Here is a 141,835-nt window from a genome sequence, read left to right on the forward strand (position 1 = left end):
ATTTACCTGACTCTCTTGCTTTCAAGTACCATCTGTTTGTTGATGACTCCTAGAGCTCTATTTCAGGTTTTGATGGTTCCTTCCCACCTCCACCCCTCCAGCTCATTCCAGCTATTCCCAGTGTGAACATCCATTTCTTTGAAAACTCCCATACTCCCCTCCTGGAATCTGTGCAAGGTCAGTAGATGAATATATCTTCATATATAGTTTACTTTAGGATTCACTCTTGGTGTTGTATGTTCTATGTATTTGGGCAAATGCATAATGACATATACCCACCATTATAGTATCATACAGAGTAGTTTCACTGCCATTAAGATCCTCTGTACTCTGCCTGTTCATCTTTCCACCAACCCCAGTCCCTGGCAAGCACTAATTTTTTCACTGTCTCCAAAGTTTTGTCTTTTCCAGGATGTTTTATACTGAAATTATAAGTATACAGCCCTTTCCAATTGCTTTTTTCACTTGCATGTGAGTGCATACATACTCAGTTGCTCAGTTGTGTCCGACTCTGTGACCCTATGGACTGTAACCCACCAGGCCCTTCAGTCCATGGGATTTTCCCAGCAAGAATACTGGGGTGGGTTGCCATTTCCTCCTCCAGGGGATCTTCCTAACCCAGGGATCTGCATTGCAGGCAGATTTTTACTACTGAGCCAGCGGGGAAGCCCTATGCATTTAAGGTTCTTCATGTCTTTGTATGGTTTGATCACGCATCCTTTTTTAGCAATGAATAATATTCTATTGTTTAAATATACAACATTTTATTTATCCATTCACCTAATGAAGGACATCTTGGTTGCTTCCAAGTTGCACCAATTATGAATAAAGCTGTAATGAACATCTCATTGCAGGTTTTTGAGTAGACTTAATTTTTCAGCTCTTTTGGATAAATACCAAGGGGTTCAATTGCTGGGTCATATGGTAAGAGTATGTTTAGTTTTGTAAGAAACCACCGGACTGTCTTCCAAAGTGTCTTCCATTTTGCATGTTCACCAGCAATGAATGAGAGTTCCTGTTGTTTCATATCGTCACCAGCATTTGGTACTATTAGTGTTCAGCTTTGGGGCATTCTAACAAGTGTGTAGTGGTATCTCGTTTTAATTTGCATTTCCCTGATGGCATATATGTAGAGTATATTTTTGTATGCTTATTTGCCATTTGGTTATCTTCTTTGATGAGCTGTTTGTTAAGGTCTTTGGCCCATTTTTAAATTGGGTTGTTCGTTGCCTCACCATTGAGTTTTAAGAGGTTTTCTTTCTTTTCTTTTCTTTTTTTTTTTTGCATATTTTGAATAACAGTCCTTTATCAGATGTGTCTTTGGCAAATATTTTCTCCTAGTCTGTAGCTTGTGTTCTCATTCTCTTGACATTATTTCACAGAGTAGAAGTTTTTCATTTTAATCTTAAGCTTGTCAGTTCTTTCTTTCATGGATTGTGCCTTTGGTATTATAAAAAGTCATTGCTGGGCTTCCCTGCTGGCTCAGTGGTAAAGAATCCACCTGCTAATGCAGGAGACATGGGTTTGATCCTTAGTCTGGGAGGATCCCACATGCCTTGGAGCAACTAAGCTGGTGTGCCACAGCTACTGAGCCTGTGATCTAGAGCCTGGGAACCAAAACTACTGAGCCCACGTGCTGCAACTACTGAAGCCTGAGCGCCCTACAGCCCATGCTCCACAACAAGCAAAGCCACCGTAATGAGAAGCCTGTGCACTAAAACGAAGAGTAGCCCCCACTCCTTGCAACTAGAGAAAAGTCCACACTGCAATGAAGACTCAGCACAGCCAAAATAAATTAATAAAATTATTATTTTTTTAAAGTCAGTGTCATACCCAAAATCACCTAGATTTTTTTGCCTATGTTATTTCCTAAGAATTTTCTTTTTCTATTTTTTAGCTACACTGCATGGCTTAAGGGATCTTAGTTCCCCAATCAGGGGAACCCATCCATCACTTGTAATGAAAGTGTGGAATGTTAGCCACTGGACCACTGGGGAAGTCCCTATATCCATTTTTTGGATATAGATGTCCAGTTGTTCCAACCCTTGTTGAAAGCACTATCTTTATTCCATTGTATTGCCTTTGCTACTTTGTCAAAGATCAGTTGGCTTTACTTATGCGGATCAATTTCTGGGCTTTATATTCTGTTCCATTGATCTTTTTGTCTCTTCTTTCACCAAAACCACAATGTCTTGATTGCTGAAGCTTTACAGTAAGTCTTGACATTGAATAGTGTCAGTCCTCCAATTTTGTTCTTCTCCTTCAGTATTGTGTTGGTTATTCTGGGTCTTTTGCCTCTTCATGTAAACTTTAGAATCAATTTGCTGATATCCATAAAATAACTTGCTGGGATTTTGATTGGGATTTCCTTGAATATATACATCAAGTTGGGAAGAACTGACATCTTGACAGTATTGAGTCTTCTGCTGCATGAACATGGAACATTTCTTCATTTATTTATTTATTTAAAGAACAAACTTAAAAAAAAATTGCCTAGTTATTTACTTGACTACACCAGGTCTGAGTTGCCACACGTAGGATCTTCAGTCTTTGTTGTGGTATGTGGGATCTTTTTAGTTGTGGCATGGGGGATCTTTAGTTGTACACACAAACTCTTAGTTGAGGCATGTGAGATCTAATTCCCTAAGCAGAGATCGAACCCAGGCACCCTGCATTGGGAGCGTGTAGTCTTAGCCACTGGACCACCAGGGAAGTCCCTCCATTTATTTAGTTCTTATTCACTTTGTTTTTCATAGTTTTACAATTTTCCTTATATATATCTTATACATTTTTTTAGATTTATATCTAAGTATTTGATTTTTGAGGGTGCTAATGTAAATGATATTGTGTCTTCAATTTCTATTTTTCATGTATTCATTACTGGTATTTAGGAAAGTGACTGACTTTTTAAATTAGTTAGTTTTTGACTGCTGGGTCTTCATTGCTTTGCACGACCTTTCTCTAGTTGTGGCAAGCATGGGCTACTCTTCATTGCAGTGCACAGGCTTCTCATTGTAGTGACTTCTCTTGTTGTGGACCACAGGCTCTAGGCACATGGGCTTCAGTAGTTGCAGCTCGAGGGCTTCACTAGTTGTGGCACATGGGTTTAGTTGCTCCACAGCATGTGGAATGTCCCCAGACCAGGGATTTAAACTTTGTGTCCTGCATTGGCAGGCAGGTTCTTATCTAGTAAGCCACAGGGAAGTCCGTGACTGACTTTTGTATATTAACCTTGCTATAATTGCTTATTGGTTCCAGGAGTTTTGTTGTTGTTGATTCTTTTGGATTTTCTACATATTATGTCATTTGCAAACAAAGATAGTTTTATTTCTTTCTTCCCAATCTGTATAACTTTTCTTCTCTTTTTTTTTTTTTTGTTTTATTGCATTATCTAGAACTGCCAGTACGGTGTTGAAAAGGAGTGATGAAAGGGGGCATCCTTATCTTGTTCCTAATCTTGGTGGAGAAGCTTCAAGTTTCTTGTCATTAAGTATGATCTTAGTTGTAGGTATTTTGGTATTAATTATCAAGTGATGGAAGTTTGCCTCTATTCCTAAGAATTTACTGAGGAATTTATTTGGAAGTTTTTTCTTTTTTATCATGAATCAGTGTTGGATTTTAATCAAATCTTTTTCTGCATCTACTGATATGATTGTACAATTTTTATTTTTTAACTTATTCATGTGATTGGCTGCATTATTTGAGTTTTGAATGTTGTACCAGTCTTGCATACTTGGGATAAATCCTAACTGGTCATGGTATATAATTATTTTTATATATTGCTTAAGTTGGCTTGCTAATATTTCATTGAAGATTTTTGCATCTTTGTTCATGAAAGATATTTGTTTATAGTTTTCTTTTCTAGCAATGTCTTTTTCTGATTTTAATATTAAAGTAGTGCTGGCCTCATAGAATGGGTCAGGAAGTAATCCTTTTCCTTCTATCCTCTAAAAGAGATTATAGAGAATTGGTATAATTTCTTCCTTAAATGTTTGGGTGAATTCATTAGTGAACTCATCCGGATCTGGTGTTTTCTGTTTTGGTGGGGGTATTGACTCAATTTCATTGATAAATCGGCCTATTCAGATTGTCTATTTCTCCTTGTGTGAGTTTTGGCTGCTTGTGTGTTTCAAGATATTGGTCCATTTCATCTTAAGTAGACATATTTGTGGGCATAGAGTTGTTTGTGGTATTCCTTTATTATCTGTTTACAATGATCCCTCTTTCATTTCTGATAGTAGTAATCTATGCTCTCCTTCTTTTCTTAGGTAGCTATAGTTAGCCTGGTTAGAGGCTTATCAATTTTATTGATCTTTTAAAAAAACTCAGCTTATTTTTGTTGATTTTCTATATTGATTTCTTGTTTTCAATTTCACTGATTTCTGCTCTTTGGATTTAATTTGCTCTTTTTTTCTCTTGTTTCCTAAGGTGGAAAAAAGCTAGTAGAAGTGATGGAATTCCAGTTGAGCTATTTCAAATCCTGGAAGATGATGCTGTGAAAGTGCTGCACTCAATATGCCAGCAAATTTGGAAAACTCAGCAGTGGCCACAGGACTGGAAAAAGGTCAGTTTTCATTCCAATCCCAAAGAAAGGCAATGCCAAAGAATGCTCAAACTGCCACACAATTGCACTCATCTCACATGCTAGTAAAGTAGTGCTCAAAATTCTCCAAGCCAGCCTTCAGCAATACATGAACCGTGAACTTCCAGATGTTCAAGCTGGTTTTAGAAAAGGCAGAGAAACCAGAGATCAAATTGCCAACATCCGCTGGATCATTGAAAAAGCAAGCGAGTTCCAGAAAAATATCTGTTTCTGCTTCATTGACTATGGCCAAAGCCTTTGACTGTATGGATCACAATAAACTGTGGAAAATTCTGAAAGAGATGGGAATACCAGACCACCTGACCTGCTTCTTGAGAAACCTATATGCGGGTCAGGAAGCAACAGTTAGAACTGGACCTGGAACAACAGACTGGTTCCAAATCGGGAAAGGAGTATGTCAAGGCTGTATATTGTCACCCTGCTTATTTAACTTATATGCAGAGTACATCATGAGAAACACTGGGCTGGAAGAAGCACAAGCTGGAATCAAGATTGCCGGGAGAAATATCAATAACCTCAGATATGCAGATGACACCACCCTTATGGCAGAAAGTGAAGAGGAACTCAAAAGCCTCTTGATGAAAGTGAAAGAGGAGAGTGAAAAAGTTGGCTTAAAGCTCAACATTCAGAAAAAGAAGATCATGGCATCTGGTCCCATCACTTCATGGGAAGGAGATGGGGAAACAGTGGAAACAGTGGCAGACTTTATTTTGGGGCGCTCCCAAATCACTGCAGATGGTGATTGCAGCCATGAAATTAAAAGACGCTTACTCCTTGGAAGGAAAGTTATGACCAACCTAGACAGCATATTCAAAAGCAGAGACATTACTTTGCCAACTAAGGTCCGTCTAGTCAAGGCTATGGGTTTTCCTGTGGTCATGTATGGATGTGAGAGTTGGACTGTGAAGAAAGCTGAGTGCCAAAGAATTGATGCTTTTGAACTGTGGTGTTGGAGAAGACTCTTGAGAGTCCCTTGGACTGCAAGGAGATCCAACCAGTCCATACTGAAGGAGATCAGTCCTGGGTGTTCATTGGAAGGACTGATGCTAAAGCTGAAACTCCAATACTTTGGCCACCTCATGCGAAGAGTTGACTCATTGGAAAAGACCCTGATGCTGGGAGGGATTGGGGGCAGGAGGAGAAGGGGACAACAGAGGATGAGATGGCTGGATGGCATCACTGACTTTATGGATATGAGTTTGGGTGAACTCCGGGAGTTGATGATGGACAGGGAGGCCTGGCATGCTGCAATTCATGGGGTCACAAAGAGTCGGACATGACTGAGCGGCTGAACTGACTGAACTGAATGTGGAAATTTAGATTATTGATTTTAGATCTTTCTTCTTTTTGAATATAAGGATTCAATGCTATAAATTTCCCTCTAAGCACTGTTTTTGCTGCATTCCACACATGTTGTTAAGTTGTGTAATCATTTTCATTTAGCTCCATATATCTTAAAATTTGTCTTGAGATTTCTTCTTTGACCTTTGTGTTATTTAGCAGTGTGTTGTTTAATCTCCGTGTGTTTCGGGATTTTCCAGTTATGTTTCTGTTATTGATTTCTATTTTAATTCCCCTGTTACCTGAGAGCAGACATCATACGATCTTTATTCTTTTGAATTTGTGATGGCCCAGAATGTGGTCTATGTGAATGTTCCATATGAGCTTGAGAAAAATGTGTATTTTACTGTTGTTGGACAAAGTAATCTGTGTATGTCAGTTATATCCAGTTGATTAACAATGCTATTGAATTCAACTATGTCCTTATTTTCTGCCTACTGGATCTCTCCATTTCTTATACAGGAGTGTTGAAATCTCCAATTATAATAGTGGATTCATCTATTTCTCCTTGAAGTTTTTTCAGATTTTCCCTCACTTAATGATAAGAATTTTACAAGACACAGGAGAGATTGGGTTCAACTGGGATTTTATAGCCAATAACCAGAGTGAAAGGGTCAGTGGATGGAAAATTACTAAGAGGACACGTCAAGGATGAGGGGTTCTTGCTAAACTGACCTAACAGTCTTACTAATGGCAGGCCAAGGACTTACACAACTGAAGTGTGGGATGAAGAACTTGATCATATATCAAAGATGGGAGGATGACTTAGCTGAATTCTTTGCCAAGGGACTTCCTTGGTGGTCCAGTGCTTTAGAATTTGCCTTCCAGTGCAGGGGACATGGGCTCAATCTTTGGTCAGGGAACTAAGATCTCACATGCCATGGGGCAACTAAGCCCATGCATCATAACAAAGGTCCATCTAGTCAAGGCTATGGTTTTTCTAGTAGTCATGTATGGATGTGAGAGTTGGACTATAAAGAAAACTGAGCGCCATAGAATTGATGCTTTTAAACTATGGTGTTGGAGAAGACTCTTGAGAGTCCCTTGGACTGCAAGGAGATCCAGCCAGTCCATCCTAAAAGAAATCAGTCCTGAATATTCATTGGAAAGACTGATGCTGAAGCTGAAACTCCAGTACTTTGGCCACTTGATGCAAAGAGCTGACTCATTGGAAAAGACCCTGATGCTGGGAAAGACCGAGGGCAGGAGGAGAAGGGGATGACAGAGGATAAGATGGTTGGATGGCATCACTGACTCAATGAACATGAGTTTGGGTAAACTCCAGGAGTTGGTGATAGACAGGGAGGCCTGGTGTGCTGTGGTTCATGGGGTCGCAAAGAGTTGGACACGACTGAGCGACTGAACTGAACCACAACTAGAGAGCCCGTGTACTGCAACTAGAGAAGCCCGCATACCACGATGAAGAGCTTGTACACCGCAGGGAAGACCCAGTGCAACAACAACAAAAAATTCTTTGCCAAGACTGAACTGGACAGACCAAAGAAAAGATATTATTCTTTTCTCTAAACAATTTAAGTCCACTTCTCAGTTTTGTTTATTAGATACCAGTTGAACCATATGTTAAGACTAGGAAGTAGAGGATATTTGCTGGATGATATGAGCCATTGGGCATTTAATGAGGGGAATTTCTGTGGAAATAAAATAACTACAAAGGTTAGTGGTTGGAGCAGATTATAAACCCAGTTTCTGAGTCCAGAAAGCAGCCAGTCAAGAAGATGTCTATACACTGGGCTTGAAGATTTTCTTACACTAGTGGAATGAGGACACCATTGGCAATCTGATGGGTTTTCTAGCTTGAAGTCTGCATGGTTGTTTCCTGGAGCAGAACATGAAAGATGCAAGTGTTCCAGTGAACTTCCTGAGTGACCCACACAGCGGCAGGCACAAAGGTTGCCCATATATGATCTGCTGTGGTGATGCCCCTTTGAGGTTTACATTAAGTTGTCCAGCTTTAGCTTACAAAGCTTCTTTAGATTATGGGGGAAGGTCAGCTACCAGACAACCTTGAATCCCAGTAAGGACCTGGGCAGTGATGTTTTAGTTCTCAGCAGCACCAAGTCAAGAAGGTGAGAGAAAAATTAGAAATGCCAGTTTGTAAATTGGAAATGCCAGATATTGAGGAAGACTAGAAGAATTAAGAAGCTGGTAAGGACTGACAAAATGTGCAAGCTGACAGGATTCAGTCCAATTTACAGGTAGACAACAAAGTAGAAAATAAAATGTAGTTTACTAAGAGGTGAAAAACAGTTCAAAGACAACAAACAGGACTACAATCTAATAACCAACAGAGGTGCACTGTAGTTTTCTATGGAACACAAGATTTCTCTCTACAGTCACCCCCAACTTTTCCGATTCTTGTTTACAAACTACATCTCATCTCATTAGATTTGGCCTGATTATTTACATAAATACAGCAAAAAATGGTAATTGACCACATACACTTTTTAAAGTTTGCTTTCCTGGAACTCATCATAAAGAATTCTACATTAGACTTTCAAAGGCCTTCTTGAAGCCAAGCCAAGAACTTGCCACCAGATTTTACTTGCAGTACTTATAGATGTAGGTGAATTCCTCCTTTCTTGAGGTCCCCCAAATAGCCCAAGATTCCTAGGCCTTCCTTGCAAGAAGTGACCTTCTTTATTCACCTGTAAATCTGGGAAATCTGTAAGCCAGGTACCAGGACAGTTTTTTCAAGAGGACTTTGTAAGTATTGTTCTATAAAGTCAATCTTAGTTCTGTAAAACTGTCTAGTCCTATCTGATTCTAGCACATTATTTTCAAATATGACATTCCAATCAACATCTTGGCTTATATATGCAATGTTTCTAATTATGTCCTGTTATAAGGAGGACAGATTCTTATTGAACTTATGCAAATAATTATATTATCATGGAAATAATACTCAATAAGAGTTTTCAAATTCTGGAGAAATCAGGGAGAAAAGTTTCATTTCTGTTTACAAAAGTATAATTTACTAGTTGTTATTAGTATAGCTAACTTAAGAGAAAAGAGAGGGGTTCCTTAAATCCAGTGGCAATACTCCAAACAAAAGCCATAATCATCCTTCATTCAGTGCCATATAATTCATTCTTATTCTGCTTGATTTTGGGTTAGCAGTTTAATGAACCCTTTAGCTTTTCCACTGGAGTTTTGAAAATCCTAACTAAATCCAGTGGTATGGTCTCAAAATTATTTAAATAATGCCATCAGAATCCTGTACCCCTGGTTACCTGGCAAAGTCCTTTCTGAGTCCCTGAGACTGAGTGTTACATTTTCAGGAATTTTGTGAGTGGGTTGATGTCACACTAGGCTAAGGCTAAGGCTAAGTCACTTCAGTCGTGTCCGAGCCGATTCTGTGCGACCCCATAGACGGCAGCCCACCAGGCTCCCCCATCCCTGGGATTCTCCAGGGAAGAACACTGGAGTGGGTTGCCATTTCCTTCTCCAGTGCGTGAAAGTGAAAAGTGAAAGTGAAGTCATTCAGTCATGTCCGACCCTCAGCGATCCCATGGACTGCAGCCTTCCAGGCTCCTCCGTCCACACTGGTAGCTTGAAATTGGCTATGGTGAGTGTATTTACATCATCGAAATCAGTAAATTAAGGATCTCCTCCAGCACTCAGAGCTGGTAAACATTTACCAGCACAACACTAGGCACCTCCAACTCACCATACCTCAAACTGAGGAGCTTTCTAGTTTGAAGTTTGTAGCTCCTCTTGTAAAGCCCACTCCTCACCCTATATTCCAGTCTTTATGTGAATGATGTCACTGTAGATCCAGCTGTCAATCAAGAAATCTTTGGTATTGTCCTTGACTCCTTTTCCCCACTCATTCACCACATCAGTGACTGCGTCTTGTCAGTTCTCCCTCAGAAATATTTTCCTGAACTAATAGTTGCCGTCACTATCTTAATTCAAGCTCCCATCAGTTTTTACCTTCACAATTGCAGTAACCTCCTGAGTGATCTGCCTGCCTCCAGTACATCTGGACACTATTTCTCCCGTAGTCTTCCTGAAACACCTTCCTGGTGCAATCCCATCAATTATCAACATAAAGACTGCAGCTGGGTCTCCTTTACTTGTAGTAAAATGTCCAAGATTGTCAAGCAGCACCCACAAGAGCCTTCATAATCTGGCCTCAAGTCTTCTTCAGATTTATATCCCCCCTCCTCCCTGCTGTATACCCCATGATCCAGTATGAATTGCTTATTTTTCTCCAAATATAGCCTACTCTCAAAATTTTATACCTTGGCTCATGATATTCCTTCTGCCTGAAATCCTCCCTACCACTCCAGAGTCTGGGAAATCTCCCCTCTTCTTTGCAGACCCATCTTAGAGTTAATATTCTTTGTAAACTCTCCCAAGGAAAGTTAGTCTCCTTCCTCCTCCACACAGAGTCTGTTCATGCCTCTAATATAGAACTAATCATTGTTTTGTAGCTATCTGTTTTATAGTTCTTACTCATACCCCAATAGACTGTGCCTTATCCCAGAGCCTAGCATAGCACTTAAAACATAGTGAGAGCTCAAGATATGTTGTTGAAAGAACAGATGGGAGGATGAATGAATGGAGTTGATTCCTAGCTCTAATAACTGGGCTGTTCCCTAGGGCCCATCCGTTAAGCCTCATTCAGGTGCCCCCAGCTCCTCAGTACTACCTTGGTGCCCTGTATGGCCACTTAGTCTTTGCTAGAATAGTGCTTTATCCAGCTCTTGCCAGACCTTTTGACATCTGGCATCATGCCCAGGCCCCATAGCATACCCTCTGTCACTGGCTGCCAGAAATTCTGGCTGCCAACCACCTGCCAGTCTAGGCTTCTTTCTAGTGTCTGCTGTATCCTGGTTACCCTGATGCTTGCTGTACCTGCCTGTCTAAACAACTGGCTGGGGGTTCTGCTGCTGGTTCTGGGATCTTCTACTTTACCTGGTCTGCTTTCAAAGTCCTGGCCCTCCATATTCTAGCTTCCCTTGCCATCAAAGGAGTTTCATTTCTATCAGTATCCAACTAGCAGATTAGGTAAAGCACGCCAATTAAATTCATGGGCTCTAGATTCTAACTGCCTAGATTCAAATCTCACCACTTCCACTTACAGCCAGATGTGTGATCTTGGGGCAAGTCACTTCATCTCTTTGAACCACAGTTTGCTCATCTGCAACATGTGCATAATAACGATACCTACATCATAAGGCCAATGTGAGACATAAATAAGATAATGTGCTTAACACAGAACCTGGCATATAGTATGTACTCAATAACTATTTGCTATCATTCTCTTTTTTAAAGCACATTATTTATTTGTTATCCATTTGGCTGCATCGGGTCTTAGTTGTGGCTTGCAGGATCTTCATTAGGTCATGTAGGATCCTTTATTGTGGTGCACAGACTTTCTAGCTGCGGCACACAGGCTCCAGAGTGCCCGGGCTTCAGTAGTCGCAGCATTCACTCAGTTACTCTGCAGAATGTGGGATCTTAGCTCCCCAACCAGGGATAGCACCTGTGTCCCCTGCATTGCAAGATGGACCCCCAACCACTGGGCCACCAGGGAAGTCCCTGCTATCATTCTTATTTTTATGTTCCCAGTATCTAGGACAGAGTTGGCACTCAACAAATGTGCACTGAAAAGAGAGGAGGAAAAAGAATAACAATCAGCAGTTATTCAAGCTTTCGTGATCGAAGTCTACTCCATCTAAATCTCCCATCACAGGATGTAAATGCCCTATGGCCATTTGGTTCTGTCACTTACCTATTTTTGAAATCCCACCTCCTCTAGAAATCCTCTTACAATTAAGAGGCAATAGCTTTGCTTGTCCCAATCCACCTAGGTCTAAAACTCTCACAACTGCCCACCTCCACTTTTCATCACAATTACATGCATTTATCCTGATTTCTTAGCCACAAACTGCACTTATCCCCAGATGTATCACTGGCATAAATATCTCTGGACTACACATTTTACCACATTAACCCACTTCTCTCCCCCATCTCCATGTGTGCTTTCTGCATTTTTGGTGTCACTTAGCCCTTGTTGCCTTTGATGGTCAGCGCAAGGGCTGTGTGTAAACTAACGAGGACAGACAAGAGTTTTGAGTAGAGAAATGCTTCCGGATTGTTTTTTTTTTGATGAAAATGAAGGAGAGGAGGTGGAAGCAGAGCTGAGGAAGAGATAGGATTTGTGTCCCTACTTGCTCTTCATGCCAGCAGGGGCAGAAAGCATGCCGCTTCTTTCTTATTCACTGGCTACATTCCTTTCAGAGGCCAGAGGGGCAAGCCTGGACAATGCAAATGAGCTGTGGATGGGACTTAGCCAAGGGTCCTCCAAAAGGAAAGCAGCAGGGCTGATGAGGAGTGAACAGAAAAGGAAGGTGCCTTACATACTTCACAGCAACTTCTTTTCCCCAGGTGACAAACTACTCTTTCTTCCCAGAGACACAATACCAAAGTGCATAAGCTCCCTCTGAATAGCTGAGAGCACTTTGCAGATGCGATGGTTCCTGAGTCTCTAGCCTTTGGTATGATACTCCACTACCTACAAAGCCCTATACAGGCAGTGTTAAACCTAGGCGAACTGAAGCTTTCAATCACAGGTTTTAGCTGTGGCATAAGAGAGAGAAGGGGTGAGCAGTGATGAGCATGTAAACTAGAAAGAGCAACTGAGCCTACAAATGCCCAAAGGGGACACATTTAGCCAGTCCCTTTCCCACTTTCTAGTACAGATCTACTATTATGCTTCACTTGACTCTAACCAGCAAAGCATGCTGTGAGGACCCTTACCCAGGTGGAAGTCCATGCATTCATGTGTAAGTGGACTGGGTGCAGGACAGCTTTTAAGTTCGGTTTCAGCCCCCTACTTGTTTTTCTCATCCCCTCCCCATCGCCCACTTCCCTCCCCTCCCCACGCCATTAACAACTCAAGATCTGTTTCTTCTTTGGGGCTGCAGTCCCAAGTTGTCACATGTGGCCTGATGTAGATGCCCAAGAGACTGACAGAAATGTTTGAAAACTTCCAACCCTAATCGTGCCTCCCCTGACTCCTCCCTCTGCGAGGCCAGCCAGGGGAGCAGGGCTGCTTGACCTTTGCTAGGAAAGAGCCGCCTGGGGTTTGGCATTGAGCTGGAAACAGAGGCAGAAAGCCACCCCATCACAAGAAAGGGAAAGCTGAAAGAACAGTGACGGGTTAAGCTCCTTATAATGAAAAAAACCTTCACGTTCCTGCACGGAAATTCCGTGTTTTGCTTCTATATGGTTCAAGTACACTGTAAAGACTAGACCCGATAGGATTCACAAAAACCATTCCCCCAAGGGTGGAGGACAATTAGGAGCGAAGAGAGAAAGAACGGGCGGGGCGAGTATTACTAAGGACACTGAGCAAAGAATTTGAGGGATGAGTCATCAAAAAGAAGCTGGGAACGAGAGCGGAACTAGTAATCCGAGCTGGGAAGGAGACGAGCATTCATTAGGCACTGACGGTGTCAATCACATCTGCTCCACAAATGACCTGAGAGCCTTCCAGGCTTCTCAGACCGGAAAAAGGGTCTCGGTGGGCGGTCTAAAGGCTTTGAAATCGGAAAAGACAGAGCGCGAGCAGCCGTCCGAGGAGCTGATGCAGCGAAGGCTGGTTTCTTGGAAAGATGGCGTTTGCCATCAAGGTCACATGGCCACTTTAGGGGACTAAACGAGATACTAGTGAGAATGATAGGAACAGCCACCTAGGATTCAGATTTCCAGAAGCAGTTTCGAATCCAAATTTTTTTGTTTTGGTCAGTTAAATTCATAAGCACACTTATGTTCATGGAAACATAGGTCCTAAAAACCATCAAAACGACATTTGAAGGGGGTGGAGTTTCACTGGGGCGCTTCTCTCTCAGGGAGCTGGAAAGAGTGAGGGATCCCAGGAGTCAAGATTACTGCAGAACCAGAAGGCAGCTGGGTGCCAGGCCAGAGGGCAACGTGGGCGGCAGATTCATTCGGGGACTGCCAATCTCACCAGATCTATGTCAGCTGAAAGTCTAGGCAGCTTGCTCTAACTTCAGACCTCACTTCATTTTGCAAGGTTGTCCCGACAAAAGGACTTGGTTGGGTGCCCTGTACATTGTACCAGATAAGTTCACCTTTAGTTGGTCCAGAATAGGACGAGAAATGTCAGTTAACCCCTAAACTATTTTTATGTTTTTTTTATTAGATTTATTATCTGTTAGTTTCCTAGCAGATGTTATATATTTTTAAATGGCAACCCGGTTGTAACTAAACTACAGGATAAAAAGGGATTTGTTAACTTCTTGGCCAGTCAAGTTAGGGGGCATCCACTATGCTGCCCTGAATTGTAGGGACCAGGGAAGAGCTGGAATGTATATATTTTGTGATCAGAGAATGGAAGCATTCTGATCTAGCTGATTCCTTCCGTTTGCGCTTCAACCATTTTCACGCTCCCACCCACAATCCATACTCCAAACTGGGAGCTGCCCAAGATTCCTGACACTCAGAAGAGCCTGCAAAGGCTGTGCCTAAGAAGATGGGCACAACAGAAAAGGAGACTTCAAGGGTGCGTGAGAATGCAGGCGGTGGCAGAGGAGTTCACATCTTGACCAGCTTAGTCTTGTCCTTACTCAGCTCTGGCCATCCCAATTCAAGTGACCCCCTCAAACTACCTTCTAGTATTACCCCACTGTGAGGCATCATCAGACTAATTCAGTTTTAGTTTTATTGATTGCTTTGAATCTATTCAGGAATGGGGTTTGAGGGCAAAGGGGACCACGTGCTGTTCTACTCTCATTTTCCCTCCCCTAACCATTTAGAAGGGCTGTAGGAAGTGTAAGGAGCTTCCCAGGTGGCTCAGTGGTAAAGAATCCGCCTGCCAAAGCAGGAGATGCAGTTCGATCCCTGGGTCAGGAAGATCCTCTGGAGAAGAAAATAGCAATCCACTCCTGTATTCTTGCCTGGAAAATTCCACGGACAGAAGAACCTGGTGGGCTACAGTCCATGGGGTCACAAAGAGTCTGACCCGACTAAACATGCATGCACACGAAGCAAAGTGTAGCCTCCAGGAGCTGATTTCTTATGGAAGAGTTTGAGCTCAGTCATTCTAGACCAGTATAACTCACGCAGGAGGAAACCCTTAGGCCTGAGCTCAAGGGGGAACCAGACCTTTTCACTATTCCTCCCTTGGCCACCCTAGAGGCTCACAGCAGTGTCTCTTGGTCAGATCTGAAAGAGAGCTCTTGTCGCGTCTGTTGCAGATATTCAAGCCATTGTAAGAAAGCGTGAGTGGGAGGTGGGTGGAAGGAGGAGGACACAGCAAACATAAACCTATAGTCCTTGGGAAAGCACACATTTCCAAGGGCAGTCTGAAGAAAATAGAAGCTTTAGTGACAGAAAAAAGATGGCCAAGAGGCGTGCCTGGAGCAGCACTTTCTCTTCCTCGCTCTTTTTTTTTCTGTTAACGCATACCCCAGAGCGACTCTACCCTACTCTACCCTACTGGAAGGAAGCTGGCCCCCTCCTATAGATGCTGGGCGGCGCTCCGGGGCTCTCAACTTAGGAAGGAGGCTGCTATATTCCATCTCGGACAGCAGGTGGCACCAAATCACAAGTATAACTCCAAAGAAAACTGGCAGGAAATGGACCTTGAGAGTCCTTGAACTATTTTTTTCTCCCTCCCTATTCCCCACATGGAATTGAAAAATAAGAAACCTTTCAGATATGGTGGATAACTCTAATTCAGTAAAAACACTTTAATCTTCCAGCGGAAGGTTCCTAGGATTTAAATGCAGCCTTAGTCCCCACCCTTCCCGGAGACCTAGTTCTCAGCTGCAGATAAGGAAAATGGTGACTTTCCTGGAATCATTGCAGATGGCTCCAGCCTCCAGAAGAGTTGTTTTTCTCCCAGGTGGTAAGCTGAGAAGTAGCAGACATCAGACTTCAGAGGCTCTGCTCAAATCCTGGGCCCCCTTCTGAAGGGCCAAGTGCTCTGTCATGTGTGTGCTAGGAAATGACCATGTCTAAACAAGTTGCAGTGTGGCCAACCAGCCTCATGGCCTCTTGCAGCCAAACAGGACCGCTTCCAGCCCCCACAAATATGTCCCTTAAGTCCCCATTCCCAGGTTCCTCCACCTGGAATGCTGTCCTCTTTCAGCCATTTCTGTCAGATCCAAGCTACGCATTGAGGTGCAGATGGAAATCCAGGAAGCCTTCCTTCATTTCCCCCAGTCTGAAGGGACCTCTGCTTTTCTAAATTAGTGACTTGTGCCATTTGCTCTATTTGTTGTTCAGTTGCTAAGTCGTGTCCAGCTCTCTGTGACCCCATACTGCAGCACCCCAGACTTTTCTCTCCTTCACTATCTTTCAGAGTTTGCTCAAACTCATGTCCATTGTGTCAATGATGCCATCCAACTATCTCATTCTCTATTGCCCCCTTCTCCTCCTGCCCTCAGTCTTTCCCAGGGTCTTTTCCAATGAGTTGGCTCTTCACAACAGGTGGCCAAAGTATTGTAGCTTTGGCTTCAGCATCAGTCCTTCCAATGAATATTCAGGGTTGATTTCCTTATTTGCTCTATGCTTCTACTTCATGTCTCCCCTACGAAACTGTGACCTCCTCAAGGGCAAGGACCATAGCCTGTGTATCTTTTATAACCTATATCGATGAACACAGTAGGCACTCAATATATAATGATAATGATATCTTACATTTGTATAGTGCTTGAAATGGCAACCCACTCCAGTACTCTTGCCTGGGAAATCCCATGGACAGAGAAGCCTGGTAGACTTCTGGTCGATCCATGGGATCGCAAAGAGTCGGACACAACTGAGCCACTTCACTTTCTCTGTACTGTGCTAAGTCGCTTCAGTTGTGTCCGACTCTTTGCGATCCCATGGATCGACCAGAAGTCTACCAGGTTTCTCTGTCCCTGGGGTTCTCCATGCAAGAATACTGGAGTGGGTTGCCATGTTCTCCTCCAGGGGATCTTTTCAACCCCGGGATCAAACCCACGTCTCTTACGTCTCTTGCATTCGCAGGTGGGTTCTTTAGCACTAGTGCCACCTGGGAAGCCCTTGCATGGTGCTTATAGTTTACAAAATACATTCACATCCATTTTCCCATTTAATCCTAACTACAACCCTGTGAGGTAGGCATGAGCATCCCTATTTTACAGATGAGCAAACAGACTCAGAGAAGTTAATGAGCTTGCTCAAGGTTGTACAGCTGGGAAGAAGCAGAGATGGATCTGAATGCAGGTTTTCTGACCCTAAATTCAGTTCTTCCCATTTTCTCTACCTGAGCTGGTGGCTGGGAATTCTTTCGTGGAGACTGAGGTCATAGAATTCATCATGGGACTGGGGGAAAGGGAAGAGGGGAAGATCTAAAGGTTAAACTCCTTTCATCTCTGCTCCCTTTGTACCTCTCCCCCTCCCTTGCTTCCTTGTTTCCAAAGAAGATTTCAGAATACAATCTTACTTTGTTTAAGAATGTCCTGGTTTGAGATGTCCTTGTGGATAAGAAGAAAACTCGTGAAGTGAAGATAGGACAGTAAAGGTGTATTCACAGCTGGTGACTAATGGATCTTTGGGGGCTTGAAGGGAGGTCCCTGGCCTGTCCAATAATTTAACTAATGACTTGGATCAGGACATTGATGGCATGTTTATCAAATTTGTAAATGATGCTGGTTTCAGGAAGATCCCAAGAGGCCATAATGAACCAGGGAAATGAAATGTAAAGTTTCGTAGTCGAGTTCATCGAAACCAAATGCTTAAGTGTAAGGTAGGAGAGACATGACTCTGTGAAAAGGTTTCAGGTGTTTGAGGTGCCTGTAAGTTCATTATTTTTGACACTAGCTGCCTGAAATGCTAATGAATTCAGGGCTAGGATGTGGAAGATTACATTTGTGCCTTCTTCTCTGCTCATTAGACCACAGTGGAGGACCGTCTTTAGCCTTGGACACCACAAAAGAACAGGAGCATTAGCAACCTGGAGCATGCATGAAGCACACGAGACCAGGAGTATGAGAGGACTCCAGAATCATTGTACGTGAACTTGAAGAAGGGATCAAAAAGGGCGTGATTGTGGTTTGGGATCAAGTTTTCATATGTTGGAACCATCATCACATAGAAGATGGATTCATCTTGTTTTGCTCTGTAAGAGGGACAAAGGGCATGTGCTCTGGGAAAACATATTTTGACTCAACCTAAGGAAGAACTTTATGATGGTTCAAGATGACCAAACATTATGCAATGGTCAGCTTTGAAAGGACAAGATATTCCCATCACTGGAGGTATTTAAACAGAGACAAGATAACTATTTGGCAAAGGCCGCAGAAGGAATCAAGCAGCAGATCATAGGGGTGAGGAATTAGGCAACCATTAAGTTAGCTTCTGACACTGTAATTTGGGGATTCAAGTCAGGGGTAGGGGTTGGGGCCAGAGGTGAACATAGTTGTACCTCAAAGTAGGTACCTCTCAACTAGTTATTATCTCTGGCTCCAGATTGCCCTGCTCAAAGGCTTCAGAAATATTTTTCTGAATACTTTATCATGAGACTTTCCAGCTCACCATAGAATCTCAGTAACGCTAGAGGTCATTGGGCTCAGTCCTTTATCAGATGCTTTCTTTGCCTTTGAATCACCCACAAGGAGTGATTATCCAGTCACTGCTTAAATATCTCTGGTGATGGCGAGCTGCCTACCATTTGAGTTAGTCTATTCTAATTTCAGAGAGTGTTATTAATCATCAGAAAGTTCTTCTTAAACATAGCAAAATGTTTATATCAGGATGTTGAGATTAGGAAGTTTTTTCTTCTCTGTTTTTGAAGCTGTTGGTAATAAATTTTAAAAGGACTTCAAAAGGCTGGAATCATGAGCCAAAACTTTTATTATCATTTTCTCATTATAAAAAAGAAAAAAAAAAGCCTCTTCCTTCTATTTAGCCCAAATCTACTTTCCTGTAACTTCCACCCCATTAGATCCCAGAGCCCCTGGAGTCCCACACAGAATAAATGTCCAGCTTCCTCTTCACTATGAGCCCAGCAATGATTTGCTGACAGTAGAGAAATTTCTCTGGGGATTTGCTAGTTCCCTCACTATTCTCACCACTCTCTCTGGCTGTACTTTTGTTGACATGTCCCTTGAAGTATGATGCCTGCATTGAATAGAGGGCCTCAGGGGTGGTCTGACCAGTACAGATGGTCTACTGCACAAGACGATCACTTACTTCCTTTATTCTGGACATTATGCTCTTATTAATATAGCTTAAGGTCATGATACTTTTGGTAACAACCAAACCACACTTTTGACTCGTGGATCATGATAAGCTTCCATTTACTCTAAAAGCCTTTAAGTCACATCTCACACTTCTTAACAGTTACACTGTTACATTTTGAAATTTTAAAAGGTGACATCATCCTTGTCTTTGTAAACTGATTTTGCTATAGCAAGTCCATCATACGAGCCTCTTGACATCTGTACAAGTTCTTATTCTGTCATCTCGTATTTTGGCACTTCCTCCCAGCTATGTATAATTTTCAAAGTTGATCTAGTGACATGAAAGCCGGAAATCGCCTAGAATTCCCACAGTTCTTCATATTGTCCTAAAAGCATGGTGAGAGAATGTTTCTTTGAGCTCCAGATACACTGTAGGGGTAACATTCTAATCTACCGATCGAGTCAGCCTATCAAAGGAGATGAGCTTGAGTGGGAAATGGCTTTTCCAGAATCCATGCAGGGGCTAAGTGTTCTTCTCTTCCTTTTGTAATTGCTCACCAACCCTCATTTGTTCTAGAATCTTGCCCTCAATCAATATTTAACTCATTGATCTCAGTGATGCAGCGGTGTGCATCCCTTTCACCCTCCATGGGGTTTTCAAAGCCATCACCAGTTGTCCTGCAACTGGAGCTGCAGGTCGTCACAATGCCCTGGGCTGTTATTGACCGAGACTAGGAGATGGAGTTGCTCAGAGCAGCTAAAGGCTCTCTGGGACTAAACTCCCTTGAGGAGCCTCTTTCTGGGGCTCACTTTGTCCCTTTGACTCTGAAAATCCTTCTCCTTGCAGAAAAGAAGAAGCACAGGAGTTGCCAAGGAGATTTTGTTTTCTGTCTGTGAAACCATTAGCAAACTAAAGAAAAATCAGGGCCCCCCATTATTCATCTGGCAACACCCAAACTCTTCTGCTGTTATGAAGACCTCCACAACCTTTCTTTCCAATCTTTCCAAATGATTTCCCATCATTTGACTTGAACCTTTTACTTCTGTCAAGCCAGTTCCCTCACTGCTCCTCAAGCACATTTAGAATCTTACCTCCATGCTCTGGCTGAGGACTTTCCCCCAATTTGAAATGCCCATTATTCCATCACCCACCCAGATCTTACCATAGCTTTTCTTGCAATTTCTCCAGATTTTTACCTTCACCATACTATTGAAGTCACAGAGATTATGCGTTTTACTCATCTGATCACAGTTCAGATCTGAACTGTCTTCCTGACAGTATGTACCCCAAAGGGGGTATATTTTATCCCTCATTGTATATAAACCAGTACAGGGCCTGGCTTACAGTCCTGATAACCATCCTTGCTTCTCATGGAAAATTTCCACAGTGACTGACCTCTGGCCCTTCACACACACCACGAGTTCAGATCCCAAGATATCTGTGTCCAGCTCCTCAAAAGACTAATATAGAAACTAGATAAATCTAGAGATGCAGGCTGGATCCGGTTTAGGCCCTAACAATTTTTGCCACGTGAAATCAAATCCAAGTATACCCTCAGCCCTTTAAACAAGAACCTGGGCTTTTTCTTTTTTCTTGCTGGAATCAGGGCTGGCAGTCAGCAAGGGGGTCAAGAACACTCAAACCACCCAGGCACAGCACTGACTGTCAATTAGACTGAAACTCTGCCTGCATTAGAGGTCTCGCAGACCTTTTTTTAGGTGTGAAGACCAACTATGATCTCTCACTGCTGAGTTTGTTATGGCACCTTTAGTTCTTAGAGGAGAAACAATGTCTACATCCTCCCCAACTAGAAAGCCTCCTAATTTGGAGGCACACACATACCCCTCAGAAGAGGAGGCTCATTTCGGCATATCTGACATGGAGTAATCAAAGGATCATAATAATAAAGACTGATTGATCTAAAATGTCACATAACCCAGCCCTTTGCATTCAGAAAGATGAACACCATTGCTTCCTTTAGTCACTCACTCAATTTGGCAACTGTTATTGAGGATTTACTACATGCCATGATCAACTCCTATCTACAGCAAAGTTTTGCCTTGTGTCTATCTTAATCTTTCCCCCAATCACTCTCAGAAGAAATAGAGAACAGATCACCCAGTTCTGTCCTGATTTAGGGGATGATATACCTCCTAATTTTTTGATGATATGTCACACTTGTCATATAGTAGGTGCTCCACAATTATTAAATGTTATTTCATCTGCTTCCTCCTTTCTAAATTAAAAAAAAAAAACAACTTAGTCCTTTGGCACATTGTTTTTGCTCTTCTCCAGATCCTCTCTAGCTTTTCCACATATGCTGAAAATGTGTTGACCAAGGGCAGACCCATTACTGTTTTCAAAGTCCTAACCAATGTTAGGTAGAGTGGAGAAAATTGAGGACCATGAGAAAGGTCATATGTTACTGGACTACATTTTAGGTCTGTTTCTAACACTGTGACGTGTTTTTCTGAGCCCATTTCCTCAGTTATAAAATAAGCGGGTTGGACTACATGACTTTAAGCTTACTTCTAAAAAACTCAGACTGCGATTACTTCCCAGTGACTCCATACTAAATTTTTGTTATTATGTGCTAGTATCCAAGTTAGTTTTGGAAAGAAAGAAGGAAGGGATGGGGGGAAGAAGAGAAAGAATAGGGTGAGAGGAAGGAGGGAAGGAGGAGAAAACCAGTTCTACATTAGGGACTCATCCAACTCAAGACCCACCCTGACATCCTCCCCCCAGTTCTATTTTCTTTTTTTAACTAACCTAGGTCAAGTCAATCATTGCCAATCTCCTTTGTCCCCACATACCATATTAGTATTTAGTTCTTGGTTTTGGTCTTTTTACTACCTTGTGTTTGTTCCCTCTGAACGTCATCGTGTTGTGTTGGTTCATCTCCTTCATTCCATCAGGGACACTTTGAAGAATGCTATTCCTGGTTTCTGAGGTGTCAGCAACCCCACCTAACTGTCACACTTGAGGAGCAGACTCCTGGTTTAGTCCTTCAAGTCAGTGTGGGTAATATGAGATACCATAATGCTAACTCTGTGGAGCCCACTGAATCTGTCCCCCAGGGTTGACAGGGAGCCACTGATCACAGTCCTGGAGAGAAATGCTGCCAGGGCCCCAGTGACTTCTCCAATTCTAATTCACAGAACAGGAAACCAGTATCCCTGGGGAGGAGAGGGCCCCTGCTCTGTCAGTCACCCAGGGCCAGGGAGTCCACATATCTGATGCTGCACTGGATTCAGACATGAAAAAGAATTTTCAGCATATTAGAGGGCGGACCTCGTCCCAGCTCCCAGTCATCCAGGACGAGGGCAGGGTGGTGGCGATGGTGGCAGAGCCAGCAGCGGGCTGCAGTGGCGGTGGCCGCAGAAGCCATGGCGCAGTGGAGAAGGAAGTGTTATTTTTGCAGTTTCATTAGGAGGCCCGAGGAGAATTCAGCCGCAGGAACCCAGAGCGTTGCGGGGTGAGGGTGGGGGTGGGGACAGCAACCTGATTAAGATTTGAGAGGCCTTCGTGCAGGGGGTCAGCAGCCAGCCCCCCAGACTTGTATCAGCTTAAAGGCACAGGATGTTGAGACTGTGAGTTCTCACCCGCAGAGGTGCCCTGCCAGGAGGTCTGTCGGGGCAAGGCCTGTGCAAGGGAGGCAGGTTGGGAGTGCTAACTGGATTTTTTATTTTTATATCAAGACACTGTGTTTAAAATTTTTACAAAGGACAAACTCCATGGGTTTCCGTTAGTGTTTTAAGAACTTTTCTTTAAAAAAAAAAAAAAAAGCCAACAACAACAAAAAAACACCGTCTTTTTGAAAGAGAAATGACATACACGAAAGAGACTCTAAAGAAAATGGGGCGAATTTCTGATAGCATTACCCCAAGGGCAGAGGTAGGACCCAGCTTACACCCAGGGCCCCCAATAATGACATGGCCTCCACAAAACCTCGTTCACCAAATCTGGGGTCCCCTGGTCTAGGGAGGCCAATGCTCCTGGGGAACGCAGGTCACCTGTGGTCTCCACAGCCCTCCACAGAGATAGAGGTGGCTGGTGAGTTGTCCCCTATGGCCTTCCAACCCCATCCAGTGACAACCCCTTCCTCCTTCTCCCCCATGGTCTTGCCCGAATCTGTTTCTTTCTTGGGGCTCACGTTTCTCAGTCATTGTGTGAGCAATGGGAGTTCCAAAGCCAGAGAGACCTGGGCCTGGAGCCCTCCCTTCCGGAGCCTCTTTGCACTCATGGGTTGGAGAAGCATTTGTTCCAATTTTTTTTTCTTTAAAAATCAACAAAAACGAGACCCAGAAAAAAGACCAAGTCTAAGGGAGAAAGAGCTACTCTGCTCTTTAAAGCTCCCAAGTCTGGAGTTGGCGGGTGGTGCAGTTCCAAGAGATGTGGAAGGCGAGCACCAAGGGGTATCCAGCTGGTGCTTCAGGCTCCCTGGGAGTGTCTGTGGTCAGGTCTGGGAGCCGGCTTCAGCTGCTGTTCCATGGGTCCTCAGTTTCCCAAGGACTCATGTGTGTCTCCATTTGAAGGGCTTGTTCAGGTTTACTTCCTTATTTGTGTTGTTGCACATGTGGGTGCATGTCCATATCTGTCTATGTTTGTGCACGTGGGTCTGCTGTTGGGTGTGGGTGCGTGCGTATACATAGATGTCTGCATGTGTCTGTGTGTGTGTGTGCATGTGTGCATGTGTTTTTGTGGATCTGGGAGGGGTAGAATCAGGATATAGGCTGTGCTCTGGGCTAGAGCTACTATACCCGGGTGGTGGAGTGTGAGTGGGGCAGCCCAGTACTGTTGAACCCTGTGGCAAAGGTGTTATAGGGGTGCAATGTCTGCAGCCCCACCAGGGAGTTGGGGATCATAGTGATGGTGTTGGGGGTCATGAGTGGAATGTCATCAGGGGAGCGCCGCAGGGTCAGTGTGTAGTCAGGCAGCGTGGTGAGGCGCAGGGTGTCATGGGGGGGACCCGCCTCACACTCGTGGTGTGTGGGACCCAGCTGCAGCGCTGCCAGCTCCTCCTCGGGAGCAGCTCCCAGTTCAGGAGCCCCGGCTCCCCTCTGAGGGCTGGGCTGCCGCAGGGGCTCCTGACGTCGCTTGTCCTTCCGATAGTAGAGAGCAGCGAAGGCCAGGACATTAAGGAACAAGAGGGAGGCCCCCACAGCGATGGTGACGCTCAATTCAGTGGAGTAGTCACGCGGGTTCTCCACCAGGAGTGGCCCTGCATCCTGGTCCCCGTTCCAGGACCCCTGGGCATTCTCGTTGCTGTAGGCGGGGGAGATGGCTGGTCGCTTGGTGCTCCAGGTCTTGCCATTGGGCCTGCGGGTGATGTGGGAGCTGTGGGTGGTATCCGGGGGCGGCACTTTGGTGGTTGTGGACGTGTAGTGGAACATGTCGTGCAGGTTGTATAGGTGGGGCACCAAGTGTTTCCAAAAGGCCACCTTAGTGGCCCGGTAATGATCGCGGACCCTTGGCTTCAGCCCGATGTGAAGGTACAGCTGGTCTCGGGGATTGTATTTGGACCAGGCCACTTCCTCAAAGCGGTTGGCCTTGGTGTGAATGAACTTGGTGTCCTGGGGGACCGGCTTGTTGGGATCCCTGAAATACCACATGGAAATCTGGGGTCACCACTCTATGTAATGAGGAAAAGGCCCAGATTCTTCCTTTAACACTCAGCCCTAAACCCCTTCCCCAGTCCAGAATGTTCTACCATTTCCATCTTTTATGGGGTCCCTCACCCTGTCCATACCCCTCATCTTCCCCAGACCTTGAACTCCTATTGCCCATGGCATCATGGAAACCATCACATCCTCCCTTGCACCCATCCTCTGAGATCAAGCTATAGGACGCTTCTTCTCACAAGTTACAGAGCATGCATTCATCTTTTCAGCTGCCCAGTTTTTCCAAGAGCCCTTTAAAGGCTTTCTGAATGTACTTTATTCCCACTTCACCTGGCTTCTTACCATCTAAACTCGAATCCCATAGTTATGCCAGTAATTCTCATTCCTGCTTGATCCTAATGCTGACCAAATTCTGAACCTCCACAAAAATTTTTAAGGGAAGGAAATGGCATGAAAGACTAGATAAGAGGATGTACAGAGAGGGATGAAGGGGTTACCAATCAAGATTTGGTGACTGTTTTAGGAAGGGAGATGATGGAAGAGGTTTAGGTAGAGGAGCAGAGGGGAGGGCACGCTAGGGTCCCAAAGTAGAAGAACCCCCACCTTCTCCTTACCCAGTCTTGGCAAAGTTGGTCCAGTAGGTCATGACAACAGCACTGAGCATGACATCATTCTTGGAGAAGTTGCAGGGGAAGAGGTCAGTGGGGCCTACCATAGGGACACCAAAAACATAGGGTACTTCATCCCCATGAGCTGCGTCTGACCAAGCAGGCTTCATGAGGCTCTGGCAGTGATGGTAGAAGGCGTAGAAGTAGGTAGGCGAGCCATAGCGGGCATGCAGATCAGCCGTCACCACTGAGGGCTCCACCCACTGGTGGTCAGTGAAGAGTGCCACCAATGTCTTACGGCGGGTCTCAGGATTGTCACGGTCTGCCCAGTCTGTGTACATGAACTTGATGGTCTCCCGCAGGGTATCCTTACCCTCAGGATAGCCATACAGATTGTCCACAAAGTTGGAGACTGAATAGTCAAAGTCAGTGCCAGAGACACCATCTTCAGGGTCCACCACCCCTTCCACAAACTTGAGCCCCTCACCCTGGTTGACACCTAGCATGATGTCATAGTTGAGGAACTCGCCCTGTTCCATGAGAATCTCTGGGTCATCAGGAATGACATCACCATCAATCACTGGGCCAAAAGCCACATGGTAGCGGGCTGGCTGGATGTCTTGCTCTACCAGCTCCTTGGCACTCTTTTGGCGAAGACAGTCCACCATGTCAACTGTGTCTAGCACATTACAGCCCACCTTGTCTGCCAGCAGGCTGGTGTACTTCACCGGTTGGTAGTTCACAGCCCAGCTGGACAGAGCAGAACCGCTTTGGATGATGGCCCTCTGGAAAAGCCCTTAGAAAATAGACAGCACCAAGTCAGATCATCGTGACAGATCAAACACCTCTTCATTCCTTTTTTACTGAGGTCGCCCTCTGGGTTGAATGGGCTGTGAAGAAGGAATAACCCTTTTGCTGGAACGATGGGTTAGGACCAGAGGAGGGGTTGTTGGGCTCCTTTCCTGACTGGTCCCCTGCCTGTTTCTTGTCTCCTCACTCTAGGATGGTGGTTGGTAACTTTGGGGTTAAGGAAATGCTAGGAAGAATTAACCCCTTGGGTCCCAGACATCAGTTTCCTTAGGCTCCCTCTCTTTATCTCTCCTTTTCTTCCCCTCTTGCTTCCTGCCCAGCTGGGCCCAGTTCTGTGCCAGCACACCACCAGGGAGCTGGCGCTTCCACCACAAAGGGGTCTTTTTCATGAGGGATGAGAAATGCAGGCAGGAGAGAGTTTCACGTTCTCGGAGTTTGGGGAAGGATTCCTGAGGGCAAAGGCCCTCTGGTCTGAAGGTCTCCAGGGCGTGTGCCCTCCCAAACTGTAGTCTCCACAGGGTCTTTCCTTTTCCTGAAGCTACTGATGCCTCAGGTCCAGATTTTCCCCTTGCTAAGAAGGAGCCAGTCCCCCAAACTCAAAATGTAGATGATTCTTCCCCTCTATGGAAAAAAGGTATCATTCTTTCTCTGACCTCAACATTCCCAAGTAAGGGAAACTCTGGCCCACAGGTGCACGTTCTATTCCTCAAAGAGAAACAGTTTATGGGACTTCTCTGGTGCTCCAGTGGTTAAGACTCTGTGCTCCCAATGTAGGGGCCACAGGTTTGAGCCCAGTTCAGGGAACTAATATCCTGTATACCATATGACATGGCCATAAAAAAGAGAGAGAGAAAGAAAGAGAGTTGAAGAGAGTCTGCATGGGTAAAAAAGAGAGGGAGAGAAATATAGATGACTACATAAGAAAGCCTCATTTTTTGAAAGATTATTCTCCATTAATCAATTACAGAAAGACAGAGAGAATAAATCTTTAAAGCAGCCAGGTTGCCAGGGACACAGGCCCACTATGAGACAGAGAATTAGCACCACACCAAGAAAGGCTTTCTCCTCCCAGGGAAATAGTCCCCAATCAGAGGAGGCACTGTTCCTCTTTCCAGACAGAGGCACCTTCACCACTCGTCACTTCACTCTCCTTGATGGAAAAAAGGAATTCCTGTTCCCATACCATCACCTAGGAACACATTTTAAGTTGCCTACTTCCCACCTTAGTCTTCCCTCATGGAGTCTCTGGAGGGACAGAGGCAGAATTTCTAGGTCAGAAAAGGTGATTTTTCTCCCTGAGAGAGACAGGCCTTCTTCAAAGAGAGAAAGCAAGTCTTCCTGTGAGAATATCACTAACTCATAAGGTGGATTTCAGTGAAAAACTGTGTTCTCTCTCATGGTTTTCCTTACTTTAGAGAAGGACACTTATTTTGAGAAGCTCATCTTTGCCTCTCAGAGGTAGAAAGGGCTCTTACAGTCCAGGTGGCGCTAGTGGTAAAGAACCCGCCTGCCAATTCAGAAGATGTAAGAGACACATCTGTGGAAAATTCTTCAAGAGATGGGAATACCAGACCACCTGACCTGCCTCTTGAGAAACCTGCAGGTCAGGAAGCAACAGTTAGAACTGGACATGGAACAACAGACTGCTTCCAAATAGGAAAAGGAGTACGTCAAGGCTGTATATTGTCACCCTGCTTATTTAACTTCCATGCAGAGTACATCATGAGAAACGCTGGGCTGGAAGAAGCACAAGCTGGAATCAAGATTGCCGGGAGAAATATCAATAACCTCAGATATGCAGATGACACCACCCTTATGGCAGAAAGTGAAGAGGAACTCAAAAGCCTCTTGATGAAAGTGAAAGAGGAGAGTGAAAAAGTTGGCTTAAAGCTCAACATTTAGAAAACGAAGATCATGGCATCTGGTCCCATCACTTCATGGGAAAGAGATGGGGAAACAGTGGAAACAGTGGCAGACTTTATTTTTGGGGGCTCCAAAATCACTGCAGATGGTGATTGCAGCCATGAAATTAAAGGACGCTTACTCCTTGGAAGAAAAGTTATGACCAACCTAGATAGAAAAGCAGAGACATTACTTTGCCAACAAAGGTCCGTCTAGTCAAGGCTATGGTTTTTCCAGTGGTCATGTATGGATGTGAGAGTTGGACTGTGAAGAAAGCTGAGCACTGAGGAATTGATGCTTTTGAACTGTGGTGTTGGAGAAGACTCTTGAGAGTCCCTTGGACTGCAAGGAGATCCAACCAGTCCATTCTGAAGGAGATCAGCCCTGGGATTTCTTTGGAAGGAATGATGCTAAAGCTGAAACTCCAGTACTTTGGCCACCTCATGCGAAGAGCTGACTCATTGGAAAGGACTCTGATGCTGGGAGGGATTGGGGGCAGGAGGAGAAGGGGACAACAGAGGATGAGATGGCTGGATGGCATCACAGACTCGATGGACGTGAGTCTGAGTGAACTCCGGGAGATGATGATGGACAGGGAGGCCTGGCATGCTGCGATTCATGGGGTTGCAAAGAGTCGGACACGACTGAGCGACTGAACTGAACTGAACTGAAGAGACACAGGTTCTATCCCCGAGTCAGGAAGATCCCCTGGAAAAGGGCATGGCAACTCACTCTAATATTCTTGCATGGAGAATCCCATGGACAGAGGAGCCTGGTGGGCTACAGTCCATAGGTTCACAAAGAGTTGGACATGACTGAAGCAACTTAGCATGTACTCATAGTCCACAGATGAAGAGAACATTTCCTGCTGAACACAAAAAAGGGTCTATTTGGCCCCCTTGGAAGCGTCACTGGCAGAGGCTTCCCATCAGGCTAAAACTTAAAGTCTCCCTTAGCTGGGGTCATACAGCTTGGGGGTGGGAGAGGTTTGGTCTGGAGTGTGATAAGAACTTGCCATCCCTCAGACAAAGCTCATCCACAGGTTTTTAATGCTGGCTTTGGTCCCGTCTCCCCTGTCAAGGGCAGTTCCTGTCTTACACAGACTTGCTCTTCAGAGATGAAGGCCGAGAATGAGTGTTTCTTACACCTAAAAACTAATTGCCACTCTAGAGCTCTACCCAAAGTCACGTGTCCTTCCCACACAGAAAGATTTCCCCTGCCCAAAAAGAGCCAGTGTCCCTTCAGAGAGAGAGAGAGACATCCTACTCCCACACTCCTCAATAAGACTCCCACATCACAAGGAGAACCTTCCTTTCTCAAGATATAAATGGGATTCTCTCCTTTCCTCTTTCACACTGGGAGATATATATCTTCCCCTAGAGAAACATTTCCTTTCCACTTCTTCCCAAAGAAGGCTTCCCTGGTAGCTCAGCTGGTAGAGAATCTGCCTGCAATGTGGGAGACCTGGGTTTGATCCCTTGGTTGGGAAGATCCCCTGGAGAAGGGAACGGCTACCCACTCCAATGTTCTGGCCTGGAGAGTTCCATGGACTGGTCGCAAAGAATCAGACATGACTTTCACTTTCACTTTCTCCCCAAAGGGACACTGAGCTGGTAGGCGAGGGTTGCTGATTCCCCTGGGTGCTCTTGGGACATGAAGCTGGGCACCCTGGAGCCTGGAGGGCCTGGGGTCAGGGTCGGCAGCCAGCACTTGGCTAGTTCTTGTGCTGTTCCAAGAGCTACTCACCCTCAGAATGATGCGACAGTGTGAGGAGGCTGACACAGGATGCGCCAATGCCTGAGCCAAAGACGGTGATACGGCGGGGATCACCACCGAAGAAGGCGATATTCTCGCTCACCCAGCGGAGGGCCTGGATTTGGTCAAGGAGCCCATAGTTGCCCTTGGCAGCCTGATCGCCAGTGCTCAGGAAACCTGAATTCAATAAAGGGCACAAGGACAGTGAAGGTGGAGGGATGGAGCATTTGGATGACGATGACTGTCAGGGGCATGAGGATGGAGGATGAGCATGCAGTGTAGCTCTTTTCACCCAGTTAGCATTAACCATTGCTCTTTTCTGCAAGGTCCAGCACCATCACTCTGGGAAATATCAGTTCCCTACTTCCTACTCATTCCCCAGTTTGAAAGGCAGGGTCTCCAGACTGTCTGAAAGGGATGCCTCCAGTTGGGAGACTTAAACTGCAGGAACTGTAAATGGCCAGTATCCAGCATCCTCTGCCTTGATGTGATAACTGATACACTACTCTAGCACCTGTCAAGATAGAGTAGAAAGAGCAGGGACCTTGGCTCTACCATTTACTGGCCATGTAGTTTTAGGCAACTTATTGAAAATCCCTGGGCTCTAGTTTCCTCTCCTGTAAAATGGGGACAAAATACTTCAAAGGGTTGTATCAAGGATAAAATGAGCATAGGTATATCAGACGTGCTCAGCACACTATACATCTATAGCTACTTTTCTTTTCCCTTTATTCTGTCTCTGGAGGAAGTTAAGATTCGAAGAGACTATAATCCCTAAGCCCTCCTGGCACCCCCTGTCCAAGCTTGTCAATTTCCACTTCCTCCAGGGCCTCAGATGCCCCCTTCTCCTCATTCTCAGGGCAGGTCCTCATTTTCCCATCCTCCAAGACCTAATGAATCAGAAACTCTGGGGGTGGGGTCCAGCAATCTCTATGTTTAACAAGCTCTCCAGGTAATTCTGATGCCTGCTAAAGTTGGAAAACCGCTGGGTTAGACCATCTTTTTCGTCTGGTGGAAAAATGGGGAAGTCAGTGCAGCTCATTACCACAGAAACAGGTCTTCCCGCCCACCCACTGGGATTTGCTGCTGAGGAGACATGTCACCATGGAGACTACCTTCCCACCCACCTGCTGGGATTTGCTGCTATGGAGACTTGTTGCCATGGCGACTACCTTCCCACCCACCTGCTGGCTATCCCACAGAGATGTCCTATATTCCCCCCACCCCACCCTGCTTCCATTTTAGTCTGATCTTGCTGCTTCATTTCATCCTCTTCCCTGATATTTAGGTTCCTTGGAAGGCTATCATCTCCTGCCCTAGGCTTTTGGAAAGGTTCTTTCCAGGTGGATAGCTGTGGTGCTCTTACACACTGAAAACCTATACCTGGGTCAGTATTTTTTAACTCCACAGTTAAAAGCTCATCCACAGCCCCTGGGGTCAACTTTGTGGGAGGCCATGTTTGAGGAGGCTCCCTCAGTTCACAGAGAGCTCTCCAATGGGCCTGGTAGGCCATGGGCAGAAGCTGAATTCAAACAGACTCAAGCAGGCACAAGACTTCATCACTGTCTTTCTTGAGCCCTTCTGAATCTAGCTACTGTGAAAGAGCTCATTTTACCCTCTTCAAGTATGTTATTAATTTACCTTTGGTGCAATTAAGTATGTAAAGTACTTAGTTATTCCTCTCAGGATCTAGTCACAAGCCCTCTTTAGCCCCAGGTTCCCAATGAGGAAATGAGAAGGAATTAGAGAAAGCCTGAATGAGGATGAATGGAGGAGCTCTTGTGCCTCTAGACAAGGGAACCAGCTTCTTGTCTGGCCCATTCACAAGCTGAAGTTGTTCCTGCAAGTCTTGAAAAGTATGCTGACCAAGATCCAACCTGGCTGTCCAAGCCTTGAGACCCTCCAGCAAAAATCATTGTGTTTCTCTTAGCCTGCCTGTCCTCCCTCCCTCCTCTCTCCTTCCCCCATTTTCTTTCTACCTTGTCTCTTATTTAGGCAATAGTAGACTTGGCTTTGGTCTTTGCCAAGGTATCATTCAGTGAAATGTGTCAAATACACCTGTCCTAATCAGCAGGGAGAGCCTGCATTTGGATGTAGTAAAGTAGATTTCTCCAAAATGAACCAATTTCCTGGGTTGGGAACAAAGGCCTGAAAGGGCTGAGTGGAGGATTTGAGCATCACTCTCTTCTCCCTCAGGTCCCATGAACCTCAGGATAAGAGGCACTGAAGCTTGTGGATGATGTCATGTCAACCATCCTACTGCAAGCATCCTGCTTGAAGTGCTCTATCCAACAGGCTCAGGCAGATGATACAGTAAATGTCACTGACCACAAACACACACAAAACCTGGCAGTTTGGAAGAGCAGTCATTTGCTGCTGGTTCCCCAGTAACTCAGTCATCCAGTGAAAAACCATGTGAGAATGAGGGCTGAGACACCAAACTCCATAAACTGCTAGAGCAAATCTGAGCCAGTCTCCCTGGGCCCGAGTTTATACTGCAGTACATGGTAAGCTGCTTGTCAACAGAAGACAGGGGAATCTGGTATACTGTATCAAAATCAGATAGTATGTCACCCAAGGCTTGACATTTACCAGGTTTTCAGTTTGCCTGAAGGCACCTGAGCAAGGATGTAGGATTCAGTTCTGAAACCTGAAAGAAAACTCAGCAAGCCCCCACTTCTTCAGCCCCAGGGATATCCACATCCTATATCCTGCTGAGGTCCTTTCTTTTGTTGGTCTCAAGCCCAGTGGGGGCTTTTCAAATTATAAATACCGCTCTGCCTTGGATGGGATCCATGGACTCGCCTGTGACATCATCTAATAAAATATAGGCATCACCTAAGATGTCTAAAGAAGCACCTTGGAGGGAACCGTCTGTTTGGGCTCAGAGAAGCTGATGGGAAGGAGAGTGAATGAATGCATATAAATGAGGTCCAAAACTGGTCACATGTTTTGGGAAACAAAACAAAGCCTCAGCTATACAGCAAAATCCCCAAGAAACAGGGACAAACCCATGTTCTATATCTGGCGCCAAGAGACAAAAACATCTTGTATGTATCCAGAGTCCGACCAGTGGCCTATTGATTACATTTGTGTTCCAGAGCAGACACTGAAGGGCACACAGGAGGTGGTGGGAAACTTCTGGCCAAATCTTACTTAATGGCTCCTTCTGAGGTTTGGGTAGTATTATTTTGATCATTAACTATTTAAGTCCAAAGAATACAAATGCTTATTCTTTAAAAGTAAACATTTTAAAAAATGTGTTGTTTTTTTAACCCCAAGATGTGCAGTTCTGGTTATGCCAACGAGAGGAGGTTGTAAGGTGGTGGTCGGGGGTCTTAACCTGAATTTCGTGGATGAGTTTCAGTAGTATCCATGAAATAATTTCTATAAGTTTGTGTGTATGTGTATGTGTATGTGTGTGTGTGTGTGTGTGTGTGTGTATGCACACAAGCATTTTCTGGGATAAGAGGCCATCATTTCTATCACAATTTCAAAGGGGTCCAAGACTCCCCAAAAGGTTAAAAACTTCTGATATACAAGCTTAAGGGTTAGAGCAACTGAAGGGTTGTTAAGTAATCATCAAACCAGGATATCACAGGGAGCTTGCAGCCCACAGCTCCCAAGTGACACTTCAAATTCTGAGTCTCTCCTCTGCCTCCTTTCTCTGTGTCACTCTCATCCTCTTTTCTCTTTACCATCCTTTCCTTCCCTTTCTTACTTTTCTACCCTCATTTCCCCAATTCTCCACTCTTTCTTTGCCTTCATTCCAGCTGGTCAGATACTTCGGAACTGAAGCATATTCTTAGTATTCTCTGTGCTTTCCATTGGTCCTTAGAGAATGGCGCTTTGTGTTGATCATTTTTAAAAGCAGCTGAGTTGAACATTTTCTATCACTCTCATTTAGAAAATAAAGTAACAGAATTACTTTTGGCCTTCAACAACCATGCATGTGTGCCTGCATATCTGTGTGTGATTATGTTTGTATATTCATTACTCTTCAGGCACTGGGCAGCCCAAGTGTGTGGGTTTACAGCCACCTGCATGGTACCATTTTTACTGTCAGAGACGCCAAACCTCTTTCTCAATGGGACAGAACAGCTTACGAGAGCCTTGCCATAATGTCTGGGGCAACTCCGAGAGCCACAGGAGCAGTGGCAGAACTATGAAACCCGAAGCCTACTAGACTGTGGAGAGACCAGGGAGATGCCCCACATACATCACATCTAGTATCTGGATCTGCGGAATGGGACGCAGGCTCCACTTTTTTCAGGAAATATCATTTCTCCAGCCTGAACCCCCAAAAGATGTCTTGCTATCCCATATAGTATTAAGGGAAAGTCAACAGGAGGTGGCCTTTCTGTGTATGGAACTGCACCCACAAGTGAAATGCAGCTCTGGGGCCTCTGAGGTTCGAACAGGCAAAGCCACATATTCACAAGTATATGAAAATAAGCTCCCATCAGCCAACCAGCCCTGAAGAAGCCAGGCCTACTTGTTGGTTCAGCACCCAGGCCTGCAGACCTGACAAAGAGCCCTGACCCCCCACTGGGACTCTGAGGACACCAGCCCTCCAGGCAGGAAGTTGGCTTCTTTGTGCCACTCCAAGGGTATGGGACTGCATGCGTCCTCAGAGGCCTGTGTGCTTGGTTGCCCTCTCTGAGGCACTTGTTTACCTCAAGACCTTGGCCACAGTTAGGCATTAACAGTTATCAAGGAAGGCACAGGGCAGAGGGGCAGCCTAAATCTCCAAAATAAGCATGTGGGCGACAAAGTATGTGGGGGAAGGGGATAAGGGTGTATATGAGGAGGTATTTGAGAACTAAGTGTGTATGTGTGGGAGCACAGTGGTGTAAGGGATAGGAGTATATGGAGATATATGTGTGGAGAGAGTAGAAGAAATGTGTAGTGTATGTATATGGGGTATGTAAGTGTGGGGTGTGCATGAGTGTGTATGCATGTATGGATATGGATGACCAAGTGTGGGTATATGGATGCATGTATATTTGTGGGGTAGGAATATGGATACATGTATGTATTGGACATATATATGCTAGATGTGTATAGGAAGAGTATGTGTGCTTATGTACGTGTGTATGTGTGGGTATGTGCATGGGGGTCTGTGGGTTTGTGTATAAGGGGGGACGTATAAGAGGGAACATATATTACATGTAGAGCATGGAATGTGTATGTACACGTGGAAGCAGGGATATGAGGGATATATGCAGTATTTGTGTACTTTCGGGTGGGGAGGTGTGGACTTGCAGGTATGGCTCCTATATGTGTAGGGAGGGGAACATTAGCTCATGCTTATGTGGGGAAGCTGAGGGATATATGCGTGTGTGTGGATGTTAGAGGAGAGAGGATACAGAAGTGGGCTATGTAGGGGGACATAGATCTGTGTATGTGGAGAAGATTCCCCCACCACTCCATACACACTCCACACATAGAGTCTCCCCAACACACATATCTAGATACCCCACACCTTTCTACACTCCTTACCCATACCCCACATCTACAAAGATTTCTCTCACCTCCCATGTGTACACACACACAAACACATACACACACACAGAGGTTCCCTCCACATCCCTGCATCTACATCTGTGCCCATATACATATGTGCGCTGTTTGGGTGTGGGTATGGACCCAGGGTGTGGGTCTTTGTGTAGAGTGCATTATGGGGGTAGAGGGAAGCATGAGGTGGGCATGTGTGGTGTATATGGGCATAGATGTAGAAACAGTGATGTGGAGGGAACCTGTGTGTGTACGTACGCATGGAAGGTGAGAAAAATCTGTGTAGATGCGGGGTATGGATATGGAGTATAGAGAGGTATGCGGGTATCTGGATATGTGCACTGGGGAAAATATGTGTGTGGAGTGTGTATGGAGTGGTGGGAGAATGTGCATATATGTGAGGGGGTCTGTAGATGTAGGGATGTGTGTGTGTATGTTTGTGGAGGTGAGAAATAGTTGGACACATGCAGATGGATGCGGGCCATGTGGACATGTGGACATGTGAGGGTGTATGGGTGTGCAGATGTGTGACTGACTAAAAGGAATATCTGTGTATGTGTAGGGTGTTTAGGAATGTGAGGGTGGGAGAGTCGGGATAAGGACAGGACACCAGAAAATAAATTGATTTTACAAAACTCAGCCATGCAAAAATCTGGAAGCAGAGACCTAGCTTGAGGCCTAAGAAAAAGTGTGAAGTTTGAACTGAATTTTAAATGGCATCTCAACATTCCAAGAAAGGACCTAGGGATGTGCATAAAAGCTCTGAGCAGTTGGGTAAAACCATGGGATAACAACCTTGTGACCACGATCATTAGCACCAGCTAGAGAACCCAGGGGCTTGTTCTCAACTCCTCAGCCTTCTATCCTTCCTTTGAGAGCTCAGGCTTCCTTCTAGGCATCCAACAGGGAACCATACCTAGCACTCCAACCCGATAGTTGAGGGTGATGACGATGACGTTGCCATAACTGGCCAGGACACTGCCGTCAATCATGTTGCCTGTCCCTTCCATGTAAGAGCCTCCATGGATGTAGACCATGACAGGCTTAGCGCCACTGTCCCGGATGTCTGCAAGGAGAAGGGTTGAGACACAGGCTGGGTAGGCTGCCCTTCCTCCCCCACCCCCGCCAGCCCTGGGGTGGGGTGCGGGCAGCAAAGCTATCCCAGGTTCCAGGACACCACTGCCATCTCTGAGGGCAGGACTCAGGGGGCTGTTCAGCCCAGAGCTTGGGCCATCGGCCAGAGAAAGTCAGATTCTGGTGGTGTTTTTAAAGACTGGTTTCAAGTGCCTCCCAGCTGAAGGCAGCCAGGCGTGCCTGATACAGTGAGTTCTACAGAGGCTGTGGCTGAGCCCTGGGGGACAGAGGGCAGGAGGAAGAGAAAGGGCTGGTCCCTTAGCTGAATCAGTGAGTTCCTGCCCTGGGCACCCAGGAGTCCTGGGACCTGACATGGCTTTAGAGAGCAGGGGCTGGGGAGCCCTGAAACCCCCAAGGCTAGACCAGTTACATGGAAATACGGCCATTGGCAGCAGCTGGCCCCCCAGTGCAGACAGAGACAAGAGGTGTGGGGATAAGGGGCAGCACAGGAAGAGAACAAGGGAAAATGTGGGGACAGGGGAGAGAATGGCAGAGATGGGGTTGGGGGGACCTTACTGACATGGTTTCTCAACCATGTGCTCATTTACCCCATTCTCCCTGGACATCAGGCAGACTTAGCTGCAAACACTGGGGATGGGGAAGAGGTGGGGCAGAACTAAGAATGAGAGAGCCCACCCCGAGTCAGCTCTGAGGTGAAGATGGAGCCTGCACAGAGGCCACTCAGCAAGGGATTTTTAAGCGGTTGCTCCCAAGCCGTGACTGTCCCAGTGGGGACAGGGCTGATCGCCTAGACCTGGAGCACACCTCCCACCCCCGGCCTGGGAGCTGGGCTGCACCCCACTGCCCCAGCACACCCTACCAGCCACCAGCGGGCCCCCTTGAGCTGTGTGGCCCCCAGGGGTGGGGGTCAGGGCATGGAGGTAGAAAGGAATGCTCTCTGCTGCCGCAAACACAACCTGTTTTCCTGAGGAGGAAGGAAGACTGGTTCAACCGTCACCCAAGGATCTTATGCCATCCACTGCCTGGTCTGTGGCGTATTGGCCTCAGCCTGGTGTTTCAGCCTGGTTCTTGTGGCCATCCTGAACCTAATACAGCCCCTGACCCCAGGCCATCTTTTTCTTTTTGGGCGAAGGCCAAGGAGGTTCTAGGTGGCGCTGTTCCCCAGCCCCTGCAGTCGTCACTGCCTCACTCCTCACTTCCCCCTCCCAGGAGCCAACCTCCCCACAAAAACACAGGGGCTCCTGCCATTCAAGTTCCTCTGCGCCTCTCCTCACCTCCCCATCCCGCCCCCGCCCTCCTCAGTCCTGCTTTCTCTCCACTCTCCCTGCTGCTCAGTCGGGGCAGGTGCCCAGGAACCACAGAAGATGGGGAAGGAAGCTGTCTCCGGGCAGTGGGGGACCCCGTGGCTCTGCTCGTGGTCCCCTGCTCCCGCCAGCCGTGTCCATCACCCTGGAACTCCCAGTGGCTGACCAGGCCAAAGATGGATGAACAGCCCAACGGCCTTGTACAGGAACAGAAACACACCAACGGACAGACAGACAGACAGACGGGGCTTCTCCCCATTGAGAGGGGGAGGGGCTCTGTGCCATGCACCAGCCGCCACGCCCTGCAGCCCCCAAATACCTTCATCTTCATCCCCGTCATTATCCGCTAAGTCCTCGCCCTGTTTCTTAGCGCCGGATCCTGGGGACCAGACACGGGGAGACACAACAGCACAGAACAGAGAACAAAACAGAGAGAGAATTCAAAAACAGCATGACTGCAGCGTGGCCCAGCAAGCCAGCTCTGGGCCTGGGCCCAGGACAGGCAGGAGGGATGGCAAGAACTGAGGGAATGGGTGGGCTGAGGCCCAGACCTTCATCAGGATGATGGTGTTGCAGGCCCCTGCTGTGCTGGCCTCACTGCACCTCCCTACCTGCCTCTCTGTCCCCAACAGCCTGTCTCAGCCAACCACCTTCCCAGTTAGGAAGGAGGCAGCAGGAGGTGGGCCAGGGCATGGAGCTGGAGACCATCTCAGGGGAAGGCCTTCTCCCAGGTGGAAGGGGCTGCACATGCGTACACAGGCCAGCTGAGCTGGAGCGTGGGGGCAGGCACCAAGGGTGAGAGGCGGCATCACCACCGTGTGGCTACAGGTGTGAGCTGTCAGGGCAGAGCCAGGGACCCTAGCCCTAAGCTATTTGGGCCCAGTGGGTAGGCTCAAGCTGGGTCTCAACTGATTCTGATTCCCACAGGAGAAAATGGGAGATGAAGCTTTCCCTCTGCTTTTCCTCGCTGGGACCTGCTCTGAGTAATGGCAAATGGGGTTCCTGCCCACAGGAACCAGGCCTGAGAGCAGCAAGCATTGCTCAGAGATCAAAAGAGAGCCAGAGAGGGAGGGAGGGAAGAGAAGGAAGGGGAAAAGGACATGAGAGAGAGAGAGGAAGAGAGAGAGAGAAACAGAGATAGGAATGATGGTAGCAGCTCCTACCATGTACCGAATGGTTACCATGTGCCAGACACTCTACTTCTGCCATATTGTTTGATCCTTACACCCCAGTGATGGAGGGACTATCTTTATTCCTGTTTCACTGATGGGGAAGCTGAGAATCAGAGAAGCAAAGTGACTTGCTTAAGATCACACAGCTAGGAAGTGCTAGAGGTGAGATCCAAACCCAGGTCTGCTTGATTCCAAAGCCAATGGTCTTTCCACGGCACCATGCCACCTTTCTGGGATGAGGAAAGGGAAGGGAAAAAATAAGTCAGGAAAAGAGGTGGAGCATGGGGAAGGGGGAAGGAAGGGAATAAGAGAAAAGAAGAAACTAGAGGAGAGAAGTTTAGGACCTGGCTGAGCTGGCACCAGCTCTCCTTCCCATTCTAAGGAGACAAGAAGTCCATCTTGAAAATGGCTTTGAGAACGAAGACCCACCGCCCAGGTGCTGATCAGTGTGTGGAAACAGAGGTCATTCTATGGTACCCCAGGGCTTATCCTCTTGTCTAAGACATCAGATACTCTTGGCCCGGAGGCAGCAAATAGCTTTCTTTCTCAGCTGGTCTGGGTTTCCTTACAGCTATTAATCAAAACAGGAGCCGCCCTCAAATTATAAAATAACTTTACAACTAGGGCAAGAGCCCAGCCTGAGGGGCAGAAACTGCCTCTGGCTTTCTGAACCTCCCATGGTGCCTACCGTCTTAACACCTGACGACAGCACTGCCCTCAGAAACCCTGTGGGGCCTGGGGCATCATCACCCACGCAGCAGAAACCCCCACCCGTCCTCAAACAGCAAGGAATCACTCATCTGTAAACACAAATTCCCTCCAATTTGATGGAGGTGGAGGCTGGGGGACAGGGCACACCTTCCCCAGGAATTTCTTCTTTCTCTGGACCCTGACTTAAAAGATGCACCCCTTTTGTCCCCTTGTGGGAATGTCCCTGGCTTGCTGCACTGTCCCAGCCTCCTTTGCAGATGCTTTGCTCCCTCTGCACAGTACTCACTGAGCAACTCCTCGCTGCCATGCCTGTCCCCGCCCCTCCAGGGACTAGCTAGACCACCACCCCCAAGTCTGGTACGGTGCTGCTGCAGGTGCCCAGCCAGCCCTGCCTGCTCTGAACACACCACCCCCATAACCATCTCTGGGGATGGCTCTCCCCCAAGAGGCAGGCTTTTAAAATCTGTTCCAAATGGCCAACAGGCCCTGGATAGGGAACTAATTTGAGCAGCTAAATGACCAGATGCCCTCTCCCACACTGTCTGGAACCCACTTCCCAGCTTGGCCTGTGGGGCTTCGCTAAACCAGCTGAGTTTCAACACTAGCCTATGAGCTTCTTCAGAGTAGCGATCGAGTCTTTAGTTATTTCTAAATCTTTCCTCTACCTCATATCCCTCCACATCCCAACAGCACCTAGCACATGGCCTTGCCCATAGTCAACAATCACAATTGGTAAATGTTTGAACTTGACTGGCGCTTCCAGGTCTGGACTCTCAGGACTGTACTGGACTGCCCTAGGCTCTTACTGGTGCTCTGGGGGGATCAACTGCTCCTAGGAAATGGTTAATGTCATCGCCTCCCCCTCCATCCCCACACCTAAGTAAGCAAGTAACTACTAGAAGCAGGTTTAACAGACCCTCTTCATGAATTTTTTTACAGGTTAAAGGAGTGTTAAGACTGGAATAGTCCTCTACCACCTTCAGATGCAGAAAAAGAGGTTCTCAAAGGAAAAGACTTGTCTAAGGTTTCACTGTGAGTTAGCAGCTGATATGGGACCCAGGCTTGTGTCTCCCAGACCCATACTCTTTACGCAGCACCCCCACCTCCTTTCTTCATTCATGCAAAAGCGTTTTTACTGATTGCCTTCTGAGCTCTTTACTGAAGCCCTGAGCTGGGTGTGAGGAGGTGGTGGAAAGCTCATCTCCAGGGCAGGGGACCTCCCTCAGAGCTTCAGTGTGCATCAAAAGTGCTACGTATACATTTCCGGGCTCTTCTCCCAAGAGATTCTTACTCGGTAGGGAATATCCAGTCCCTGATGACCCCACCTGGGGGAATCCTGCCCTATGATTTCAAAGGAAAACAAACTCCAAGCTTGCCAAAGGGTTGTAGGGACCAGGCTGTGATTTTCCACCTGTTCCTTAGTCTGTTACTGCTTCCAATTTGATTCACCCCATCTGTATTTCACCATTTGTTTCAGAGGGGAGGTGAGAATGACCAGATGGGAGTTGCCTTGCATGCTACAGTGGAAAGAACACTTCCCTGAGGGTCAAGAGACCCAGGTTTTGGTCCAGGCTCTGCCACAGACCAGGGAAGGGGCCTTGAGCAGCAGCAAGTCACTCCCCTGGGCCTGTTTCCACATCTGTAAAGTTGGGAAACCAATTCGTGCTTTATAAGCTTCCAGAGAAGGGGGGGAGTGGATTTTCTGAGGTAAGTATGCAAATACTTTGCAGAAAACATAAAGCGGTGTTGGAACAAGAAGAGTTATTATACAGGTGGTGAGGGGACAAATTCCTCCTGGCAAGAGTGCCAATTTGAAATTTGAGATCTTGTGCCTCCTTTAGAGTCCACAGTTCCCAGAGACCTCCCAAGGTCTGCCACCAGGCCAGCCGGGGGCACTCAGCTATGCCCTGGCCAGAGGCAGTAGACAGGGTGGCAGGGTTACTACACCTGGGTACAGTTTGGTCTAAGCTCCAGGGCTGGAGAGTTGAATCTCAACTTTCAACCCGGGAAAGAGCACGGAAGGATGAGCTGGCAACTCCCTCACCCGGAAAGTGGCAGAGCCCCTGGCTCCATTTTGGTGGCTTACAGTTTCTCCTGAGGTGACCTGGAGGAAAGCACTGGCTCTGTCTTTGGCACACACTTTAGGGTGGAATTGGGGGCCAGGAAGATTGAAAGAAACGGGGTTTTGCTGCTTCTGCTCTGAACCTGTCTTAGGCCACCAGAGCCTCCCGGAGGGGAGCCGGGGCCCTTGGATGAGGTGGAATTTATGCCTGCTCACCGCCCCCTGAGCCTGGGCTACTTGAAGGAAGGCTGGGTCCTCAGGGGCAAGGGCAGGTGGGCAGGCAGCCCTCCCTCTCTCTCTCTCTCCCTCCCCGCCGGCTGGCTACCTACCTCCTTTCCTACAAATTTTCTTGTTGGGCTTTCGGGCGCATTCCTTGGAAATCCGCTTTACTGTAAAATGAATAAAAAACTAAAAAATAACAGGAGGCCTCTGCCCGGGGTCATGCACCCCCCACCCCCCCAGGCCCCAATAGCTGCTCTGCAGGCGGCACATGGCAGAGAGCCTGTCCCACCATCTCCTTGTTTCTGTCACTTACCTTAGTGTGACCCCCGCGGGAGGAGGCATCAGCTAGTGAAAGAGGAGGCACCTAAGCACTGCCCACCAGGTTGCCCCCTTCCCCCCACACACACCCAGCTCCCTTGGCCACACACACACAGGTGGAATGGCAACAGGGGGGCCCGGTGGAGCCAGCATCCTCCCGCGGGGAAGCTGCCAGCAGTGACCCATACTCCCCCGGGGAACCCCCATCCAGCATCTGGCCCTAGACCTGTCAAAGCTCTCAGGCCTGGCCAGGCCCATCCTGTGGTAACAGTGTCACTCACACATGGGAGCTCAGACAATGCTGGGAGAGGAAAGAACAGGGAGGAGGAAGAGGGAGGCCAAGCCAAGTGATGGTTAAAAGCCTTTTCACAGACAGACAGATGCATGCTTCAGGGCACACGACCACATGCCAGCCACAAACACGGTGGGGCGGGTGGGAAGCAGGGAGGGCACAGCGCCTGGCTGCACTCACCATCCTCCGTGGGCACATAGACGTTCAGGTAGAGGCAGTCCTCGTTAGGCTCCTGGATGTAAGTAGCGACGATATCCAAGTTGGCGGTGAACCAGACAGGAAGCATGACTTCGGGCACAGCTGTGTGGATGTTCTGGGGGCACACTGGGGGAAACTGTGTGGCGTTCCGGATGCCCGACCAGGATGGGGGCGGCTCAGGGGGCAGGAAACGTTTCTCGCCGATCGGGGGAGCTGCGTAGGGCACCCCAAGGTACTGGTCCACAGGCCCCAGGATCTCACTGGGCAATGGTACACGGGCACCCCTTAGCTTCCCAAAGTGAGTGTTGACTGTGGGTGCTGGGGCCTGGGTACTGGCCCTCAGCACCAAGCTCAGGAACCACAGGGTGAGGCACAGGCTCCGGCCAACTGTGGGCTTGGGGCTCAGGGACAGCGAGGGTGGGCCAAGCCACAGCCACATGTTCCGGGCCGGGGGACTGGCAGGAGAGGCAGACTCCAGGGTCACAGCATCAGCCCAACAGGCAGCCCCTTCATGGCCACACTGACTTGAACCTCAAAACTGAACTCTCGAGGGACACCTACAGGTGCCCGGCAACGTACAGAGCAGGTCGTCCGAGCACCACAGCTTCAGAAAGGGGACTCCCTCAGGGCCAGACAGGCCTGTGGAAAGAGGGAAGTATGCGTCATCCAAGATGGTTGGGAGGACTGTGGAGTGGGTCTTTGGGGCCCTACTGTGCTCAGGCTGTTCTCCTATAGTTAAGAAAGGTTTCTTCACACCCAGGATTCCAAGGACCCTCAGACTGCCATTCAGGGCCATTTGCTGCACCCAGGGAAGTGGTTGGAAAAGCCAAGGGGATGGAGAGATGGACAGTTGTTGCCACTGTAAGTTGCCAGTCCCCAACTTCAACTTCTCAGCCAATGGAGTTCATCGGGGTCAACTGGAGCCAGAGTAGCATGTGGGGGAACAGGAAGTGGAGCTCAAGTTCCTGGGTACTCTTCCTGGACACTGAGCTCCTAGCCTCCAAGACCCATAACCCCCATAGGGTCCTCCACGTCAGGAGAGGGTAGGATTGTGCACCTCACTCCAGGATTAAGGCAGAATAAGGGAATATGCATCACATAAGCAAAGGGGCCTCTAGAGAGACCCCCTCTCTTTCTGGCAGGGCAGGGGGCAGGACAGACATTCACAACAGTCCCCAGGCCCTCCTGTACGTTTTTCCACAGCCCTCACTGCTTCCAAATACTTAAGCATCAGTCCTTTCTGGCTATTATCTCTAATTCACACGGGGTGCCAGAAACTGAGGCAGAAAGCAGTCTGCCTAGCACCCTAGGCATTGTTGATGCTCAGCCAGTGTAAAATAAACAACGGAGGGCGGGGGACACACACTCAGAGACTCACAGAAATAAACTCACAAAGACTCAAGAGGGAGTGAGGGAGAGAAAGCTGGAATCACAGACACTGCGATATTCACTCAGAATATATTCACATATATTTCAAACCCACAGAGACTCCCTCATATAGTCCCACCTTCTGAGACAGAGAGCTTCACAGAGCCAGAGACTCACAGAGAGATACATTCAGAGACTCACTGAAACCTAATCACACATACCACATAGGTAAATATCCAGGGACACAGGCAGCATAACGGTGACACACAGGTGGAGACAGAAGCAGAAATAGCAACACACTCGAGGCACACAGGCCTTCCGACACAACAGCTGTACAGTCAACACATATACATAGGCACACACAGACACTCCCGCATGGACACACACACACACAATTGAGTTTCCCCCTATTTCTCCCGCCTTCCAAGATTGTAGGCCTGCTCCTTTAAGAACTGGCTGAAGGGGTGGGGGAGGGAGAATGGGAACGCCCGGCCACCGCCACCAAGAGAGGGGAACGAGAGCGTGTGTGTATGTGTGAGAGAGAGAGAAAGAAAGAAAGAGGGAGAAAGGAAGAGAGAGAGGAGAGGGAGGGAAAGAGAAAAAGGAGGAGGGAGGGCAGGCAAAGAGACTAAAGAGGGGGCTCAGAGGAAATGGGGAGAAAAGTATGGGTGGTTAGATCCCAGACACTGCCCAGAATGCACCAGGGTGGAGGGAGGAGGGGAAGGGGTAGGAGTAGGGAGGTGGGGCAGGAGGGAGTGGGTGTGCGTGTGTGTATGGGGGGGGGGATAGTCCGCAGCTGAGTTCACACAATCCCCCCATTCACCGTCTCCATGGCAACTCCGGGGTACAGAACGCTCATTCACACGGCTTCCCCGCCAGCAACCCCCCCACACACACCATTAACCCCCTCGGTGCTGCCCCTCCCCGCAAATTCCATTAACCCTTTTGAGATGCCTCCATCTCCAGTAACCCTTGAGCACCAAATGCTGTTCTCCTGTGAGTCAATTTCCTGCAGCCCTTCCCCATGAACACCTAGACAAATCAACCGACCCCCAAACGCCCTCTGTACCCTAGGACCCACTGTGAGTCCCCAAGGCCAAGATCTCCAGACTGGTCCAACTTGCAATTTGGGAGAAGACAACGGGAGGCGGCAAAGCCGGGGATTCAGAAAGCATCTGGGGGGTACTCTGGGCTGGAGCAGTATTGGGCGGGGGGCATTGTGCAGGAATGGACTGGTGTCGAGAACTGCAGTATTGGGGGCTTTGCGGGTTCTGAATGGTATTGGGGGATGGAGCTGCATTGGAATGGGGAAGGATAGGATAAAGGCCTCCGTTGAGGGGGGGGCTGCAGAGAGTGGGGGAGGGAGTCTGGCTGTGAGATGTGAGATGCTATGATGGAAGAAGGATGGGGCTGCACTGCGGGGGAGGGGGGACTGGCAATGTGCAAAACAGAAACGGGGCAGGGGGCCCTCAGGAGGGGTATTTTGATGAGCATGCGGGCAGGGCAGTGGAAATAGAGGGACCATGGGCGGGAGGATGATAAGGATGCGGGATTCAGGGAGGAAAGAGGTGGAGGGGAAATGCGGGGGAGGATTGGGGGGGGTCAGGGGTGCCGATGGAGAACATGGGGTTGAAGATGGGGTGCATTGGCTGGGAAGTGGAGCACCCCAGGATTGGGAAAGGATAGGATCGGGGCAAGGTATGGGCAGCTAGAGGATGAGAGACCGGGGCAGGCGGCCTCACCTGTTCCCCGGGCTGTTGCGAGCGACTGAACCGGGCCACGGACCACCCATATCGCTTCCAGGCCAAGGGCTCCGCACCCGAATCCCCGAGATCTGCTCTCCGGCAGCCTGGCTGCTGTGCCCGCGCACCGAGGGGGCGCGCTGCGCGTACCCGGACAAGGGGGGGCGCGGTCCCTGCCATTAACTCCTTTTGCGCCAGAGATGGCTCAAGTCCTGGGGCATGGCCCAATTCCTCCCAGGCTCAAACACACTCTCCCCATCCTCTCTCTCACACACCCCTCAAATCACAGATAGATGATCTTCCAGGGTAGCTAGTTCAAACTTTACCTTCAAAGCTTGAGACCTCAAAACAAAGGGAGAAACTGAGGCACTGCCTGCAGGAGTCCTCAGTCACACTCCATGAAGACCAGCCTCCAGCCCACTTGGTATCCCTCACCTCTCCTCAGCACCAGCACCACTCAAGCACCAACAATAGGTGTGTAGTGTGGGGTGCACTTTGCCCTCATCCTGTCACTCTCAAAAAGGTCAGTGTTGTTCCTTACTGTTGGGGCATGTCAGACTCCGGCTGTCAGCATGCCAATTGTCCAACCATGTCAGTCTCTCCCACTCCAGACCCGGTTGTCTCAGTGTCTTGTGTTCTGTGTGTAGGGCACCTGTCCAGTTTCATTAGCCCCCCATCCGAAGCCCCTGTGAGTGTCCCTTATCCCAGCCAAGCCTCTACCCGTATAGTTCCTCAGAACGTTCCTGTCAGGATAACACAGGGCAGAAGAAAGCTTCAGTCAGTTATGTTCAACTTCATCCTGTTGGACAGTTCCGCTCCTTGTGCACACTACTCTTAAATTTAGTAAGTCCCATCTGAGCAAGGGCTTCATGGACCTCAGAGGGACTTTGTTTTTTTTTGTAACTTGGGTATTGATTGGTGCTCCTGGTTTTACCAGCACACCTGACATTTCCCAGTACTAGAGTGCAAGTATGGCCTGGATGGTATCCTGAAGTTGTCCAATCATCAGGTACCACCCACCTATGAGGTTGGGACTGGCCTCTTCCAGCCCCACAGAGGGCTCCATGATAGTAAACCAGTTGCCTCTCATGCATAGTCTTAGATCTTGAGCCCCCAACCTGAAGGCAAGGGCACTGAAAATGGCCCTGCCACAGTTCCAAATGTGACTCTGGAGCAACATTTTTGAGTTTTCTCTACTATAAGATGGGAGTGAGGAGGTCACTCTGGGTAACTGTGAAGATGGGTCGTGTGAAAACAAGCAGTTCCAGTAACAGAACAGAGAGAGAAAAGGGTGCTTCCTTTCACTGGTTTCTTTTCCTCCTGGAACCATTCTGCCCTTCCACCACCTATGTGATGGCAACCCTTACCAATGGAGGACAATGTTTTGTCCCAGAAATGTGACTCAGGGAACTTCTCTATTTAGGATATCACTTGGTGCGTGATGGGGACCACACAAGGTGGCCCAAAGGATAGGCAGTGTCTGTCACCCTCACCCCCCACCCTGAAGCTTATTCAAAACCAGTGTGTGGCGTGGGTGGAAGAAGAATCAGGTTCCAGTGATTTTTCCCTTGGTCCAGTGGCTCCTCCCCAATCCCAGCAGTGTTTCCTCCATGGAGACAAGCTATACAGAAGCCACACCATCTAGATGAGAAGATGAGCTGCCCTTATTGAGAGACTAAGGCTCCAAGTCTTAACAAGTTGCCAGGTTAGAGAAAGGAAGAGATGGTAGCAACCCAATTAGAATTCAGAAATGTAGGGGGTGGAAGGTGAACAGGAGAGATGATCTGAAGAGAATGAAGGTGCCGACTTGCTGGTCCAGCCCCGAAACCCTTCCAAGAGCCCACCCTTCCCGGACACGCAGATTCACACACCTTCTTTGCAAAGAAGCTCTGTGTATTGGGTGCAACAGCTCTGGGGTCTCTATATAAATAATATACAAAACCCAACAGCTCAATGCCTCACATTAACAAAAATACTAAAAACTCATTAAAAATGGAGCCTAAGGGAAGAGCCCCAACCACTACTGGTGCTAGCCCAGGAAGAGGACTGGGAATTAAGAGGAAATGGTGGGGCCACATCCAGTGTACAAGCAGTTCCTCCAGGTGGCTCAGTAGCGTCCAAATATGTTGGTATTGGGCTGTGGCTGGGTGTCTGTGAAAAACCAGAGACTATCAGGGATGGGCAGCTGAGCGGGGCCAGGGTCTGCATGAGGTGAGCCACTCAGGCGCCAAGGGAAAGGGGTAGAAGGCAATGCTTCCCCCCCAAGCTGGGCTTGAAGCAATCACCTCAGCCACTTTGACCTCTACCCTCCCCCCTCCCCCGCCCCCTCCCCCCAGTTATTCTGTGGGGGCACTCCTTGGGCAGGAAGGCAGGCTTACTGGAGAGCTGTTGTTGGAGCTGCCGGACCAAAGCTGCTGTCTGTTGTTGTTGCTGTGTCTGCTGAAGCCCCTGGCGCTGGAACTGAGGTGAAAACAGGACATGGAAGATGGAACTTGAATGTTCCCCATCCTTCTCCATCCTCATGTCCCCACCCATCTGTAGAGGGCCTGGGCTTGCCTCCTGCCTCTCCCTAGCTGCACATGCTGCCGCCCCAGTGGGGGTGGGGGGCGGGGGCTTGAGTCCAGCAGCTACCTGGGGCTGGGACTGGGGCTGGGGCTGAGGAGGAGCCGCCTGCTGCTGTTGCTGCTGGTGTGCTTGTTGCTGCTGCTGTTGCTGCTGCTGCTGCTGCTGCTGCTGTTGCTGCTGCTGCTGCTGTTGCTGCTGCTGCCGTGAAGACAGAAGAGATCCATGTAAGGAGGGCAAGGGGCTGAACCTCAGTGGTAGAGGGACAGAGAGAGCAGAGGAAGCACAGGGAACTCTGGGTCTGCTGCCTTCCCTGTTCAGGGAGCTGCAGAGAAAATCTAATCTGGAGGGCCCAGCAGATGACCCCCAACTCTCTCCAACCGGGACCCCTGGCAAAGGGGGGGGTGGAGGGAGGGAACTAGCTTCTCAAGGCCCCACTACATGCCAGCTCCCCTGAGGGTACTTAAGGTACTTGCACTGCCTCATTCTATCTTTTCGTCTTTTTTTTTAAAACTCTATTTAATTGAAGGATAATTCCTTTATAATATTTGTTTGATTTCTGCCATACATCAACATGAATTAGCCATAGGTGTACATATGTCCCCTCCCTCTTGAACTTCCCTTCCACCCTCTTCCCACCCCTTTAGGTTGTCACAGAGCACCAGGTTTGAGCTCCCTGAGTCATACAGCAAATTTCCACTGGCTCTAATTTTACATGTGGTAATGTATGTTTTTCAGTGCTACTCTCTCAATTCATCCCACCCTCTCAATCCCTCTGCTTGTGTGCACAAGTTTGTTCTCCATGTCTGCATCTCTACTGCTGCCCTGAAAAAAGGTTCATCAGTATCATCTTTCTAGATTCCACATATACGCATTAATATATGACATTTATTTTTCTCTTTCTGACTTACTTCACTCTATATAATAGGAGAACCACCCAGAAGAGCCTGTGCCTCTCTTTGCCCTCTTCCCCTCCTCCTCCTCCTAGGTCTCCCAGGTCCCAGATGAAATCCCAGGGCCTTACCCGCAGGATCTGTTGCTGCTGCTGCTGCTGCTGCTGCTGCCGGATATGGTACTGCTGCTGCTGCTGCTGCTGCTGCTGCTGCTGCTGCTGCTGTTGCTGCTGTTGCTGCTGCTGCTGCTGCTGCTCAGGCAGGATTGAAGCCGACCGGATGCCGGCCTGGACACCCTGGGGGCCCAGTGAGGTCATGGTGCCTATCATGGGTGTTTGCTGCAGTGTCTGGTGGGAAAACCTACAAAGACAAGGAGAGGCAGAGATCAAGGCATGGGCTGTGGGGGGAGAGAGGCAGATGAGCCCCAGGTCTCTGACCCCAAAGAAATACCAAAAGGCCATTTCATTCACTTCTGTCACCAACCAGAAGAGCCTTTTTGGCTTGTGACAGATTACTAAGTTGGGGAATGAGAAGCAAAGACAACCCCCTACTTTAGTGTCTCCTAACCTTCATGGTTAGGGATTTTTCAATTCTGTTATAGCTGTTTTTCTCTTATGAAAATGAAACACAGCCTGAGCATAGGCTAGCTAGTCTATAAACACTCACTGAGGTTGTTCAGCTTATTACTATTGTCAGGGTCTTGAAGACTGCTGAGTTCTATTGCTCCTTACACTTTCCTGACCCCAATCTGTACTTCACCTCAACAGGCTACTGGCTGGGTCCCTGTCTCAAGTCTTCTGTCACCTTCCCTTTGCATCCTCTCCACGTGGTGATGGTTTAGTCGCTAAGTCATGTCCGGCTCTTGTGACCCCATGGACAGTAGCCTGCCAAGCTCTTCTGTCCATGGGATTCTCTAGGCAGGAATACTAGAGTGGGTTGCCATTTCCTTCTCCAGGGGATCTTCCCAAGCCAGGAATCAAACCCAAGCTCCCCTGCATTGGCAGGCAGATTCTTTACCAACTGAGCTATAAGGGAAGCCCATCCTCTCCACGAGACCCGTGTTAATCTCAACATGCCCAAATCATCACATCATTTTCCTGATCAAGAGCACTTTCTGGGATTGTGTCTCAACCCCGTGCCAAGCATTCCAAGCTCTCTCTCAACCTATCCACTCCCAGCCTATCCCTACTCTTTCCCTGTCATGAATCTTAAACTCCAGCCAAGCTCTTCTCCTGCCTGTCCTCCCAGCCACCCTACACGTCTTTGTTAATGCTACGTCCTCTACCTGGGATCCCCCTCCTTTTCCTCCTCCCCACAAATCCAAACCACAGCTATCCCTCAAAGGCCAACTCAAGTCTGACCTCCTTCATGAAACTTTCTCTGATGACTCAGGCCCACAATGATATCATCCCCCACTTTTCCTGAATTCCCATTTTATTTCACAGCACCCAACTGCACAGCTGCTTGTCTCTTTCATTACCACGTTCTCTAAGTACTCTTCTGAATAAGTCTCGTCTTCCCAGCTAGAGTAAAAGTTCTGTGTGGTGAAGGACTTTGGATTTTTTTTCAAATAGCTTTCCTCACCCTACCTGGTCCTAGCATAGTGCTGGCCACACAGTGGGCACTTAATCAGTACCTCTAAGTTAGGGACTTTTCTTCTGGTCCAACCGGCAGTGTTCTCAACCCTAAGCTGCAGAACCTGAAGACATGATTACAATATCTTAAGTAAGGCCTAACTGACATTCAGTAAGGTGAGAGGATGTGTTTGCTGGTCCATTCCAGCACTAAGCTGCTCTAATGGTAGCTAGATGACTCCTTCCCATACACTGCATCTATGAACTCCAGGTCTTTCCTTCTCACAAGCATATAAGTGATTTATCCTCTTTGGTTCTCAAAGAAACGCTGGGAAGCAGGCATGAGAGTACTGGCCACCAGTGCCCCTTCCAGCTCTGGCATTTTGTGTTGACAGGCCAGGTATGTGCTCTTGATGCCTCCAAAAGTTCTGACTAGTCCCACCACATCCAGGCCCAGGTTTTCCCAAATCAAAAGCCTCAGTGTCTCCGCCATCCCTGGCTCATTTGGGTACCTTTGAGTGGAGGTCAGCCCATGTCCATAGGTTGGTGCCTGCTGGTGCACATAGCCACTGGGCCGCTGCTGCAGGTGGCGAGTAGGATCTACAAGAGTAGGATTGGTAGAAGGGTGGGTGCTCTGGTAAGGCTGGCTGGAGTAGCTGGGGGGCACCATGGTACCTGCAGGGCCTGTGTGTTGCTGCAATCCCACATGAGAAACATAAGGAGTATAGCCCTGGAGGGGAGGAGGAGAGAGGATGTCAGAGCCAGGGGTGTGCAGACCAGCCTGCCTGGAGCTTCCCAAGTCTCCCCATCTTGCACCCTTACCTGGGAGGTCTGCAAACCGTACGAAGAACTGGGAGTCATCTGATGGACAGATGACTGTCCCAACATCCCTTGACTCTGTTAGAGGGGAAAAAGGAAACAAACTCAAACTCTGGAAATGCTTTCTGTCACCTCGTTTCTTGCATCTCCCACTCTGCATGTCCTTGTGAAGACCCCAAATTCCTGTGACCTTCAAAAGCCCCTCTCCCTGGCGGCCCTCCCTACGGCCCCTCTCACTATCTTTGCCTGGAGCTGTTGGCGAAGGCGCTGTCCTTGGGGCACTGCAGGCTGCTGCTGTCGGTACACAGACGTCTTGTAGGAGGCAGGTTCCAGTCCCATGACACCAGTCATGGTCGTGGGCAGCACTCCAGGGTAAGGTGAGCGGGTAGCCAGCTTCTGCACTGGTAACCGCACGGGGCGGTATGGATCCACGCGGGGGCCACCTGGAAAGGGGAGCCAGCTGACCTCTTTAGGCTCTTTGTCCCTCTGTCCCCTGCTCAGCACCCTGCGCATCCATAGCTCCTGGGAGAAGTGGCATCGCCCTTCAGATGGGAGGAATATTCAGGTCAGTCCCTCACACCCAGTGGCTGGTACTCACCTGCTGGCAGTGGCTGGTTCTGGGTGTAGAGGCCTATGGAGCTCTGCCTGTAGCTAAGGTGGGAGATGGAGCCAGGGTTGGCATGGTGCAGGAGGTCTGGAGGTACTGTCACTCCGTAGGGGCCACTTCGGCCTGGGCCCATTCCATAGTCCTGTGTGAATGGCAGGGGAGGAAGGTGAGAGGGCTGGGGTCAAGTGGGAAAGGAGGGCAGAACAGGAGGTGGAGCTATGTGGCTCATTGTTTTAATTCTAAAAGTACTCCTTCCTCAAATGCCCCTAGCCCTCCCACAACCAGGATCAGGAAGAGAGTGGGGCTGGGAAAGACGTGCACAGGGACGGCATGCAAGGGGACGGCAGCAGCGGTGCTCACTTCTGTCTTGACGGCAGGCTGGCTGCGCTTCTTGCCCTTGGTGGACTTCTTCTTGCGTTCCTCAGTGCTGGGTGGAGCAGCTCCAGGTTTGTCAGTTTTGGGGGGCTCTGGAGCCTTTTTCTCAGGCTCTAGCAGGGTGGGGGCAGGGGGTTCCTCATCTTCTGGAGGCAGTGGCAGTGGCTCCAGGTAGTAGGCGCGGGGCCGGGGCCTCAGGTGTGTGTGGTACAGCAGCAGTCGCTGCTGCTCCTCTCCACGGGCCACGCGCCGGTCCACCCGGACTGTTCCAAACCAGCCCCAAGACAGTGGCGCTGATGGCTTCAAGCCCTCAAAAAGATCCCAGGGAGAGATCTTTTGTTTGGTGGAAACCTGAAGACCCTGCTCCAGAAAATGAGAAATAGTGAGCTGCTGAAACTTGGAAAATACAACACAGACCTTGAAGGCTTGCAGGAGAGGGAAAAGTATCTGTTGGCAACAAAAGAAAAAAAAAGTTCATGGGTAGATTCAGGGAAGATGGCGAGAGGAAGACAGACAGACATGGATATACACACAGGGGAGGGAGAATGAAGAGGGGACGGTAGGGAACAGAGGGAGACAGAGACAGACACCAACAGTCAGAGGAAGACAGATATAGAAGCAGGAAGGCAGAGAAAGAAAAGGCAGTGAGAGACTGAAGGCAGCCAGAGAGACAGACAGAGACAGGGAGAGAGAGAAAAACAGGAAGAGAGAGATAGGCCCAGAGAGAGAGATACACAGAAAGATAGAGACAAATAAGCAGGAAAACAATGAAGAGAACACCTATAGGAACAGGTTAAGCTTCAGATTTGGACCCACATCCTTATTCTCCTCTCTCTCTACTACACACAATGATTACGATTACTCAATAAATACTGCAATTCACAGAAAGAGGGAACAGAGAAAACTATGTTGAGATAGGTGGATGGGAGGAAACAGATGCAGGGGTTAAAGAGATGTGGGCCCTCGCCCAGGCAGATAGGTGGGGTGCAGGCTGGAGTGGAGCCGGATGGGCTGTGGGTGGGGCAGAGGAAAGAGGCTGGGGTGCTGAGAAATGGGTGGCAGGTACAAAGGTGGTGGGGATGATGGGTAGTGGGGAGGGGTGAAAGGAGAGACCAAGGAAAGAGAATGAGACTCCCAAGACAGGGAGAAGATGCTTGAGGAAATTAAGTGATTATCTCAACACCCCAGGGACGGTTCTTGCTTCCTCATGGAGCCCAATGAACTTGTTGCAGCTACAAGGTTAAAGCAGGGGAGGCTCTGGCCCAAAGGGGAACAAAGGTGGGAGGCAGGAAGCAAGAGGTGGGAAGATAATGGAACGTGCCTCCTTCTTGAAGATGGAGTCGAAGCCAGCAATCTTGTTGCCCTTGGTGTCAATAAGGGAGCCCTGGGGCTCACACGTGATCACATCTCGAGTCGGTTTGGGCAGTGGCAGCAGCTGGTAAACTTTTTCCAGACTATCCGACTGGCGTTCCGCCAACTCTTTCTGCAGGCACAAGAAGACGGGACAAGAGTTTCAGGACACAGGAAACAAGGAATGGGACCTCTCAGGGGCCAGCACAGAAGCTGGCCCGAAGAAAACCCTCAGTAAATCCTCACTAAACAAGTAACAAAGAAGACACAGATGTGTGAGGGAAGGGTAGGGGGGCAGGATGATGTCACTGAGGCTGGACTCCCTCAAGGAAGAGGGAGGAGGCCTCTAGGCCTCGCTCCCTCCGCTCACCCGCAGCTTCTTCACCAGGTTCATGTAGGCACGTTTGTTTTCCTCCATGCTGCCCTGGGAGATGCTGGACATGTCTGCAGCTAGGGTCCCATTGATGAGCACGCTTAGCATGTCCAGGACAGTGGTGAAGAGCTCGCTACAGCAGGAAGCCAGGGAGAAAACCAGAGGAGAGAGTTTCAGACAGACAGAGATGGTTGGCTTGGACATGAGCAGGGAGCAGGCACCCAAACCGTGTGAGAAACCCCAGACCCTGGACCTCAGAGCCCAAAGTGTCAGCCACATCTACTGCCAGGGTCATGCACCTGTTGGGGGAGGGGCTTCTCTTGGGGGCGAAAGTGGAGAGAGGGGAGGGGGATGCTTTACTTGTTGGACTGCATGTCGACAGTGCCGCTGATGATGATCTCCAGGAGGAGCACAGCCCACTCCGTGGTCTGCTGGGTGCTGCGCTGCACTGTGTCAAACATGCCCCCCACCTGCCAGGGCCACATCAAGTCAGTCAGATGGCTCAGGGGTGGAGGCCAGCCTTTAAGGAAGCTCAGATTAGAACCTGGGCTACATGATCTCAGGCCAATGACTTAATTCTCGACCTCTCTGGGCCTTGGTTTCCTTACTTATATAATGATGGAGTTGGACCAAAGGATGTCCAGGATCTCATTGAACACTCCACAATAGGTGTCTAGGGCTTCTCGGGCCCAGCCAAAATCTACAATACTGAGGCAGGGTCCCTGCAAGGATACAGTCTCCTTAACCACTTCCAGGTCCCACGTCCTTTAGGAGAGATGGGTTAATATGAGAAGATCCAGGCGAGCCTGGGCCCTCATCTGCATCCTTGCCTCCCTAGGCTGGGGCTTCTTTGTCTGTGGTCCTAGCTTCAACCCTTTCCTCCTTCCCAGCTCCCTCTCTCACCAGGTTGAGCCGCAGTTTGAGCGCCTCATGCATTAGCTGCTTTGGTTTGCAATCGTCTAAATAATGGTCATCTTTCCAGTTAGTCACAATCTAAGACAGAAACAAGTATAACACACAGCTCAGGGATTTCATCATGTCCATGCCAAAGCACCCAGGGTGTTCTTGTCAGAAAATACTGAAGATTAAGAGTACATAAGTGGCCTCTTGGCTGCATCCTCCTCTGCCCTCCTGCCTAGCTCCAGGCCCAAAGACCCATACCTGGTGGACCTGGCTGTAGAGGGAGGTAAGGAGTCCCTCACGCTGCTCATCCTGCCCCTTCAGACATGTCAGCACCAGGGATAAGAAGGGCTGCTGGCTCAACAGGGACATGCTAGAGACAGGAGGAGAAGAAAAAGAACAGGACCAGGTCAGGCGACTTCCAACCTCATTCCTCCAAGCCGCCGACTCTACTCGTTTAAGATCTAGCCTCTTGTTTGACCATCTCTCTTCTCCTCCAATTGCACCTTTTTCTGATTTTGATCTTCACCTCTTTGCCCCAACTTGTCTTCCTCCCCGGGCCTCCTCTCCATTCCACTCCACAATCCCAGCCCCACAACAGCCGCTTTACCTCTTCTGCTTTTGTCGATCACGTTCTTTGCGGGAAGAGGTGTCCAGGTGCTGGCCGTTCTCCAATTCTTCCCCAGCAGCCTTTAACACATGCCCCTGGACTGAGGTGGGCAGTTTGGCAATGAGAGGAGCCACCAGCCATACACCCGAGCGTTCTAGGGAGCTGGAGAAATGGCACACGCAGGGTTACAGAGGAGCCAGGCAAGGCTGGAACAATCCCTCCTCTCTTTTCTAGATGGACATGCCTGACATCTCTGGGCAGCTGAAATCATTTACACTACTGGAAGAGAAAACTCAGAAGGGGATGGGTCCTAACACATTTCTACTCAACCTGAGCACAGGCTTGGTCTTGCTGCTGCTGGGCATGTTGCTTGCAGCATTTCCAGAAGATGACCCTGTCTCTGCAGACTGTTGGAAAACCTCGATTGTGGCCTTGGCGATGTTCTCTAAGAGGGAGTTCATCTCCTAAGGAGGATGAAAGGCACAGGGGAGGTAAATAGGTTAGCTTGTGGCAAAGGCAAAGAGATAGTAGGAGAGATAGGAGATGAAGACAGAGGAAGGCACCCATGGAGGCTGATGGGAGGGTAGGGACACAACTCTGTTGGGCATCATGCCCTCCACCACCTTGCAGTACTTCTCCAGTGCCCCACCGTCTTCTCCTTTACATACCCCCTTACAGCTGTGGCCACAGAAACAGCCTCTACTACCACAGCTGCCAACCTCCCCCACAGCTCAGAGCCCCAACACTCTCAACCCATGTCCCTTATCATCGGCTCCACACATCTGCCATCTTCCCATCCTCTCTTATCTCCAGAACCCAAAGATAGAACCTAGGCTCTTCTATGGCAGCCCCCTTCCCTGACACATATTGCTGGAAGTGAGCATGAGAGAGGGTCTGGGAACCACTCACATTGTTAGGGGTCTGCTTGATCATGAGCTGTAGTTCCAACGAAGACTGGCGCATGGTCCACTGGTCCAAGTTCTGTGACAGAGACCCCATCAGCAATCTAGTCATCATTGTGTCATCCCAGCCACTTAGTACCCTGATGCCAGCCCCTGATCTCTCACAACCCTGAATCACATATGCCTGGAGGTCTGAAAGGGCCCTTGACTTTCCCTCTTTAGGAAAAATCACACTTAAATAATCCAAAATGACTGAAAAAAATCTATCCTATTTCAAAAGTGGTTTTGGAAAAATTTCACATCTTCCCCAGTTTCCTGCTCCAGAGCCTCACATTCCTCAGCATCAGGAAGTTCTGCTTAATGCTTAACTTAAATCTTTGATGTTGAAGTTGAAGCTCGCCACTCCTGTTTTCAAAGTCCTTTACAGACCCGAGGGCTACTCTTAGTTAATCTCTCTGAGGCATTATCTTCTCTCAGCTGAAGAGGCCTCATTCCTTTAGGTTTCCCTCAACAGCTTTATTTTTCCACCCCCAGTCACATGAATGTCTGCAGCAGTGTGGCGAGGCAGGAAGGGTGCAGGCAGACCTGGGCTCCTATACTGACTCTAAACTTACCAGCTGTGTGAGTTACTGAACCTCGGGCAAGTTACTTAACCTCTTCAAGCCTCAGTTTCATTGATGCTAAAACAGGGATATTCATACCTACTTCACAGGGTTGTAAAGACTAACTGAGGAAATCTACATGGAGTACTAAGCACGGTACCCAGCATGAAGCAGCCACTCAATAAGCAGTAGCTTTCCAACAGCATTACTACTCATCACTGAGCTACGACCAACACGCCAGACACATAAGACCAAAACCTAGACCTCCCAGATGCTCTGTCTCCCACTGATAAGCCAAAGCCCTACTCCAGCCAGCTGTGTGCCCTCACCCAATGGTTCACTCTTGAGTCTAGACCATATTGGCTTGACTTCGAAACCCATGCTGGAGCTGTTTCTCTCACCACCTTTTGTCCATATCTTCATTCATCTTCCTACTTAATTCTCCCTCTCTTTTTCTCTCAAGGTTCCCGTCATTTCACCCCAGGTTCAGGCCCCACCGCTTCCTCCAAGACCCCCGTCACCTTGGCCTACCTGGAGAATACGCTTAATGCGTTGCCGCTGTGGGTTTTCCCCATCCTCGTTGTCCAGCAGCCGATGTGGGTAGCAGATAAGCTGCATGAGGCGCTGGGCCTGGGCACTGCTCAACACTGGGTCTTGCAGGTCATTGCTGTCTTCACACAGCGATTTAAGGCAACGTTCTCCTACCCATTCCTGAGGAAGCCAAGAATCAGGGGACTGGGCCAACCAGTGAGGGGATTAGGAATAAGGGGGATGGACCAGTGGTTGGTGAGGGACAAAATGTATGGCGGGGAGGTGGTGTGATCATGACAGGAAACAAGACTATATTATATAGCAGCATTGAAGAGGTCTGTGAGAGAAGGTAAGACTGACCTGCTGGCAGATGCTGCGTAGCACGTACTTGGCATAGACATCCAGACTGGCTGTCTCCACAGAGATATTGCGGCCACCCTGCCTCCGACTGCCACTGCCACCTCCTCCCTCCTCCTCTGGAAGTTCTTCTGTTCCTCCTGTCACAGTGAAGCCCGAACCCTTCAGTTCCGCATCCCCTGCGGTTCATGGGCGGGAGATATGGAGTGCAAAGTGAGATCCCAATGCTGTGTGGAGACCTGCCCCAGAGCCACAGAAGCAGCACTCCCCAAATCCTGCCCTATGGGACAGAAACATACTTCCCTCCTTCCTATCCTCCAGAAAGGTCAGAGAGACCACCTTTAGGAGAGAGAAAGACTGCCCTTTGTAGTTTAGCTGGCGCTCCACCCTATACACACTTTTGGCACCACTCTTCCTACCCCCATACCAAGTACAAACACAGCCTTGAGAACAGCAAACACAGCTCCATCCACGATGCGGTTCTGGGAGGCAGCCAGCAGGTGGCGGTCACAGGAGGAGCGGATTCCTACAGTAGGCTTGTCTGGTGGAGAGAGCTGAAGTCAGGGGAAGCCAAGGTAGAAACGGTGGGGATAGGGTAGCCACACTATCCTTGGCAGGCTGGCTTGGATGGAGTCACTTACTTCCATCCGATTGGCAAGGATTGAGTTGAGGTGTCTTGAAAAGGTGGAGGAGGATGCGGCAGGTAAGCCGGGCCCCTGGCTCAGAGTCCTGTTCACTGCAAGCTACAGAGAAGACACAGAGGCGGGGAAAGGATGAAGGTGGGCTATATGTGGGTTTGTGGGTGCTGAGGCACTAAAAAGGTGGCTGAGGTCAGGCAAAAGGAGATAACACATTGGAGGAGAGGTGAGGGAGCCAACTGTTCTATAGTGTAGAGGGGAGAACCTGGAAGGGTCAGGAACAGGAAAGACTGGGGATACAGGTGCAGGGTCAGAAAGAGGTCCCTCCCAGCCTGAGACACACAACAGAATTGGCTTCTGGTGCCACCAGGAGCCCCACAGTGAACAAGGAGAGTATGGCCATTAAGTGTGTATTGACATTGGGGGTCTAGACTTTCTAGGGGTCACAAATTGGTAGTTTACCAGCATTAAGGAGTGAAGGGATGGCCGCACAGCGAATCAGATCCTCCAGGAGCAAACACTGCCGAGCGATGAGGATGGCAACAAAAGTGGCCAGGGAGTCGTGAAAAGACAGGTCACTGACCTGGAGGAAAAAAGCAGACACACACCAGGACTCAGTGTGGAAAGAGTTCTCCTACTCTGAGTGCTGGGCCTCCATTCTGCATAAAGCTGTCCCTCCGCTCTCACAGTCACTGGGAGCAGACTCCTGCCCTGGGGACTGCCCGGTGTGCCCCCACCCCCAGTCTCACATCTACATTGCAGAGGAGGTCGTTGAAACCACAAGTGCCATTGTTAGAGGAGCAGCACAAGGCCTTAAGCACTCCCAGCCACTCTGCACTCAGTGACTTGCAATAGCCGGTCAGCTCTGCACACAGGATGGCGATGTCATTCACCCTGGGGAAAAGTACAAATGCCCTCAGCAAAAACCCTGTTCTGGCAAAACCTCAGACTTATTAACTTTTCATCTCCACCCCGGCTATAACCAAGGTTGTGGTACCTCCCGGGCAAGTCATCCCTCCCAACATCAGGCGGGAGCGTGGTGCCCATGCCTCACTCAGTACACCCCATACCTATCCGAATCATGGTGCCCCACACAGACGTGCATAAGGGCATTGCAGACAAAGCTGTAGCGGTTAGCAGGGTTCTCACTAAGACTCTTGCCTAGCCCCGTGTAGGTGAAGGTGTGAGCAGCGGGGTTCTCTAAAGTGTCGATCATGAACTCAGGTGCCCAGCGCATGTTGGACTCTGACGGCTCCACATTGCAGTAGATGGTGTTCTTCACCTTGGAGCAGAAGTCACTGCAGGAGGGGAGAGGAGAGAGCAGTATTGAGGAAGTGCTAGTGAGCCAGAGGGATGGTCAGGAAAGAGGAGAAAAGAACAAAAAGGAGAAAATGAGGGACCAAGGGCCTTAAGGCAAGAAGAGGGGAAATGGGACAAAGCTGACCAACTGGGCGGGAAAGAAACCCAGTGAGGGTAAGGCACAGGGGCCCCAGGAGGCAGGGAGGAGGAGTGTGGGCCCTGCAGGCATGGGCCAGAAGCAAGGCTGATGAGGAAGGAGGCCCACTCTGGGGACCAAGAACACTTAGAGGACACTGTCCCCAAATGACCCTGCAGACACAGCAGGGTGGTAAGCTGTGCTCTGCTCCTAAGTTGGGCAGTAGCAAGGAGATGGGATGAGGTCCCACTCTCTACCCCTTACCTTCCACCTCTCTTACCTGAAGAGTTCCCCAAATTTGCTCTTTAAATGGCTACAGGAGGTGTACAGATCATAGAGATATGCAAGGATACAGCGTTCTGCAGAGGAACCATCGGACCGGTTCATCCCATGCTTAACTACGCCACACAGCCTGTTGAGAAGGGACAAGGTCGCGCCTGGAGCAATGGCGGGTCTAGGCACCAAGATTCCTGTCCCTCCGCAATGTTCTCTCCCCTCCCTACCAGGAAGGCATGCAATTCTGCATTGCAAGAGCCCTATGTGTTCTCTGCAGGTCATTTCCAACGGCCTTCACCAGGGCCCCATGGGTTTTGGTTATTCTGAAGCTCCACTTACCCCTCAAAGACCTGTGCCATCTGGTCCTGGTTGAGGATGAGGCAGGCGTGATAGTGGCGCAGGACAGCCACGATGCACAGGCACAGGCTGGTGGTGTAGCTGCCCACCAGATCTGAGGATTTGAGAAGCAGTTCGGCCTCGACTACACTCAGTTCATTCAGCAGCTAGCAGAGTGAGTGGGGGTTGAGAAACAAGAAGAGGCCTCGAATGCTATACATCATTCCCCTTCCTGTGAGAAAACTGGAGCCCTTTCCTGCTAGAGATGCCTCAGCCTGGAAGGGCCCCAGTGGCATATGCCACTGTCCTTTATTCTATTAACAACAAGCCACATCAATGATCTACCCAGTGTCCAGGATACAATCCTATGAAGTCCACAGTGGAAGGACAGTCTGTGCCCAGTGCTCTAATCCATCTCTCGGGCCTCCCCAGGGAGCACTTGAGTCTCTATTCCTGCTGGCTTAGCTCACGGGCCACTCTCCCGACACTAGCCTTTTGGTCCCTCCAAATAACATGGGACACTGGCTTGAGTCTCTGCTCTTGTCCTTGTGACCCTGTACTGCACAAACGCCCTCTCCCTCATCTCCCCAACTCCCCCACCTGAATAGCAAAGTCGATGAGGCCACTGATGCTGAGTGAATATTCCATGAGGTCGAAGATAAACTGCACATGCTGCACCAGAGGCAAGTGGTACGACATGCCAAGGGCAAAGCTCGTGATCTGCTCCAGAACATTCCGGGAGACCTGATAAGGGCAGTGGGAGTGAGAGATGGGAGTGGAGAGAGGTGAGAAGAACCAGGGTAGCAGGAAAGGATGATGGGGAAAAGGAGTGAGAACAGAAGGCTTAGCCTGCCTGGGAGAGAAAAAAGATAAGGAGAGAAGGAAAACAGGACAGGGAGGCCAGAATGTGGGAAGGGGGCTGGACTTAGGCCCACACCTGAGCCGTGACCTGGTGTTGGTCATAATGTGAAAGGTGCTGGAACTTAGCAAAGATATCCTCGGCAGTGGGAAAAGCTTCAGGTCGGTTTCGTCGCCGCTTCTGTCCATCCTCCCCACCTGAGGGGACAGTTGAAAGGGACCAGTCAGGACAGGGAAGATAACCAGGCAACTGGGGGTGGGGGGGGATATGGAGAGAAGGCTATGGTGGGGAGGGAAAGGGGAAGGAAGGGAGGGAGGGAGGAAGGGAAGGAAGGAAGAGGGAAGACGGGAAGGGAGGGTCAAGGAAGGGCTGGGGGAGGGATGAAGGGAAGGGATCAGTGAAGCAAAGGTTTGGAGGACCACATACTATGTGGACCTTAGAGGAGTATGTACAGGGAAGTGCTAGGTTGAGGGAGGGAAGGGAGAGGGAGGGCGGGTAGTATGGGGCTTACTGTGAGGTACCTAAGAATGTCAGGTCTCCAGGATTCAGAGGCACAATAGGAGCAAGCTGGTCTGCAGAGGGGGGGAATGAGGGGGGAAGTTTCAAAAGGACTAGAGCTCTCAGGAGACTCCAAGAGACAGGACATTGGGACATGACTGGGAGTTCCCTACGCTGGGGAAGGGAAGACTGACTAAGGCGCTCTTTGGGGGAGATCCATTTCAGGTGCCTCAAACCCACCAGTTTCTGCTGTCCCCTTGCGGTTCAGAACCTTCAGGATATCCTTGGTAATTTTCTTGATGGCATGGCGGGCATCATCTCGCTGCTTTCCCACCCCAAACAGTACGACCAACCGCTGGTTGCACTCATGGCTGCATGACTCCTCCTGCATCCCAGCGGCACCATCAGACTCCAGCAGGCATCACTCTCCCTCCTCTCAAAAGCATGCTCCATGCCCCTCAGCACCCCAGCACTCCAACCCTTCCCAGCATACCACACCCTCAAGAACAGCTCCAACCCCTCGGCAAAGTCCTTGGACAGAAACCTGGGCTCAGAACAGAGGGTCGGAAGGTGTTGGTGAACGGTACCTGGGGGATGGGAAAGTGTGTGGCATACTGCACATGCCGCGGCTGGTCATAAAGAACCCCAAGGGTTCCTTCTAGCTTCTCCTTGGGTGGGGGCTTCACCTCCTTCTCAACATCTGGTTTCTCAGGGGATGGACTGCCCTTCCCCTCACAGGGCATAGTGGGGGAAAACAACTAAGAGAAAGGCGAAAGGGCAGAATGTTTAGAGGAAGACAAAGGGATTGAGGGGGGTGCATAAGGAAACTCCCCAAAGTGGCATAACGGAAGGACCTCAGGAGCTGGATGCTTCCACACCAGTAACTTACTGAGAAATCAGGCTTCTCCATGTCCTCAAAGAGCACACTGGAGCTAGGGTCAATGTCCATAGACTCTGAGAGTCCTGGATCCTGAGTGTAGAGAACAGAAGCGAAGCTGCTTTAGCCCTGAGGAGCTGCTCCCCACCATCTCGAAAAGTTGATTGGAGTCAAAGAGAGGAGCCCATACTGGGAAAAGCACTGGTTCCAGATCCAAGCCTTGACTGGTCCCTTAACCTCTGCAGGCCTTGGTTTCTCTCAGCTTTAAAATGAGGATAAGGATACCTCACGGCGGGCGGGGTCAGGGGGCGGCGGGGAATTCCCTGGTGGTCCAGTGGCAAAGACTCGGCACATTTACTGCCGTGGTCCTTGGTTGGGCAACTAAGATCCCGCAAGCTGTGTGACACAGTCCCCCCCCACCCGCCCCAAAAAAGAAAAACAATACCTCACAGGTCTGTTGTGAGAATCAAATGAAAAAAAATAATAACTTGAGAGTGCTTGCTAAACTGCAAAGCACTAAGCAAATCCTACCCTCTTTACTTCGTAAAGGATTCTCAGAGGACTCCTGGAGCCAGGAAGATGCGGCTGTCAAGAAGAAACAATCTAGGACAAGGAAAAGCTCGCTCACCTCCAGCTTGCTGCTGCTGCTGCCCTCAGCCTCCTTGCGCTCTGGGTCATCAGCTGGGTCATCAAAGGGAGAGGGAGGCCGGGGACCAGGGGCTCCGAAGGCAAGGTCCCCTCGGGAGATGAGGGTGCAAGTGTACATGTTGTGGGAAAAAACATCATGTCGAATCAGTTCACAGAACAGCAGTACCAAGTTAAAGAATTCCACTCGCTCACTCTCACTTCGGGGATCCGCTGGAGAGAGGGAAGGAGAAAAGATGAATTAGAGGAGCACAAAAGAGACAGGCAGAAAGAAGGAAATACACCAAAGGCATGGTGCTCCTAGGTACCTGAAGTAGACAAGAATAGGAATGACTCAAAAAAAAAAAACAAAAAACGAACAAAACCAAAGCTATTGAGGGACGAAATGTGGTTGGTTATCCTACCCCAACTTCTGCCCCACACACCATCTCCTAAAGGAATACAGCATCTCTGCTATTTATACGTGAAAATGCGTCAACTGCATGCTCTCATTCTTATTTTTGTCTTTATTTTTCGACCCTGTTGAACTGTAAAATGATCAAAGACTAGAATTATGTCCAAAAGTCAGAATGCTTAGAGCTCAAGACTGAAATATATCCCAGAAGGCCCTTCACTATGCTTTCTGATGACAGGATGGCTGAGTCTAGGCAGAGGGAACCAGAGAGTGGCAGGTCCATACTCAGCATGGGAGCCTGTGTATCCAGAAACTGTAAGAGGACATCTTGGAAAATGGGAGCACTGGGAGCAGAAAGGGAGCCAGAGGCAATGGAACCCTTCTCATCTGCAGCTTCCGATTCTCCACAACGCTGTAAGATGAAAGAACAGACTGTAAGATTGGGTTTCAACTATTTCTTCACTCGCCCATGTGTAATTCTTGAACTACTGACTGTTCTGCCTCCATCCCCAAGGTTTTTACTTCCACTCCCCGCCCCTGACTCCCATTTTCTTTACCATCTCCCAATTGCACCTTGGTCGCTTCTCTTAACTCTGACATGGTTCCGCTCCTTTCTACTTTTGCCTTATGTCCTCAACTTTCCCTGTACATTTTCTACCACTTCTTCACTCTCACAGTTTCAACTTTTGTCCCACTACCAGCTCAATCTGGCTCCAATCCCAGCTGCCACTGCCCCATGGGCTGTCCCTAACCTCAGCCTCAATCTCTGCCTGTCTCTTCTCCAGCAGCTTGGCTACCACCATCGCACGATGCCGACCAGAACGCTTGCAGCTGACAGCCCATTCACACAGTAATGATACCACTGCATCATCATCTGAGGAGATCTGGAGACCAAAGGAAGATAGGGTAAGTAGGTAGAGTTGAGGACAAAGAACCAAGTTCCAACTTCCCAGCAACTAGATTCCATTTTTGGAGAAGGCAATGGCACCCCACTCCAGTACTCTTGCCTGGAAAATCCCATGGACGGAGGAGCCTGGTGGGCTGCAGTCCATGGGGTCACACAGAGTCGGACACGACTGAAGCCACTTAGCAGCTGCAGCAGACTCCATCTTAAAATATCCTAGGCTCAGTAAGATGGGTTGTCTCTTCAGACATCCTCTGGCTTCAATGCCTCACCACGCTTTCCCCTCATATATACTGTTGCTTTTGCTCTGTTTTTCACCTCTCTTCCCCTTCTTGCTTATTACCTCATGCCCATCCTTGCTAGGCCCCAATCCAAAGATTCGATTACAGAGGGAATCGAGAGAGTTGCTGAAGTCAGAGCGTTCAAAACTATGGCTGTCCAACACTTCCAAAGTATGGAGTACTCGTCCAATGGTGAAGCCTAAGGAGGAAAAGTGGTAAAGGGGACTTAACTAGAGGCCTGGTCTACGCCAGCTCTCAGATCTGTATGTCCTTACCATCCTGATCCTTTCCTTAAACATTCTTCTTACAGTCTGTCTTCTGGCACCCACCTGCAGTAGCTTCCTGGCACTTATCAAAAGACCAGCGAACCTCAACGGCCTGTCCTCGCTCCTTGATCTGTTGCTCGATCTCCCGCAACTTTGCACGGACCTGCAAAAAGGAGGGCTTTAAGGATGTAGTAAAGCATAAAGAAAAAGGCCAGGGCTCTAGGCTAAAAGAAGAGTAGCAGATGCTAGGTCACTATTTCTGAACGGGTAACTTCTCACATCCCAGTCCCCTGGGGGTACGAGGCTATTGGTCAGACTTACCTGCTGAGTGAAGGCACTGTTGCCCTCTGGCATGGGCAGGTTGGAGGGGGCAATAGGCAGGTGGTCAAGTGGTGAGCCAGTCTTGATTCGACTATCAGTCAGTGAATAGTGCCAAACCAGGGCACTAGGACAACACAGCAGGATGGTCTGCCAGACAGAAACAGCTAAGTCAAACTCGGTTTCCATGGCTACCTGTCTAGAAGCCCACTATAAGACCCCACCCTTTGGCTTCTGATCCAAAGTCATTCTGAGTCCCTGGGGTGGCACCACTCCATCTCGGAGCCCCTCTCCTCATCTACCCTCCTAAAGGTTTTGGGTCTGCTATTTAGGCCTGGATGGGTATTAACTGAAAAGGAACTAACACCCCATGAATCAGAAGCTGACAATTTCCAAGCAAATTCTCAGTGCCTACTTTTGCCCCCAAGTTAGAATCACTCCCATTTTCCAGGACAAGCACCTGACTCTTCTCAAGATGCTTCTTAATATTAATACTTTCATGGGACCACCCAGTACCTACCTGAAGGATACAGCTGAGGCCAAAAACTAGGGGCCGGTGCTGAGGGCACATAAGCAGGTCACTAAAGGGTGTAGAGGGTGTGCTGCTAGTTGGGGGCTGAGGAGCAGGGGTGGTGGGCAGTGTGCTTGTCGACTGAGCAGACATCACATGAGATGAGTGACTGCTCACACCATCCAGCTGCAGGGCCAGTCTCCGTGTACAGAAGTAGGCAAGGCGGCGGGAGAGGTATGCAGACTGAACAAACTCTCCAGAGTACTGTGGAGACATGATGATCAAACCCCCCCCAGTTCTCTCCAAGGGACACAGCTCTTGTGCCTTATATCTCCTCAAATCCTCCTGAGACCCGCCCCCCCAAAATCCTAGGCCTTACTCGAAGCAGCAGGGGCAGCAGCAGTTTAAGCAATTCATCCTCTCCAGGACGGATTTTCTCAAAACACTCAAGTACCCAGGTCAGGAACTCATGTCTGTCCAGCATTCCGTCCTATGGACACCAGGGGTGGGAAGGGGATGAGTTTTGAACAGGGACTATTAGAGATGAGGCAGAGAAAGTAAATGAAAGGATGAGGAAAACCACCAGTGGGGCAAGGTGGCAGGTGGACTCTGCTCCATGTTGGCAGAGTATGAGGCCAGGCTCATTTCCACGCCACACGACACACTCTCCTTCCTACCTGAAACATGAACATGGCCAGCTTCTCGTTGTAGTCCCACTGCCGGATTGCCATCTCAACATCATGGGGTAAGGGCCCTATAGTGGAGCCACAGCCCCCACTTCCAGCAGGCCCTGGTCGGTAGTATTCAGCCATCTTTTGAAGCTGCTCCCATAAGCACTTGGTGATGATCTGAGTCCATTCTAGAAAAAAGATGGGAAGATGGCTATTTTACAGTGTCCCTCTGCTTAGAACACCTTCTGTCCCCCACCCCCACTCCCAGTCACCATGTTTCTAAATCCTATTCATCCCCGTATAGGCTCTAGTCAAATGCCATCTTCAACAACAAGGTCCTACTGCATAGCACAGGGAACTACATTCGATATTCTATAATAAGCTATAACGGAAAAGAATGCAAAAAAGAATATAGATAAACACACATATGTATAACTGAATCACTTTGGTGTACACGAGAAACTAACACAACAGTATAAATCAACTATACTTCAACAAAATAAAACAAAACAAAACAAAAACAAATGTCACCTTCCTAAAGCCTTTCCAGGTATCCTCAAAAGAAAATAACCTTGCTGTTCACTGAAGTCTCAAAGAAACTTCTGCCTCCACTTTTTTATATTACATAATATTATGTATTTATTTTTGGCTGCTCTGGGTCTTCATTGCTGCACGCAAGCTCTCTAGTTGTGGTAAGTGGGGCTAGTCTCTAGTTGTGGAATACAGGCTTCTCACTGCAGTGGCTTCTCTTGTAGAGCACAGGCTCTAGGGTGTGCAGGCTTCAGTAGTTGGGGCACATGGGCTCCAGAGCCCAGGCTCAATAGTTGTGGCTCACAGACTTAGCTGCTCTGAGGCATGTGGGATCTTTCCAGATCAGGGATCAAACCCATGTCTCCTGCACTGGCAGGTGGATTCTTTACCACTGAGCCACCAAGGAAGCCCCTGCCTCCACTTTTGACACTATGTTTCTATATTTAATTATGGGATTTGTACAGTGGCCTTAGCATCCCTACTAGACTATAAGCATCCTAAGAGCAGGGATTAGGTAGTGATTATCTTTATAGCCCCGTACCCACTCCAGTGTTCTTGCCTGGAGAATCCCAGGGATGGCGGAGCCTGGTGGGCTACCGTCTATGGGGTCGCACAGAGTCAGACACAACTGTAGCGACTTAGCAGCAGCAGCAGCACACATACAGTAGATACTCAAGACACTTGATGTTTACTAACTGAGTGAATGCAAGATACAAGCAGAAGCAAGGAATATAGATGAGGAAGGAGAGTAATTTCAAGGTTTCTCCACCACTCTTTGAAGTGATCAGTGGTAGGTCCTCTGGTATTAGGAGTTACTCACCTGTGAAGGGGTCAATATGTCTCTTCTTAACCTTGGTCTCTGAGATTGCTGCATAGTAGGCACAGGTCATCTTAATGAGCCAGGCAGCCCGCATCACAGGCACTGTGTATTTGGCTAAATACCCAAACACTTCTTCCTTCTTACTGAAAATGGGGACCTGAATGGACATTGCAAACAGTGAGACCTCTCTCACCCCAGTGAGCTGACACCCGTGTACTTCAATCTGAGAATCAGAGGGTACTTGGTACTCACGTTCCCCCCTTTGGCCTAAAGAACAGGAAACAGTACCTCACCTTTTTGGCTAGTTGTGTGAGTGGCTTGGTGCCAGCCAGATCAGTAAACCAAGTATTAATGGCACTCTGGGATCGTGCAGTCACCAGCCAGAAGTTGTCCTTCTGGTTCACTTGGGGCTTCCTTCTACCAATGTCAGGGAGGGTGTTACAACGTAACTTCTCTGCAATGATGCTGCTGAAGTTGGAACTGATCTGAGGGAAGAAAGCTACACCTCAGGGTGGGAAGACGGAGCAGAAAGGTGGCTGTGCCTTTGATGGGCAAATGCCAGTGTGGTAGCATTAGGTTACAAAGGAAAACACCGCCAGTTAGGTCATCCCTTTACGTCTTCCCAGCCCAGGGTCTTTGCTCTCTCTCAGATTCTTCCAGCCTTTTCCTTCAGCCTGATGGGGTTGTCTCACCTTGGCAGGATTAAAGTTGACATTCTTGGCAGTGCCATGTTCATCCCCAGAGACAGCGGGCTGGTTATTGAAACCTTGTTTTACATTCAAGGCCGTTAATTCATCCTGAGGCAGGAAAACAATATTTTAGCTTTTTCCTTCCTTGGGGGAGATGGTGGTGGTGGTGGAAGAGGGCAGAAGAGAAGGAAACAAGGGTGGAAAAAAATAGGAAAATGATTGGGGAGTAGATAGCACATTATTATTTTAAAATAATCTCTTATATTAATTTGGACCCCACCCTCACCCCCACAGTACTAAGATTCCCAATCCCCAGAGCTCCCTCAACAGCACTCTTCCCCTGCGAGTTTACAAGCAGCCTTAGTTCATCCAGCCGCCTCAGACAACTTTCTGAGGTGTGTGTGTGTAGAGGGGGAGCCTCCAGCGTGGCCCCAACATCACTCCCGGTTCTAGCCCAGAAACCAGCCCCCACCTCCCTCAGGTCTTACTCTCCGACACCAGTCCACTTTACTCTTCCCCCTTTCGGGACTTGCACTCCCACAGAGCCGCCCCGCCCCCGCTTCCCCCAGCCATCAGTGCTTCCTCCTCTGCCAATCGCTGGCCCCTGGCCCCCTGGGAGCCCGAATTTCTGAACTCACCTCCTTCTGTTTGGGATCTTGAGGGTACACATCAGGAGGCCCCAGCCGCGGCCGCTTCAGGGGCCGGTGTTCGTAGCTCAAGATCCCGAAGGCCGCCATCTTGCTCAGCCCGTAACGACAGAGGCGCCAGCCGGGCCGATCGCGGGGTGAGGGGGGGGGGTTAGGGGAGAGGGAGCCGAAAAGAGGGGCGGCGGTGGCGAGGACGGCAGCCGAGAGACTACAAGGGGCACGTTAGAAACTCCCGATCTTTGCCGGAAACTACCGAGGGAAACCGAGGGACGCCGGGAACCGTCTGACAATACCGACCGCAGCAGGGGCGGGCCCAGCCCGGCGAGGGGCGGAGCTCCGCGCCCCCGAAGCTTTTCGGCGCCCGCCACGGGAGGTGGATTTCACTCAGTCAAGATTCCTGCAGCGACCGCCAGTCGTGTGCTGCGCTGGGGATACGAACCTGCGAGGTGGGAGGCGGCCGAGGCGATGAGCTGCTACTGGAACTGGGTTCTCTGAGCCTCTCTCAGTTCTCGGCCTCGAATAAGGGCTAGATCGTCTGTAGGAACTCTTGCCTTTTTCAACCGCTTCTTCGTTTTTGCATCTGAAAAATAGGTATACTACTAACACCTCCTTTAAGGGACTGTTGCGAAGATTAGAAATTACATATGCATGAGAAAGCACGTGTTAAATCCTGAAAGGTCGGCTCTAATCCCTCAAGGTCTTTATGGTACATCACTGAGGTTCTTAACCGCTTGTGTTTCACAATCCCTTTAATATGCTGATGGAAGCTAAGGCCCTTCTTCCCAGAAAAAAATGTGCATAGAGATATACAAAATAGATACTTTCTAAGAAAACGAGTATGTCAAGGCTGTATATTGTCACCCTGCTTATTTAACTTATATGCAGAGTACATCATGAGAAACGCTGGGCTGGAAGAAGCACAAGCTGGAGTCAAGATTGCCGGGAGAAATACCAGTAACTTCAGATATGCAGATGACACCACCCTTATGGCAGAAAGTGAAGAACTAAAGAGCTTCTTGATGAAAGTGAAAGAGAAGAGTGAAAAAGTTGGCTTAAAGCTCAACATTCAGAAAACGAAGATCATGGCATCTGGTCCCATCACTTCATGGCAAATAGATGGAGAAACAGTGCAAGCAGTGGCTGACTATTTTTGGGGGGCTCCAAAATCACTGCAGATGGTGATTGCAGCCATGAAATTAAGAGACGCTTACTCCTTGGAAGGAAAGTTATGACCAACCTAGACAGCATATTAAAAAGCAGAGACATTACTTTGTCAACAAGGGTCTAGTAAAGGCTATGATTTTTCCAGTAGTCATGTATGGATGTGAGAGTTGGACTATAAAGAAAGCTGAGCCCTGAAGAACTGATGCTTTTGAACTGTGGTGTTGGAGAAGACTCTTGAGAGTCCCTTGGACTGCAAGGAGATCCAACCAGTCCATCCTAAAGGAGATCAGTCCTGGGTGTTCATCGGAAGGACTGATGTTGAAGCTGAAACTCCAATACTTTGCCCACCTGATGGGAAGAACTGACTCATTTGAAAAGACCCTGATGCTGGGAAGGGTTGAGGGTAGGAGTAGAACGGGATGACAGAGGACGAGATGGTTGGATGGCATCACCGACTAAATGGACATGAGTTTGGGTAAACTCCGGGAGTTGGTGATGGACAGTGAGGCCTGGCATGCTGCCGTTCATGGGTTCGCCAAGAGTCCGGACTGCCAGCTGAAGGGAACTGAACTGATACAGATTAGATACTTTGTAGGGAGATTCTTAGGCCCTCTCCTGAAGTTTATTCACATATCCTCTAAGGGTCCATGAACTTTAGGTTAAGAATCCTTGCTCTATCGAGAGGCACCTACTAAGTGTCAGATGCTTTTCAGACGTTGTCTCTAATCCAACCCCCCTCACGCCCCCCCCAAAAAAAAACCAATGAGTTAGGGATATTATTGTATCCATTTTGTGGTTGAGGAAGCTGATTTTCAGAGTGGAAGTTCACGTGCCCTGTGTTATATGGCTACTGAGTAACAATTGAGACTAGGCTACTGAGTAACAATTGAGACTAGGCTACTGAGTAACAATTGAGACTAGGCTACTGAGTAACATTTGAGATTAGGATTTTTTTTCTCAACTCTCTCTTCTCTCTATTTTAAAGTAGTGTATCATCTCATTGCTATTCTTTTTTTCCTGCTTTATAAAGTTGACCTGCATTTGATGTACAATATTATATAAGTTACAGCTGTACAATATAGTGATTGACAATTTTAAAGTTTAGTTATTATAAAATACTGGCTATATTCCCCATATTGTATAATATGTCCTTGTAGCTCATTTTATACATAAGTTTGTATCTCTTACTCCCTTACCCTATATTTCCCTTTCCCTCTCCCAGGACTTCCCTGGTGGTTCAGGTGGTAAAGTGCCTGCCTACAATGTGGGAGACCCAGGTTCAATCCCTGGGTTGGGAAGAGCTCCTGGAGAAGGAAATGGCAACCCACTCCAGTATTCTTGCCTGGAAAATCCCATGGACAGAGGAACCTGGTGGGCTACAGTCCATGGGATTGCAAAGAGTCAGTACACAACTGAGTGACTTCACTTTCTTTCTTTTTTTCTTTCTTTCTTCTTTCCCTCTCCCAACTGGTAACCCCTAGTTTGTTCTCTGTATCTATGAATCTGCTTCTCTTTTAAATAAATTTAATTTGTTTTTTAAATAAGTAAATTGAACCAACAATTCACTAGTTGGTTGTATTTTTTGCTTTCTTTCTTTTTTGACCGTACCAAGCAGCTTGCAGGATCTTAGTTCCCCGACCAGACCAGGGATCAAACCTGTGCCCCCTGCAGAAGTCTGGAGCCCTAACCAGTGGACTGCCAGGGAATTTTCTATTGTATTTTTTTAGATTTCACATATAAATGATATTGTACTTTTCTTGACTCTTGACATTCTTTCTATAATAATATTGCCTTTTAGAGAAAAGATAGAGTGCTGTAATAAAAGTAACAGATGACAATAAATCAGTTCAGTTCAGTCACTCAGTGGTGTCCAACTCTTTGCAACCTTATGGACTGCAGCACGCCAGGCTTCCCTGTCCATCACCAACTCCCAAAGCTTGCTCAAACTCATGTCCATCGAGTCAGTGATGTCATCCAACCATCTCATCCTCTGTCATCCCCTTCTCCTGCCTTCAATCTTTTCCAGCATTGGAGGCTTTTCCAATGAGTCACTTCTTCCCATCAGGTGGCCAAAGTATTGGAGTTTCAGCTTCAGCCTAAGTCCTTCCAATGAATATTCAGGACTGATTTCCTTTAGGATTGACTGATTTGATCTCAGTCAGTCAACAATAAATTGAAAATAATAAAACTAGCAAATAACAAAAGTAACAATAACAAAATGCTGTTGAATCAATGGGAAGACTAATTCTGGTTGGGGAGATGGAGACATATTGGAGAAGGTAACATTTGAGCTAACCCTGAGGAATTTTAACCCACAGAAAATTAACATGGTTTAGAAAATAAGCACAGTGCTTGGCACATATGAAAGCCTCAATAAATGTTTACTAAATAATCAATTTATGTAAATAGAGTCTCCAGTCAGATCTGTGTTTGGGGGAAGGTACATCTGGCAACAGAATGAAGAATGGATTTGAGAGCAGGGGGCCTTCAGAAAGGGAGGCCAGTTCATGGGTTCTAGTACTAATGGTGACTAGAGGGAATCACAGAAAGGAGGACATACCTAGGAGACACACAACAGGAGAGCTGATTGGATTCTCAGGATGAGGGAGATGGAGAAACTGATAATGACTTTGAGGTTTCAAGTTTGGATGACTGAAAGGGTGATGATACCATTAAATGAGATACAGACACAGGAAGAGAAGCAGATTCAGGGCAAGATGAGGAGTTTGAAGGTAGCATTGTTGTTCTTTCATTTCCGAAATCTTGTAAGTCAGACCTCCTTGCCAGTCTTCACAGGGACCCAGCTCTAGAAACAACTATAAGGATGGATATTCTGATTTGGATTAGGTCAGAGGAAAGATAGCTATAGATGTGCTCATGGGAGCCAAGACTGCATTTTCTGTCCAGCCCAAGACAGTAGAGCTTTGATAGCAGTTTCAGGGTAACTGAGTCAAGGAAGAAGCTTAGCATCAAATGAGGGGAGGTTCGAACCCTCCACTCTATGGGATGAAACAATTTAGATGAGAAGGTGATTGGGAATGGTGGTGGTAGTGAACAGATCCTTCCCAGGATCTAGGTAGTCTGAGGATTCTTGAGTCTTTGACAATATTGGATACCCAGCTTTAGTCTCTACTTACACCACATTACAGTGGTGGTGTTATATATACAGATTAGATTAACACCTAATCTCCTGGAGGATTTAGCCTGTGTCATAGCAGACATTCACCACAGTTCAGTTCAGTTCAGTTGCTCAGTCGTGTCCGACTCTTTGTGACCCCATGAATCACAGCATGCCAGGCCTCCCTGTTCATCACCATCTCCCGGAGTTCACTAAGACTCACGTCCATCGAGTTCATGATGCCATCCAGCCATCTCATCCTCGGTCGTCCCCTTCTCCTCCTGCCCCCAATCCCTCCCAGCATCAAAGTCTTTTCCAATGAGTCAACTCTTCACATGAGGTGACCAAAGTATTGGAGTTTCAGCTTTAGCATCAGTCCTTCCAATGAACACCCAGGACTGATCTCCTTCAGTATGGACTGGTTGGATCTCCTTGCAGTCCAAGGGACTCTCAAGAGTCTTCTCCAACACCACACTTCAAAAGCATCAATTCTTCGGCGCTCAGCCTTCTTCACAGACCAACTCTCACATCCATACATGACCACAGGAAAAACCATAGCCTTGACTAGACGGACCTTAGTTGGCAAAGTAATGTCTCTGCTTTTGAATATGCTCTCTAGGTTGGTCATAGCTTTTCTTCCAAGGAGTAAGGGTCTTTTAATTTCATGGCTGCAGTCACCATCTGCAGTGATTCTAAAGCCCCCCAAAATAAAGTCTGCCACTGTTTCCACTGTTTCCCCATCTATTTCCCATGAAGTGATGGGACTGGATGCCATGATCTTCATTTTCTGAATGTTGAGCTTTAGGCCAACATTTTCGCTCTCCTCTTTCACTTTCATCAAGAGGCATTTTAGCTCCTCTTCACTTTCTGCCATAAGGGTGGTGTCATTTGCATATCTGAGGTTATTGATATTTCTCCCGGCAATCTTGATTCCAGCTTGTGTTTCTTCCAGTCCAGCGGTTCTCATGATGTACTCTGCATATAAGTTAAATAAGCAGGGTGACAATATACAGCCTTGATGTACTCCTTTTCCTATCTGGAACCAGTCTGTTGTTCCATGTCCAGTTCTAACTGTTGCTTCCTGACCTGCATACAGATTTCTCAAGAGGCAGGTCAGGTGGTCTGGTATTCCCATCTCTCAGAATTTTCCACAGTTTATTGTGATCCACACAGTCAAAGGCTTTGGCATAGTCAATAAAGCAGAAATAGATGTTTTTCTGGAACTCTCTTGCTTTTTCCATGATCCAACGGATGTTGGCAATTTGATCTCTGGTTCCTCTGCCTTTTCTAAAACCAGCTTGAACGTCAGGGAGTTCACGGTTCACGTATTGCTGAAGCCTGGCTTGGAGAATTTAGTGCATTACTTTACTAGCATGTGAGATGAGTGCAGTTGTGCGGTAGTTTGACCACACCCTCCGTAAAGCCCTGGTTTCAAAGGTTCTTTCCACCGGAAGTTATGACAGAAGGAAATGTGTGGGTGGGGAGGAGTAGTCGGTAAGGGGCCCAGGTTCCTGACACAGTCGACACCCAGGGAACGAAGAGTAAGCGCCATGTTGAAGCCACCGTTGCCACTCAGATCCCTCTTATTTCTCCAGCTACCTCTGCTGGGGGTGGGGCTGAACCCAAAGTTCCTCACGCCCAGTGGGAATGAAGACATTGGTGGGAAACCTGGGACTGGAGGAGGTTGGTGAGAAGGGAAGCTGTGAGAAGGGGTCGCACAGAATCCTGAAACCTGCCACCCGGCATTAGAAGGATGCGGGCAGAATTTAAAAGTACTGTAGGGAGGGTAAGGGAAGGGTTCCTTGCCTCACTCTGCTTCTGCGTCTGACCATCTTGTCTTCTCTTCCCCTCCCCCACTTCATTTTCTCTCCAACCTAGACTTCTTCCTGACTTCAAAACCCGCTGGGACCCTCGATGTTTCCACTCTGCCACTCCCAAAGGTTCAATGTTTTGTGTTCAATGTGGAGTATATGAATTGCACTTGGAACAGCAGCTCTGAGCCCCAGCCCAACAACCTGACTCTGCATTATGGGTATGAGATGGGTAGCCAGGACGGGGGTGGGGAGGGAGAGGGAGGAGGAGGAGGTGATGTGAAAGACTAGATGTGAAAAGACTGTGTGGGGACCAAGAAAGAGAGTAGCCAGCACCCTAAGCTCTCCACTATTTTCTCGTGGGGTAAGTCATAAATCAGTTTAGAGGAGCCGAGGCTGGGCTGTGGAAATCTGGAGTACCCAAGTTTATTTACCTCATTGTTATTCTCCCTTGAAAACCTTCTCTAGGTACAGGAATGGTGCCGATAAACTCCAGGAGTGTGGCCACTATCTGTTCTCTGAAGGAATCACTTCTGGCTGTTGGTTTGGAAAAAAGGAGATCCGTCTCTATGAAACATTTGTTGTCCAGCTCCAGGACCCACGGGAACACAGGAAGCAGCCCAAACAGATGCTAAAACTGCAGGATCTGGGTAAGTTGCAAAGGAAGGTCGAAGGATATTGTGGGGTACTGGAGTATTTAAAGTGGTGTTCTTTCACCATAAGTGTATGTGGCAGAAAAGAGGAGGTGAGGGACAGAATGGGGAAGTGAGGAGAGCTCAGGGGCACTACCTTCAGGATCCTGACTTATCTAGGCCAGGGGAATGACCACACATGCACACATATCTCCAGTGATCCCCTGGGCTCCGGAGAACCTGACGCTTCGCAACCTGAGTGAATTCCAGGTAGAACTGAGCTGGAGCAACAGATACTTGGACCACTGTCTGGAGCACCTGGTGCAGTACCGGAGTGACCGGGACCGAAGCTGGACGGTGAGTGAGTGGGGATAGCAGCCCGGGCTGAGCAAGTAGGGATAAAGGATTCAATCAGCCAACAGGAATGCTGCTCCCCAGCTCCTGCTCTCTGTCTCTCATTTCCCCTGCCCACCTTCCACCCTCCTCCTCTGACTCCTTTCTCTCCTCATCTTTGAGTTTTCCTTAAGGTTTCCCTACCCATACACTTCCCAATACCAGAAAGGCAAGTAAACAAAAGCATTCAGTTCTGGTCAGTGAAGGTAGCAGTGTGACTTGAATAGTCAAGAGAGGAGGGAGAAACTGAGAAGAACCAGAAGATGATGTGAGAGGAGTGGGGGCAGCAGTTTTCATTCTGCCTTCTTCTATAAACACCCATCTTTCCCTCACTCTCTTTCTCCTCAAGGAACAATCCGTGGACCACAGACATAGCTTCTCTCTGCCTAGCGTGGATGCACAGAAACTCTACACGTTCCGTGTTCGGAGCCGTTATAACCCACTTTGTGGAAGTGCTCAGCATTGGAGTGACTGGAGCTACCCAATTCACTGGGGCAGCAATACTTCAAAAGGTAAAATGGACCTAACACATCACCCTGACCCATGAGCCGAGTACCCCAACCTTTCTAGCACCATTGTCTTTTGCCCTGCCTCCCTACCACTAAGACCCCAAACTTGGTGGCCCATCTCCCCTCACTGTTCAACTCCAACTCCCAGGAAGCAGGATTTTTCTGTGTAGTGTTGGATCAGTGTGTTGTTAGAGCAGGGGGAGTGGATTGAGAAGGAGGCTGAGGGGGTATTCAAAGGGGATACAGAATGTGTAGGATTTCCCTGCAGCATTCCCAGAAAGCCTGCATGGTAAAGATGGCTTTTGGAACCAGGCAAATCTAAGGTTTAAACCTGCCTCTGCCACTTCCTACCTCTTTGACCTTGGGCACATCACTGACCTTTTTGATTCTGTTCCTTTGTTTGTAAAATGGACGTAATAATTGCTCCCTGGCCCCTCAGGAGCTGTGAGGATTGAATACACACACAGATAGTGTTTAGCACAGTGTCTGGCACCAAATTGGCACTCTAAATGTTGGCACGTAGTAGGGGTACTACAAATGTTAGGTCTCTTTTCCTTTCCTCTTTCCAACAGAGAATCTTGAGAATCCAGAAAATCCTTCGTTGTTTGCATTGGAAGCTGTGCTGATCCCTCTTGGCTCCATGGGATTGATTGTGAGCCTCATCTGTGTGTACTGCTGGCTGGAACGGTGAGAATTCTGAATCCCAGGAAAATGAGGAGGGGGTGGTGGTGCTGGGAATAGTAGAGGAGGGTTATCACAGGGTCTCCAGAAGTAGAGGGCGGACAGTAAGGAATCACCCAAGAGGATCACCCAAGAGGGCATGAGGATGAAAGGAAGGTGCAGGCACAGGCAACACAGAATCATTTCATTCCATGTGGGAGAAGGGGGAGAAGGACAATAAAAGAGGGTGACTGATGTGCTCCTACTCCTTCTTTCTCCCTGCTCAGGACAATGCCCCGAATTCCCACCCTCAAGAACCTAGAGGATCTGGTTACTGAATACCATGGAAACTTCTCGGTGAGAACACTGTCATACACAGACTTCCGTGTGTCAACTGCCACCAACTGCCTGCCAGCTAGAGAGAGCATGGGGGAAGGAGGGGAGGGGAGAGGGGCCTGCACTAACAGTCAGGATGTGGCTGACCATTTGGGGGATGGGCTCGACACAGAGAGACACCCAGAAGAACTGATCCTAGATTGGTTGAGGCAGATGGAAACAGTGGTATTGGGGGGCCAGGAGTGTGTGTGTCCCTTCTGTAATCACAGTGGTTGCAGATCAGGAGAGTTCCCTTGGCACAGACCCCTGACCTGGAGATATTTGTCTTTAGGCCTGGAGTGGTGTATCTAAGGGACTGGCCGAGAGTCTGCAGCCAGACTACAGTGAACGGCTCTGCCACGTCAGTGAGATTCCCCCCAAAGGCGGGGAAGGGCCTGGGGGCTCCCCCTGCAGCCAGCATAGCCCCTACTGGGCTCCTCCATGTTACACCCTGAAACCTGAGCCCTGAGGCCCTGACAAGAACCCAGGGTCCTGGAGCCCTAAACTGTGCTAACTTGCCCTTGTCCAACCAACTTGGGTCCAATGCTCACCTCGCCGCCTATGGCTGATTTTGAATTTTGTTCCCCCATCACTGCCCCCTCATTCAATATCTCCTACTTGAGAATTGCCCCTTGGCCCCATCCATGTTTCTCATCTCCCCCAGTCCAGCCCTTCCTTCTCACAGTATTGCTTCTGCCATCCCTCCCTCCCCTTTCCATCTACCCTTCAATTGTTCCAGAAACTAATGAGAAATAAAATTTCTGTTGATAATCATCAAGGATGTCTATTGTTGGGGTGGGGAACAAGGGAAACGTGGGATCCAATCAGGGTGGGAGGCACAGTACTGAGGGCACAAAACAGGAGCCATGGGCTCCCACCACAGTAGCGATGCTCTACAAATTCCCTAGGAAAGAGTGCTGCTCCAGAAACAGACCTCGCTCTAGGTGTTCTACACTCCTTCCGGGGCCCATTTTAGAGTAAGATTTACCATGCTGCCCTGATTTTCTTTGGTTATTGTCATTGCCCCCATTTTCAACACACTTTTATAGACCCCACCGAGGTTCTTCCCCCCTTAGCCTTCCTCCATCTTCTGCCACACATAGCACTTCTGCCCTCATAATCCCTCAGCTGCAGCCTCAGGCCCCACCCCTAGGGATGTTGGTTATCCACAACTGCCCATAGCTCTCGCCTGTCTGCCCAGTCTGGGCCTCCTCAGTCAATGTAATCCATCTGCCTCTCCAGCCCCCTGATCTTATGGGCCCACTTGGCCCCCCAAGGCCTCTAGGACACCTTCCTTCTGCCATGACGTATCAAGACTCTCTTTGAAGAGTGAGAAGATCTTGAGAACATGTTCATCTTTATCAAACATGGAGGTGAGGGGTATCACAGAGCTGGAGTCTATGTGTAGGGGTGAGGGTGTTGGAGGGGCAGTGGAGGGCACAGGGATGGTATAACTGGGGAAGGGCCACATGCCCCATCCTGTCTCTTCTCAGATAATCAGCAGTTTCTGGACAATGCTAACTGTTCTGTCCTTCTGCTGCTGCATTATGTCCGCCGTCAAGTGGGGTTGCCTAAAACAGGTGAGGAGTGTGGGGAGGGGACTCACGGCCAAGGGTCTGAAGTTGTAGGGTCATCAAGCCTACTACTTCGAGCCCCCGAGTTCTCCTGCTGGCAAGAAGAGAACTCCTTGAATCCCCGCAGCTTCCTCAGCCCATTCTGGATAGGATCACTGGCCCCTTTCGCTCCTGCTCCCCTTCCTTAGCTGCCTTAATTACCCTGTGGCCTCCCTCCAGAAACCGTCGATTTATGTGATGAAACGGGGACAATGAAGTTGTTTTTTCTGATGAAGACTCCTGGAGACTATGCCAACAAATTCCTTACAGCTTGAAACACCTACTACGTTTGTAAGGTGGAGTGTGGGGCACGAGGTAGAGACTTGGGAGCATTCCCCAGAGATAGAGCAAGGCCCCAAAGCTGGACCATGAATCTGATCCTTCAAATAGGGCCCCTTGGACCAGATCCAAATTGACTGTCTCTAGTCAAGCCTAAGAGCATTGGTTCTGTGACAGTGGTTAAGTTAGCACATTCTGTGCCCCCAACCCCCACCCTGACCTGGCTGAGGGGTGGACCCGAGGGGAGGAAATAAGTTACACCAGCCCAAGGTAATATTGAGTATTAGGGTCCTGAAATTTGGGGCTTTGGAAGGGAGAGGCTGGGTGATGGGGCTGGGTGTATTGCACTACTGTATTCACAGGAACTAGAGCTGAGAGTGCTTACAAAGCATTTGCTCCCCTCCTGAAGAACCCAGAACCCGAGCTTATTGGTAAGCAGCAGGATGGAGGAAGGAGGAACATGGAGGGTACTGGACTCAGCTGCGTGATCGAGAATATGGGCTGTGGCTGGTGTAGTCTGTCAGGTAGGATCACAGGATCCTAGGTAAAGGGGTCTAGAGTCTAGGTCCACTTCAGGAGTGGTGCTTGGCTCAAACCAGGTGGAGTGTGTGTGTCTCACTCACCCCTCCTCGCCATTTCTCAGCCATCTTCTCAGTACATCTCCCTATCCCCACCACCTCATTCCCGTCTTTCCCTTCATCTTCTGCTTTTGGAATCTTGGTGTCCCGATTCCCACTGAAAAGAGTAAAGCTTAGGCACCTTCAGGTTTCTTCTCAGCCTAGCTTTAGGCCCGGTTACTCCAAGTGATCCTGTGAATGATGGAAGGGCCGGGATGGGTAGGGAAGGTCTCTAGTACTCAGAGGTGTGTGTGGGGGGGGAGGGGGGTGACTTTCTCTGGTTTCTAGATGCCTTGCGTACACAATGTGACCTCCTGGAGAGGAGTCGAGTGAAAGTGCTTAGAATCCAAGAAGCCAAGAAAGTCATTTCAATTGATTCCTCTGTGAACCTCACAGTAAGCCTTACCAAACATGGTCTGTCCCAGCAGCCTCCTTTCCCCACCTGTCTACTGAAGGCTCCTCTGCCCTGGCTCTCTGGGGTGAATTTCCTTCCCAAATCCAACATTCATGCCCAAGACCTGCCTCTCACCTCTTTGGTCCTCCCTTTGGCCCTAGTTTGTAGAAAACTTCTCTGCAGGGGCCTTTTTACTTACTGACCCTTTCCTTTTCCAGTCCAAATCATCAGGGCGATCAGATGATGAGGGGACCACTAGCAGGGCTCCCATCTTGAAGACCAAAGCGGACTTTGTCAGTAGGAAGGATAAACATCGCTAATAAAATAAAGTGACCAAGTGAGAGCTGCAATGAAATCACTAGCATTTTAATGTGAGGTTCCTTTTTTCAAGAAAGACTTCTCCCAATATCGACACCAAGGCTTAAATCTGCCCCGGGCATTGTGGAGACTCTCAGGATCCAGAGGAGCAGGAGAGGGCAGGGGCAAGCACATGGGTGGGGGGTGAGGAAAGGCAGCGAAGTGTAGTACAATAAGCCTTTGAGGGACAGAGTAGGGGGTGGGGTCTTTTCCAACCAGACAACCTCCCCTTGGGAGGCCTATCACAGCCCGCCTACTCCTGCTGGGGTTAGGTGATGGGATGGGCATCTTCCCTCCCCCACCGTACTCCACCAAGTCCCCGGCTGAAATTCCCCTGCCCCCAACCAGTCTGCCTCTGGGCAGTCCCTATCCCCGCTCCTTCCTTATCCGCAGGGGAACAGAGAGGCAGCAGAAACCAGAGCTGGTTATAGGCATTTATTGAATTAATTCATTTATTGATTTGACACACTTCCCCACTCCAATCTAGCACACGAAACAATCTGGATAGGCCAGGCGCTGACACAGGAAATGATGGGAACCCACAGCAGGGGCGGGGGAGGGGACAATGCAAAGAGGACTGGGGGAGGGACTGCTTTGGGGGCTAGGGTGGAGAAGGAGCCCCAGATGGCCTTCCCTAGCAGGTGCTAGTAAACCTGATCTACATTCTCCTCCATCCCTGCTCATTTCCCAGACCCTCAGCCAAGCTCCCCAGCTCCCCCTTCCCTGTTCCGCCCCTCCCCCTGCCTGCCACCACACACACTTCCCCATAACCCCTGCAGTCAGGCAAGGGGAAGAAGGGCAGGGACAGCTGTCTGGGGCCTGGAACAGGGAGGTCTCTGTGCCTAACTTTACCACCCTAAATCCTTCCCTCCTCTTCTCCCCCCTCCCATCCCCTTCCCAGGCCACAGACTCATTCCAGGCCCTCAACTGTACTGTCCCACCATAGCACTAACCCACAGGGGGTCATGAGAGAGTGTGGCTGCACCCCAACACCACACACTCCCAGGCACAAGGTGACAGGATGAAGGCACCTGGCTTAGCTTTTCCTCAGGGAAACTCCAAGCTAGTTCAGCGCAGACCATGTTCTAGACCTGGTCCTCATGGGAGCTCTTCCCCTTGCCCCCTGCTCTCTGCAGGCCTAGGGTTCTCTCCCCTGTCTCCCCCGTGTTTCCAGAAATAATATCTGTAGTGTTTGCATCAGGTGACTATGGCAAAGCCTTCCGAAAAGAAAAAAGCATTCTCCCCATCACTAACACCTTGCCACTGTTATATTTCTTTAAAGGTTTACAAAAAGCCTTTCTGTTATCTGTAGTCTTCCAAGGGTGATTTGGCTTGGTGAGCCATAGCCACTCCAGATCCCTGTTACACCCCCAATCCCACACCACTGGCCCAAGGGGCCACTGAATAAAAATCTCAAGCTCAGTCCAGCCTGGACCAGCTCAGATAAGACTCTACAAAAAATCCTGCTCCCAAAGGCAGGGGTAAGGCCACTGGTGACTTCACATTTCCAACAGTATTGCCCGCCCATGCTACAAAATCTATGGGGTGGGAATGCGTGGGGGGGGGAGCTGAGGATGGCTCCCTAATTGGCACAGTGAGAATAAACCCTCTCCCCTTCCCCTCCCCTCTCCCTCCCCACCCCCCAGCTATATCTTTATAATTTTCTCAGTACCCAGGTTAGCAGACCCTACTCTAGCTCTAAAGCAGGGTCCCAAATTCCCTGGGAGGGGTCAAGGGTAAAGAGTGGATATGGGCACGCCTGGTTCTGTCTCTGAAGTAGGGAATGAAGCTTCCGGCCACGGCTCAGGGATCTGTGGGAAGAAAAAACGGAGGACAAGGTCAGAGGCTCATCTGGGGGCATGACAACTTTCTATCAGCAAGAACCACATTAAGGAAAACAGAAACAGCCCCTCCCCCACCTCTCCTGTGCTTCCTTGTGGCAGTGAGCGCTGCTGAGGGGCCTTGGAGGTCCCATCTGGAAACTATGCCACTCTAATGGGACGTCCTCCCTCTAATTCCCTGGGACCTCCAGCTACCCCTTGTTCTCAGTCTCCCCCTTGCTAGATAACAGGACTAGCTGGACACCTAGGAGCAAGAATAGGTTGTGAGATGCTGCCATGACTCAGATGGGCCATACCTGGCTCAAAATTGAAGTCCAGTCCTTCGTCCCCATCCATGAGGTCATTGATGATGTTATCCATGTCACACTCCAGGTTCTCCATGTATATGTCGAGATCAAGATCCTGAGGCATTCGGTCTTGGCTTGGAGCTTCAGTAGGAGGTGTGAGCACAGGACCCCCCAGGGGCTTGGGGACCGGAGCCCCCGCCATGACTGGAGGTGGTGCTGGTGCTATCATCGGGAGGGTGGGAACCAGACCGCTGGGGCCTGCAGCCTCTAGGGGTTTAGGACACAGGCCACCCCCCGTGCCTAGCTTACTGGAGGAAGGTATCCCCCCCAGCAGCAGAAGTGTTGGAGCCTGGGACAGAATGGGATCTACCTGGGTCATGAGGACATCGGCAGGAGGTGGTGGCGTATCAGAGGTGAGCAGAGCCTCCAAAGACTGGGAGCTTGAGAAGCACCCTTCTCCTGCTGACAGGGGCCCCTCTGCTGGGCTGAAGAGAGAGGTGCTGTAGGTGTGTAAGGGGCCCGGAACCCCAGGATGCTGCAAAGAGAAGCCAGAGAGGCTGCTCCGAGACAGCAGCGAGTGGGGAGATGTGAGATTGAGCCCATCTAACAGCTCCAGATCTTCTTTCAGGGTGGGAGGGACACCCCCTGCATAGCCACTGGCTGAGGCTGGCATTTCCTCTTCCGCCAGCACCTCAGGCTCCGGCTCCCTGGGGGAGGGCCGGGTGCTGACAGTGCTGGCATTCGAACTGCTTCGTGGACGGAAGGTGCTCCATGTATCGGCTTCCTCTCGGTTTCGAGAGCAAGGGCTGCCTGACCACTTGGCAAAGTGGCCAGCAGGGCTCCTTGGAGTGGCACCTTCACGTGGAGCTGGCAGCACAGCTGGTTTCTTCTTGGGGGTTTTGCTGCGGCCCCGGAGCAGCCTGCTGCTGCTATCCATGGAGGCTGCCCGGCGGCGGGGTGCCTTGCCGCTCTTGCCTCCCTCCGGATTCAGCATCCACCAGGAGCTCTTGCCAGTAGCCTCGTTGTGAACCTTGATGAACTTGCTATGCAGGGATAGGTTGTGGCGGATCGAATTCTGGAGGGGGCAGAGGCAACAAGAAAGGGAGGTCAGTGGTCAGCAGTCCAGTCAAAAAGGACACTGGGGCGCGGCTGGGGGTGGGGGTGGGGGTGGGGTGATCCTGGAGATGCAAAGCTAGTCAAATTCGAGGAGAAAACAGGCAACAGTAGGGGTGGGAGGTAGTGCCAGGTGAGGAGACCACACACAATTCCCACCTGAAGACAAGCTTCTTGGCCAGACCTCTCTGCACAGAGGGCAGGGAGACAACCAGAGCCAAGACCTATTCACAGGGCGCTGCACCCCCTTCCCCCTGAAAAGCTCACAGCCCTCTACCTGACCCAAGTCTCTGGGGGCTGCCTGGGGCTTGTAAGCATTGGAAAGACGCACTCCTAGTTCATCAAGAACTAGGCTCCAGTGGGAAAGAGCATTCCACAGCTCCACCCCTTTCCTTGAATGCAAGCTTGGGTGGAGTTTACAGGACAGTGGCACAGCAGCAGCCCAGGACAGACCCACCCTGTCCTGAGTCAGTCTTCCGAACAGGCTGAGGGGCTGGAACCTCAGCCTGGCTAGTGCTCCACTCTACACAGGGCATTTGGGCCCTGGCACTCTACAGGATTTGCAGATTCCTTTTTTTTTTAATTCCCTCCTCCGCCGCCCCCCCCCCCAGATTCCTTGACACACACCTTCAACTACATTCAGGCCAGGGTTCTCCCTGTGCCTCAAATACACCAGGCCCCTCCCTCCCTCCCTCCTTGTCCGGAGAAGGAGCTCCCCTCTCTCAATTCTACTAGCTTGTCAAGATCAATCTTCAGTCCTCTCGCTTTCCTAAAGTGGTTGCTTGACTTCTGCAGCCAGATTTCTTGTTCAGTATTTTTCATCTGTTCCACACAAAATTTCCCCAAATCTATATTATGTTGTTTATAGTTTCAAGTAATTTGTATTATCAATTGTAAATGCCAGGACATGTTGTCCAGGTAGGCAGCCCTCCTGCAGTGGCCCCCTCAGAGTGCCAAGCTCCCAGTACGTAATCAATATTTGTTGCCTGATTGACAGGTGGCCCTTGGGTGAAGAATGGTGAACCTCCCCTTGAAGCTCCGTCAGCTCTTGAGTGCCTTGGGTACTAGAAGCTCTGTTTTTCCTTCCTCCCTCGCTGCTGATATTCTGCTAGAGATAAGTTTTTTTTCCCAGGGGCCCAGGAAGCTGAGATTGGCAGCTTCTTGAACCCCTAGAGCAGCTTATTTCTATTGGCTGCTCCAGGCTAGTTGCACCATCCCTTTGTATCCGCAGGGCCTCCCCCACCCCATCCCCCATCCCGGCACCACCACCCCCTCCCCACCCCCACCCCTCAGGAACCTCCCTTCTCTTTCTTACCTCCTTTTCCCCACTTCTCGTCAGGAATTTCTGCATAGGAACTCTAAACTTAGGGGCATTTGACCTCCCGCATGAAGCTCTTTAGTGTTTAGAAACTTGGGAAGAGCCCAGAGGCCTTGGAGCAACTAGGAGGATGAGGCTATGGACAGTCAGAAATCACTTCATGTGTTTCAGCCAGATGCTCTAGATAAGGAGAGCCTTTGCCTGGGAAAATATTCTTAAGTGGCCTCTTGCTCCAGGGCTCTCTAGCGAAGAACTCCTTGTCTCCCTGAGACCCTGCAGTAACAGCACTCCAACTACTCTGGCCGCACTGTTTTGGGTTCCTTCAGGGAATCACACTTGTCCATTCAGCCTGAGCTTTTAGTAACTAAGAGCCACAGTTACTTCTGGCACTATGATTTCTACCCCCTCCCCACTCCCCCCTTCTTTTCCAACTTCTAACTCTGGGTCTACTGAGAAGGCTCATTCCCTTCCCTATACTCAGTACCCATGAGTGCCATTTGCTCATCCCCTCTTCTTTAGCCCTTGGAACTACTACCTCCTACAGCCTCCTACTTGGAGAGGTTGGCTCCCTAGAAGCCTACCGTTTTTACCTCTTGGAAGGAGGGCATCTGCTGGTTGCTCCCCAAGCCACCTAAATTAAGCCTTCTTGTTCTAAGTGAGTGCCGCCCCCTGGTGGGGTGGTGGTAACCTTGGCATATCACCAGGGAAGCCAGCTCAGGCTTGGGGGTAGAGAGTGAGGAGGGAGAGCCTTGCAGGCTCCAGACTGAGCCTGATTTGGCTTTGCCATCATTCCATGTCAGCGTGGATTAGCAGATAGAGTATATAATTTATAGTTAGACCTGAGTTCAAGTCCTCATTCTATCGATTTTGGCAAGTTTCCGAACCATTCTATACCTTAGTTTCCTAATACGTAACATGTGGAATCTCAGAACTGCTGTGAAGATTAAAATTTTTAACTACTTTGTAAACGAAGAAAACCCAATATAAGTGTAAATTCTAAGGAGGGACTACACTCCCACAGCATAACTAACAACTCATGATTATTTCTTCTACCCTGGAAAATGAACCTAAGGGAAAAGAAAAAACAGCTGTGCAGGCTGGGTCCAAGGAGGGGAGCTCTTTATGAGCTGCGACTGTGGCATGGCAGTCTACCCAGAAATAGTGCCAAGGGTCTCAGTCAGCTGTCTTGCTTTCTTTTCTGCCCAACCCCAAGGGATACTGCAGACTCAGTCCCTCGATCTCTTATACCTAAAAGAAGACCCTCTGCTCACTCAACCTTCCGTATTTCCTTGCACGCTGGTCTCACCACCTACTGGAGTACAAGGCGTCAGTAGGAGTTGAAGCTCCCTAACTTTGTGAGTCCCATATTTCTCAGGACAAGCTTTCGGAGCATCTAGTGCAATCCCTCCTCGCAGTTGCCTCATGGGAAGCCAAGGGAACCCCCAACCTTGTGTTTTAAAGTCAGAGCCCTATTTTTCTCCATGAATATTCCTCAACAGCAAATGAAAACTTCCCCCCACAACTTGGATAGCCCCTGACTAGGGAGAGTTTCTCAGCATTATATAGGGTAAACTGAGGCAGCCCCTCCTTTTTTTTTTTTTTCCTCTTAGTGCATCAGATCCACTTCCTTCCCACGGGGGTATCACTCTTTACCTTTTGCCACTTCATTCCATCTTCTTGGGGAGCAGAATCCTAGAACAGTACTTCTACCCTGAGGTACTGGGAGGCAAGCAGGGAATCCAAGTAATCCCACAGGAATGGGAGAAAAGGTGTTGGGGTGGGAGGTGGGGGAGGAGGGAAGGCTAGGTTCCTGCAGGGAATCCACACAGTTCCCGCTGCACATAGGATAAAGACTTCTCTGTGGGGATAAGTGTTTTGGGCAGCCCAAGCCAAAGTGCTGGGAGTGTTGAGCAGTGAGCAGAGAATTCAGTTTTCTCCAGGGCAAGGACAATGTCTTATTCATTGTGATCCTTCAGCATCAAGCACCTAGAAGCATATACTATGTCCTAAGTAAATGGCTTGTCTAATTGACCGCGGAAGGTGGATCTCTGGGGTAGGGGTATCAAAGGGGAGGCAGAGTAGAAGTAAGGAGACCGGTGGGAACCAGGAGGAGATAGGTATTGAGGGGGATCATAGTTACCTTCCATCCTGCTGAGCTGTTGCTGTCACCCTTGTCCTTGAAGTAGGGCACCGTGCGGACCATCCACTCATAGATCTGAGCCAGTGTCAGTCGCTTCTCGGGGGCGCTTTCAATGGCCTGGCTGATGAGTTCTGCATATGACTGATTTCCCCAGGCATTCCGGCGGGAGCCTCCCTTCCGAGGACCTGTTACAGCCCCCAGGATCCCGGGCTGGGGACCCCCTGCCGAGTCTGGGAGCCTGGCGGGCAACAGGGTCGGCTGGGTGCGCCCGTCCGAGCGCCCCTCCGGGTGTACCTTCTCTCCCAGACCTGACTCCACCTCGGACGGCTCGGACGGCTCGGGAGCGAGCTCTGGTCGGGGAAGGGGCCAGGTGCAGGAGCGGGGACGGCTCTGGGGTTCGAAGTCGGGATCGAGGTCTACGATCGCGGCAGCCTCTCTGGCTGAATTCTCATTTACTGGATCCATACGTGAAGTTGGACCTCCGCCGCTCAGCGTTCAGAGGAGCCTGCCACAGTCCCTAGCGATGCCTCCCCTCAGGGGGGAAGCAACGAGGGCCAGGGGGCACATTCCTGCCAGTCCTCAGAAAGTCTCGAACTTCCCCTCACCCCTGGATGCTTGATCCTAAGCTGTCCCTTGCGCACAGTTCTCCGTTTCTTCTCTGCTACAGGCTGCAGCCTCGGAGCTCTTTCTGAGACACCACCTGTAACCTCCGCCTAGCGAAGGCACTTTTCTCCTAACCTCTCAGCTTCCTGCTCTTTTAAACCTGAGGCTCCGTATCCCCTCACAAATCTTTCTCCCATCACAGAACGCCTCTTTAGCCGCAGTTCCCTCCCCCTTTTAAGTTGCTGCCCCCCGGACACTCCTCCTGAATTTCCTCCACCCGGATCACTGCCCTCCCCCACGCCCCGCTCCCTCGCGTCACTTGCCCCTCCCCTGACTCCCTCTCCCCCCGCCTTTCCCCTCCCCCCCTCTTTATCGGGTCCAGGTCTCTGCGGCCCCAGCCTCTCGAATTCCCGCACCAATCCCCCTATCAAACCCCCCACCCCCCGCCCCCCGGGTTTCCCTTTTGTTTTGCTCCAAGCAGCGGCCCCCGCCTGACGTCTCTGTTTACCACTCGCCAGGGCAGCCATCTGCGCACGCGCCTGAAGAGCGGGTTGGGAAACCGAGTTCTCTAGTCGTGCCACCCTGGTCCGGCATGGGGACTACATCTCCCGTCCTACTTCGCGGTCAGCCCGATCAGGGTGGCAGGAGAGCGGCGTGGCGGGATATATAGAGGGGGAACATTAATTATTATTATTAGAGGTGGTCTCGGACTTTTTCTTTTCGTTAAAAATCATTTTCCTCCTTCCCCTCTTCCTCCCTCCTCCCTAGTGATTCAGGATCGCTAGATGAGCGTGTGGAGAGATGCTAGACCGTTCCCTCTTCCGTCAGAAGAGGGCAAAAGGAAAAAAAAAAAATTGAGGTCTCTGCAAGAAGCAGAAAACCGAAAAGCAAGAAGCAAAGAACTAACGAGGAAATAGAGTTGTTTTAGTGTTGAGGAGTTGGTCAGAAGGCTCGGGGAACATAAACGAGTGGTTAGCTGATCATAGTGTCTCCCTCACCGCCCTCCACTCTGCATACGCAGTTCCCACCGATAGTGCGGTTGCTGACCAATCAGTTTTCTCCACTGACTCTTCTGGCCTCTCCTCAAATATTGATATTCTCCAGGTTCCCATCCTCGGCGGCTTCACTTCTCATTCAACAGGTTCCAAACAGAACTCATTATCTGTTCCTGCGCCCACACCCCTATCCTCTGGATACTCTTATCTCTGAATTTGGTTAATGGTTGTCCTAATGTACCCGGTCTCCTAAGCTAGACTTACCCTTCGTCTTTTCATCTCCCTAACCTCCCACATCCAAATCCCAGTTCAAGATTCTTATTTATCAGTGGATTAAATTGCAGTATCGCCTTAAGCCGACCTCCTACCATGAAGTTTTTCCCAACTGCTGTTTATGTTCTTTGCTGTCAACAAAATAACTTTTCTAAGAAACACTCCTGGTAATAACAACTAAAATTTATGGAGCACTTATTATGTGCCAGGCACTGTGCTGATTGCTTTATGTACATTAGCTCCTTTACTCCTCAAATCATCCCTGAGGTAGATACCCCTGTTATACCCATTTTACAGACAAGGACACTAATGCTCAGAGATTTAGTGACTTGCCCACAGTCACACAGTTAGCAGGCAGGAGAACTGAGGTATCACTTATACATGATCTTAGCATTTCCCTGCTTAAAACTTCCTTTGATTTTCCCTATTCCCTATGTGATAAAGTTCAAACTCCTTAGCAAGGCATACAGGGCTCTTCAGATTCAGGCTACCTTTCCTGCTTTCTCTTTCACTGGGCACATTAAGTTCCAATCAGTCCGAGTTTTGCACTCTTTCCCGGAAATATCATACATACCCTTTTATACCTTTCCCTCCTCGTCCTGGGATGTTTTCCTTCTCATTAGCCTTTCCCCAAGTCTCTTATGCTGGAAAACTCCTATTCAGCCTTCCTAGTCTCCCTCAGGTACAGTTAGTTCTCCCTTTTCTGGAAGCATTCCCAAGCATTTTGTGCAGGCTTATGTTATACAGCATAAACCGTATCATACTGTAATTCCTTGCTTTTAGGTATCTCTTCCACTAAACTGTGAACTCCTTGAAGGCAGAGACAAGTTTTATGTATCTCTGTGACCCCACATAGTAGACATTCAATAAATGTTGGTCGAATGAATGAGATAAGGAATCAAATCACATTGCACTCGTACATTTGAGAACGTTTTAATAAATGTATCATATTTATTTACCACCTGGCCATGGCCCATTTTTCCTTAGACAGAAAGTTCCTAGGGATAGGGACTGTAATGTAACTTTTCTGTATAGTGCCTAGCATTACACCATCGGCAGTGTGGCTTGATACATGCACTGTGATGATTAGTCCTCCGTCCCATCAAGGTTGTAGAGCCATACGACCCAGAATTTTTCAGAGGCCACAGCACATTGGACCTTCAAAGTGATATTAGTCTGCTCATGGTAACGTAACCATTTGGTTCTACATATTTCCACCTTCTTTTACTCCAACATGCATTTGTCATGTAAAGGGTAAACAGAAGACAGTGTATTCACACCTGAGGTCCAGACTAGAGAGATAGGAGACAGTTGCTCACAATGACTGTAGACATTTCCTGTCTATGCCTGGGGTACTTGGTAAGGGCTGCACAAATAGTGAATTTGGTAGAGGGGGGAGCCTTTTGGGCACTAGGTCACAAGGAGCTCTCCTCTACCTGAAACAGGTGTGTTGGCAGACCATACAGAGCTGCTGAGACAGGGAAATGGCAAGGTGGGGCAGGCACTTGTCCTGGCTTGAGTTATATCTTGCATTATCTCCCTTTGTGCATTTGTTTGAAAATGTCCATCTTTCCACCAACTCGTGTCCATCACCTTAAATTTCAAATTCAAATCTCAAAACTTACATGCCTTGGAAACTTTCCCCAACTAACCCAACCCGACAGATCACTTAACAACTCTACACCTCCCAAGCCTCTATGAACTGTTTGCATTCTTTCATTTTGTGCTAGTGGTTATATGGCTCTTCATTTCATGAGGGCGTATTCTCTCCCCAGCTAGAGTACAAATTCTGCAATCAATCCACAAATGTTTATTGACTGTTAAGATGAGGGTATACCTTGAGACTCTGGACAGATAAAAATGACCATAAACCATCGGACCAGATGCTTTAGGAGGGTGAGCTGAAGGATCAATGGAATGGTAAGTGCGCTGAGACGTTAAAGCATGCATCTAGAGAAGTCAGAGTTATGCACTTTATTACTGTTGCTGTGTTGGAATACACAGTAGTCAAGAAAGAAAGTTAACAAGGTAACCCTGGAAAATAGAAGAGACATCCTTCAGGATAGAAGACCAACACAGATGCAAGCTACTATATACAAGATAGATAAACAACAAGGACCTACTGCATAGCACAGGGAACCATATTTAATATCCTGTGATAAACCATAATGGAAAATAATATGAAAAAAATAGATAGATTTTTTTCCCTCTTGACTGTCCAAGGGTTTGGCTCGCTTGCCTCTTTCACTGCTACCACCAACTCTTCTACCTGGATGCCACCCCCCCAAGCCTGCTGCCAAACCAGCTTTATTCATCTGAATTGAGATAAACATTTCCTCACTTCTTCTTACCATACCCAGTTTTGGAAAAAACCCCTCCTATCTAAGGTTTGCACAGGACTTTTGCTATTAACTACAGAGAAAGATGCAGGGGTTAACAAAAATAACAACGAGAAAGCTCAAAGAATCTCAGCTTGTCCCTGGTCTTCACGGACAAGTATGGAACATACATGTTTTTGTAACCCTCTTCCCTAAGTCCTTCTTTATGTGTTTCTGTGAAAGATTTCATGTTCTTCTCTTAGAAGCCAGCAACACCCTCCCAACCCTGTCGTTGTTTTTTTAAAAATCTTTTTAGTTAATAAACATTTCGTAAGAGCCTACATTTCCAGACACTAGGCTACGTGCTTTTGCATAAAGTACACCCCAGACTAAAATCCTAAGATTTAGCCCCAAGTAGATTTGAGTTGGCACTACTACTAAGATTGAGGCAGCTTTCAGTCCTTTCCAAACCCTAGAAGTCCGTCTGATGTAGTGAGAAGAGCTCTAGATTGAGTTGGGAGATTGAGTCCTCATTGTAGTTCTGTCACAAACTAGTTGAAAAATGATAATAATTGCACTACTATTAATAAATAACATTTACTGAGTTTTAATTTTTTTTTCATGTATTTATTTGGCTGCATTGGCTCTTAGTTGTGGCAAGAGGGCTTAGTTGCCCTGAGGCACGGGAAGTCTTAGTTCCCTGACCAGGGATCGAACCTTCACCCCCTGCACTGAAAGGCAGATTCTTAATCACTGGACCACCAGGGAAGTCCCTATTGAGTTTTTATTATGTATTAGGCACAGTGCTACAAGGATTATTTGGTTTAATCCACAGAATAAGCATGTAAATTAAATACCATTACTATCTTAATTTCACAGAAGAAAATGAGACTTAGAGAGGGTAAAGGAACCTACTTAAGATCCAGAGTTACTAAGTGAGAGAGCAGAGATACAAATCCGGGCCATCTGACTTCAGAGCCTGCACAAATCAATTCACCTCTTTGGCTTTGTTTTTTTCTTTTGCAAAATGGGAATTTTGTATTGGGTGATCTCTAAAATCTCTCCTAGGTCTAAAATCCTATTTTCTGTGGTGCTTAAGATGGGTACAAGACTCCAGATTGAACTTTTGGCTTTAGACCGCCCTGAGCTTACGCTTCACACCCATACAAATTCTGTCCTGGCTTCCTGCAGGAATAATGTCCACAAAGCTTCATCTATCAGTATTCTGGCTCTTTGAACTGATCTTTGAGCTTTCTCATTAACCAGTCCTGTAGGCCTCTATGGTTCCAGCCTTCAAATGGCATGATATTTACTAGGCTTATTATCAGAAGAGTGTCCAAAACACAAAAAGATGCTTGTATTTTATTTTTTTTTAATTTTAACTTTTTTATTTTTATTTTTTCTTTGGCTACACCTCACAGCATGTGGAACTTCCCCAACCAGGGATCGAACCTGAGCCCTCTGCAGTGGAAGTGTAGAGGCTTAACCACTGGACAGCCAGGGAAGCCCCAAGATGTTTGCATTTTAAAATTTTATGAAGAGAGCTAGATGTGATACTTTATATGCTATATGCTCATAATTTTGTTTAAAATATGTTGAGAAAAAATAGGAAGAAATGTTTAAAAGTGTTAACAGTGTTTTTTTTTCTTTTTGCTTCCTTATATTTTTCCAATTTTCTTTGTGTATAACTCTTAAACTAAAGGAACTGCTTCGTGTTTTGCTCTTTCTATAAGGAATTTGAGGCACTTTACCAGAAAAAAAACAGTACAAATGTCATCAGATTATAGAACTAGATCATCAGAGGCATGTAGAGGATGAAGCAGCTAGTGTGCGATGACTGAACATTAAATTAATCTCCTGAGCTGCCTAGGGGAACAGGGAAAACACAGTAAATTACACAATTCTTGCTATCAGAATGAAAGACACGTGGCCATTCCTCAAGAGAGATAGAGACTTTCATCACTAAATTCTTTTTTCCTTCACTTGAAAAGACAGCGCTTCAGCAAACAAAATTTTTCGAAAAAAATAAAAAAATTTGTAATCCTATTGCCCTCATATAATTTTCAGCTTTGCCTTTTAAAATTTTATGAAAACTTTTTTCAAGTTTCCCATCCTTGTCCACAGACACAAATAATTTTACATGGCTGCAATTAGATTCTATGTACCATTTTGTGTTGTTGCTTTTTTCAATGAACATATCTTAAACACGTTTTCATATTTAGTCTTCCAGAACTACAATTTTTAACAGCTACATAATGGTTCATTGCTGGCACTAAATTGCATAAGAAATTTCTCATATGGGATTTACCATAAGGAATAATGTCCTCAGTAACAGTTTTGTAATGCACACAGAAGAGATTTTCATATTACCTTCTTGTAACTGTCCTGGCTAAAAGCCAAGGGTATAACATTAAAGCATTTCTGCAGGGGCCGAGCTAATATGGTTCAGGCATGTAACCTTCTGGTGCTCTAACTTGATCTGAGGACACAACTTAAAATGCCACCTAAAGGAGTGGATGGATAGAATGTCCTTTACAATATATTCCATACATATCTCTTTTCACAGTCAGGCTTTTGACAGGACCTCAGAAGCTGACTATACTTATTCTCTGATGAAGGCTAGAAGTGTTGGTATGCTCTGTTGTTGACTGAGACAGGATCCATATGTTTTGGAAGTCAAATGAACAAGTGGTTGGGTGACACGTTAACGTTCTGGCTTGAAAGTTGGGAAGTTTGACCAACTTTGTTTCCTACATGGAAGTTTACCTCATATCACCATGGAGGTAGGGTGCAGGTGAAGTCAGATTTTTCTCAGGAAACAGCTTTTGGAACTGAGTTCCACACCACAGAGGAGGTATTTTTGATCTGAACAATTTTCAAAACCCATAACCAGTCAGGTGGCCTGAGCGTAAGAAAGAAAGTCTCGTAGATATTCCAATGGACCCTCTGCTTCTAGGAACTGTGGGATCCCATGTGTCTGCCAGTATGAATTAGCTGTAGAATGGGGTTTTATATTGACCAATTGAATCTTGGAGACTGTCACCAAGGACAACTGAAATTTTTTACATAAATCATGTTGAGCTGTTATTTCTGGGACTAATTGTGTACCAGAGCCCATTGCCTCTTAAGAGCTACATCTGATCTGTAGTAATATTATGTCAGCAGCATAAAGGTGGATTCTTCTTTTATTTAAATTTTTTATTGTATTAACATTATGGCCACAAGGAAAAAAAAATTTTTAATAGAGAAATAGAAGAAAATAATTTCCCACAAACTCACCATCTTAACACAACTATCATTAGAATTTTGTGTACTTCTCTTATTTTTTTAACATCATATTTTTACATATTTATATTCATGTTATATATAAACATATATTAAAACATATTTATTTATTTAGCTGCATCGGGTCTGGGTCTTAGTTGCGGTGTACTGGCCTAGTTGCCCTGAGGTATGTGAAATCTTAGGTCCCCCATAGCATGTGGGACTTTAGTTTCCTTGACCAGGGATTGAACCCATGTCCTCTGCACTGCAAGACATATTCTTAACCACTGGCCACCAAGGAAGTCCCTGTGTCCTGTTTTAATATTTGCAGTTGCACAAGTAATACATGAGTACCTTTTTCTTTAAAAATTTAGAACATTACAGAAAAATCTAAAAATTCCTTTGGTCCCTTATCTCACTCACCTTTCCTCCCTCCTTGAAGTTAACACTGTCATGGGTTTGATACGTACTCTTCCAGACCTTTTGAAAAACGCTCTTACATAGGAAGAATGTAATATTGTTTTGTGTGCAATAAATGATTACGTTCAGCAATTTTGAGATCTATCCTTATTGATATCTCTAGTTCATTCCCTTTAACTGCTGTATTGTATTCCATTTAATGAATATGCCACATTTCATTTAACCATTCCATAAGGGAGAATTCTTATCTTTGTGTGTGTGTGTGTGGTAAGAGGGTTAATAATTTTGCTAAACTGCCTCAGCTTCCCCAGTGTCACTCTGAGCTGAGCATATTAATGCAAAGAGACAACCTGAAATTAAAAAAAAAATAAGTCACTCTAGGAACACTACTACATTGTTGGTGGGAATGTAAACTGATACGGTCACTATGGAGAACAATATGGAGATTTCTTTAAAAACTGAAAATAGAACTACCAGATGATTCAGCAATCCCACTCCTGGGCATATATCTGGAGAAAACCATAATTTGATAAAAATATATTCTCCCCAATGTTTACTGCACCATTATTTACAGTAGCCAGGACATTGAAGTAACCTAAATGTTCATCAACAGAAGAATGGATAAAGAAGACGTGGCAAATATATACAATAGAATGTTGTGTTGTGCTGTGCTTAGTCGTGCAACTTACTCTGCCATAAAAAAGAATGAAATAATGCCATTTTCAGCAAAATGGATGGACCTAGAGATTGTCATACTGAGTAAAGTAAGTCAGGCAGAGAAGGGCAAATATCATATGATATCGCTCATTGGAAAAGACTCTGATGCTGGGAAGGATTGGGGGAAGGAGAAGGGGACGACAGAGGATGAGATGGCTGGATGGCATCAACGACTCGATGGACATGAGTCTGAGTGAACTTCGGGAGTTGGTGATGGACAGGGAGGCCTGGCCTGCTGCGGTTCATGTGGTCGCAAAGAGTTGGACACGACTGAGCGACTGAACTGAACTGAACTGATCGCTTGTTTGTGGATTCTAAAAAAAGGCTACAAATGAATTTATCTACAAAACAAAATAAAGTTACAGATGTAGAAAACAAATTTATGGTTACCAGGGGATTAGGGAGGAGAGGGATAAATTGGAAGATTGAAATTACACATACACACCACTCTATATAAAATAACCTTTCTCTTCTCCACGGGATCTTCCTGACCCAGGAATTGAACCAGGGTCTCCTGCATTATGGGCAGATTCTTTACCGACTGAGCTATGAGGGAAGCCTATATAAAATAGATAACTAATAAGGACTTACTGTCTAGCACACGGAACTCTATTCAATACTCTGTAATGGACTATATGGGAAAAGAATCTAAAACGAGTGGATATATGTATATGTATAACCGATTCACTTTGCTATACACCTGAAACTAACACAACATTGTAAATCAACTATACTTTCATAAAAGAAAATTTTAAAGTCACTTTATATGCAGATACAGAAATGCTTGGTCCTCAGATCACCATCCCGTGAGTCTAGATTAACAGTGCTATCCAATAGAAACTTCTGTGTTGATGGAAATGTTCTATATCTGTTCTGTTTGATACAGTAACCATTAGCCACATATGCCTATTGAGCACTTGAAATGTGGCCAGGTTATTGAGCAGTTGAAGCTTTAATTTAATTTAAATTTGGTCAAATGGCTAGTGGCTACTGTGTTGGATGGTGGAAGACTCTAGCATACAGTAATGGAAGTCACAATTTTCTATACTACGAATTACATCATCAGGAGTTCTACAACAATTGTGTCCCACTCTCTAACGGTCAATGAATGATGCTAAGATATTGTGTTGGTCCTTTTACATATCCTACCTTTAAGGTTCAGTCTCCTTGTTTCTGATTTCCAAATGTGTTAAAAGATGGATTATCATATGGAAAAGACAGGATTGCTAGAAAAGGTTTCTGGGAAATGACTGTACTCAAATCAAACCATGTAGAAATTAATTTCTAATTCCAGCACCCCCACTTGACATTGATAATTGAATCCCCCCACCAACCATCCCACTAGCCCAGTGAAAGCTTCAGTGATAACAGAGCAGTACGCAAAGTCAACAGAATAATATGAACATCTTACAAAAACAGTCCTGGCTATGAGCAGGCGTTGTACAGTTAGTCGAGTTGTTTGTCATAAATGGGTTTAGATCCAGCGAGAACTAATCTACTTGTTTTCTATAAATGCCTCTGGGACTTCCCAAATCCTTATCCAGATCTCTTTTATCACCCAGAATGTTCCCAACCATCCCACATAGTCTGCTAAATCTATAGCTCACATAGTTAAGCATGTGGTTATGCAATTTGCTTTCAGAGTAGGCTCCAGAATGTCCAGACCTAGTGTCCAGTTGATCTTCCCTGGCAACATCAGGCAGATATGACAGCACATGTGGGCTGAAGAAATACACAGTCTGCCCCTGGGGAATAGTGAAGCATGAGGCACAAACACACGTACTCTTAATACAGATAATAATAAAATAACACAAAAAATATGCTAGCTATGCCTGTAATAAAAATCCATGACCAGCTCCTCTTTTTCACGCGGGTGCTGATATACCAATGTATATACATATACCTATCCCCTTGTTTTTCTCTCCCCACTCCCCTTTCCTGTTCTTTTATGTTTACTTTCTCTGATCTCTTTCTCCTTCTGCCTCTGGCAGTTTCCACTGCGGATTCACTTTCTTCTTTTCCTGTGATCAGTCTTATAGCATCCTTCAACAAGGTCATGCACTCGGTTAATCTGTGATTGGTATCAGGCTGTTAAGGTACAAGTTAAAGAAAAAGGAGGTTTAACACAGTCCTGTTTTACTCATGCTTTAGTCCGGAATATCAGAGGACTTCTACCTACCTTTAGACTTTCTATTTCAAGCTTTTTAAATAAGAAAGTCCCCCTACAGTCAGAATAGAAATAATGCTGCTTAAATAATTTGTTCATTAAAGAAAAATTGTGAAATACAGAAAAGAATTGCTTAAAGTAACTGTGGTTCCATCACCCAATGAAAAACACAGTTAAGACTTTGGTTGTATTTCTTTCCAGCATTATTTTTCCCTTCCACATAAATTTTTAAACAATGTTGTATTCACACTATACATACAATTCTGTATTTTTGGTTTTGTCTTTCTCTCACTCAACATATAAATATGTTTTAAAATGATTACACAGATTTATAAATACAATTTTAGTGCCTACATAATATTCTATCAGTTGGATGTATCATAGTTTAATGATTTCTTTATTACTAGACATTTATCTTGAAGTGGTATTGAATGAGGATTTTCACAAGCATCGATTACCAAGGATCTATGTTAAGCACATATGATAGTCTCCAAACAGTAATTGCCCATGAAATCACAGGAAAATGATAGTTCAATAAAAGATTCAGTTTTTCAAAGCACAGTAGATTTCTCCATAAAGTTTAAGAGAATGTAATTGTTTTCAATCTTATAGTAGTGTTAGAATCTCCCTTTCCAAGATGACAGCCTGGCATAGGAGAAAGAAAAAATACTTTGGAATCAGATATTCTTTTCTTTATTCAATAAATATTAATCGAGTGCCTATTACATGCACTGTAGATACACCAATAAGGAAAACATAGTGCTTGCCCTAATGGAACATTTAGTCTAGTGGATGTCACAGACAATCAACATAGTTAATTACATACAGCATGATAAATACTAAGATGGGAACAATATGGGGGGCTATTGATGTATTAGTGAGGGACACCTAACTTGAACTTGTGGGTCAGGAAGGCTTCCTGGAAGAAGTGGTATCTAAGCTTAGTTGTGAGAGATGAGTAGGAGTCAGCAGGCTAAAGATAGGAAGGGGACTGGAGGAGAGACTGTGTGTTCCAGACAGAGGGAACAGCAAGGATAAAGGCTTACAAGCATGACAGAGACTCTCTTCATCTGAAGCGGTCTTTATTTTGCCATCATTATTAAATAACATTTTTTACTGAACATATTAATAGAATTCTGGGTCCAAAGTGGTTTTTTTCCCCAGTAATTTAAAGATGTTTTTCTACTGTCTTCTAGCATCCATAGTTTCTGAGAAGTCAATTGTTTTTGAATCATTACACGTCATGTACTATTTTTTTCTGGCTGCTTTCAAGATTTTCTCTTGATCTTTGGTTCTTAGCAGTTTGACTATGATACACATAAGTGCAGTTTTCTCTGTAATTATCCCGTATGGGCTTTGCCGAGCTTGAATCTGTAAATGTATGTCCTTCAGCAAATTTGGAAGTGTTCAACCATTATCTCTTCCCATAATGTTTCTGGCCTTATTCTCTCTTTTCTCTTCTGCGATGCTAATCACACATATTTTAGACCACTGATATTCTCTCACAGGGCTGTAAGGCTCTGTTAATTTTTTTCAACCCTTTTCTTCTTCAGATCAGATACTTTTTATTGCTATACCATCACATTCACTTACTTTTTCCTCTGTTGTTTCTTTCTGCTATTAAATGCATCTAGTTAATTTTTTAAATTTCAGATATTGTGTTTTTTAGTTTTAGAATCTCCATTTACTTCCTTTTTTAAAAAAAAATATTTTCTATTTCTCTGCTGAAGTTTCCTATCTTTTCATTCATTACCAGTGCATTTTTACCCTCCTCATTGAGCATCATCATCTCAGGGTTGGCATCCATTGTTTTCCCCTTGAAAATGTGTCACATTTTCTTGATTCTTCATATATTGAGTGATTTTAGAGTGTTTCCTAGACATTGTGAATGTTATGCTGTGGAGTCTCTGAATACTGTTATATTTCTCTTAAGAGTGGGATGCATTTGTTTCAGCAGGCAATTAACTTGGTTAAATTAAAAATAAAAACCCTGCCTTGCCTGTGATGGGTGGCAGCTCAAATCTCAGTTCCATTCTTCTATCTTAGATGAAAGTTGCTTTCAGTCTGCCCTGTGCATGCATGGTTTAGGATAAGTCTTGAGAGGAATTTATACAGATAACTTAGGGCTCCTTTTCTCAGGATCTTTCTGATCTATTCCCTCACTTTCTAGAGACTGTGGTTTCCCCAGATCCTGTCCTCTGGCTCTTCAAGCTAGAAATAGGAGGGTTTTCTATTGTACTTTTAGCCATGTGGTTGGTGACTGCAGCCTGCTGTCAGATTAAATCCATAAAAAGTAGGAACCTTGTTCCATGCTGTCCCTTTCTTCCAAGTTCCAACCTCTGTCCAGTGTCTGCCTACTTTTGTTTTCTCTCTGGAGGTTTCAGGTATGTGTGTGTGTGTGTGTGTGTGTATTTTGTCCAGAGTTTATAGTTGTTGCTGCTGCTGCTGCTGCTAAATCACTTCAGTTGTGTCTGACTCTGTGCGACCCCATAGACGGCAGCCCGCCAGGCTCCCCCATCCCTGGGATTCTCCAGTCAAGAACACTGGAGTGGGTTGCCATTTCCTTCTCCAATGCATGAAAGTGAAAAGTGAAAGTTAAGTCGCTCAGTCGTGTCTGACTCTTCGCGACCCCATGGACTATAGCCTTCCAGGCTCCTCTGTCCATGGGATTTTCCAGGCAAGAGTACTGAGTGGGGTGCCATCGCCTTCTCCGTTATAGTTGTTGTTGAGGGCTTATTCCACCAAACCTGTGAGAGATTCTCGGATGAGCTTACTTTATATTTTGGGAGGAAGAATCAACTTCTCTCTTTTTCACCTTAACATTTCTCTATATTATTACCCATATCCTCCTCTTGCTTCAGAGGAAAAGAAAAGGCTAATTTGTTTGCTTTTTCCCATCACCTCCTGTTTTTAGCAGGAACTATAGTTATTCCAACCATTTTATTTATTCAGTTATTCAACAAATATGTATTGAGTCAGGCATTGAACTAGGCATTATAGGTATTAATAATAAGAGCAAGTCAAATAGACCTTACTTCACTGAGACTGCTCTCTTCAAGGTGATCAAAGGTCTCTGGCTTCTTAATCACCAGATCAAATAACCTTATCTTAGTCTCATCCTTTCTAACTTCATTGATCCATCCTCTATTGACTCTGGTAACCAGTCTCTCCTTAAAACTCTTCTTTATCTCTCAGTTCTCTCACCTCATTGATTTCTCTTTTAATTTTCCAAGTAGAGGAATTCTCAAAGGACTTGTCCTTGGCTCCTTTCTTCTCTTGTCCTTGACAGTCTTACTCAACCTTAGTTTTTCAACTACCACTTCTATGCTCCAGACTCCAAGTCTCTATCCTCAGTCCTCATATCTCTCTTGAGATTGAAACTTGAATTTCAGCTGTTTGTCTCCACTTGGTTGCCTAACAATTACATTAAATTGCACATAGACAAAATCCAACTCATTATCTAGCTCCTGAACCTACTCTTCCTCCTGTGCTTTTTATTTTGGTTAATTCTTGATACTATAAGTGTATAATTAAATAAGGGCTGAATCAGGGCCGTTGCAAAAGGGATTCTCACATTGGGTGGGAAGTTTGACAATACAGAAAGCTCTAAAGTCCCTCCTAATTCTGTGATTCCATTATGGTTCCAGCACAGTGTTATCCATTTCCTTCAAGGAGCTGGGAATCGAACTGAGGGAGAAAACAATTGAGTGATAGTTCTGACTTCAAAGGGCTTCCCTTGTGGCTCAGATGGTAAAGCGTCTGCCTACAATGTGGGAGACCTGGGTTCGATCCTTGGGTCGGGAAGTTCCCCTGGAGAAGGAAATGGCAGCCCACTCCAGTACTCTTGCCTGGAGAATCCCATGGACGGAGGAGCCCGGTAGGCTACAGTCCATGGGGTCACAATGAGTTGGACACGACTGAGCGACTTCACTTCACTTCACTTCACTTCTGACTTCAAATGAAAGCAGGAATTCAGAGAAAGGACATAGTGTGCATTGAAGTAGTAAGAGAAGACTAAACTATTCAAAGGTAGAAGCTGTATCCTCTATTTAATTTCTATCCTCACAGCACCCATTCTCTACACACTGTAGAAACTCTATAAAGACATTTTGAATGATTTTGTAATCATCATTAATGTTTATTGAGTACACGTTGAGTGCATAGTTCTTCACTAAATGATGCAGAGGTTAACCGAGATTTGATGTAGTCCCTGACCTTTCCCAATCAATCAGTCAACCAACAAATATTTGCTGAGTGCCTATTATTTGCAATACACCATGCTAGGCATTATGGGGGATACATGATGCAAGAGAAATAAAAGTTGTAGTCTCTTCACTTAAGGAGTTTACAGTATGGTTGGTAAGATGAGACATAAATAAGTACAAAACTAATTAAAAATGTGAGTCAGAGCCAAATGAACACTACAGAGGATAAGTTTGTAGAAAATTTCAAAAGTACAGATTACTATAGACTGGATAAATATGGAGGTTTTATGCAGGAGGTGGGACCTGCACTGGGCTTTGAAGAATGGACAGAAATTAAATAATCTTGAAATTACCATAGGCATTAAGAAGATAGAATTCAATACAAAAAGTTTCAGATTAAAGGTCAGATGAAGAACATCTAGGCAGGAGCAGGCAATTTACACCAGAATGTTACTAAGCTGTTGTTAGTGAAATTCTACCCCTTATTCCATTTTTTTGGTCTTTCTCCCCTTTTTCATTTCCTAATTCTTTTTTTTTTTCCATCTTACTCCCTTTATGGTGATACATAGGGCTAAAAGAATCTTTGTGAGGCAGGTTGAAAACCTGGGCTCAGAAACCAGACTGTGTGGGTTCAAATCCTGGCTTTACCATTCATTAGGTGTGTGATTTTGGGCAAATTGCTTAATCTGTCTGTGCCTCATCAGTAAAATGCAGCTATAAAAATAGCACCTATGGCATAGGGTTGTTTTGAGGATTAACTGAGTTAAAATATATAAAGTGCTTAAAAGAGTGCCTGGCATATAGTATATGTTCAATAAATGTTAGCTTTTATTAAGGAAAGAAAGCTGGCTAACTACAACATTATTATCTTTCCAGGTCTTATTGTTGCCAGATAATTTGTTAAATAATTAACAAACACCCGTATGGAAGTTGGAGGCCAGCCTCTTGTCAGCTAAAGGTTAGGTCTTTAGTAACACCTGATAAACATGCATAGACACACACACGCTTAGGCCACACCACTTTTCCCCAGATAGCCCTCACCCCTAGGCAATCCACAGATACTTTAGTAAAATAAATACAATTACCAACTCAAGTAGACAAGCTGAGTATTTAAAGAACTTTTCAACAACATTGTGAGGGAACTGACAACTTTTAGAAGGGATTTAGTTACAGTAGAGAGGATCCCTAGGAAGGTGCCAGGTGAAACTAGGGTTAAATGAACTTCAAGGGGAGAAATCACTACTGGTAGTAGGCAGCTGGATCAATGTGTGCAGAGACAGAGTGGGGCATCATAAGAAGGCAGGTAAACTCTGGACCAACATTCCCTGGAGTAGACTGTCTGTCATGAGTCCCACTTTCTGGATTTCTTCTTTCCACTACCTCTTTTGCACTCAGACCTTTCCCCTACTCCCTCCCTGCAATTTTAGACCCCTGCTCCCAAGAACAAAAACACTCCAAATTATTGGGGTTCTTGATGTGCCAATTCCTCAGGAGAGGCTGAAGAGAAACTAAAAAGAAGTTCTTGTTACTATTGTTGCAAATGACTGATTCAGAGATTGTACAATCTCCTTTGAGAAAAGTTTAAGGGCAGAAAGATGGATAAATGTATGTTTGATTAAGGTATAGTATTGCCTGTGGGCAGGAGGATGAACTACTGAGATTCCTTCCAATGTGAGGATCCTAAATTCTCTCTTACCCTCCCCTCAACTCTGGATTCCTTTTGACAAAGAATGAACACAGTCAAAGAGACCCAACAAAAAAGAAAATAGGCATTACTCTCACATCACACTCTGATGTCACCTGTTTGCCAAGAGATCTGACTTGGCTATTCTATTCTGCATGTGTGTGTGTGGATGTGTGTGTGCATGGGAGCCAGATGATAACAGCTGTCAATTGCATTATTACTGCAAAGGATTTAATTAGCCCAGTACCCTGCTACTCTCCTCTCCATCTTATCAAATCTTCCTCTTAAAAAATGACTGTGTTGGGACTTCCCTGGCGGTCTAGTAGTTAAGACCTCCCCTACCAATGCAGGGGGTGCAAGTCTGATCCCTGTCAGGGAGTTAAGATCTCACATGCCTTGGGGCCATAAGACCAAAACATAAGACAAAATCAATATTGTAACAAATTCAATAAAGATTTAAAAAATTGTCCACATAAAAATCTAAAAAACAAAAGACAGTGAATTTATGACTCATTGTGAATTTAATTTTCACAATTCTCCTAGGGCTATTCGATTTTAAGCGTTTTCATTTTATTTACCTGTATAATCAACTTCTCTCTTTCTATAAACTTCTACCCCTCTCCACAGCTGTTAAACATATTCAAATCTCCTTTCTCTTTAAACAAACAAACAAATCTTTCTTTGTCAATCCATTGCTTTCTATCTACCACATTCCTGGATTCTTGGGCAAGCTTCTCAAAAGAATAGTCTCTACTAAATGTTTTCACTTCACCTCTGATTCAGTTCTTAATCTTCTGCAATCTGGCTTCTACTTCCAGTGCTCTGCCAAACCTTTCACCTTTGGATAATTGTTAAACTGAGTGGACATCTTCCAGGTCTTATTTGACCATTCTATTGTATTAAACACTGTTAACCACCTACTTGTTCCTTTTGGAAACATTTTTTATTTCTCTCCCTTCAGATCACTAGTGTCTCCTGGTTCTCTTTCTAGCTCTCGGACAACTCCTTTCTAGGTTTCCTTCACAAACTTCTCTTCCTGTGCCTGTCTTTTAATTTTTTCCCAACTATAAAGTTTTATTTTTCTGATGAAAAAAGATACATATTTATTGTTAAAGGGCTTCCCTGGTGGCTCAGTTGGTAAAGAATCCACCTACAATGCGGGAGACCTGAGTTCGATCCCTGGGTTGGGAAATTCCATGGACTATCCATGGGGTCACAAAGAGTCGGACACGACTGAGTGACTTTCACTTTCACTTCACCTATTGTTAAAAATTAGATCCTTTAGAAAATTATAACTAAAAACATAAAAGTGAAACTCTACCACCACACAGAGGTAACTACCACTAACATTTTGATTTATAACCTTCTGGTCTTTAAAAATTATTATATATACCATATACAGTAATACATGGCATTTTAATGGATAGTATCACTGATGCAATGGACATGAACTTGAGCAGAATTCCAGTTATGGTGAGCGACATGGAGGCCTGGCGTGCTGCAGTCCATGGGGTCACAAAGAGTCAGACACAACTGGGCAACTGAACAACAACATACAGTAATACAAGTGGTATCATATTACAGTATCTTTTTTCACAAATAAGGTCTTTTATTTGTCACCATTAAAAGTCTGCATTTTAAACAGATTCTTGGACTGATGGCTCATATCCATCAGCTCGTTCAACTTCAGCACCTGTCTCATCCCCAATAGCTTTTCCAGAACTACTACCTTCACCATGTTGCTCCATGAGTTTTCCCAATTCAAACTTGGGCTTCTTCAGCATTTTTACTTTTCTAACAAAGACTTCATGAAGCAGATAAATAGATTGGCAAGACTTTTCTCTGTCTCTTCCAATGCTGTCTGGAATCAATTTATTTTTCAAGTAATTTGTCTGCACCTCTTGGGTCACAATTTCCTTCATCTTCTTCCAAACTTGGCGGATCTACTGGTGCTGGGCATAAGAAGTCTTACAAATTTGATTGTTGCATTTTTAGTAAAACCCACACAGAAGAGATGAAGCAAATAATCATCAGTAGTCTTGACATCAATGTTAGCTTCAATCATGGTACTTTCTTTTTGGCTTCCTTTTTGCTGCCTTTCATAAGGTGCTTGTTCTTGCCAATGATCATGATCAAGGATATTTTTTTTAACCAGCTTTCCCCCACTTTTTTGTGGGCATTACCCCATATCAATGAATATAAGAACATTATTTTTTTTTCTTTAAACACAGACTTTAATGGTAACAATTCTTTAAGCTCAGTTAACCTTAGCTATTACAAGTGTTATGCTGATGTTACTATTAGACAATATTTAGTGACTTGCACTGGGTTCCTCATAAAATAGAGACAAATTCACTTAAAACTATAAGCAACAATCATTTAACAGTTTTGTTACGCCAACACAAAACATGGCAGAACATTATTTTAAATGGATACATAGGAGAACCCTGAATTTGGCCATTTACACAAGACAGTGAGTTTTATTATTGAGGTGAAAATTTTGAGCCAAAAGTTTTGATAAATGACATCAATTGTTTTGGCCATGCCCCAAGGCTTGCAGGATCTTAGTTTCCTGACTAGGGATTGAACTTGGGCCCTGGCAGTGAAAGAGCCAAGTCTTAACCACTGGACTACAAGGGAATTCCCATTAAAATTTTTTTTTAATACAAAAGGACTTAAACATAAATGAAATGAAAATGAAAAACAACTCTCACTGCTGTCCTTGACTCCTGTTTTCCAGTTCTGTTTTCCAGAGACAAGCAGTATTACAAGTTTCTTGAGGTCAAAGGCTTTTTTTTTTTTTAATATATACTGCCAGTTAGCCTCCCAGAAAGATTGTATGGATTTACACTCTCATCAACATTGCATGCCTTCACCAATTTAAAAATATTCTGTCCTTGCCTCTTCACATTTTTCTTTCTACACTATATGATGATAGTTCCCAAATCTCTAGCCCTAATCACATCCTTGAGCTCCAGGCCAGTATTTCCAGCCACTTCCTGAACATTTGGAGGTCCTATAGATACCCCAGATTCATCTAAATTGAACTCACTGTCTTCCCTCCCAAGCTCACTCTTCTTTCTGTAATGCCAGTTTTGATTGGTGGTACCAGCAATCTGGGCTTCCCTGGTGGCTCAGACAGTAAAGAACTTACCTGTAATGCAGGAGACCTGGGTTCGATCCCTGGGTCGGGAAGATCTCCTGGAGAAGGGAATGGCAACTCACTCCAGTATTCTTGCCTGGAGAATCCCATGGACAGAGGAGCCTGGTGGGCTATAGTCCATATGGTCACAAAGAGTCGGACACGACTGACTGAGTTACTAACACTTTCACATTCACTGAATAGCAAGAAATGAGCAATCACTGGATAAACTTAAAAAGTACACAAGGCTTGTGTTTGGGATCACAAAGAGTCGGACGTGGCTGGGCAACTTTCACTTCACTTTACTTCACTTTCACCAGCAATCTACCTAGTCACCTATCTCAGAAACCTAGGAGTCATTTTATTATTTTTTTCTCTCCCTCAAATAGTAATAATAGCTAATAGTTACTGAACATTTACTGTTTGCACATATTTTATTTCATTTAATTCTCACCAAAGTCCAAGAGGTAGTTTTTTTAGTCTTATTTCCATTTCACAGAGGAGGAAAACTTGTTGGATAACATGTCAAGGCTATATAGCTAGGAAGCAATGATCTAAACCCAGGGAGCCTAAGTCCATAGCTCACACATTTAGGCCCTACAACCACCATATCTAATCAGATACAACTCCTATCTATTTTATTTCCTCAGTCTTAGCCTTCTGTCTTCCCCTTTCTCCACTCCCACCGCCACCACCTGATTCCAAGTACTATTGCAGATACTCATAATTGGTCACATTCAACTCCGATACATCTTCTTCCACATTGCCTGCAAAATAATCCTTCTAAAACACAAATCTGATTGTGTCTTTTTTTTCTTTCTGTTGAAGATCCTTCAGTGGTTTCTTATTGCCTACATCATAAAGCCAAAGATCCTTTGCTTAATATAGAAGAATCATCCTCAACTGACCATCCCCAGCCAGGCTACCTCTTTAAACACTTCCATAACACAACCTGAACTGGTGATAACTGTCTAAAAATATTGTGCTGCTTCTTATCTGGATGACTTTGCATATGCTATTCCTTCTGCATGAAATCACCTTTCCCCATTTCCATTCCTGTTGTCTTTTCATGTCTGTCAAATTCAGATGTTTCCTCCTCCAGGAAGCCTTCCTTAATTCCTCCAGTTACTCATGTCCTACATGCTGCTGTGAACATTCACTTATTTCCTATTTGTCACATTATTTTTAGTTTTATTTACTCATCTCCTTTTCTATAATGTTAACTCCTTGAGGGCAGGGACTCTCTTATTGAACTCTAGGTCTCTAGCGTTTAGCATAAGTAGATCTCCCAGGTTGCCTGGTGGTAAGGAATCCGCCTGCCAAAACAGGAGATGCCAGTTCGATCCCTGGCTCAGGAAGATCCCCTGGAGTAGGAAATGGCAACCTGCTCCAGTATTCTTGTCTGGAAAATTCCATGGACAGAGGAGCCTGGTTGGCTACAGTCTATGGGGTCACAAAGAGTAGGACATGACTGAGCGACTGAGCACCCATGCACTGACACATAAGCAGTTGCTTAGTAGATATCAGTTAAATTGAATTAAAAAGCTTAACTGTGAAATTATAGGGCCATGTACTCTTTTGAAAGAATTTCAGGCATCAATGATATGGGATTTTTTTTTTTAAGTAGAAGAGGGCTAGAGAAAGGAGGAGAAAGAATGACCTAAAACTAACACCTTTACTGTGGGCACTACCCTCTTCAGGTGGGTCATGTGCAAATTAGTCATATAAGTATTAATATTTCTTTAGATATTCTCATGTAGACATATAGTCTATCTCCATAACGGGCTGTAAGCAACCTCAGAGCAGTGCCAAGTATGGAATTTTGCAGATTCGAGATAGAAGATTTTGAAATAAATACTCTCAGTTTGCTGAGAAATGTAATATCTGAGTATACCTGAAATTAGCTTTTATGTGGCAACAAGTGGAGGATGAAGATATGTCCACATTTTCCTGAAAACTGAGGATGAGAAATCATCTTTCTTTACCTCATTTTTGTTGCTTTCCTGGCATCATAAGTAGCGCTCACTGAGTGCTCAACTGCATGTGAAATGAATTGAAACTATCAGTGGCACAAGTGGCCAGGCTGCGTTCTACGTTTTTACTATTGTTGGAACCCCACCCTCGGGAGACCACCCTTCTATTTTCGCGCAAAACCAGGACTTATTCAGGTCCCGGGGCCTCGGCCTATCACTGTAGGATCCCAGCTTGCGGGGCAGTGCTCACTGCTGATGGATGCATAATATAAAAACAATTTCTTGGGTCGAGGAGCAGCAATTGGCGGATCTCCCCTGTAGTGCTTCCTAGGGTACTGGGGGGAATACATGTTGGAGATGCAGGTTCCGGGGCAGCACACATCCGCCCGGAAGTCTGAATGATGCCTTCTTCGTACAGGAGTGCAGGCCGTCAGTGTAGCCGCTATTCAGGGTTCCGGGCCCTTGGCCGTGGCGGCGTGCGCGTGCGTGCGTGCGTGCGTGCGTGCGTGCGTGCGTGGGCGCGCGTGCGCGGCGCCGCCGTCTGTGGGTTGGCTGGTTATTTTGCAAGCGGGAGGGGCCGTGCGCGCTCTCTGTCTTTGGTCTCTGTCCCCCTACCCCCCCTTTCCCCGGTCTGGGTCTCTCCTTCGGAAAGATGTCGGACACGGCAGTAGCTGACACTCGGCGCCTTAACTCGAAGCCGCAGGACCTGACCGACGCTTACGGGCCTCCGAGTAACTTCCTGGAGATCGACATCTTTAATCCACAGACGGTGGGCGTGGGCCGCGCGCGCTTCACCACCTATGAGGTTCGCATGCGGGTGAGTCACGGGGTGAGGGAGACAGCTGAGGGAGGACCGGGCGGCTGGGCGGGAAGGGCGGGGGCGGGGAGGGGGAAAAACTGCCATAGGGAAGGCTAACGGTGGAGGAAACACTTGAGGGGTTATTTGGGGGTTAGGGGCTTAGTAGGTTTGCTGAGAGGTCTGCACACAAGGTTGTGGCCTGAGGATGCAGAAAACTCCTGAGGGGGCACTCCTGGCCTGATGACCAGCCTGAGGGAAAACAGGTACCCAGGAGCAAGAAGGAAGCAAGGCTGGAGACGGTGGGGGTGGAGAGGATTAGAGTGAGGAATTCCAGGAAGTAGGAATCAGCTGTAGCAACAGAAGGAGGGAAGGAAGAGTGGAAGAGGGCTGGGGGATGGAAAGCCAGAGCAATATGCTGCGGGGTCCCAAAACGAGGTTGTGGGAAGTCAGTCTGAGGAAGGGGATCAGGAAGGCCCAACTTCTTCCTAATGAGGTCTCCGTGGATGATCAGTTCTGCTCAGTCGTGTACGACTCTTTGCGACCCCATGGACTGCAGCACATCAGGCTTCCCTGTCCATCACCAACTCCCGGAGCTTGCTCAAACTCACGTCGAGTCCGTGATGCCATCCAACAATCTCATCCTCTGTCGTGGATGATGGGGTTGAGCAAAGCCTGGGTTAAAGGGAAGAGAGACTACAGGAAAGGGAGACAGTGGACTTGGTGGAGCAGATATAAGAACGGGAGGCTCCTTGAGTGCTTCCCAGACTTGTGTAGAATTAACATCTGAAAGAGAGAAGTGTTCAGTGCTTGTTTTCTCAGGTACTACATGCTCACTGGAAAACCTGACCTTGCAACTCGGATTCGTGGATTGTTAGTCGCTGCCCTCATCTTGTGCTGACCCTTTAGATCTGAAGTATCCAGAATGTTTATTTCAGTATTTACTGGCTCTCATTTGGGTTTTCTGTATATGAATGGCCATTTACTCTTTCTGCCCTAAATTAACCTTTTGGATTCATTATATTAGTCCTTGGTCTGTAGTTAACTTTAATATATGACATTTAAGTGCTGCTCTAGGAGTGGCTTCTTCCAGTGTGCACTACAGAGGACTTTATTCTCTAGTTCTTAGTCCACCATGCAAGGATGGAATGTGCAGAGTACATGGTTTGCAGGTTCTTTGCCCCCACTGAAGTGGTTACAGGCAAAAAGGTTGAGAGCCATTTCCTAATTTTCCTTATTTTTTTTCTCAGACTAGAGGGCCAGAATATTCTCTATGGACAGCATGCTGCTCAAACAGCATTTGAAGACCCAAAAGAGTGTATGTGCTTTTATTTTTGAATGGATGAATTGAATGAGAGAGTATGCTGTCCCAACTCAACTTTGAAATCTAACTGAGAAGTGGTCTCCAAATTCCAAGTTTGGCAAAGTCCAAACTGAAGAAAGAAACACGAATAGCAGAAAATGAGAAAAACTCATCTATATAAGAATTATATGAAATCATCTCTTTGGGGAAGAATGGATGTTAGATCCCTCAAAATATGATAAAAGCTGGGAACTGTTAATGGTACCTAAAGAGGCCTGGGCATAACTTGTTCAGTGTAAGAACTCTTCTGCTGTGGGGTTTTGGAGACGTTGTCTTGATGTATTACCCAAGAGCTGTAGGGATTATGAATGGAATTGTTTGCTACGCTACTTCTAATAACAAGAGCTGTTCATCTAGTGCCTGTCGTGTGTCAGGCACTGAACTAGGATTTAATTTCTAAATCCTTACAAAAACACCATTTTACAGATAGGAAACTAAGGAGGAATGCAATATAAGTAATTTACCCAGGTACACATAGCTAATAAGTGGCAGTGTTGGGATTTGAACCCAGATCTGTCTGACTCCGAAGCCCATCATACTCTTTCCACTACATTGTAGTGTCTTTGGCAGTGCTTAGTTGCAAAACTTTAGTGTGCAAGGATTTTTTTACCCACTAAGCTTTTCATCAGGCCTTTGCACAATTACTAATTGTATGGTAATGATAGGACTGATGGCAGTTCCTAATTCTGTGGGTTTGAGTTAATTTGTATTTTTGTTAATTTGTATGGCTATATAGACTTTTAATATTTTGTTGAGCTCTGAGGGGAAATTGATGAAATCATTTGGTTTTAAATTGCTAATTTAAGTGACTGATCATGGTAGGTATTATAGGGAGTATGAGGCTCAGAGAATGGGCTTTGGGAGTTGGGCATTGTGTATGGTAGAAGCAGATGGCACTGACTTTTTTCATTTGTATAATAATAGCTCAGGGAAGGAATATCTATCCCCCTCACCCCCATAAGAAATGAGTCTGAAGAGTTGTTCTGGTGACTTCACATGATATGTATGGGACTTTGCAAATGTCAGTTATCCTTTGGACTTGAACTTTGCTTCTTTCTTTCCTTTCCCTTGATTTTGTTTTGATCAGAGCCAAAGGACGACTGTGTATCCTGTACTACACAATCCTGTCTCTCTCATACAGTTTGTAGGTTGGAGCTGAGAGAGTATCCTAGTACATAGTAGCCCCTTCCTTAGTTGGCTAGGTGCTGAGATGAAAGGTCATTATTGTCACCATGAGGTAGGGAAGAATATTTTTGTAAGTCAAAGGAGGAAGTCCACAAAATGACGGTGGTTTTACTGTGTCTTGGAAGAATCTACTCAGCACTTTTTTCCTTACGTCTTTCTGTTGGCCTACTAGTTAAGGTTCTACTGTTTGGGATCACAGTATTTGTAATGAGCTCTGGTGGAAACCTAGAATCTCAAGATACTGAATGGCTTTTTTTCTTGAATGATTATTTTTACTCCCAGCTTTATTGAGATATAATTGACAGATAGCGTTGTGTGTTGTTGTTGTTCAGTTGCTCAGTCATGTCTGACTCTCTGTGACCCCATGGACTACAGCATGCCAGGCTTTCCTGTCCTTCACCATCTCCTGGAGCTTGCTCAAATTCTGTCCATTGAGTCAGTGATAACATTGTGTAGGTTTAAAGTATAGAATGTGATGATTTGATACATATATATATTTGTGTACAGGATTCTGAGAATGTTCTTTATAATGGCTTGTTTTGAATAGTTAATACATGCACATGGTACAAAATCGAAAGGTACGAAAATGATATACTATATATACTGAAAAAAATCTGTGTACCCATGTGGACCCATGTGATTTAAAACTATGTTGTTCAAGGGTCAGCTGTACTGTAACAATGAGGTCTCCCTCTTCTGCATTCTGGAGGTTCCTCTTTCTGAAGAAACTACTGCTTCCATTAATAAGATACTGCTTTACACATTTCTCATTCCACTTCAATCCACTGCCATTCCTGGGATCATGATCCTGAGTAGAGTTGTAACTAATTAAGTTGGCCAGTTATTTGGCTTTATTGTGTGATGCTATATACCTAGATCCTGAAAAGTCAGTATCCAGACGAGGACTACAGAACGTAACATAGCAAGGAATGTGTGAAGCTCCAGCATAGTGCCAATGCCCTTTTCCTGCTCTGAGTTAGTTGTGGAGAAAGTAGAAAAACTAGCTCCTTTTATTTCCATCTACTGATCTGAATTGACTGGTAGGAAGTATAGTCAGTATTAATACATTTGTTTGGCTATTTCTGTTTAGAACCTATAGATAGGAGTGAGGATCAGGGCTTTTTGTTTGTTGGAGGTTCATGTTGCCAGTGGAGTCTTGGGAAAATTCTCAGTGATTAAAATGTGGGAATCAGCTGATGTATATCAGGGAGCAAACTATGGAAAACCAACTTAATGTAATTGCTATTTCTGCTGCACTTTCTGGATAAGGGGAGGGTAAACAGATACATAGTTCACTGTTAACCAATTGAGTATTTATTGAGTAACTTGCATAATCTGCATTTAGGGAGATGCAGCAGTAGTCATGGCTCCTGATTTCAATGAAATTATAATTTACTTTGGTAGCAAGACTAACATAATGCATAAAACAGTAGTGTGTCAGGCAATACCAAAGTCTTATGTGTCCTAAGAGTTCAGAGGAGGAGACCAATAAATTAAGCCAGTGTTGTCAGGACAGATTGCCTGGATGAAGTGGGACTTGAGCTGGGACTTTTAGAACGGAAGGGATTTGGACAGGAAAAGCAAAGGAAAGCATACTTTGGAGGTGCTTATCTCTTGTTTTTTTACAGGGACCGTAAATTCACTTTTCAATTGCACACGATAAACTCCAGTTGTACAGTGAAAAATGTGACCTACCCATTTCAGTTGTCTAGTTTTATTCTCCAAAGTCAGTCACTATTATCAGTGTCTTTTCATAAATGTTTTAATTCATACATATAAATATATACATGTATACATACCCCTTTTAAACACAGACTATATACTGTTCTCTGCCTTGATTTTAACGCTTAATATCTTTCCGTATTGGGACATATATATCTTTCTCATTCTTTTCATAGTTGTATTCCGCCCTGCAAGTGTACCATAATTTATTTAACCAATTATCTATCGATGGACATTTATTATTATTACAAATGAGAAAATTCAGTGAAAACCCTTGTATACACATATTTATGTATAACTTCAAGTCTATTTGTGGGATAAATTCTAAGCAGCATGAGACTTCTGATCACCACCTCTGACAAGGCTGGATGTGGTGAGAATTGGTATTCACCCAGTGGTGTTTCTAAAGGGTTATCGGAGCATGGTCCTTAGGAGCTGTTTCTTTTCTTAAGACGTGTTCAAGTGATTGTGACAGGTGGCTGTCACAGGCTGAGTGTTACTTACCACCTCTCTTCTCTCATTCTTTCTCCTTGTAGACAAACCTACCTATCTTCAAACTAAAGGAGTCCTGTGTACGACGGCGCTACAGTGACTTTGAGTGGCTAAAAAATGAGCTGGAGCGAGATAGTAAGGTATGGCCCTGTTCCCTGTGTGACCCAGATCTCCATAGGTTTATAAAATCTTGAAGGCAATAGGGAGGGTGAACATACTCTATCTACCAAATCCCAATATGTTAGATCTGAGTGATACCCTTTGAGACCTGAAAGTGGGAAGTTCAGGAGAAATTGTAAAGAAAAATTATTACTTGACTCAGCGGATAGAAAAATCATACAACTTAATTCCTATAGGTGCTAAAAATGGAAAGTTGAGCTAAATTCTTGGATGGTAGTGGACTGTTAAAGTGAAGAATATTTGAAGTTTATTTCCTTTCTTTTGAGATGGTAAACCTGTTCTCCTACAGAAACAGTTGGATTAATTTTTGACTTGAGCCATCCTGACTGTTCTTTTTTTAAAATTAATTTATTTAATTGGAGGCTAATTACTCTACAATATTGTGGTGGTTTTTGCCATACATCGACATGAATCAGCTGCAGGTGTATATGTGTCCCCCTCCCAAACCCCCTCCCACCTCCCTCCCCATCCCATCTCTTTGGGTTGTCCCAGTGCACCAGCTTTGAGTGCCCTGTTTCATGCATCGAACTTGGACTGATCATCTATTTCACATATGGTAGTATACATGTTTCAATGCTATTCTCTCAAATCAGAGTCCCACAGAGTTCAAAAGTCTGTTCTTTATATCTATGTCTCTTTTGTTGTCTCGCATATAGGGTCTTTGTTACCATCTTTCTAAATTCCATATATATGCATTAATATACTGTATTGGTGTTTTTCTTTGTGACTTATTTCACTCTGGAAAATAGGCTCCAGTTTCATTCACCTCATTAGAACTGATTCAAATGTGTTCTTTTTAATAGCTGAGTAATATTGCATTGTGTATATGTACCACAACTTTCTTATCCATTCGTCTGCCGATGGACGTCTAGGCTGTTTCCATGTCCTAGCTGTTGTAAACAGCACTGCGATGAACATTGGGGTACACGTGTCTCTTTCAGTTGTGGTTTCCTCAGTGTGGATGCCCAGCAGTGGGATTGCTGGGTCATATGGCAGTTCTATTTCCAGTTTTTTCAGGAATCTCCATACTGTTCTCCATAGTGGCTGTACTAGTTTGCATTCCCACAAACAGTGTAAGAGGGTTCCCTTTTCTCCACACCCCTGACTGTTCTTATGATCTCAGTTCTTGCAAGTTGCTGAACTATGGCATAGGATGGACCCTATTCCTAATAGGAAATTAAATGTACAATGCATTACCACGGATATTTTGCATCTGCCTACAGATTGTAGTACCACCACTCCCTGGGAAAGCCTTGAAGCGGCAGCTCCCTTTCCGAGGAGACGAAGGGATCTTTGAGGAGTCCTTTATTGAAGAAAGGAGGCAGGGCCTGGAACAGTTTATTAACAAGTAAGCCAAGTTCCTGGGGGTTCCTTTTGCTACTTTTGCCATCTTAGTCTTTCTGTATGTTTCATTTCTCTGCTCTTTTGTAATGGGTAATATGATGTGCTGATTGTGTGCTGGGGTCACTGGACAGTAAAACTCCATTCCTTTGAGCAGAATTCTGATCCTGTACCCAAGGGCCGGAGGAAGCATTGCATGTTGGATGTGTCTAGGAATTTGCCCCTACCTTACCTCTCTGTCCCCTTCCTCTCTTCAGTATTGTGGTTGAAATTGTGCCCTACAGCTGTCCTTTATTTGCTTGAACCTCAGGGCTGACTTTGCCCTTCTTCCCCTGTCCGCATCCACAGCCCTGCCCCTCTGTAAATTCTCTCTAGTCCCAAAAACTACTGATAACCATCTTGGTCTCTTTATAGAATTGCTGGGCACCCACTGGCTCAGAACGAACGCTGCCTACACATGTTCCTGCAGGAGGAGGCAATTGACAGGAACTACGTCCCTGGGAAGGTGCGCCAGTAGGAGCCCCTCTCACCACTTGCCCTCTACTTTCCTGCTGAAATGACATTGGTTTTTACACTAAGCCTCTCTCTCTCTCTGATCTGAAGTTGTCTGTCCATCCCCTGGCCTGATAGACTGTCTGGCATTGTGTTCCTTGGTACCTGACTATACCATGGGCACTCTACTAGGATCCTCTTCTCTGAGGACAGGTGGGAAACCACAGGCAGATGCCCTTTGCTTGGGATTGGGGGGTGGGTGGGGGTATTGGACTGGAAGGCAATTTCTTGGGCATTTACCCATACCAGAAGGCCAACCTTGGGGGCGTAGGTCTTGTATTGGTGGGGCACTTGGATACATACTGATGCTGCAAGTCCAGGGGATTTTTCTTACTCTTAGGTTTAACCAGGAACATTGAGCAGGGAAAGACCCTGCCTTTCCTACCTGCATGAACTTTTTTCTTTGGGAGAGACCCCGAAGCTCTCATTTTCTCTAGGCCTTTTCCCAGTTTTCTCAAGAGTTTCTTTTGTTATACTTTCTCTCTCCCTTGTTGCTTTTCATGGCAGTAATTCTAGGGTCTAAGCAGTCTGTTTATGGAGCAAGGTGTGTGGGTTTTTTGGGCCCATCATCATGGCTGCTTCAGAGTCAGAAGAAAGCCATAGGACAGTCAGGGAGATCCTGTTGCCTAGCCCCTCCTTTGTGGCTCCCCACTCTGGCTACCTGTTTCTTGCTCACCAGCAGGTGAGTCAGTATGGGCTGGGCCAGCAGTTCTCTCTCCCCAAGTCCTCGCTACTTTTATGGGTTAGCTTTGCAGGTTTGGTGGCTTGAGGGCTTGGGGGAACTCACCACTGCCAGGTAACTCCCTGAAGGGTGGGAGTAGATCATTTTCTAGGTACCTCCCAGTGGTAGGGAAGGACATCACCACTCTCTTCCTTCCATTCTCCTCCCCACCCCCCATCCTATTTAGTGCTGCCACAAGGTAGAAACACATGAACAAACCATACAGTCTGACTTCTCCTAAGCACTTTGAGCTGTTGAATGGGGCTTAGGGGCAAGAGTTGTCACTGCCCTCCCCAGCTTGGTCACAGGGTTATTGAATTGCCTGCACTTGTTTCCCATGGAACCCCAGCATTCTCCCCAGAAGCTGAGCTAGGGTTAGCAGCTGGGTATAGATTTCCTAAATCTTAGAGTCTGAAGCAGCTTCTTGAGGCTGGCAGCTTTCCTGGGCTTCTATCTGGGAGGTGGTGGTTTGTTTGCTGGAGCCCAATGTCTATCCCAAGTGGTGGGATGGAAGCAGGTTAACTCTGGTGTCAGGTCAAAAGTGGGGGCCCTTTGCTTAGACTTTCTGTCATGGAAGGGTTGGAGTTCTTTATATAGGGTCTTGGGGAAAAGGATTACTGATTCTGACAAGACCCTGAACAGAGAGGTTAAGGATTGGATTTTAACGTGGGGTTTAAGTCCATCTATATGTTGAAGTTCCCTGAGACAGACCAGCTCTCCGGCTACCGGGCCTGAGCAGCCCCTAGAGAGACGCTCTGCTCCCTTTCCCACCTTTCCAGTGTTGGTGTTGTTGCTGCCTTTTTCATCTGTATCCTCTGTTACTATTTGTTTTTAAAGATTCCTTCTTTCATTGTGCACAAGTGCTGAGAGCCTGAGGTCCCATTTATGCTGTGTATATATCCTGACTCGGGGCTTTCATTCAGCAAAATGTTCATTCTTCTGTCAGACAATGTCATATTCAACTCTGTTCATATTAAACCACTGTGAAGCAAGCCTCTGTTTTCCTGTTTAAGTTGTAAATTTAGTACTTTTTAGTTTCTAGAATATTCTGGGTATTGTGCAGAATTATATTAACACGGTCAATGTCTTAAAGTGATAAGTAATTTTTACATTTAAATTTTTAAAAAGCAGAATCCAAGCTACCTGTAGCAGTATTTACCTGTCCTTTTTGCAACTTCCAATTGACGTTGTCACAGAGGTAATGCATCTGCTTGGAGGAAGTAGCCATAGGGCTCAGTAACTGTGGTTTGGGTCAGATTTAGCAAATTTGGTTTTTAAGCTTGTAGGTTTGTGCTAATTTGGGCAAAACATATTTATAGTATGTGTGTGTATGTATATGCAGATGCTATATGTGTACATAAACGTGTGCATACGCTCATCCTCCAACACACCCACACATGCCCTACAAACACTTTTTTTCATAGGCTTTTTACCTCAATTGAGATGTTTTCCTTTCAAATAAATTTGATGTAGGCAGAAAGGTGAGTGAACGCTGAGAATTTTTGATGGATGGATAGTTTCACTTGACCATTGGTTTCTCAAATGGCTTCATGCACAAAGTGGGTTTTGGGAAAGGTTTGGAATGAGAGGTTAGTTAGGAATCTTGGCATTTAGGAAGTCAAAGCTACTTTTAATCACGTAGTTGAGCATGAAAAGAAGGTATAGAAAGTGATGTCATTAAAACATGATGAATTAAGATGACTTAACAGTGATATTTTAGTCCAGGTAGAAAAGTGGGGACTGAATTGAAGAAGTTAAAGAGATTTGGGAATCAGATACCTAAAGATATCTGAGGGAATAGGGAAGAATAGCTGTTTCTATGAGATGAGAAAAAGGAAGAATAATAAGAGAAATGTAGCCTTCATAGGCAGCAGTGTTGGAGAATGAATATAGAATAACCAGAAAAAGCAGCTATAAAAATATTAACAAAATTTTGACAGATAACATATGTTACAAGTACTAATCAATAGCTGCCTGTGCACCCAGCCTTATGCTAAAAGTTGGGCTGTGATGGGGTGGGTGCTCAAGGTACAAATAAAATGATTACATTCTCTTTCTTCATAGACTTTATACTTTTTATACTTTAGTTCAGGAGATATCTCAGTAAGACAAAAAATGCCAGAGACCAATTAAGAGGTCCAGATATATCTAGTTAGTTGTCTTAACTTTTTTTCTTTTTAATGTCAGTCAGGTAAATTATTTCTTTGGATTCAAATGTAACCGGGTTCTGAAAGAACCCCAAATCCAAGCCCATGAACAATGAGAAGGAGAAGCATACTTTTTATAAGAGATTCAAGTTTATGTTTATGCATCTAGGTATTTACTACTAATTAATCCTCTTTTTCCATAGCACAGAAGCAACTCAACTTTTCACTGGAAGCTGGGCAACAGAGGCTAACAAAAATTTTTGAATATAGTAGCTGTACCCAAGGGAAGTCTAAATCTTCACATTCCAAAGATGGCTTAGCTACCCTTTGAACCTTTCTTTGAGATGAGTTGAGCTAGTATAGGGTGGGAGAGATGAACAGCATTCAGGCTTCTTTGGAGTTTTTATTTGATGAGGTGTCCTAGGTAAGGCATTTCCATCTTCAAATGCATGCTGTAATAATTTAAGTAAAATTACTCTTTTGCTTTGGAAATGCAGACTAACTGCTGACTGAAATAGATATTTCTTCCTATCTTTGAGGATTGTTGAGTCATCTGTGGTCTTCTCAGACACAATAACAGTTTTGAGTTTTCCTCACTTCACTCATCTTTAACCCTTTTATCTTTATTATTCTGAAGTCTCTCCAAGGTCCTCATATGTCCCCAAGTCATAGAGTCTAAAACTGGATACCACTTTAATTATAGCCTGAAGTTTAGGTGGTTGTTAGTCCATCTATATATCACAGTATTCAAGTTTACTTTAAAAATACAAACACTTTGTGACTAATTCAGCTTGTGGTTCTCTGCCTTCCCGACCACCCACCACCCCTCATTCTTCTTATCTTTTTTACGTTATACAAAAGAATTGTTCCCTATTTTACTTTTATTTTCTCTCTCCCTCCTGTCTGTCTGTCTACTCTTCTGAGAACAGAAAAGTCATTCCTTACAAAAGAGACAAACAGGTAATTATTAACAATATACAGAATAAAGGAGTTTTAAAATCGCAGCAGGCATCTTTTAAATATGTACTTCTGTGGTGGTTTTAAATGTTTGTATATAGATCAACAACTACTTAATATAGATAAACTGAAGGTAAAGGATTAAGAGGCACTGCCAATAGAGGAACAATCAAATTGGATAAAATGGTAGTTCTTAAGTGAATAGTAAAATACAGTTAGATTCACAGAAATTTATACATTACTTTTCAAGAAAATGTTGTTTTTTTAATGTTATTTCTTATCCAGTAACTTCTTTGTCCAAATACAATCAACTTTGATCATCTGTGCTAGTGGAGAGATATTATTAAATATTTTGTTATGCATTTTTGTCCTAAAATTTAAATACAGAGATGTCTAATATTCAATTAGAATATTAGAATATTAGATATCAATATTCATAAGACTTAAAATATTCCCTAATATGTCATCAGAATAAAGACACAGGAAGATCTGAAAAGTAAGAGTACTAAACCTGGAAGAGAAGCCTGGGTTCAGAGCTGGCTATGCTATTAGTCGGCTATAGCTCCTTAAGCAAATTGCATCACCACTCTGGGCCTGTTTTCTCAGCTATAAAGTGAGGGGGTTTAACAATGATATATGAGTTATCTTAAATCTCTGATGTTTATGATTTTCAACCCTTGTTTCTCAAGGAGTTGAGAAATCCTGGAGGTGATGCTATCAAAAAAGGTGAAAGCACAGTTTTCCCTCTCTGATGTGGTTTGCTATGGTGCAGTTAGGTTTTCTCTCCCAGAAATGAATGACTCTTCAGTTACCCTGATTAGATTTTCTTTGCACATATTCTGTTGTGTCATGAGTACCCCATTGAATCTCAGTGGTGATTTGATTTACAGTTGCCATAATTTTTTCATAGGTCTTCTAGCCAAAATTTTTATTATTTAAGAAATTTTTTTTTTTTTTTGCCAAGTGACATGAGGGATCTTAGTTCCCTGACCAGGGATCAAACTGCATCCCTTGCAGTAGAAGGGTGGAACCTTAACCACTGGACCACCAGGAAGACCCTAGCCAAAATTTTTAAATGAAATAATCACCTCATAACTATATGTAGTTATTCTTATTTAAAATATACAAATTATAGCTTTGATTACAAAAGTGCCAATTTTGTTAAAATGTTTTATTGTGATGAAAGTTCAAAAGTAATTAATGCTAGTTGACAAAATTAAAAAAAAAAATATGTAGAAAGTGAGATTTCTCCTTATTCCCTAACCCTATTTCCATTCCTCAGGAATAACCTAATTTGGTATGGGTCTTCTAGGCATTTTTCTATGCACAAATGCATGTATATGAATACATACATATATTCATACACACATAAACATCGTCAATACTCACACACTTGTATATAATTTTTTGAAAACAAAATGGAATATTTTATGAAGTATTTTGCAACTTTATTTTGTAATGTGTGAACTTCCTCTCATTAGTACATGGAAATTTACCTCATTTTTTAAAAATGGTGACATAACATTTTACAGTGTAGTTGTATCAACATTTAATGATTCACTTATTGGTTGAAATCATCTACTATTATAACTAATGCTGCATATAACCTTGTGTGTTTTAAGTGTTTCTGTAGGATAAATTTTGAGAGAAGGAATTCCTGGGTGAAAGGATGTATGCATTTTACATTTTGTTAGGTACTACTAAGGTACCTTCTTAAAGAGTGCAGTTTAGTTTCCCACTTACAGAAAATGAAAATTTCTGTAACTTTACAAAAGTGGAGAAATCCTGTTTCCCCCCAAAACGTTTCTTTGCCAAAAGTGGAAAAATATTAAACAATTCATAATTATCCATACTATTTGGTGAAAGTTGTGTTTCTTAGTTTTAATTTGCATTTCCTGGCACATTTATTTGTAATGATAGCACTGTCAGGTTTTTTAAAATTTCGCCATACTTTTCATTTTAGTTGTTCTATAAGCAGTATCTATTGCTGCTAATTGAGCATCCCTATACTTCTTATTATAGAAAAACCCATATCACTTAAAGGTCCAGGATGTTCCTAGCCTTCTTCCCACCTCAGTTTGGAGGAAAATGAAACTACTAGCCTAGTGGCAAAGCAACATATCTGAGGCGCTCTCATGGCAGCCAATACTTTTCTCAGTTTGGCACTACTTGAGGCCAATCCCAGAACAGGACTGATAGCTCAACCACAGGCTCCTCTGACCTCAGGGCTAATCTCCTTAGAAACTCAGGGAAATATCACTTTGCCTTTTGGACCACGATCCCTCCAGCTTGGATCTCCTTTTCGGTTATTTAGATTACAGGTAGGGACGGGACAAGGACAGTGACGTAGATAAGAGTTGGGGACTGAAATAAGAGGCCGACTCGCCAGGCCTCCGCTCTTCTGGTTGGCTATCCACATGTCAGAAATGAGCAAACTTAATTGGTCCTATGCAACGGGAAGCACATGCTCTCCTCTGATTGGCTTTTTAATCGAGGGGGTGGGCCATAGGGATTCCAGCTGGTTGGCTGGGATGGAAGACCAATGGGGACCCTGTGGCACTGGTTTCGAAAGCATAACCTCCCTCAGGGCACCTGGAAGAGTCGGCGGGATACCTCGGAGCTCGTTTGGCTTGTTGGGTAACTTCCTGTATCCCGCAACCTAGCTACCCTCTAACCAACCCCCCAACCCCGTCACCCCAGGTCCACGCTTTGGCGTCTCACAGTGTCTCCGGATGTGCCGCCACGACACTGCTGTAGTCTCCTTGCCTAGCACTTAGAGGGGCCGTGCCTTAACCTGCAGGGCTCCTTCCACCACCGCTGGTCCCTAGCCCTTCCTCTGATGTGGCCAGGGAAGTGGGGGTCGGGGACCCGGACGGAGGCCAGAGAGAGAGATGAAGCCGGAAGCGGGAGAGGCTGGGCTCTGCGGCTGTGAAGGCCTCTGAATTAAATACCAAGAAGGAAGCAGGGGGTGCCTGACTCAGAAATTTCTCCATCCAGGTGGTCAAAACTGAGGCAACCTTCCCCTCCATCGCCTGATTTCACCGCTCGCTTTTTCCTAGACTCAGCAGCTCCCGAACGACTGCAGCAAATACATCGGCCATCTCAGCCTGAATTCAGAGCCAGTGCCCTTTCTTTCTCAGTGTCAGTGGACCTGACCTCGTTGCTTTATTCCTTTCCCTCAATTGTTTTTAATTACACTAGTACATTCTCATTGGTGGGGGCGGGGGAAGCCCTCAAAACATCACACAAAAATGGTGCTAAAGTACACGTTGGCCATTACCCACAACCCTAGTCCCATTACCCTTCCCAAAGGTAGCCACTATCAACTGTTTTGTATATATCCTTGTAGTCTTCCAACACAGTAAAGACAATGTGTTGTGTCTGTTTGTACAAAAAGTATACCATACTGTACGTATCCTGAAAGTTTTTCATTCAATGTTTTGGAAACATTTTAATTTCACTAATATCAAGATTTTCTTCATTAAAAAAAAAAAGGCCATAGAATTGGAGAAGGAAATGGCAACCTACTCCGGTATTTTTGCTTGGAAAATTCCATGGACAGAGGAGCTTGGTGGGCTGCAGTCCATGGGGTTGCAGAGTTGGACAGGACTGAGCAACTGACCATACAGAAACATGCCATAGAATGGCTATTAAATGGTTTATTTAACCATTCCTTATTGATATGGCTTTTACAAGGAGCCCTGCTATGAACATTTCCTGACTTGACATTTTTGTCAGAATTTCTCTAGGAAAGTGGTTTTCAAACTTTTTAATGTCAGGACCCTCTACACTCCTAAGAGAATTTGTTTATGTGGGTTTATATCTATCACTATTCAATGTATTAGAAATTACAAAGTGATAATTTAAAAATAGTCATTAAAAATAACATCAATAAACTAATTACATGTTAAATGATATTTGTAGATGAAAAATTACTTTTGCAAAGCCAAAAAAGAACAGTAAAATTGTGCAACATTTTTTGCAAGTCTCTTAAATAGGATTAATAGGAAACATCTGGATTCTAATATCTGCTTCTGTATTTGATCTACTATGATGTTTTGGTTAAAGTATATCACACAGGTGTAATTAGAAAAATGAGCAGTATTTTAATAGCCTTTTCAAATAATTGTGTATATTGTTTAATATTACATCAATCCTTAACAAGTGGTAGTTTCTTAAAGATTACTTTTTAAAAAATTACTTTTAATGTAGATTTTGAAACTGTATTAGTAAACTTTTCATATTTTGTTATATTAAAATCCATTAGTCTACCTTGTACTTTAATAGATCTTTTACTGGGTGCATGATTTTATAACATGTATTGGAAGTTTGGAAAGTGTTGTTTTCACTGTTACACAGATCTTTCAAATGTTGACACAGTTCATTATACAGTGTCAAAAAAGTCACATTCATTAATATCACCATTGCTCTCATCAGAAGTCTTTAAGTATTGAAAACCTGCCAAACCTATGTATGGTGGAGGTGTAAGTTTTCAAAAATTCTATTTTTTGCTCAAAAGCTCAGATTCTGTCAGGTTTTTTTTTAAGCAACAGGCTCATTTTGTCCATTTCAAGAAAACACCTGCCAAGAACCCAAGTCTGAATATCCATGGTTAAATCTGTCAGTTGTTATTTCAAGAAAAATGGTGTTTCATTTAAAAAGTGACTAGTTCAGCTCACAACTCGGTTTCACAAGTGCTTTTCCTTGGCATAGCTGAACTTGAGTATGCAACAGAAATACTTTTATCTGTACTTCCTGTTTTGTTATACAAAATATTAAACCATGTACTCAACAATGGAGATGTAATAACTTTTACTGCTTCACCAAGGATATTCTTAAGTGTGTGGTGGTTAAAAAATAGTGATTACTAGTACAGCTTGATCCTACTGCCTTTTATCCACCTTTGCTTTTTCTTTTTCTCCCACATTTGCTTTTGCACCATCAGTGCAAATGTCAGCACAGTAAAAAAGGCAAACACATCTTAATACTTTATTTATTTATAGCTGCACTGGGTCTTCATTGCTGTGCACAAACTTTCTCTAGTTGCAGCTAGCAGGGGCTACTCTTGTTGCAGTGAGTGGGAGCTACTCTCTAGTTGCGGTTCGTGGGCTTCTCATTGCAGTGACTTCTTTTGTTGTGGAGCACAGGCTTTAGAGTGCATTGGCTTAAGTAGTTTCAGTTAGTTGTGGTGGCACATACTTAGTTGCTTTACAGCATGTGGAATCTTCCTGGACCAGAGATCGAACATGTGTCCCCTGCATTGGCAGGCAGATTCTTAACCACTGGACCACCAAGGAAGCTGTCTTAATACTTTTATGAAAAGTTTTGAATCTCACAGACCCTCCAAGACAATCTTGGGGGTTTCTAGGGATCTGTAGACCACCTTTTGAGAACATCTGAGCATCTACTCTAGGACATGTACCTAGGAGTGGTGTCATAAACTATATGCATTTATAATCTTAGTAGATATTATCATACTTTGGCCACCTGATGTGAAGAGCTGACTTATTTGAAAAGACCCTGATGCAGGGGAAAATTGAGGGCAGGAGAAGAAGGGGATGACAGAGGATGAGATGGTTGGATGGCATCACCGACTCAATGGACATGGGTTTGGGTGGACTCTGGGAGTTGGTGATGGACAGGTGATGGCATGCTGCGGTTCATGGGGTCGCGAAGAGTCGGAAATGACTGAGCGACTGAACTGAACTACTGGTGTGAGCCCTTCCAGAAGTTGCATTAGCCCAACCAAACAGTGGGAACACAGCCTTACTCATTAGCAGACAAGTGGCTTAAAATCTGTGTCATGTCTGCATCCTCTCGGGGTGAAACTGCTATGTGCAGTCATGCCTGTCTCTGACTAGCCTGCTTTCCACACTGGGGCTGTTGGCCTTGGGGCCAGTGGAGGGCATAGCCAGGTCCTTTTATCCTCTGTGTTTCATTAGGCGTTCATCTGGCCAACCAGGGGATCCTCTTCATCCAGGCTCTGGAACAAGTGGTTGCCACAACCTGGAGCAGCAGACTAAGGAGTACATTTATTTGCTGTCTTAGCAGCCTCTGAGCCTCCTGCCCAGAGCTCCCCACAGGCCTGCGTGTTTCCCCTAGGGCTTGTCCCTTTCCCCAGGCTGAACTGTGGGGGGATCAGTGGGCAGAGATAGTGGTTCAAGGTTCAAAGCTCTTTAAGGCTATCAGGAAACTCTGGTCTCACTGGAGGACTGAGGTGAGGGTGAGAGTCCCAGCGGTGGGAAGAGCAGGCAGCGGCCTCAGCTAGGACTCAAGACCTCAGGGACTTGCTCCCTTTCCTCACACACCTCAGCTGCAACTCTCTGCTCCTCTCCTCCTACTGCTTTTTACTTTCTGCTACGTCCCCCATTCCCTTCCCTTTTTTTGCCCCTAGAAAAGCCTGATATTTAGCTCAGGCCAAACCTTCTCAATAGAAAGGCAGCCTTGGGCAAAAGTGGCCTGAGACCTGGAGGTGGCAGTGCTTGAGGGTTTGCTCCAGCAGGCAAGGCCTCAGCTGCTCATTGCCTCTGCTTTCCCTCGCCTGGTACGGCGGGACACTCTGGCCCATTCATGGAGCTCCCTTGCCCACATGAGTCACCTGCAGGCTTTAATCTTTCATTGCTGGATTTGGCGTGGGATGTTCCTGGCTGGCTCCTCATACCTCCCATCATTCAGAGTAGCTGTTGGCCCTGCAGATGTGGCCCCCAGAATGGGACTGGAGGATATAACTGAGAGGCTAAAGTTAGGGACAGTTAGCTGAGGTTCACGTTTTCTCCTTTCTTTTTTGAGAGCCAAAGACAGCTTGAATTCTGCTGCTGTATTCATGGTTATAAGCTTTCCATGCCTAGGTTCTGGGGAATTTATCTATGCATGTATATTTTTAAACATTGTTTCTTGGGTACTGGGCATGTGCCTGTCTGAGCCCCAGGCCCATCTGTCCACACCCCACCATCCACTCTGTCTCTTCCTTGGTTCCTAGAACCTAGAACTAGAGCCCCTCATCAGCTGTTCTCTTCTGTCAGGAAATGTAGTTTAAAAATGGCTAAAGATGACAGAAGGCAGGAGCTTGATAGATATAATCTTTTCCTTGTTTTCTTGTTTCTGTTTTGGAAATGAAAGGGGGATTTAAATGGGGTCATTTGAATTCTCTTCTCCAAATAAAGGTTTACCTTCCTCCCCCAAAAAATTTGATTCCAGCTTGATTTCATCTGCTTTATCCAGCCTGGCATTTCGAATGATGTACTCTACATGGAATTTAAATAAACAGGGTGACAATATATGGCCTTGACATACTCCTTTCCCAATTTTGAACCAGTCTGTTGTTCCATGTCTGGTTTTAACTGTTGCTTCTTGACCTGATACATGTTTCTCAGAAGGCTGGTAAGGGGATCTGGTATTTCCATCTTTTAAGAATTGTCCACAGTTTGTTGTGATCTACACAGTCAAAGACTTTAGCATAGTTAATGAAGCAGAAGTAGATGCTTTTCTGGAATTCTCTAACTTTTTCTGTGACTCAACAGATGTTGGCAGTTTGATAACCTTTCCATAATAATTCCCCAATCATATCCTATCTGCCTTTGGTTGGATTATAGAGGGAATAGGAGGTAGAAGGGAGAAGCTCATAAAAGAAGCTAAGGAATGGGAAGAGACATAGGAGAAACACCTGGAGGGTTAGGTGTCATGAAAACCAAGGGAATAGAGTATTGTTGGAAGGAAGAAAGGAAGGAGTACATTTAATACTGTATTAAATGCTGCTGAGAGACCAAAGTAAGATGAGGACTGATCTGTGAGATTTAGTGACCTTTGCAATGGCAATTTCTGTGGAGTGATGGGAAGTGGGAAGAACATTGAGTACATAACTCATTTAAGAATTTTCAGGGACTTGTCCAGTGGTTAAGACTCCACTCCTTCACTGCAAGTGACATGGGTTCCATCCCTGGTCAGGAAACTTAAGATCATGCATGCCACATGGTATGGCCAAAATTTCATTAAAATTAATAAAGTTTTAACAATTATATAAAAAAGGATTTTCAATTTTTTTATTAGAGTACAGTTGATTTACAATATCATGTAAGTTTCTGGTATATAGCACAGGCACTCAGTTATACGTATATGTGTGTGTTAGTTGCTCAGTCATGTCTAACCCTTTACGACCCCATGGACTGGGGCCTGCCAGGCTCCTCAGTCCATGGGATTTTCCAGGCAAGAATAATGAAGTGGGTTACTATGCCCTTCTCCAGGGGATCTTTCTGACCCGGGGATTGAACCCAGGTCTCTCGCATTGCAGGCAGACTCTTTACCATCTGAGCCACTAGAGAAGACATCAGTTCGGTTCAGTTCAGTCATTCAGTCATGTCTGACTCTTTGCAACCCCATGAATCGCAGCATGCCAGGCCTCCCTGTCCATCACCATCTCCCCGAGTTCACTCAAACTCATGTCCATCGAGGCTGTGATGCCATCCAGCCATCTCATCCTCTGTCGTCCCCTTCTCCTTCCCCCAATCCCTCCCAGCATCGGAGTCTTTTCCAATGAGTCAACTCTTCACATGAGGTGGCCAAAGTACTGGAGTTTCAGCTTTAGCATCACTCCTTCCAAAGAACACCCAGGACTGATCTCCTTCAGAATGGACTGGTTGGATCTCCTTGCAGTCCAAGGGACTCTCAAGAGTCTTTTCCATCACCACAGTTCAAAAGCATCAATTCTTTGGTGCTCAGCTTTCTTCACAGTCCAACTCTCACATCCATACATGACCACAGGAAAAACCATAGCCTTGACTAGACGGACCTTTGTTGGCAAAGTAATGTCTCTGCTTTTGAATATGCTATCTAGGTTGGTCATAACTTTCCCTCCAAAGAGTAAGTGTCTTTTAATTTAATGGCAGCAGTCATCATCTGCAGTGATTTTGGAGCCCCCAAAAATAAAGACAACCACTGTTTCCACTGTTTCCCCATCTATTTGCCATGAAGTGATGGGACCAGATGCCATGATCTTAGTTTTCTGAATGTTGAGCTTTAAGCCAACTTTTTCACTCTCCTCTTTCACTTTCATCAAGAGGCTTTTTAGTTCCTCTTCACTTTCTGCCATAAGGGTGGTGTCATCTGCATATCTGAGGTTATTGATATTTCTCCCAGCAATCTTGATTCCAGCTTGTGCTTCTTCCAGTCCAGCGTTTCTCATGATGTACTCTGCATATAAGTTAAATAAGCAGGGTGACAATATACAGCCTTGACGTACTCCTTTTCCGATCTGGAACCAGTCTGTTGTTCCACGTCCAGTTCTAACTGTTGCTTCCTGACCTGCATATAGATTTCTCAAGAGGCAGGTCAGATGGTCTGGTATTCCTATCTCTTTCAGAATTTTCCACAGTTTATTGTGATCCATACAAAGGCTTTGGCATAGTCAATAAAGCAGAAATAAATATTTTTTTGGAACTCTCTTCCTTTTTCCATGATCCAGCAGATGTTGGCAATTTGATCTCTGTTTCCTCTGCCTTTTCTAAAACCAGCTTGAACATCTGGAAGTTCACTGTTCACATATTGCTGAAGCCTGGCTTGGAGAATTTTGAGCATTACTTTACTAGTGTGTGAGATGATTGCAATTGTGCGGTAGTTTGAGCATTCTTTGGCATTGCCTTTCTTTGGGATTGGAATGAAAACTGACCTTTTCCAGTCCTATGGCCACTGCTGAGTTTTCCAAATTTCCTGGCATATTGAGTGCAGCACTTTCACAGCATCATCTTTCAGGATTTGAAATAGCTCAACTGGAATTCCATCACCTCCACTAGCTTTGTTCATCGTGATGCTTTCTAAGCCCACTTGACTTCACATTCCTGGATGTCTGGCTCTAGGTGAGTGATCATACCATCGTGATTATCTGGGTCGTGAAGATCTTTTTTGTGCAGTTCTTCTGTGTATTCTTGCCACTTCTTCTTAATATCTTCTGCTTCTGTTAGGTCCATACCATTTCTGTCCTTTATCGAGCCCATCTTTGCATCATGAAATGTACCCTAGGCATCTCTGATTTTCTTGAAGAGATCTCTAGTCTTTCCCATTCTGTTCTTTAGCTCTGTTTCTTTGCATTGATTCCTGAGGAAGGCTTTCTTATGTCTCCTTGATATTCTTTGGAACTCTGCATTCAGATGCTTGTATCTTTCCTTTTCTCCTTTGTTTTTCACCTTTCTTCTTTTCACAGCTATTTGTAAGGCCTCCCCAGACAGCCATTTTGCTTTTTTGCATTTCTTTTCCATGGGGATGGTCTTGATCCCTGTCTCCTGTACAGTGTCACAAACCTCCGTCCATAGTTCATCAGGTACTGTATCTATCAGATCTAGTCCCTTAAATCTATTTCTCACTTCCACTGTATAATCATAAGGGATTTGATTTAGGTCATACCTGAATTGCCTAGTGGTTTTCCCTACTTTCTTCAATTTAAGTCTGAATTTGGCAATAAGGAGCTCATGATCTGAGCCACAGTCAGCTCTGGTCTTGTTTTTGCTGACGGTATAGAGCTTCTTGGTCTTTGGCTGCAAAGAATATAATCAGTCTGATTTCGGTGTTGACCATCTGGTGATGTCCATGTGTAGAGTCTTCTCTTATGTTGTTGGAAGAGGGTGTGTGCTATGACCAGTGCGTTCTCTTAGCAAAACTCTATTAGCCTTTGCCCTGCTTCATTCCATATTCCAAGGCCAAATTTGCCTGTTACTCCAGGTGGTTCTTGACTTCCTACGTTTGCATTCCAGTCCCCTATAATGAAAAGGACATCTTTTTTGGGTGTTCATTCTAAAAGGTCTTGTAGGTCTTCATAGAACCATTCAACTTCAGCTTCTTCACCGTTACTGGTTGGGGCATAGACTTGGATTTCTGTGATATTGAATGACTTGCCTTGGAAATGAACAGAGATCATTCTGTTGTTTTTGAGATTGCATCCAAGTACTGCATTTCAGGCTCTTTTGTTGACCATGATGGCTACTCCATTTCTTCTAAGGGATTCCTGCCCGCAGTAGTAGATATAATGGTTGTCTGAGTTAAATTCACCCATTCCAGTCCATTTTAGTTCGCTGATTCCTAGAATGTTGATGTTCACCCTTGCCATCTCCTGGTTGACCACTTCCAATTTGCCTTGATTCATGGACCTGACATTGCAAGTTCCTGTGCAATATTGCTCTTTACAGCATCAGACCTTACTTCTGTCACCAGTCACATCCACAACTGGGTGTTGTTTTTGTTTTGGCTCCATCCCTTCATTCTCTCTGGAGTTATTTCGCCACTGATCTCCAGTAGCATATTGGGCACCTACTGACCTGGGGAGTTCCTCTTTTGGTATCATGGGGTTCTCAAGGCAAGAATACTGAAGTGGCTTGCCATTCTCTTCTCCAGTGGACCACATTCTGTCAGACCTCTCCACCATGACCCGCCCTTCTTGGGTGGCCCCACAGGGTATGGCTTAGTTCCATTGAGTTAGACAAGGCTGTGGTCCTAATGTGATTAGATTGACTAGTTTTCTGTGATTATGGTTTCAGTGTGTCTGCCCTCTGATGCCCTCTTGCAACACCTACCGTCTTAGTTGGGTTTCTCTTACCTTGGACGTGGAGTATCTCTTCACGGCTGCTCCAGCAAAGCTCAGCCACTGCTCCTTACCCTGGTCGAGGGGTATCTCCTCACTGCCACCCCTCCTGACCTTGAATGTGGAATAGCTCCACATATGTATATACAAATATATTATTTTTCAGATTCCTTTCCTTTATAGGTTATTGCATAATGTTGAATATGTGTGGTATAGTAGGTCCTTGTTGGTTGTTAAATGTTATAGTTTATGTCTCCATTTTTTTATCATTATAAGAAATTGAACACACAATATGATGTGCCATATTCTTCTAGGCCATTTCACCCATACAATTTGAAGTTAATATTTAATAACTGTATGTTTTGTATGGCTTGTGCATGCAGATATTCTAATTGTTGAGTTCTTTATATTAATTTTTTGTTTCTTGTTTGTTTACTTATTTCTGGCTTCATTTATCTTCTTTTACTATTTATGCACTATTGCTCTGCATTTAAATCTGACATTAAATCAAGAAAACACAGCTACCACCATAAAATCACTCGTACCACTATGTAATGCCTGTATTGTTTTCTAATGACAAGAGAAAATTCTTTGTATATAAGAAGTGTGTCTATCCATTATCAGTCACATGTGGATCACATTTATATATTTGAGTATTTGAAAAATACATAGAACTCGCAAACTTTTGAGCCTGGAAATTTTATTTTAAGCTTTTATGTATAATTTATATCTGTTTCCTCACAGTCTCATCCATTTTAAGTATAACAGTTCTCCTGAATTTCTCAGCAGACCTTTTTCTAAGATGAAGCTAGGATCTAACATTGTACTTCATTAGCACATGCCCTTTCTCACTTTAATATCATCAGGAGTCCTATTATCTGAACACAAGGGGATATACATCAGTGTCAGTCTAGAAATTTGAATTGTTTTGTTGAAATGTCAACTCTGTTTGCGTAGACCTTAGCCATGCTTTTTACACCCTCAGTTTTCACAGGAAAGAGGTAAACCATTCAGCAGTTCTGCCAACTTCTCCCTGTTGTTCTGCCAACAAGAACTCGTTGACTTATACTTTTCTTTTCAATTTACAAATCAATTTTGTTTCTCTTAAGTCACGTTCTTATTTCGCTCCTTCAATTTACTATAAATTCTTCTTTTTGACCAATATCCCCCCATAGACGTTTCCTATTAATAATATTGAAGAAAGTGGTGTCTTATGTATTTATTTCTCTAATCTGATACTGTTTTTGATACTCTTTTTTAAAAATAACTTGATGAACAATAGTACTTTTCCATGGTTATTTATGAGTAGTAATAAATATGTAAATGTTATTTTTAAAAATTCTTTTAGGAATATTATGAGTCCAAAAACTTCCTGAGCACTTCCTGTCCTCCCTCCCCACATTGCCCATGCACATAAATAAAGCTAGGAGATATTTGATGTATAGAGGCAACATTGTATAGTTGTTATAAAATGAACTTGGCATCATGCATTTTCCTTCATCCTGCCAGTTAAAATCCTCTTTAAAACTCTTTTTTAATCAGTAAATTGTGGAAAAGTATCAGTTCAGTTCAGTCCCTCAGTCACGTCCGCTTCTTTGTGATCCCATGGTCTGCAGCATGCCAGGCCTCCCTGTCCATCAAAAACTGCCAGAGCTTGATCAAACTCATGTCCATCGAGTCAGTGATGCCATCCAACCATCTTATCCCCTGTCGTCCCCTTTTCCTGCCTTCAATCTTTCTCAGCATCAGGGTCTTTTGCAGTGAGTCAGTTCTTCACATCAGGTGGCCAAAGTATTGGAGATTAAGCTTTAGCATCAGTCCTCCCAATGAATATTCAGGACTGATTTCCTTTAGGATTGACTGGTTGGATCTCCCTGCAGTCCAAGGGACTCTCAAGAGTCTTCTCTAACACCGCAGTTCAAAAGCATCAATTCTTCATTGCTCAGCCTTCTTTATGGTCCAACTCTCACATCCATATATGACTACTGGAAAAACCATAGCTTTGACTAGATGGACCTTTGTTGGCAAAGTGATATCTCTGCTTTTTAATATGCTGTCTAGGTTGGTCATAGCTTTTCTTCCAAGGAGCAAGCATCTTTTAATTTCATGACTGCAGTCACAATCTGCAATGATTTTGGAGCCCAAGAAAATAAAGTCTCTTACTGTTTCCATTGTTTCCCCATCTATTTGCCTTGAAGTAATGGAACCAGATGCCATGATCTTAGTTTTTCTGAATGTTGAGTTTTAAGCCAGCTTTTTCACTCTCCTCTTTCACTTTCATCAAGAGGCTCTTTAGTTCTTTGCTTTCTGCCATAAGGGTGGTGTCATCTGAATATCTGAGGTTATTGATATTTCTCCCGGCAATCTTGATTCCAACTTCTGCTTCATCCAGCCTGGCATTTCTCATGATGTACTCTGCATAGAAGTTAAATAGGCAGGGTGGTAATAAGCAGGAGCCTTAACGTACTCCTTTCCCAATTTGGAACCAGTCCATTGTTCCTTGTCTGGTTCTAACTGTTGCTTCTTGACCTGATACAGGCTTCTCAGGAGGCAGGTAAGATGGTCTGGTATTCTCATCTCTTGAAGAATTTTCCACAGTTTGTTGTGATCCACACAAAGACTTTGGCGTAGTCAATAAAGCAGAAGTAGATGTTTTTCTGGAACTCTCTTGCTTTTTTGATGAGCCAACATCCGTTGGCAATTTGACCTCTGGTTCCTCTGCCTTTTCTAAATCCAGCTTGAATATCTGGAAGTTTATAGTTCACATACTGTTGAAGCTTTGATTCTTCAAGTAATTCATGAACATATTTTTGTTGTTTGAGTCAAAGATTATGGATAGTTTTTTTCAGCCTCTCCAATGTAGGTCCCTGTCCCAGAGGAAACTGGTGTTACCAATTTGGTGTTTGTTCTTCCAGATCATCTTATGTGTATTTAAAAATACCAATATATATATTTTGTTTATTTTTCCCTATATAAGTGATATACTCTACATTGTTCCACAGCTTGCTTTTTTATTTGGCAATATACCTAAGAGAATGAGGTTAAATCAGTGTTTCTTACATAAGACATGCTGTATCATATTCTATTGTATGCATATACCATTTCCCACTTCCCTTTTTTAACTGTGATAAAATAAGCATAACATAAAATTTACCATTTAACAATTATCTTCATTTTTTAAATTGAAATATAATTGATGTATAATATTACAGAAATTACAAGTGTTACGTACCAATATGTAACACTATAGTTTGAGGATCACTGAGATAGTTTCTAGTTTTTGTTTTTTTCCTATTAGCTCTTTTAAAAAAGTTTTACAATGAAATTTTTTTAATTGTTTTCTTATTATGAAAGTATAACATTATTGTAGAAAATGAGAAAATACAAGTAATAAATCATAGCAATACAATTAACATGTCATTATGTGGGTGTCAGTCTTTTCTAAGCAATGTCTAAAATTTATCTCATGTTCTCCTATTAATATACACTGGAATTTTTTGTTATTATAAATAATACTGTAATGAATACCTGGTATGTTGGTCTTTTTTTTTTCATTTCTGATTATTTTTTACAACTATTTCCTAGAACTGCTATTGGTTCAAAGCATATTGCATTTTTAAAAAACATATTATGTTTTTCAGGCTTAAAATATTTTTTTTGAAATATAGTTGATCTATAATATTATGTTAGTTTCAAGTATACAGCAAAATGATTCAGTTATATACACATATGTGTGTGTGTGTGTGTATTCTTTTTTAGATTCTTTTCCATTATAGGTTATTACAAGATATTCAGTAGAGTTCCCTGTGCTATATAGTGGGTCTTTGTTTATTTTGTATATGGTAGTGTGTATATGTTAATTCCAATTCCTGATTTATCCCCCCTCATTACCTTTTTTTTTGTGGATATATGCAAGTGCTTCTACATGATAGGTAATGAATAGAATTACTGAGTTGAAGGGTATGCACATTTTACATTTTAATAGATAGTACAGTATTGCTCACCAAAAGACTGAATATTTCCAACAACAATGTGTGAAAGCACATATTTCCCTATACCTCTGCCAACAATTAATATCAATCTTTTTAAACTTAAAAGTCTGTAAGACAGGGAATTCCCTGGTGGTACAATGGATAAGAATCTGCTTGCCAGTGCAGGGGACATGAATTCAATCCCTGGTCTGGGAAGATTCCACATGCTGCAGAGCCACTAAGCTCCTGCACCACAAATACTGAAGCCTGTGTGCCTAGAGCCTGTGATACCCCACAAGAGAGGCCTCCTCAATGAGAAGCCTGCACACCTCAACGAAGAATAACCTCTGCTCGTCTCAACTAGGGAAAGCCCACATGCAGCAGTGAAGGCCCAGCACAACCAAAGAATTAAAATAATTTTTTTAAATCTGTAAGGCAAAAGGTGATATTTTGATTTGTAGTTCTCTGATTATTAGCCAAGTTATATATATTCCTTTCATATGTTTATTATTTGCATTTCCTCTCTTCTTATTTGCTTATTATATCTTTTGCTTATGTTTCTATTGGGTTGTTTTTTCTCATTGATTTGTAGTTCTCTATTTTTTAGATATTAATTATATGTCTTCTATATATGTTACAAACACTTCCCCAATCTACCCTTCTTTTGTATTTATTTTTTATCTCTTTAAAATAGAAACTTTAAATTTTGATGTAGTCAAATGCATCATTCTTTTCCATTATGGCTTTTTATTTTTCATCTGTTTAAGAAGGCTGTCTCTACTCTAAGGTTTTAAATATACTCACTTATATTTTCTTCTCATGTCTTTATTTTTTTTAATTAATTTATTTATTTGGCTGTGTTGAGTCTTAGCTGTGGCACATGGGAACCTCAGTTTCGCTACAGCATGCGGGATCTTTAGTTGGGGCATGCAGGATCAAGTTCCCTGACCAGGGATTGAACCCAGAACCCCTTCATTGGGAGCATAGAGTCCCAGCCACTGGACCACCAAGGAAGTCCCCTCATGTTTCTTCCTCCTTTTTATAAAAGCTTTATTGAGGTATGATCAATGTACAGTAAACTGTACATCAAAAATGTAGTTTGATGAGTTTTGACATATGTACATGCCCATTAAACTATCACTACAATGAACATGTCCATCACCCCCCAAATCTCCTTGATCCTTTGTTCTCATACATTTCTAAGTGTGTATGTGTGTGTATGCATGTGTGTGCTAGGATTATGTTTTCATTTTTTAATTAAGGTATAATTATGTATAGTAAAATTCACTCCTTTTAGTGTACATTTCTACATGTTTTGACAAATGCATTATAGTTGTGTAACAACCATAATAATCAAGATACACACTAGACCCATCACTTCAAAAAATTCCCCAGTTCTCCATTATGGTCAACTCCTCCCTAGTTCCTAGTGTTCACTACCTATTTTCTGTCATTGTAGTTTTGTGTTTCCAAAACTGTCATATAAATTAAATCAAACAGGGACTTCCCTGGTGGTTCAATGGTTAAGACTCTGATCTTCCAGGAGGCACAGGTTGGGGGGGACTAAAATGCTGCATGCCGTACAGGATGGCTAAAAAAGTTATATATATATATATATGAAATTATACAGCATATAGCCTTTTGAAATTGGCTTTTTCCAATCCATGCACAACCTTTAAAATGTTTCCATGTTGTTGCTTGTACCAGTACTTTGTTCCTTCTTATTTTGCTAAATAGATTTCAGTGTATGGATGTGCCACAGTTTGTTTTTCCATTCCCCAGTTGAGGGACATTTGGGTTGTTTCTGGTGTTTTGTGATTACAAATGCAGTCACTGTTAGCATTAGCATCAGGTTTTTGTGTGAACACATATTTTCATCTTGCTTGAGTGAATGCATAGGAATGGGACTGCTAGGTTGTGTAGTCAATGTATGTTTAACTTTATAAGAACTGCCAAACTGTTTTCCAAATTGGTTATACAATTTTGTATTCCTTTCAATAATGTATGAGAGTTCCAGTTTGTTCTAGTTCCTCAGCACTTGGTAGTGTCAATTTTTTTTTTAGTTCTATTAAGTGGTGGTTTTAATTTGTATTTAATTTGTATTTGACTTAATGTATTGAGCATCTTTGGTATAATGTCTGTTCAAATCTTTTGCCCATTAAAAAATTGGATTATTTGTTTTCTCATTATTGAGTTTTGAGAGTTCTTATATTTTGAGTACAAGTCCTTTATCAGATATGCAGACATTTCCTCTCAGTCTGTAGCTTGTCATTTCTTTCTCGTACCAGTATCTTTTGAAGAGCAGAAGTTCATAATTTTGATGAAGTTCAGTATATCAATTGAAAGTTTCACACTCACTCATTTCACTGCTAGCAAAGTAATGCTCAAAATTCTCCAAGCTAGGCTTCAACAGTACATGAACTGAGAACTCCCAGATGTTCAAGCTGGATTTAGAAAAGGCAGAGGAACCAGAGATCAAATCGCCAACATCCATTGGATCATAGAAAAAGCAGAATTCCAGAAAAACATCTATCTACTTCTGCTTCATTGACTATGCTAAAGCCTTTGTGTGGATTACAACAAACTGTGGACTATTTGTCTCTGCTGAAGACTTGTCAACACAAACAGGGAAGTCTGGCTCAGTCTCTTATGGGATCACTAGAAAAGGCTGGTTTTCATTCCAGTCCCAAAGAAGGGCAATGCCAAAGAATGTTCAAACTACCACACAACTGCACTCATTTCACATGCTAGCAAGGCTTCCCAGGTGATGCTAGTGGTAAAGAACACATCTGCCAATGAAGGAGACTCAAGAGATGGTAAAACCAGACCACCTTACCTGCCTCCTGAGAAATCTGCATGCATATCAAGAAGCAATAGTTGGAACCAGACAAGCAACAAGGACTGGTTCCAAATTGGGAAAGGAGTACATCGAGGCTGTATATTGTCACCCTGCTTATTTAACTTATATGCAGAGTACATCATGCAAACTGCCAGGCTGGATGAAGCACAAGCTGGAATCAAGATTGCTGGGAGAAACATCAATAACCTCAGATATGCAGGTGACACCACCCTACGGCAGAAAGTGAAGAGGAACTAAAAAGCCTTTTGATGAAGATGAAAGAGGAGAATGAAAAAGCTGGCTTAAAACACAACATTCAAAAAAACTAAGATCATGGCATCTGGTCCCATCACTTCATGGCAAGTAGATAGGGAAACAATGGAACTGATAAGAGACTTTATTTTCTTGGGTTCCAAAATCACTGCAGATGGCAACTGCAGCCATGAAATTAAAAGATGTTTGCTCCTTGGAAGAAAGGCTATGACAAACCTAGACAGTGTATTAAAAAGCAGAGACATCACTTTGCCTACAAAGGTTGTATAGTCAAAGCTATGGTTTTTCCAGTAGTCATGTGCGGATGTGAGAACTGGAAAATAGAAAAGGATAAGTGCCAAAGAATTGAAGCCTTCAAACTGTGGTGCTGAAGACTCTTGAAAGTCCCTTGGACAGCACGGAGATCAAACCAGTCAATCCTAAAGGAATCGACCTTAAATATTCATTGGAAGGACTGATGCTGTGAAGCTAAAGCTCCAATCTTTTGGCCTCCTGATGCGAAGCACCAACTCATTAGAAAAGACCCTGATACTGGGAAAGACTGAAGGCAGGAGGAGAAGGGGCAACAGAGGACAAGATGATTGGATGGCATCACCAACTCAATGGACATGAGTTTGAGCAAGCTCTGGGAGGTGTTGAAGGACAGGGAAGCCTGGCATGCTGCAGTTCTGGGGCTGCAAAGAGTCAGACAGGACTGAACAGAAACTCAGCACTACCCACACTACTCCAGAAAGTTTGTCTAATGTACATTCTTACCAGCCATACATGAGAGTACCCATATTATTATATGTCACCAATGCTGGAGAGTTATTTGTCTTTTTCAGTCATTTTAATCATTAGTCTTTTTTTTTTTGTTTCACAGTAGAAATTATCATCGTTCTTATTCTTCACTATTTTCAGACGATTGCTTTCAACATTCAGATTAAAAGGCTCATGCCTTCTGGTAGTATTCAGTGCTCATGTCTCACGGAGAAGGCAATGGCATCCCACTCCAGTACTCTTGCCTGGAAAATCCCATACATGGAGGAGCCTGGTAGGCTATAGTCCATGGAGTTGCTAAGAGTGGGACACGACTGAGCAACTTCACTTTCACTTCTCTGGTATTATTACTTTTTATTCTTTTTTTTTTTTTTTCTGGTTGCCTCCCACAGCTTGTGGGAACTTCATTTCCTGACCAGGAATCAAATCCGGGGCCCCTGGCAGTGAGAGTGTGGAGTCCCAACCTCTGGACTGCTGAGGAATTCCCTTTTTATTCCTTCTTCTTTTTAAAAAAGTATCTATTTATTTATTTCTTTAGCTGTGCCAAGTCTTATTGCGGCATGTGGGATCTTCGATCTTAGTTGTGGAATGCAGGATTTTAGTTGCAGCATGTAGGATCTAGTTCCCCCAACAGGGATTGAATCTGGGCCCCCTAGTTTTGGAGTGTAGAGTTTGGATAGAGGGGAGAATAAGA

General features: G+C 45.7%; 6 protein-coding genes across 15 annotated transcripts; 3 read left to right on the forward strand and 3 right to left on the reverse strand.

The window, feature by feature from the left end:
- Positions 1–23,904: 23,904 nt before the first annotated feature.
- Positions 23,905–43,176, reverse strand: NLGN3 (neuroligin 3). Of its 3 annotated transcripts, XM_068962379.1 has the most exons (7): positions 42,720–43,176; positions 42,037–42,096; positions 38,082–38,141; positions 36,280–36,429; positions 29,838–30,023; positions 25,386–26,175; positions 23,905–24,748 (listed from the first exon to the last, which is right to left on the reverse strand). In XM_068962379.1, exons 1-7 carry the CDS (start codon positions 43,174–43,176, stop codon positions 23,905–23,907), a joined length of 2,547 nt encoding a protein of 848 aa, XP_068818480.1. The 3 variants fall into 3 exon arrangements, with proteins under 3 accessions (XP_068818480.1, XP_068818481.1, XP_068818482.1); XM_068962380.1 differs by lacking the exon at positions 42,037–42,096; XM_068962381.1 differs by lacking the exons at positions 38,082–38,141; positions 42,037–42,096.
- Positions 43,177–47,819: 4,643 nt separating this feature from the next.
- On the reverse strand, positions 47,820–69,988 carry MED12 (mediator complex subunit 12). The gene is made up of 45 exons (XM_068962576.1): positions 69,890–69,988; positions 69,255–69,359; positions 68,856–69,047; positions 68,563–68,719; positions 67,218–67,399; positions 66,920–67,030; positions 66,550–66,804; positions 66,033–66,179; positions 65,775–65,874; positions 65,508–65,644; positions 65,013–65,144; positions 64,546–64,672; positions 63,850–64,079; positions 63,234–63,314; positions 62,932–63,102; positions 62,585–62,729; positions 62,368–62,418; positions 61,925–62,043; positions 61,588–61,731; positions 60,991–61,154; positions 60,656–60,787; positions 60,011–60,238; positions 59,690–59,834; positions 59,403–59,523; positions 58,944–59,045; positions 58,730–58,843; positions 58,306–58,481; positions 57,946–58,125; positions 56,820–56,891; positions 56,241–56,374; positions 55,911–56,072; positions 55,562–55,673; positions 55,304–55,393; positions 54,761–54,870; positions 54,398–54,533; positions 53,999–54,160; positions 52,663–53,037; positions 52,294–52,444; positions 51,933–52,138; positions 51,699–51,773; positions 51,389–51,606; positions 49,455–49,662; positions 48,479–48,628; positions 48,226–48,307; positions 47,820–47,998 (listed from the first exon to the last, which is right to left on the reverse strand). The coding sequence occupies exons 1-45, from the start codon at positions 69,986–69,988 to the stop codon at positions 47,955–47,957; spliced, it is 6,534 nt and encodes a 2,177-aa protein (XP_068818677.1). The 3' UTR covers positions 47,820–47,954.
- A 5,742-nt stretch (positions 69,989–75,730) lies between these two features.
- Positions 75,731–79,264, forward strand: IL2RG (interleukin 2 receptor subunit gamma). Of its 3 annotated transcripts, none has more exons than XM_068962877.1 (8): positions 75,731–75,863; positions 76,059–76,212; positions 76,460–76,641; positions 76,841–76,980; positions 77,366–77,528; positions 78,098–78,212; positions 78,473–78,542; positions 78,853–79,264. In XM_068962877.1, exons 1-8 carry the CDS (start codon positions 75,731–75,733, stop codon positions 79,027–79,029), a joined length of 1,134 nt encoding a protein of 377 aa, XP_068818978.1. In that variant the 3' UTR covers positions 79,030–79,264. The 3 variants fall into 3 exon arrangements, with proteins under 3 accessions (XP_068818978.1, XP_068818979.1, XP_068818980.1); XM_068962878.1 differs by having other exon boundaries at positions 78,116–78,212; XM_068962879.1 differs by lacking the exon at positions 75,731–75,863 and adding an exon at positions 75,884–75,952.
- Positions 79,265–79,908: 644 nt separating this feature from the next.
- On the forward strand, positions 79,909–81,783 carry CXHXorf65 (chromosome X CXorf65 homolog). The gene is given in 6 exon segments (XM_068961883.1): positions 79,909–79,933; positions 80,054–80,140; positions 80,354–80,488; positions 80,815–80,883; positions 81,358–81,464; positions 81,682–81,783. Coding segments are annotated over 6 exon segments (525 nt in total).
- Positions 81,784–83,552: 1,769 nt separating this feature from the next.
- FOXO4 (forkhead box O4) lies at positions 83,553–89,345 on the reverse strand. The gene is made up of 3 exons (XM_068962716.1): positions 88,520–89,345; positions 83,958–85,023; positions 83,553–83,631 (listed from the first exon to the last, which is right to left on the reverse strand). The coding sequence occupies exons 1-3, from the start codon at positions 88,982–88,984 to the stop codon at positions 83,624–83,626; spliced, it is 1,539 nt and encodes a 512-aa protein (XP_068818817.1). The 5' UTR covers positions 88,985–89,345; the 3' UTR covers positions 83,553–83,623.
- Positions 89,346–110,846: 21,501 nt separating this feature from the next.
- Positions 110,847–119,605, forward strand: SNX12 (sorting nexin 12). Of its 6 annotated transcripts, none has more exons than XM_068962161.1 (4): positions 110,847–111,097; positions 115,883–115,978; positions 117,242–117,366; positions 117,774–119,605. In XM_068962161.1, exons 1-4 carry the CDS (start codon positions 110,933–110,935, stop codon positions 117,874–117,876), a joined length of 489 nt encoding a protein of 162 aa, XP_068818262.1. In that variant the 5' UTR covers positions 110,847–110,932; the 3' UTR covers positions 117,877–119,605. The 6 variants fall into 6 exon arrangements, with proteins under 6 accessions (XP_068818262.1, XP_068818263.1, XP_068818264.1 ...); XM_068962162.1 differs by having other exon boundaries at positions 110,847–111,085; XM_068962163.1 differs by having other exon boundaries at positions 110,847–111,049.
- The last annotated feature ends 22,230 nt before the right edge of the window (positions 119,606–141,835 follow it).

This window comes from Capricornis sumatraensis, chromosome X, assembly GCF_032405125.1.
Source record: "Capricornis sumatraensis isolate serow.1 chromosome X, serow.2, whole genome shotgun sequence".
NCBI lineage: Eukaryota > Metazoa > Chordata > Mammalia > Artiodactyla > Bovidae > Capricornis > Capricornis sumatraensis.

Bases quoted from the DNA above. Each gene is read 5' to 3' on its own strand.
- NLGN3 (XM_068962379.1), bottom strand. From the start codon at position 43,176: ATGTGGCTGTGGCTTGGCCCACCCTCGCTGTCCCTGAGCCCCAAGCCC. The intron at 36,430-38,081 runs GTATTTGGGGGC...TTCTCCTTGCAG, and splicing joins TGACGGGGATGAAGATGAAG to ACATCCGGGACAGTGGCGCT. The intron at 30,024-36,279 runs GTATGGTTCCCT...TATTGAATTCAG, and splicing joins CTATCGGGTTGGAGTGCTAG to GTTTCCTGAGCACTGGCGAT.
- MED12 (XM_068962576.1), bottom strand. From the start codon at position 69,988: ATGGCGGCCTTCGGGATCTTGAGCTACGAACACCGGCCCCTGAAGCGG. The intron at 63,315-63,849 runs GTGAGCGAGCTT...CTCTACACTCAG, and splicing joins GCAGCAGCAGCAAGCTGGAG to GATCCAGGACTCTCAGAGTC. The intron at 56,375-56,819 runs GTGAGTGGTTCC...CATCCTCCTTAG, and splicing joins TCAAGCAGACCCCTAACAAT to GAGATGAACTCCCTCTTAGA.
- IL2RG (XM_068962877.1), top strand. From the start codon at position 75,731: ATGTTGAAGCCACCGTTGCCACTCAGATCCCTCTTATTTCTCCAGCTA. The intron at 77,529-78,097 runs GTAAAATGGACC...TCTTTCCAACAG, and splicing joins GGGCAGCAATACTTCAAAAG to AGAATCTTGAGAATCCAGAA. The intron at 78,213-78,472 runs GTGAGAATTCTG...CTCCCTGCTCAG, and splicing joins GTGTACTGCTGGCTGGAACG to GACAATGCCCCGAATTCCCA.
- FOXO4 (XM_068962716.1), bottom strand. From the start codon at position 88,984: ATGGATCCAGTAAATGAGAATTCAGCCAGAGAGGCTGCCGCGATCGTA. The intron at 85,024-88,519 runs GTAACTATGATC...TGCCCCCTCCAG, and splicing joins ACAGCTCAGCAGGATGGAAG to AATTCGATCCGCCACAACCT.
- SNX12 (XM_068962161.1), top strand. From the start codon at position 110,933: ATGTCGGACACGGCAGTAGCTGACACTCGGCGCCTTAACTCGAAGCCG. The intron at 111,098-115,882 runs GTGAGTCACGGG...TTCTCCTTGTAG, and splicing joins CCTATGAGGTTCGCATGCGG to ACAAACCTACCTATCTTCAA. The intron at 117,367-117,773 runs GTAAGCCAAGTT...GTCTCTTTATAG, and splicing joins CTGGAACAGTTTATTAACAA to AATTGCTGGGCACCCACTGG.